The sequence below is a fragment of the Hyla sarda genome, chromosome 3 (genome assembly GCF_029499605.1).
Source record: "Hyla sarda isolate aHylSar1 chromosome 3, aHylSar1.hap1, whole genome shotgun sequence".
Taxonomy (NCBI): Eukaryota; Metazoa; Chordata; class Amphibia; order Anura; family Hylidae; genus Hyla; species Hyla sarda.
Genome location: NC_079191.1, coordinates 308,725,747 through 308,869,925, shown reverse-complemented (window position 1 = coordinate 308,869,925; position 144,179 = coordinate 308,725,747).

The window sequence follows — 144,179 nt, the reverse complement described above, 5'->3', positions numbered from 1 at the left end:
CGCGGTAGTCAATGCAAGGACGTAGGGAGCCATCTTTTTTGGACACAAAGAAAAATCCAGCTCCGGCAGGAGAGGAGGATTTACGGATAAAGCCCTTTTTTAAATTTTCCTGGACATACTCAGACATGGCAAGAGTCTCTGGGGCAGAGAGAGGATAAATTCTGCCCCGGGGTGGAGTAGTACCCGGGAGGAGGTCGATAGGGCAATCATAAGGCCTGTGAGGAGGTAGAGTCTCAGCTTGTTTTTTGCAGAAAACATCCGCGAAGTCCATATAGGCCTTAGGGAGACCGGTTACTGAGGGAACCACAGAGTCACGGCAAGGGTTACTGGGAACCGGTCTTAGAAAGTCCTTGGAACAAGAGGGCCCCCAACTCTTGATCTCCCCAGTGGACCAATCCAGGGTTGGGGAATGAAGTTGAAGCCAGGGAAGTCCAAGGAGAATTTCCGAGGTGCAATTGGGGAGGACCAAAAGTTCAATCCTCTCGTGATGAGATCCGATGCTCATTAGAAGGGGCTCCGTGCGGAAGCGTATGGTACAGTCCAATCTTTCATTGTTTACACAATTGATGTAAAGGGGTCTGGCGAGACTGGTCACTGGGATGTTGAACCTGTTGACGAGAGAGGCCAAAATAAAATTTCCTGCAGATACAGAGTCCAAGAAGGCCACGGTAGAGAAGGAGAAGGCAGAGGCAGACATCCGCACAGGCACAGTAAGACGTGGAGAAGCAGAGTAGACATCAAGGACTGTCTCATCTTTGTGCGGAGTCAGCGGACGTCTTTCCAGGCGGGGAGGACGGATAGGACAATCCCTCAGGAAGTGTTCGGTACTAGCACAGTACAGGCAGAGGTTCTCCATGCGGCGTCGTGTCCTCTCTTGAGGTGTCAGGCGAGACCGGTCGACCTGCATAGCCTCCACGGCGGGAGGCACAGGAACAGATTGCAGGGGACCAGAGGAGAGAGGAGCCGAGGAGAAGAAACGCCTCGTGCGAACAGAGTCCATATCTTGGCGGAGCTCCTGACGCCTTTCGGAAAAACGCATGTCAATGCGAGTGGCAAGGTGAATAAGTTCATGAAGATTAGCAGGAATTTCTCGTGCGGCCAGAACATCTTTAATGTTGCTGGATAGGCCTTTTTTAAAGGTCGCGCAGAGGGCCTCATTATTCCAGGACAATTCTGAAGCAAGAGTACGGAATTGTACGGCATACTCGCCAACGGAAGAATTACCCTGGACCAGGTTCAACAGGGCAGTCTCAGCAGAAGAGGCTCGGGCAGGTTCCTCAAAGACACTTCGGATTTCCGAGAAGAAGGAGTGTACAGAGGCAGTGACGGGGTCATTGCGGTCCCAGAGCGGTGTGGCCCATGACAGGGCTTTTCCGGACAGAAGGCTGACTACGAAAGCCACCTTAGACCTTTCAGTGGGAAACAGGTCCGACATCATCTCCAGATGCAGGGAACATTGGGAAAGAAAGCCACGGCAAAACTTAGAGTCCCCATCAAATTTATCCGGCAAGGATAGGCGTAGCCCAGGAGCGGCCACTCGCTGCGGAGGAGGTGCAGGAGCTGGCGGAGGAGATGACTGCTGAAGCTGTGGTAGTAACTGTTGTAGCATAACGGTCAGTTGAGACAGCTGTTGGCCTTGTTGCGCTATCTGTTGTGACTGCTGGGCGACCACCGTGGTGAGGTCAGCGACAACTGGCAGAGGAACTTCAGCGGGATCCATGGCCGGATCTACTGTCACGATGCCGGCTGGCGGGTAGTGGATCCTCTGTGCCAGAGAGGGATTGGCGTGGACCGTGCTAGTGGATCGGTTCTAAGTCACTACTGGTTTTCACCAGAGCCCGCCGCAAAGCGGGATGGTCTTGCTGCGGCGGTAGTGACCAGGTCGTATCCACTAGCAACGGCTCAACCTCTCTGGCTGCTGAAGATAGGCGCGGTACAAGGGAGTAGACAGAAGCAAGGTCGGACGTAGCAGAAGGTCGGGGCAGGCAGCAAGGATCGTAGTCAGGGGCAACGGCAGGAGGTCTGGAACACAGGCTAGGAACATACAAGGAACGCTTTCACTGGCACAATGGCAACAAGATCCGGCAGGGAAGTGCAGGGGAAGTGAGGTGATATAGGGAAGTGCACAGGTGAAGACACTAATTGGAATCACTGCGCCAATCAGCGGCGCAGTGGCCCTTTAAATCGCAAAGACCCGGCGCGCGCGCGCCCTAGGGAGCGGGGCCGCGCGCGCCGGGACAGGACCGAGGGAGAGCGAGTCAGGTACGGGAGCCGGGGTGCGCATCGCGAGCGGGCGCTACCCGCATCGCGAATCGCATCCCGGCTGGAAGCAGAATCGCAGCGCCCCGGGTCAGTGGATCTGACCGGAGCGCTGCAGCGGAGAGAGTGTAGCGAGCGCTCCGGGGAGGAGCGGGGACCCGGAGCGCTCGGCGTAACAGATACCTTTTTTATTAAAATTTCGTAGAGTACCATAAAAAAATCATAATAAAAAAGATACAGTAGTGATGGAAAAAATTGTATCTAACGAAATGTATCTTTTTTATTATGAAATGTTTATTCATTTTTAAACAGGGATCAATTTATGTGAGCGTGTAAAGCACTAAAAATGTAGCCGACAATAATAAAAATGTAGTGTGTGCATGTTTTTCACTTTTTTTAAAAACATTTTTTAGGTAGTACTACTACTCCCAGCATGGAACAAACTCTTCCATGATGGGAGTAGTAGTTACCTGTACTAATTGACAGATCGCAGGGGTCCCTTGCGATCCTCCTGTATAATGTATAGATGCTGCGGCCGCTCTTCTATGGTCCCCTGCACTCACGTATATATACACATATTCATATTTCCCGCAGAGCTGTGATTGGCCAGATGGTTCCAGCCAATCACAGCTCTCTGTGAGAAATAGGAATATGTGTATATATACGGCCGTGCAGGGGACCATAGGAGAGCGGCTGCCGCATCTATACATTGTACAGGAGCATCACAGCGGGTGTCAAGAGTGATACCCGCAGTGATCTTTCCTTTACTACAAGTACTACTACTCCCAACATGGAGTACACTCTGCTCCATGCTGGGAGCTGTAGTACCTGCATTAACCCCTTAACGACGCAGGACGTATATTTACGTCCTGCGCCGTCTCCCGCGATATGAAGCGGGATCGCGCCGCGATCCCGCATCATATCGCGTCGGTCCCGGCGCTCATCAATGGCCGGGACCCGCGGTTAATACCACACATCGCCGATCGCGGCGATGTGCGGTATTAACCCTTTAGAAGCGGCGGTCAAAGCTGACCGCCGCTTCTAAAGTGAAAGTGAAAGTGACCCGGCTGCTCAGTCGGGCTGTTCGTGACCGCCGCTGTGAAATCGCGGCGTCCCAAACAGCTGACCGGACACCGGGAGGGCCCTTACCTGCCTCCTCGGTGTCCGATCGGCGAATGACTGCTACGTGCCTGAGATCCAGGCAGGAGCAGTCAAGCGCCGATAACACTGATCACAGGCGTGTTAATACACGCCTGTGATCAGGATGAGAGATCAGTGTGTGCAATGTTATAGGTCCCTATGGGACCTATAACACTGCAAAAAAAATGTTAAAAAAAAAGTGTTAATAAAGGTCATTTAACCCCTTCCCTAATAAAAGTTTGAATCACCCCCCTTTTCCCATAAAAAAAATAAAACAGTGTAAAAAAATAAATAAACATATGTGGTATCACCGCATGCGTAAATGTCCGAACGATAAAAATATATCATTAATTAAACCGCACGGTCAATGCGTACGCGCAAAAAAATTCAAAAGTCCAAAAAAGAGTATTTTGGTCACTTTTTATACCATTAAAAAATGAATAAAAAGTGATCAAAAAGTCCGATCAAAACAAAAATCATACCGATAAAAACTTCAGATCACAGCGCAAAAAATGAGTCCTCATAATGCCCTGTACGTGGAAAAATAAAAAAGTTATAGGGGTCAGAAGATGACATTTTTAAACGTATAAATTTTCCTGCATGTAGTTATGATTAGTGCGACAAAATCAAACCTATATAAGTAGGGTATCATTTTAACTGTATGGACCTACAGAATAATGATAAGGTGTAATTTTTACCGAAATATGCACTGCGTAGAAACGAAAGCCCCCAAAAGTTACAAAATGGCGTTTTTTTTTCCATTTTGTCGCACAATGATTTTTTTTTCCGTTTCTCCGTGCATTTTTGGGTAAAATGACTAATGTCACTGCAAAGTAGAATTGGCGACGCAAAAAATAAGCCATAATATGGATTTTTTGGTGGAAAATTGAAAGGGTTATGATTTTTAAAAGGTAAGGAGGAAAAAACGAAAGTGCAAAAACGGAAAAACCCTGAGTCCTTAAGGGGTTATTAGACAGATCGCAGCGGGTGTCAGAAGTTACACTTGATGTGATATGTCTATTAATGCAGGTACTACAGCTCCCAGCATGGAGCAGAGTGTGCTCCATGTTGGGAGTATTAGTACCTGCAGTAAGGGACAGATCCCAGGGATGTCACTCCTCCTGATACCCGCTGCAATCGTTCTTATGTGAATGTCGGGATCAGCTGTTCTCAGGGCTACAGAGCCGGGAGAACAGCTGACGCTGAGCCATAGGTATACATCGTATATCTACTGCCCAGCAAGAACTTACAGTGAGCCTGCAATGTGTATACAGTATACACATTGCTGGCTCACTTAACCCCTTGCTGAGCTGGACAATGAAATGAAAATGAAAATACGGGGAACCCTATGCGTTTTTTATTTTTTATTATTAATTTAATTTAAAAAAAAAAACGCATAGGGTTCCCCGTATTTTCATTCTCAGCACAATACCAACCAAACAGCAACAGCCTGACGTTACCAGGGTGGGCGAGGACCATTGTTACTGGCCCTCCCCAGCCTAAATAATGCCAGCCTGTTACCGCTAGTGTTGAGCGGCATAGGCCATATCCGAATTCGCGAATATTCGCGAATATATGGACGAATATTCGTCATATTCTCGAATATTCGCATATTCGTAATAGTCTCGTTTTATTTTTCGCATATGCGAAAATCCGCATATGCGAAAATTAGCATATGCAAATTTTCGTATATGCGAACATTCGCACACCAGTCTCACACAGTAGTATTAGAGCCTTCTTACACCACATAAGCTGGAAGCAGAGAGGGATGATCACTGTGATGTGTACTGTGAAAAAAAAAAAAAACGAATATTCGTAATTACGAATATATAGCGCTATATTCGCGAATATTCGCGAATTCGCGAATATGCGATATTTGCGAATAAAATTCGAATTGCGAATATTCGCGAGCAACACTAGTTACCGCCTAGGTCCAGGAGCGCCATTTTTGACGCTCCGGGCCTGTTGGTACTGGCTCTTCCCAGCACCCCTGTGGCGGTGGGTACCGGGGTAATAATTGGGGGTTAGCGCTAGCTGTTTTTGGGGCTAGCACTAAGCCCTGGCCTAGTAATGGATTCCATCAATAAGACAGCTTCCACTACTAACCCTGAAAATTCAATAAAAAAAACCACAACACATGGGAAAAAATATTTTATTTAAAAAAACACTCCCCCACAGTCCTCGTTAACCATTTTATTAAAAGAAAAAAAAAATAATCTGCCGTAATCCATCGAATCCGCAGTAATCCTCTGCATACACGGATCTGAAACGAGAAGAAAAAAAAACACAAAAAAAATGGTTATGACATTTCAGGCGCTGTCCGCTGGGGAGAGCACCCATGATGCAATGTCTACCCAAACAGGGAGCCACCAATTGGTGCAAAACTACAACTCCCAGCATGCCCAGACAGCCTTTGGCTGTCTGGGCATGCTGGGAGTTGTAGTTTAGCAACAGCTGGAGTCTCCCTGTCTGGGTAGACACTGCCAGAAGGGTCTGTTCACATTATACAAAATGGACAATGTGAACAGAGCTTCAAATTAACTAGCCTTGTTCCCGTCTGTAGCTCCGCCCCCCTAATGGCGTCATCACTAGGGGGCAGAGCTACACGGACCTGCCCGGGACTCGAGGGAAGTAAGCTGGACTTCTTCTTCTGTATACACTGTATACAGCTATCTATAGATAGCTGCATATAGTGTATACCGCCCAAAGGGTTAACCTACACTGTCCAGCAGTGTAAGTTAACTCACCCTTACTGGGCTTGCGCATAGCGCACAGCTCAGCAAGGGGTTAAGTGAGCTAGCAATGTGTATACTGTATACACATTGCAGGCTCACTGTAAGTTCTTGCTGGGCAGTAGATATACGATGTATACCTACGGCTCAGCGTCAGCTGTTCTCCCGGCTCTGTAGCCCTGAGAACAGCTGATCCCGACATTCACATCAGGAGGATTGCAGCGGGTGTCAGGAGGAGTGACATCCGCTGGGATATGTCCCTTACTGCAGGTACTAATACTCCCAACATGGAGCACACTCTGCTCCATGCTGGGAGCTGTAGTACCTGCATTAATAGACATATCGCAGCGAGTGTAATTTCTGACACCCGCTGCGATCTGTCTATTAATGCAGGTACTACAGCTCCCTGCATGAGGCAGAGTGTACTCCATGTTGGGAGTAGTAGTACTTGTAGTAAAGGAAAGATCACTGCGGGTATCACTCCTGACACCCGCTGCAATGCTCTTGTATAATGTATGGATGCTGCGGCCGCTCTCCTATGGTCCCCTGCACGGCCGTATATATACACATATTCCTATTTCTCACAGAGAGCTGTGATTGGCTGGAACCATCTGGCCAATCACAGCTCTGCGGGAAATATGAATATGTGTATATATACGTGAGTGCAGGGGACCATAGAAGAGCGGCCGCAGCATCTATACATTATACAGGAGGATAGCAAGGGACCCTCTGCGATCTGTCAATTAGTACAGGTAACTACTACTCCCATCATGGAAGAGTGTGTTCCATGCTGGGAGTAGTAGTACTACCTAAAAAATTTTTTTTTTTAAAGTGAAAAACACGCACACACTACATTTTTATTATTGTCGGCTACATTTTTAGTGCTTTACCCGCTCACATAAATTGATCCCTGTTTAAAAATGAATAAATATTTCATAATAAAAAAGATACATTTCGTTAGATACAATTTTTTTCATCACTACTGTATCTTTTTTATTATGATTTTTTTTATGGTACCCTACGAAATTTTAATAAAAAAGGTATCTCCATAATTTTTTAGGATCGCTAAAGTCCAAAAAAAGAATAAAAAGATTTACCGAATGTACCCGAATACAGAATGTATCCGAAAAATCAAACTGTATCTATATCCTTTTTATTATTTTTTTTTTATCAGAATGAATTCTTTACGTTCGTTTACGGATAACGAATGCATTCGTTATTTACAGCATATGTTCGGGAAATAACGAATGCATTCGTTACTTTGCTATTCGTATTATCTTGGCTATTCGGGAATGTACAAAATATGTTTTTGTGCATTCGGATCGGTCCGAATGCCCGAAAACGGTAAAATTCGGTAAATTAGACATTCGTGCCGAACCGAATTGCACATGTCTAACGGAGATGAAGTGCGTGGACAACAAAAAAGGGAGACAACCTCGTGGACTTTGAATCCTTATGATTATATGAGAATTTAGCCCAGGGAAGAAGGTCCACCCAATCATCTTAGCGAGCTGAAACAAAATGATGAAGATAAGTCTCAAGAATTTGGGGCAAAAGAAAGATCAGGTAGGGGAATGAAATCAGCCATTTTGGAAAACCAACCTATAACGACCCAAATTACAGTGTTATTCCGAGATGGTGGCAGATGAGTGATAAAATCCATAGCGAAATGGGACCAGGGAGTCTCCGAAATGGGTAAAGGCTGAAAGAGTTCAGCAGGTCTCTGCCGAGGAGTTTTGTCACGGGCACCATTATCACAGGAAAGGACAAAATCAGAAACATCATGTTCAAGATGGGGCCACCAGTAGTGCCGAGAGATTAGAAGTAGAGTCTTACGTATTCCAGGATGACCTGCAGTCAAGGAAGAATTACCCCATTTCAGTACCTTGCATCTCAATCTTGCAGGCACAAAGGATTTTCCTGGAGGAACTTCCTGATTTACATCAGGAGTGGCAGAAATCAATCGTGGAGTCCAAACCAATCACCTCAGAGGACCTGGAGAGAGCATCTGCCCTGATTTTCTTGTCTGCTGGACGGAAGTGAATGAAGAAGTTGAACCTAGAAAAGAACAGTGACCACCTTGCCTGGCGAGGGTTCAAATGCTGAGCAGACTGAAGGTATAGAAGATTATTATGGTAGTAGATGCTGACCGGATGAGAGGATCCCTACAATAAATGTTGCCATTCCTCCAATTGTAGCTTGATAGCGAGGAGTTCCTCTCAGCAGGAGAGAAGGTCTTGGAGAAGAACCCACAAGTTACAGTCTTGCCCTTGGCGTTTTTCTGAGTAAGAACGGCATCGGCTCCAACAGATGAGGCATCAACCTCCAAAGCAAAGGTCCTGTCCGGATCAGGTCTTGTAAGCATGGGAGCAGAGGCAAACGCAGACTTTACTTTCAATAGTTTTTATTAAAATTTTCACAAGAAAGAACAAACCTTTAGAGAAAGAGTAGACACAGCTACTGCAGACAATCGGGATTAACAAGCAAGCAATGGAGAACAACATACAGGAAATTGCCATAATACCTTACAATAGAAAGAGTGTCTATCGGACCAATTCGTATGCAATGCATATAATATCAGAGCTAGTATAAAACCAAACCATGGGCGCCAACAGGCATCCCAAACAGGTACAACACAAGATTAGCTAAATCCAGACATTTAATAAAACCTTATGTCACTGAAGTTTTGGTAGTAAACAGGGCAAATTATCTCAAGTATCTCGACTCAAGTAGAAGTGAGATCAGTAATTAAGGGGTGAAGGTGTCTTCCCTAAAAGATAGGTAGGATATGTCCTACAATATATTGTCAAGGTGGAAGTCAACCAAACTATACAGCTTAAACTCTGAATGTGAATATCAATAATGCAGGTAAAGATAAGGGCAGCAGTCTGAGAGGGTAGTCTAAAGGGGAGCTCGGGCTTCCCGGACACCTAAGGAAAGCTAAGTAGGTTAGTGCTCTAGGCTGTGAACTTAAAAACATGAGTGTACAAAGTGTGGAGATTCCTCCCAAAGTCTCCATCTGGTGGAAAACTTCAACATGGAACCTGAGCCCCTCGCAATGATATTTTCAAATACATATGTGGTCTGGATTTTGTTAATGACTGAGTCAATAGAGGGTATGGTCGAGGATTTCCAGTGTCTAGTTAACATTATTTTAGCTATAATACAGATTATACAGAATAGATCTCTATTTGCCGGATGAAGTTGAGACAATTCGAGGAATAAGAGGATAGATTGAGGCGGCCAATATGCTATGGACCAAACAAAGAGCCAAGTAATGTCTTTACTGAGGTTCAATAGGAGATAATCAGTGGGCAATACCATAAAACGTGAGCCAGTTTGCCTCTCTCACCACATCCGCGCCAACATCTATCGAAGGACCCAGGGTACATGCGAGATAATCTGTCCGGAGTGAAGTACCATCGGAGTAATGACTTATACGCCGATTCTAAATGAGTTGCACATTGGAAAGCCTTGCGAACACATCTAAATGCTTTTGCCATGTCGTTAAATCCGCTGTGAAACTAAGTTCTCTCTCCCAGGCTTTAAGTGGGTACGATTTTTTACAAGTGTCTGAGTCAGTGAGTGCAACATAGACTGGTCTAAGCCCTCCTGCAGATGATGAGAGGTAGTGAAATGTAAATCTGTCTATACCTATCGAGGATGGTGACAGAGCTAGAAGGAAATGTCGAACTTGCAGATATATGTAAAAATCTTTGGAAGAGAATATTCAGCTTTAAGTTCTGAGAAGGGTCTAATACCGAGCACATCAAGAACATGTTTGGAGAGTGTAATACCACTATTTCTCCAACCCTCTAGGTCTAGATTTGGTATCTGCGTTTGCAAGATAGAAAGAGGCAGGTCAACTGGGAACAGAAGGCCTCTAGGAACATGAGTGGATAGATAAGACTTCCAGACATGATATGAAGCCCTGACCAGAGGGTTAGACAAATGTGGCTCAGGGAAGTTCCAGAGTGGCCAGAGCATGAGCTCTCTAAGTGTCATCGGTAACGTGGAAGAAGATTCCAGTTGTATCCAGGGAGAGTCAGCTGGTGGAGCCCACCAGTATTTCATGTAGGATATGAGAGTCGCTCGGTAATAACCTTTGATGTCAGGATTGTTGAGACCGCCGACCTCTGTCGTTTTTATTAAGATTGAATGGGAGAGTCTAGGGGGTTTATTAGACCAGACATAGTCAGAAAGAATCTTTTGGGCTGAGCGAAAGAAGGAATCGGGGAGGGAGATCGGGAGGGAAAGAGTCATTTCGGAAGTAAGAACATCTTGAAGGCAGCAATGCGACCCACCCAAGATATTTCTGTTTTGGAAAATTGTGCCAAGTCTTTTCTAGGTTGGTTAAGTAGAGGTTCATAATTAAGACTGAAAAGAGAGGAATGTGGGTAAGCTATGTGGATGCCTAGGTAAGTAATTTCTCTCTTCCTCCAGTCAAAAGCGTACTGCTGTTTGAGGGAATCTACTGTATCAGGGATTAGGTTTACGGGCAGCGCTTGGGTTTTGGATGTGTTTAAGGAGTAATATGACAAGTGGCCAAATTCAACTATCAGACGCAAGACTCTTTTTAGGGAAGACTCCGGGTCAGTCAGCATAAGTATCACATCATCCGCATATAGCGAGATGACATGGGATCTATCACCTATCACTACACCCCTAATCCCTACTTCCATCCTAATTGCTTGCGCAAGTGGCTCGATGGATAGGATATAAATCAAGGGGGAAAGGGGGCAGCCCTGCCTGGAGCCGTTGGTAATTGGGAACTCTGATGATAGTGCTCCATTCACTAAGACTCTAGCAGACGGACAGGAGTACAAAGCCATCATGGACGACAGAATACCCCCGGAGAAACCCATGTTGCGAAGGACCGAGAAGGCGTACAACCAGCATAGCCGGTCAAACGCCTTCTCGGCATCCAGGGCCAACACTAAAGCTGGGACACGCTTACTCTCTATATGATGTAAGACGCTCAAAAGGTGTCGTGTGTTGTCTGCTGTTTGTCGTTTGGCCACAAAACCAGACTGGTCTGAGCTATTCAAGTTAGGGAGGGCCTGGGCCAGTCTGAGAGCGATGATTTTAGAGTATATCTTCAAGTCTTGATTTGAAATAGGGCGGAAATTTTGTGGGGTGTCTGTAGATTTTCCTGGTTTAGGGATGGTTGTGATTAGAGCCTGTAAGTTTTCCTTAGGGAAAAGGCCAGTGACCATCGCTTCCTTGCAGAAGGTCGATAAAGGGATAATGTGGAGGAGAAAGTTTTGAAATAAATGCTCGTGAACCCATTGGGTCCTGGCACTTTATTAGCTGGGAGAGAGGATATGACTCGTTGGACCTCTTTTAAGGAAATAGGGGTACTAAGATCTAAAAAAAAATTCTCCGTAAGAGTGGGCAGTTTAAGACGTTCCAAATATTGGTTCACTAAGTCTAAGTGATTAGGGGGAGTAACTATTGTATTTTCTAGATTATACAGGGAAGCATAAAAAGCATAAAGCCATTGGCAATATCTAAGGGAGTGACTAGTTTAGCTCCTGAAGTTGGGTATATGAGGGTCGGAATGCGTGTTTTCAATTGATGGGCCTTCAATCTATGTGCTAACAGTTTATCTGCCTTGTTGTCCTGTGCGTAGTATCTCGCCTGGGTCTTCCTGTATGTTTTCTCATATGAGACCAGCATATGTTGGCGTAAGTCTGAGTGGAGCGTACGGAGAGTGGCAGCATGCTGCACGGTTGGGTTCTCCCTATGTAACTTCTCAGCATCCTGTAGGTGGGTAAGAAGAGTTTTTAGTTCGTGGTTTCTCAATTTTTTCAAGCTAGAACCATATTTAATACAAAGGCCTCTAGTGACAGCCTTATGACAGTTCCACAATGATATAGGACTAGAGACTGAATCAGCATTCAGAGTGAAATAATCAGAGATCTCAGACTTAAGTTTCTGGGAGTATTCCGGATGGGACATGAGAAAAGGGCTAATATGCCACATGTAAGCAGACGGGGAAGATACCCTGTCTTGAAGGGTGAGGGAAATTGAGTAGTGGTCAGACCACGTAATAGATTCAATTGATGTGTCTATAATAGATGGAAGCAAGCTGTTATCAACCACTCCAATCTGGAGTACGTGTGGTGTATCGGTGAGAAGAAAGTATAATCCCTCTCCACTCCATGACCCAATCTCCAAGAATCATAGACTTCATGTTCCCACGCCCAATCTGCCAGGGACATGCACTGTGACCTTAGTGGCGCAGTAGAGTCAAGCAATGGGTCCATCACTAAGTTGAAATCACCACCTATTAATAAAGGACCCCATTTACAATTTCTCGCTTTAGTAATTACCTTATTCAGAAAGCGATGTTGATTACGGTTTGGTGCGTATACTGATACTATAGTAAGGGGGAGCGAGGTTAGAGTGCAACGGATTATCAGAATTCGTCAGCATTCGTTGAGTTATTAATAGCTACCAATGTGCCTCTAGATTTGGATGAATAGTGAGCATGAAATATGTGAGAATATGAGGGGTGTCTGATCCTATGTTCATCTTTAGTCAGAAGATGGGTTTCTTGCCCGAACAATACATCACACTTAAGAGAGCGAGCTTCATTCCATAAATGTGACCTCTTGTGGGGAGAGTTTAAACCATTGGTGTTCATACTTGCAAATTTAACCACCATGACAGATATGATTCGAAGTTGATAAGACAGTTGGTAGTAAAGAAAACAGGAGGAGAGGGCGCACCCCCCAGCCAGCACGCGTCCCCTCTAAGTGTAACGGGAAAGACACCAGATGTGTGCAAGATAAGAAAAGTGAGTGACATGGAGAAAATTGGAAAATAATAAGGAGAAATTCAGGGAGTAAACAAAACAGAAATCCAAACAGGTACATAAACAAAAACCTGAAGCTCCCTCGAAAGGAGCTTGTAGAAGTATGTGGGGATTGAGTCCACACTGTGGCCGAGGGACCTAGAGCACAAACAGGAGATCAGGTCCATGACTGCTGAGAAAAGACTAGAGTACACCAGTCCGGTACTGCCAAAGCATTTTGTATCATTCAGGCAGTGGTCCAGTCTCTTGGAGGTTTAGGGAGCGAAGATCATGAGGCAGGATTGTGTGGAGTAGCTGCAGTTGGTATCTTCCATTCTGAGAGCAGGGCAGTCCCCTCCGTCACCGATTTGATTACATGCACTTTGTTATCTTTACGGATGAGCAATCTTAGCGGAAAACCCCATCGGTACGGAACATTAGCAGATCTTAGGGCTTGCCTGATTGGCTGTAGGGTTCTGCGAGCCTACAGAGTAGCAGCGGATAAATCTGCGTATATTGTGACATGGTGACATGGAGCAGGTAAACCTCCATTCTTGTGCGAGTATTCCATAACTTTTTCTTTTACTGTGAAAAAATGTATTCTTGCAAGGACATCCCTAGGAACAGAGTCACCAAGGTGCCTGGGACGAGGGACCCTGTGTGCCCTGTCCACCTCTAGTTCCTGTGCAGTGCAGGATGGAAGCACTATTTGTATTAGAGAATGAACATATTGCGGAATGTCTCTAGGGTGGACTGTTTCAGGAATACCACGAAGTTTGATGTTATTCCTCCTACTCCTATCTTCTAGATCTGCAATTTTAGCTCTCATGGCATCCACCTCTTCTTCTAGAGCAGTATGAGAGTCTATGAGGGTGTTATGAGAGTCTGAAAATTCTTCAAACTTATGCTCAATGTGGTTCACACGAGTGCCCAGTTGATCCATAGTAGCATTCACAGGGGCTATTAAAGCATTAACGTCTCCCAGAAAGTTCTGCCTTAGTGCCACTAACATAGCCTTGAGGGTGACATCAGTAAGCATTTTCCCCAACACAGAAATGTCCTCCAGGGACGTACTCACAGATGGAGGCGGTACAGCACCCTCTCCCAGGTGGAAGTGCTGGGATCAGCAGCAAGGGGGCTGAGTCTGGGCCTCTGCTTTGCCGGGCTGTTAGACGGGGAAGATGGCGGTGTGGCCGTGGCCTGGGTAGGAGACGCTGCCTGGGAGCCTTCCTTCAGCGCCCGGAGGTCCTCCGAACTACGAGCAGAGGGTGAGGCGCTAGCGAAGAGGGCAGCTGGGGATGGAGAACCAGAGACCTGTCCAAACAAAGCCGGATCAGAATTGGATCTCCGGGGGCGCAAGGCAGCAGATGGGTGCGCATCGCTCTGCAGGCAGGGAGAGGACGCCAGCAAGCTCCGCCTGGCGCCATCTTGGGTCCCGCGCTCTGCTCTTGTAAAGCTGAATCTTTGTAATGTCCCTTGTCTGGTGACCCGTTTTCTGCGGCCAGGCATATTCAGCATGAGGAGGGCAAACTGTGGTAGTAAGTTGGTGACAGTACCAGCTGTGAAATGTCTCTATTTCAGATCTCCTGCACGGAGCTCACTCACTGTGCGTCCAGTGTCCTCGGCAGCCAGGCCACACCCTCGCAAACGCAGACTTTGAATGGGAGAAGGCCACTTCGGCCTCAGGAAGCCAAGACTTGGGATTAGATTCTTTTTTGTGAGAGCCACAATTGGAGCAACCAAGGAAGAAAAATGTGGGATAAATTGACGATAATAGTTAGTGAATCCCAGAAAGCGTTGAATAGCACATAGGCCCGAAGGACGAGGCCAATCCAATACCGCAGACAATTTATCTGGATCCATCTGCAGGCCTTGATGGGAGACAATGTAGCCAAGAAACTGAAGACTAGATTTCTCGAATAGGCATTTCTCCAGTTTGGCGTAGAGATGATTGTTCCGTAGATGCTGAAGAACCAGACGAACATGAGTTTGATGCTCCTCTAAGTTGGTAGAAAAGATCAGAATGTCATCTAGGTAAACGACAACACAGGTGTAGAGAAGGTAACGGAAGATTTAATTGAAAAAAACTCTTGAAAAACGGCTGGAGCATTGCAGAGACCAAAAGGCATTACGAGATTCTCAAAATGTCCATCACGAGTATTGAATGCTGTTTTCCATTCATCTCCCTTGCGGATACAAAAGAGGTTATATGCTCCACTTAAGTCCAACTTTGAGAAGACCTTGGCCCCATGGAGACGGTCAAGAGATAAGAGGTATTGGGTAACTATTCTTGACCCTGATTTTGTTAAGTCCCCTGTAGTCAAAGCATGGACGGAGTGAGCCATCCTTCTTCCCTACAAAGAAGAAACCTGCTCCGGCAGGAGAAGAGGACTTACGGATAAATCCCTTTTGGAGATTCTCCTGGATATACTGGATATTGGTCTCAGGAACCGATAAAGTGTAAATCCTTCCACAGGGAAGAGTGGTACAAGGCAGAAGATCTATAGTGTAGTGGTAAGGACGATGTGGAGGCAGAGACTCAGCCTGCTTCTAGCAGAATACGTCAGAAAAATAGTGGTAAGGTGATGGCAGGCCAGGTAAAGGAGAAAGACGAGAAACAACTTTAGACTGAACTGGTTGGAGACAACGATTTTGACAGAATTGTCCCCAGTGAATAATTTCTCCAGTTCTCCAATCCAGATGCAGAGAATGACGTTGTAGCCAGGGAAGGCCAAGAAGAAGCTCAGAAGTACAGTGCGGCAGTACACAGAATTCAATCTTTACTTTATGCAACACTCCCACTTGCATGATGAGACATTCGGTACGGAAGTGCACAATACAGTCCAGTGTGGCAGATGACACAGACCATACCAGGATGCGGAGTCTAAGGTGCCACTGGTTTTAACCAGAGTCCACTGCAAAGCGGGATGGACTTGCTGTGGCAGGCGGCACCCAGGTTGCCACCCCTTGCACAGTTCACCCCCTGGCGGCTGAGGCACTAGGACAGCAAAGATCTGTCAGGGAAGTGTGGGAGATGGAGGAACTTATAACTGAGCCACAGTTGTTCACTTAATTATTGGGCCCTTTAAATCTCCGAGCTCAGAGAGGCAGAGGAGGAGGCAGGAGAAGCACTAGGTAAGTGACGGGCCAGCATCAGGAGGTGACGGGGCCATGCGCTCACGGCCAGCGTGTGTGGCCGAAGCACTGAACATAACACATATATGTTTTAAATGTATACACACATAGACCTTTATCACACCATATCTCACTATTACACTTATGGGGAAAATGTATGCATGCATATACAATTTCTTTTATGCTACAAAAAAATAGTGTGTGCAGACCTTTTCTATATCACATGAAAATCCTAACCACACACCTCTTTTCTGCCCCACAAAAATCATATGCTAACTTATCATTTTTTTTCCCCATAAAGTATATTAGGGATGTATGGTGTGGTATAGGTCTATGTATCAACCAAATTACACAAGTAAAGCACCATAAGGTAAATGCGTATAAGTGGAAATATACTGTGCAGTAAGCTAAAATATATACCCTAAAAAGCACTGAACACAAAGTATGCAAATAAATCATACTTTATTGAAAATACATGATTAAAAATACCAAATACACATGTAAAACAGCATCCCCCAACCTCCACAGAAACAAACACTACACACCCAGGGGAGAAAAAGTTAAAAATGAAGTAGAAGTGACATGAATTGACATGCATGCCAGTTCTAGCTACGATAGGGTAAAAAATGAAATACACACAAATACATGATAGTAAATTATGGCATTGGAGCAATAATAGACTAAGCCGACCAGGCGACCCAAAAATGGAAAGAAAAAGAACAGCCCTATCAAAGAAACCAAGTCAGTCACAGTATCTGTAATGAAAAGATTCTCACCCAGGGGTGCACATGAACGAGCATGGTCAGGGGGCGAGGGAGATTGAAACATGCTTTGGGGTTCACACGCACCCCTAGGTGAGAATCTTTTCATTACAGATACTGTGACTGACCTGATTTCTTTGATAGTGCTGTTCTTTTCTTTAAATTTTTTGGTTGCATGGTCGGCTTAGTCTATTATTGCCCCTATGCCACAACTTATTATCATGTATTTGCGCATTTCCCTCTATTAATTTTTTACCCTATCATAGCAAGAACAGGCATGCATGTCAATTCCTGTCACTTCTGCTTTTTTTTTTTACTTTTTCTTCCCTGGGTGTGTAGTGTTTGTTTCTTGGAGGTGGGAGGATACTGCTTTTACATGTGTATTTGGTATTTTTATTTATTTTTTATTTTTGTATGATTCATTTGCATATTTTCTGTGTTCAGTAGTGATTAGTGGCATATGCCATATCCAAATTCGCGATATTTCGCGAATATATCAACGAATATTTGTCCTATATTCGTGAAATTCACATATTCGATACATTCACGGTTATTTTCGCTTTGCCTACATGTGCCTACATTTGCCTGCGGAACTGCGTCATGTGACATTTGTATTAAAATGCGACAATATACTGTATGTTTGGGGTATACCACAGACATATACCACAGACATATGTGTGGGGTACAGGTGTGAACTTACTCTTAGCTTGCCAGACCACAAACTGGGTGCCCTCATATAGTAATATATGTACCCCCAGATAGTAATTATGTCCCATTAGCTTCCATATAGCAATGATGCCTTCTGTGTCCCCATATAGTGATAAGTGTGGGAATGATGTCCTTTAAGCTAATAGGCTGCAGGATGCCCAATGCAAGTGAGACCCTTGGCTCTAAGACACAAGTTTTTTTTATTGGTGGTGCTTTCTGTGTCTATATAAGGTCCAACAAATAAATATAAGCAGGTTAAAAAGATAGAACAAAGGAAACATATAAAACTCAAGATAAAAATCACTGTATTCTCTGAAAAGGCATAGCTGCAGGGAAATAAAGAATTGGTGGTTCGACTCCTCAGACTTCACACCTGCATTCCTTGAGGCACATGTTATAAATAATGTGTGTATTAAAAATTGAAGAATCTCCTGTGTGTAGAGATGAGTGAAGTATTGTGATCTTCAAGTTTGCCAGGTCATGGAATATCGCAATCAAATGTATTTGTCTGTTTTTGTTAATTTTGGTAAATATATAAAAGCAAATCTGAAATCTGACAAATTATTACTGCATCCTAATGGCTGGCACATTATTTCTGCATCCTAATGGCTGGCACATTATTTCTGCATCCTAATGGCTGGCACATTATTTCTGCATCCTAATGGCTGGCACATTATTTCTGCATCCTAATGGCTGGCACATTATTTCTGCATCCTAATGGCTGGCACATTATTTCTGCATCCTAATGGCTGGCACATTATTTCTGCATCCTAATGACTGGCACATTATTTCTGCATCCTAATGGCTGGCACATTATTCCTGCATCCTAATGGCTGGCACATTATTTCTGCATCCTAATGGTTGGCACATTATTTCTGCATCCTAATGGCTGGCACATTATTTCTGCATTCTAATGGCTGGCACATTATTTCTGCATCCTAATGGCTGGCACATTATTTCTGCATCCTAATGGCTGGCACATTATTTCTGCATCCTAATGGTTGGCACATTATTTCTGCATCCTAATGGCTGGCACATTATTTCTGCATCCTAATGGCTGGCACATTATTTCTGCATCCTAATGGCTGGCACATTATTTCTGCATCCTAATGGCTGGCACATTATTTCTGCATCCTAATGGCTGGCACATTATTTCTGCATACTCATGGCTGGAACATTATTCCTGCATCCTAATGGCTGGCACATTATTTCTGCATTCTAATGGCTGGCACATTATTTCTGTATCCTAATGGCTGGCACATTATTTCTGCATCCCAATGACTGGCACATTATTTCTGCATCCTAATGGCTGGCACATTATATCTGCATCCTAATGGTTGGCACATTATTTCTGCATCCTAATGGCTGGCACATTATTTCTGCATCCTAATGGCTGGCACATTATTTCTGCATCCTAATGGTTGGCACATTATTTCTGCATCCTAATGGTTGGCACATTATTTCTGCATCCTAATGGTTGGCACATTATTTCTGCATCCTAATGGTTGGCACATTATTTCTGCATCCTAATGGCTGGCACATTATTTCTGCATCCTAATGGCTGGCACATTATTTCTGCATCCTAATGGCTGGCACATTATTTCTGCATCCTAATGGCTGGCACATTATTTCTGCATCCTAATGACTGGCACATTATTTCTGCATCCTAATGGCTGGCACATTATTTCTGCATCCTAATGACTGGCACATTATATCTGCATCCTAATGGCTGGCACATTATTTCTGCATCCTAATGGCTGGCACATTATTTCTGCATCCTAATGGCTGGCACATTATTTCTGCATCCTAATGGCTGGCACATTATTTCTGCATTCTAATGGCTGGCACATTATTTCTGCATCCTAATGGCTGGCACATTATTTCTGCATCCTAATGGCTGGCACATTATTTCTGCATCCTAATGGCTGGCACATTATTCTGTATTCTAATTGCTGGCACATTATTTCTGCATCCTAATGGCTGGCACATTATTTCTGCATCCAAATGCTGGCACATTATTCCTGCATCCTAATGGCTGGCACATTATTTCTGCATTCTAATGGCTGGAACATTATTTCTGCATCCTCATGGCTGGCACATTATTTCTGCATCCAAATGCTGGCACATTATTCCTGCATCCTAATGGCTGGCACATTATTTCTGCATCCTAATGGCTGGCACATTATTTCTGCATCCTAATGGCTGGCACATTGTTTCTGCATCCTAATGGCTGGCACATTATTTCTGCATCCTAATGACTGGCACATAATATCTGCATCCTAATGGCTGGCACATTATTTCTGCATCCTAATGGCTGGCACATTATTTCTGCATCCTAATGGCTGGCACATTATTTCTGCATCCTAATGGCTGGCACATTGTTTCTGCATTCTAATGGCTGGCACATTATTTCTGCATCCTAATGACTGGCACATAATATCTGCATCCTAATGGCTGGCACATTATTTCTGCATCCTAATGACTGGCACATTATTTCTGCATTCTAATGGCTGGCACATTATTTCTGCATCCTAATGGCTGGCACATTATTTCTGCATCCTAATGACTGCCACATTATTTCTGTATCCTAATGGCTGGCACATTATTTCTGCATCCTAATGGCCTGCACTTTATTTCTGCATCCTAATGGCTGGCACATTATATCTGCATCCTGATGGATGACACATTATTTCTGCATCCTAATGACTGGCACATTATTTCTGCATCCTAATGGCTGGCACATTATTTCTGCATCCTAATGGCTGGCACATTATTTTTGCATCCTAATGGCTGGCACATTATTCCTGCATCCTAATGGCTGGCACATTATTTCTGCATCCTAATGACTGGCACATTATATCTGCATCCTAATGGCTGGCACATTATTTCTGCATCCTAATGGCTGGCACATTATTTCTGCATCCTAATGGCTGGCACATTATTTCTGCATCCTCATGGCAGGCACATTATTTCTGCATCCTAATGGCTGGCACATTATTTCTGCATCCTAATGGCTGGCACATTATTTCTGCATCCTCATGGCTGGCACATTATTCCTGCATCCTAATTGCTGGCACATTATTTCTGCATCCTAATGGCTGGCACATTATTTCTGCATTCTAATGGCTGGCACATTATTTCTGCATCCTAATGGCTGGCACATTATTTCTGCATCCTAATGGCTGGCACATTATTTCTGCATCCTAATGGCTGGCACATTATTCTGTATTCTAATTGCTGGCACATTATTTCTGCATCCTAATGGCTGGCACATTATTTCTGCATCCAAATGCTGGCACATTATTCCTGCATCCTAATGGCTGGCACATTATTTCTGCATTCTAATGGCTGGCACATTATTTCTGCATCCTAATGGCTGGCACATTATTTCTGCATCCTAAAGAAAGAGTAAAGAAAGAGTGGTACAGTTGCCAATAGCAACCAATTAGATCACTTCTTTCATTTTTCACAGGCCTCTGAAAATGAAAGAGATCTGATTGGTTGCTATTGGCAGCTCAGTAACGTTTCCTATGGACAGGTTTTGATAAATCTCCCCCTTAGGGCCCATTAACACTATGATATTTACACCTGCAGTTATTCTGGGCAGAGATTTTGAATGCAGTGGTGCTGCGCCTTTCTCATTGACATCAATGCAGTCAGCACTGAATTGTACCAAAAGAACAACATGTTTTAGAATCTGGAACCTCTGTAGCAAGAATGTGCAGGGTGCACAGTGAAACCCCCCCCCCACCTCAACACTGCTGCCCTAGGTAAATACAGCCTTGACCGGGAGATGCTCCACTGAGGGTTTGCTGAAGTGAGCATTGTGTGTATTCAACAGGACAGGAACAACTTGCCTTCTTCCAAAAAACAAGGGTAAATAACAATAGATACTGTAGATCCACTAAAATGACCAAATACAGCACTGATACATTCTGCATCCTAAAACACTGAATTCAATCATTTATATTCCTCCAAATTTGCTGAAGGCGCTTTATCTATTTCCGAAAGTAATGTATGAGCAAGCTAATATCCTTTATATGCCACCACCTGCATCACTAAAACATCCTTCAGGGTAAAGGTAGAAGATGTAGACATCGCCTTACTGTTATTTCTATGGTGTAGCCAAATTGTTGTATTCTAAGAAACTCTTGCTTTCTGCATAGAACAAAGGCATTTGAGTTTTTCACATCTTGCCAACAGCCTGCAGGAGGATGATATTTTTACATGTAGCCAATAGAGAATGTCTATTTATAATGGCTAAAAGTCATACTCCTGGGAGTTAGTGCTGAAATATTGGCTCGCCATATCTATCTATTTAATAAACAATACATGAAGTCATTCGTGTCACTAAGGAGCACATTTTCCCTAGACAATCTTTTTTTAGTTTTTGTATCAAACCAGATACAGTCATGTGGGTCTTTCCCAGATGAGATAATTACATTATAAAGTAATGGATTATAGGAAAGGCTTCCTGTCCCTCCCGTGTTCATATTGTACAACAAGCGGAACAGGAAGAAGTCTGCCTCTGCCAAACAATATACAGGATTTTTCTGAGGGCATGGGGGGAAAGCATAAACCATGTTACAGAGCACTGAGCAAAGCTTGTACAAGGCATTGTCTTTTTTCCAGGCAGAATCACGGTACATGTATTGCTGTGTAGTTCCACGAAATAAGTTAGGATTTGTTTCCAATTTACATAGTTTATAAGGTTGAAAAAAGACACAGGTTCATCAGGATCAACATATATCACTACATGTTGATCCATAGGAAAGAAAAAGAACCCTATAAGGGGGATGCGAATTGCCATTTGACCAGAGTCCATCAAGTTCAACGTATAACCCTAATGAGTCCCTACTGAGTTGATCCAGAGGAAGGCAAAAAACCCTCATACTAGGGGTGAAAATTCCTTCCTGACTCCAAATATGGCAGTCAGAATAAATCCCAGGATCAACGTTCTGTCCCTATAAATCTATTATCCATAACCTGCAATGTTATTAATCTCCAGAAATAAATCCTTTTACTGAATTCACCATGACCACCTCCTCCGGAAGAGAGTTCCAAAGTTTCACTGCTCTTACAGTAAAGAATCCCTGTCTGTGCTGGGATAGAGGATGCCCCCTTATTATAGATACAGTTCTGGGTACAAATAGATCATGGGAGAGATCTCTGTACGGTCCCCTAATATATTTATAAATAGTTATTAGGTCTCCCCTAAGCCTTCTTTTTTCTAAACTAAATAACTCTAATTCTGATAATCTTTCTGGGTACTGTAGTCCTCCCATTCCCCGTGTTACTCTGGTTGCCCATCCTTGAACCCTCTCCGGTGCCACTATATCTTTCTTGTACACTGGTGCCCAGTACAGTACACAGTATTCCATGTGTGGTCTGACTAGTGATTTGTACAGTGGTAGAATTATTTCCTTGTCATGGGCATCTATGCCCCTATTGATGGGCATCTATACCCCTATTGACACTGGTTGCTACAGTTAAATTTACTGTTATCTAAGACTCCTTACATTGTTTGTTAGGCTAATAAAATATACAGCCATTCAGTTTATGCTATTACCATGCAGTGTTGATCGAGAGGAAAGGCAACAAAGATATAGAAAATAAAAGCCAATTTTCCTAATGTTATCCCTGGATCAATGACTCTTCTCAAAATCTACTGACTATAACCGGTAATATTATTATACTCCAAAAATGCATCCAGGCCTATTTAAAACTTATTTGTTGAGGTCCCCGTGACCAATTCCTCTAGAAGAAAGTTCCACAGTCTCACTGCACTTACAGTAAAGAATACTTATATATGTTAGTGTAAAATTTTTTGTTGCCCTCTCCAGCTCTACTATTTCATTCGTGTACACTGGTGCACAAAACTTTACTATTCCATGTGTGGTCTGACAAGGGATTCGTTAAGGTTAGTTTGACAGGACTAAAATATATTGCTCTATTGCCCTTTTCTTTCAGATTGGTTTGCTACGGTCATTATATGAACAACTTACTACTGAGTTCCTGTAATAATGTCTATCTTACTTTGCCATTGTAGTGGGTTATCTGAGTCAAAAAAACACATGGAAAGAGAAAAAATACCTTGCTGGTGAAAATGGTAAGAATCCTAAGAATGGTACTGTAACCTCTGACCTGGTTTATTCCCCATGAGTGATGAGTTTTACAGAAATGCATGGAAAGTCACAGCTGTCCACAAGTCCTTTTTATAACTAGTAGTTGTAGCTGTCTTCAATGCAAATTTATTGTTATCAAAACAAAACAAAAAAAACAAGGGATGGAATTAAATTGGCACTTAACTTTTTTTTTTTTTTTTACAGGACATCTAATATCAATCTAATATTTTTTTTAGATATGTTATTCATAGTTTTCTTTTAAGGGATACCTTTCGGTTTATTTTTGTGAAGAGGTGAGCACTTTATAAACAAAAACAAACAGAAGTAGCAATAACCTCTGGCTGAACACGTATCTGCTAAACGATGGATGGCAGTGTCCACATTCATTAAATGTAAGATGGGGGGTGCTTCATTGCTATCAGCAACCAGGACGCACGGCTAACACTGATCTAGATGATGTCCGGCATTGACCATTTAGATGCCATGGGGAAAGACGCTGATCAAGACCATTGGGACAAAATCACATCGTCCTGTGACGGCGGAAGGTCCCTTACCTGGCTCCCCACCATCTGATCAGTGCTCCAAGGCTTCAGTCAGCCATGGCAGGCTGGAGCAATGGAGCGCCGACAACACTGATCAATGCTATTAACAATGAATTAACCCCTTCCTTAGTAAAAGTGTGAATCATCCCCTTTTCCTATTTTTAAAATAAATAGTGTAAATAATAATAAACATAAACATATGTGGTGAAATAAATAAATGTGGTAGATGCATATGTGGTGATGCTGCATGAGTAAATTTCACAACTATTCAGTCAATGGTGTACACAGAAAAAAATACTATAGTCCAGAATTCAGAATTTTTGGTGACTTCATATAGTAGAAACAAATGTATAAGCAATCAAAAAGTCCCATTACAACAAAAATGGTATCGATAATAACTAAAGATCATGGCGCAAAACATGAGCCTCATATAGCCACGTATACGAAAAAATTAAAAAAAGTTAGAGTGGTCAGAAGATGGCAATTTTAAGCATATTCATTTTCATACAAAAAGTTATAATTTTTTAAAAGCAGTAAAACAAAACCTAAACAAATTGGGTATAAGCGGAGCGCACTACATACAGCCGGAGCTGGAAATGGAAGTAAATGTACGTCCATTGCCGTTAAGACAGACACCATAGCACACTAGGTGGTTATAGCGCATGTGGGCACATTTCCAGTAGATAAATTGAGAGTCTGTTTTGTTGAATGTTATGACTATTGTACTCTAATTACACATTTATTGTGTTAGGGGAACCATGTTTTGGTGTATTTTAGTATTTACTATTTTTTTCCTAATCCTTGTTGGGGAGGAAAATAAACAAAGGAGGAAGCTTTTGACTTCATATCCCGTCCTCAGATATTGTTGCCACATCCCATCCTCATATCCCAACCTCCTATCCCGACCTCCTATCTTGACCTCCTATCCCGACCTCCTATCCCGACCTCCTATCCTGACCTCCTTTCCCGACCTCCTATCCCGACCTCCTATCCCGACCTCCTATCCCGACCTCCTATCCGTCCTCCTATCCCGTCCTCTCCTGTCCTATCCCATCCTCCTATCCCGTCCTCCTATCCCGTGCTCCTATCCCGTCCTCCTATCCCGACCCCTAATATGTGTACCAGGTATTGAAATATCTCCAGCCATACAGAAGTTATGTGAGAACATACATTTCCCATTGATTTGCATGGGACTTTAAACAAAAACCCCGACCCTCACAAATGGGGTTAGTTAAGGGTTAAATTAACTATCCTATATTTTAAGTGGACATATAAGTAACATGTGACCAAGTATTATCGAAATATCTCCAGCGGTTTGGAAGTTATGCAGTAACATATATTTCCCATAGACTTGTATGGGACTTTAAACAAAAACCCTGACCCTGGCAAATGGGGGTGAGTAAGGGTTAAATTACCTATCCTATGTTTGTTGTTGACATATAAGTAACATGTGTGCCAAGATTCATGTTAATATCTTTAGCCGTTTGGACGTGATGCTGGAACATACACACACACATTGAGTTTTATATATATAGATAATAAAAGGTTTTAATAGCAATGCTAATTATTAGAATGGGACTGAATAGGACTGAAAATGGCCTTGCATTGTACCATATAACTATCACCCTTTGTTTGAAATTAGTAGAAGTAAGACTGAGTAGAGAAGAGAGAGGGTTCAGAAAATTAGCACGAGGAGCTATGATGAGTTTGTTGCTAAAGCCTATGTGGGGTCACTTGGGATCAGATCTGGTTCCTGTAAGGATCAACTTTCTACAAACACCTGTGTGCCAGATTTTCTTTGGCCTGACCTGAGGGGCATCTTTTTTCTGTGGCCTTTGAGAAAGACCAGTCTGAGAGGGCAACAGTTTTCATGGACTTGATGAAACCTTACGGGACCTTTGGTTGACTGTGGACCAGTTCAACCACCAGGAGCCAAGCAGTGTTATTACTATCACCTCAGGAACTTTAATATATCAGAAACTAGCTCTGGACGCTCACTGGCTTTGCAAGAGTGAACTCTCCACCACCTGCACTTGTTCCTCATCTTTTGGAGTTATAAACTGTTCAAAAACTATGCCTCCATATATGTGCATGATCTAGTTACCCTGAATTGCCCTCCTCTCTAGTCTCGTTCTTTCAGGTTCCAGTGTAATAGCCTCACCTGCACCTGAGTAAGATCAAGGGTACACCATCATAACATTAGCAGGGCACTGTATTTGAGTATGCCCGGGTCTAAATAAGGGACTAGCATCACCCAATCTTTGATGCAGCCCCCCCCCCCCCCCCCATTACTACTGCTGCATGTACTGGGGGTATACCCCCCAGGGTCAGAAGTCTCCCTCGAGCTACCATGACCCACTTGATCTAGTATGCAGTACTGCCAGTCCAAGGTTGTCCTCATCAAAACATCTGCAACCCCTTCGGTGGTATGCTTTACAATCCTTTTAACACCTAGGAAATGCTCTCTTATTGCAACTGTCTATTGTTTACTCTAAAATGATGTGGTGCTTTAGAGAAACCCTAATTTAAAAAACATGTGGGCAGTCCTTTCTGGTTTATCCTAGCCACAATGGCCTAGATCGAGAATTATCTCCATATACCCTATATGAAAGATCTAACAATCAAGCTTAGTAGGGTTTGGAGAAGCCTCAATATAATCTCTCTGTAACACCACTTCTATTTTATGCTGCCCAGGGTTCATGCACCATGAAAGTGATAACAGGTTTCCTTTTACATCTGCGGTCTTTATTTTCCAGAGAGTCAGGTAGGTACATGTGCATCATTCTGATTTCACAGGCACAATCACTATGGAAGCCTGGCTGTGACTGACAACCAGAATCACAGCTGTTAAGCCCCTTAGATTAATGGAGTAACTATAGGGGTCATTATTTTTTCTTGGTTCGTATGCAAGGTGGGTGCACTAAACCTCTTTATCACAGATATGCAGCAGAGAAACTAAGACAACAAACTTCACAACATTAATATTCTGCCTGGCACAGCAACAGTGAAAACACCTGACTTCTTCTACCCTGTCTCTTGTTCTCAGTTTTCTGAGTTTCTGAGCAGATATGCACATTATAGTTGTGTCAGTGGGGCACAAAGGAGGCATTATTTAGTGGTGGGTATAATGGAGGAATGATTACTCCTGGTGGCACAGTTTAGCAGCATGATGGGGAGTTTGTGTCCTTGTGTAGTTCTAGTCCTCATTATGCATGGTGAAGTTGCACCATTTTGCTCGAGGGCCTATCAGCCTTTACCTATGCCGATGCTTATATAGAAGGGCTGTGTCTTGTGTCACATACTCTTTCAGCCTGATTTCTCAATTAGCTAAAGAAAATATAATCTTGTATATAGGCAAGCTTTGTCTTGAATCCCAAAAAAAAACAAGCAACTTTTCATCCATTTCTAGTTCCCAACCAAATCTTGTAAAGTATATCACATTCTTAGTCGTTCTAGGTTGTATTGAAGGAACTTTACCTTTACGACATGCTTATTCACATGCTTAGCAATGGTCTCATGGCATCAAAGGTTGGAGCTTTAAAGCAAAATAATGTAATTTTCTATTGGCAGAACCAAACCCCTCCTCTAATGGAAATTTTCAGGAATTCTTTTTATTTATTTATTTTTTAAGTGACTAAGTCTTAAACGAAATTTTCCTATAATAATATCTGTCTAGTAACCTAATATCCTCACTGGAGATTTTGACAGGAAAAACAGGAGTCAAGGGAAGATTAACATCCTAATCAATATTTTCATATCTTAGATAAGTTTTTAATTTATTTTTAGTATTTATTAACCAGAGAAAAAGCTGAAGTGTATGAAATTATGAACATAGTTATCAATATTTATTAACAAACATGTAAATGAAAGATTTGGTGCAAATCGGTAAAACATTAAACTGATCTAATTTTACATTAGCCTGATCTTCTAAAATAAGTATTGATTTTTCTTCCAAGAACTACCATGCCTTTCTATAGCTTGAGTTACAGACTTCAGTGAAATTTCAGCATCTTTCAAATAATGTCGGAAACCATGTGCATATAGAATGGATTTTTCATTATACCAAAATGTACCTGTAACCTGTATGTTAATAGGCTATTACAGTGCATATGCTAAATTAAATATACAGTGACCCCCCCCCCCCCCCCCGACCTATGATGGCCCCGACATACGATCATTTCAACATACGATGGCCTCTCAGAGGGGCAGCATCAACATATGATGCTTTTGTATGTCGGGGCCATCGCATAAACAAATGGCTATCCGGGAGCGCAGACTGCTTCAGCTGTCATGGGATAGCCGTTTACGGTGCCCCGTACGGTCCGCTGACGATCACTTACCTGTCCTCGGGGCTCTGGCGCGTCCTCTTCGGGATCCCCTGCATCGCCGGTGCTCTTAATCGTCGTCCCGTCATCCAATAGGAGCGGCGTGTGTAGCGACGTGATGGCGGCGACGGAGATCGAGGATGCCGGGGAAGCAGAGGCCTTGCCGGAATGCCGGGGACGCAGCGACAGCGATGGAAGGCGACATCCAGGGCAGCGGTGATGGTCCGAAGCGGCGGGGACACATGAGTATAACCTCCAATACCAGTGGTCTTCAACCTGCGGACCTCCAGATGTTGCAAAACTACAACTCCCAGCATGCCCGGACAGCCGTTGGCTGTCCGGGCATGCTGGGTGTTGTAGTTTTGCAACATCTGGAGGTCTGCAGGTTGTAGACCACTGTCCTATACTTTACATTGCACGGATCCCTCAACATACGATGGTTTCAACAAACGATGGTCCATTTGGAACGGATTACCATCGTATGTTGAGGGGCCACTGTATACCTATGCTGTTGTTTGGGCATACTAAGTTACAGGCCGAGATTTATCAAACTCTATGAGAGAAAAGTGGAGAGATTTTCTCACAACAACCAATCACAGCTCAGCTATCGAGCTGTGGTAAAGTGAAAGCTGAGCTGTGATTGGTTGTTGTGGGAAAATCTCTCCACTTTTTCCCTCACACAGTTTCTTAAATCTGGGCCAAAGTCTTGAAAGGCTTCATGGCTGTGCTATCTCCCCTTTAACAGCAGAATAATTTTTGCTTTATCCGACAAGGTAAAAATGTATTATTTTAATGTTAAAAAAAGGAAACATACAGATTTTAAAAACACACTACATTGGCCCTGATTTACTATTGTAAACCTAATATGTCAATGAGTGTTCAATGGCTTGAAATATAAACAGTGTGTAGATATCATGTTATATTACTAGATAGTCTTTTGCACATGATGTATTTAAACTCTGATCCATTATTAAGTTTTATCAAGCTATACAAACTAATAGAAGCATGCATAAAATGACCATTAAACATTTTAAAGTGTACCTCTCATCAAAAAAACTTTTGATATATTATAGATTAATGTATGCAGAATAACTTTACAATTGCATGTTATTAAAAAATAAGCTTCTTTCTATTTAACTTTCCACTTTGAAGAAATGACCACTAGGGGTCTCCCTACCAGTCCTGGCAGCAAGCATTTCAGACTCATGCTGGAGTCCTAAACACTACGAGCTGCCAGTCTGCTTTGTTCACAAAGGAGAACACTCAGAGCTGCCAGCCTGCTTTGTTCACAGCCTGTTTGGCTGTGAACAAAGCAGGCTGGCAGCTCTGAGTGTTTAGGACTCCAGCATGAGTCAGAAATGCTTGCTGACAGGACTGACCGGGAAAAATACAATAGAAAGAAGCATATTTTTCATTAACATGCTATTGGAAAGTTATTCAACATTCACTAATCTAAAATATATCAAAAGTTTATTTGATGAGAGGTACCCTTTAAGTAATTTAATCCCCTGAATAGCATTTCTTTATGTTTTATATAAGCACTTGTTCTGTACAAATACACAAGTGAAAACGTAAAAAGCTTAGGTGGAATGAGTACATATTTTAGAAAAAAAACACGTATAGAGAAAAATTGATCTGTATTGGAAAACCTTGCTAAGTTTCAGACATTGCTGGGAACATATACCAGAGGGAATTTCAGTAAACATCAGTTAATGTCATTCTCATCATATTTAATAGTGGCAAATAAGTATTATTGTAAAATCTCTGTCTACTGGAAAAGAGTGTAATATGTTTATACTGTATAATGTTTATACAGCCCATGATGATGGTGAATTACTGTAGGTATAACTATTGTAGAAGTACTAATAGTCTATACCAGACATGTAATACATACTACTATAAACATAGCAACATAAATTACACAATACTAATGGCTGATATAAATGTATTCCATTTTAGAATGAGAAATAAATATGGACCTTGCTAAAGCTTCTTTAAAACAACCAATTACATTTAATTTGACATAGTATTTTATGTTATATATATTTATATGTTAATTCTACACACTATGGGCTACAGATATTGGCCGACAGATAATGATGCAATAACACTTTTATAAAAATATGTTAACCTGTCAAGGGCTGAAGTGTCAAGGAGGCAGGGCCAGGCTGCCAAACTGCCATAGCATTTAGCACCCATTCCTTTGCTCCACACTTTTTTGCAAACCTACTGCTTGAAACCAAACGATCTATGGTTAGAGCAGGTCACTGTTATTCAGTATATACTGTGTGCACAATTATAAGACAAGATGTATTTTTGAGGATTAATTTTATTATTGAACTACAGTGCTCTCCAGCAATCCAAAATGTTAAAGGATAACTGTCAGCCTATTCACCCACACTAAATCCAATACACTGGGTTATAGTATGTGTGAACAGGATTTCACAGAGTGGTCACTTACTTATTTCCATCCACTGGTTGCTGAGTTATGTGCCTCTAAAATTCCGTTGATCCATCAATGAATTGCGTGCTGGAGGTGGGACCCCCACCGGTTGGCCCCCTCTGCCTCCCTCTTTTAGCTTCTAAGCTCGCCTCCACTATTTGCCTATTCACTATCTTCAACTCCACATTCTAGTGTCGTGGAGTCAAAGGTTACGTGAGTGCAGCGCTCTGTCTGCAGAGCACATGCGCTGGAAGATTTCCCCCAGCTCTCTCGTGCTGATGACTTGAGAGCTCTGCATAAGGAGAGCACTCTGCACAGTGTCATTGCACATGCGTTGATCCATCCCTACACTCGGAAGTCGGGAATAGCGAGGCTTCACTGAAAGGTGAAGGCGCTCGCGCTCGAGTCCATCTTTAACACAAAAAGGTTCAAGTAGCTCATCTTTAATAATAGTACCACACCTCCACTTCGCTGGCATTTGAGTACAAGTGGAGCTCTGTAAATGTTACTGATCAGGCCTTGGACCTATCCATCTGGATCGTAAAGAGACACTCTCACTCTCATCTTGGTCCAGGCTTGAGATGTTTCAAATTAGATGTCTTGTTCATTGGTAGTCAGGTTTCAGCCTACCTTATCTTGTCTCGGAGTACAGATAACCTTGTACTTCTGGCCACTCCAGGTAGGTTACATTTCTAGAATATGACAGAAGGATAATGGGTATCTTCACATTTGACTCTTCTCAAATCTATGGCATTTGATTTGTGTCTTTTTTTTCTTAACACATTTTTGTGACCCTAATGACTATTTGCAAAAAAAGTTTGATGGTCCTGCGAGTGCTGCATCCTTCTGAAAGACTTTTTGTTACTTTTCAGCATCAGTGAAATATCTTTTTTGGCCTATTTTACATGAGGAAAAGAAGCTGCTTATTAATTATGATCCCCTTGATATAGGATGTTCTTATCCTTAGACCACACCCTCCTCCATTACACAAATACACATGACCATATATTCCTTAACCCGTTAAGGACTAAGGGTGTACCAGTACACCCTTGATTCCTGGTACTTATGGACCAAGGGGGTACCTGTACCCCCTGGTCTCGTTACCGGAGTTTGAAGTGCAGTCACGAGCTGAGCACGCTTCATACCCAGTGGGTAATGGTTGCTATCAGCAGCCAGGACCCACGGTTAATGCTGGGCATTGCTGATCAGGCCAATGCCCGGCATTAACCTTTTAGGGTTAAGTGCAGGAGGTAACACTGCCGGTTAGCTCAACGGAGCTGATCAGAACATAGGTGGCGAAAGAGTGGGTCCCAATCAGATGAGTGGATGGCAGGAGGGCCCTTACCTGCCTCCTCCCTATACGATCAGTGCTATGATGCTCCAGGACACCTCAGCAGGCTAGAGCTGCAGAGCTCCGATAACACTGATTAATGCTGAGCCAAAGCTCAGTATTGAACATTGTATGCAATCAAAGTATAGGTATATACCCCTATGGAGATAAAATAAAATAAAAGTAAAAAGTGTCAAAAAAAAAGAGCATTAAAAAACTCTTAATAAAAGTGAATTAACCCCTTTTCCCATTTTTATAATGAAATAATGTAATAAAAAAAATTAACATAATCATATGGTTTACATGCATAAATGTCCGAACTATTAAAATATAAGGTTAGTTAAACCACACGGTCGATGGCTTATACATGAAAAAAAAAAAAAAAAAAGAACACCAAATCCAAAACTGCATATTTTTGGTCACTTCATATACCATAAAATGTAATTTATAAAAAGCAATCAAAAAGTCCCATCAAAACAAAAATGGTACCAATGAAAACTGCAGATCACTGTGCAAAAAATATAGCAATGTATCCAGAAAAATTGTTATAGTTATGGGGGTCAGAAATTTTGGTGCATGTAGTAATAATTTTTTAAAGAAGTAAAATAAAATAAAACCTACATAATGTTACGCCGAGCGCTCCGGGTCCCTGTTCCTCCCCGGAGCTCTCGCGGCATTCTCCTGCATGCAGCGCCCCGGTCAGACCCGCTGACTGGGAGCACTGCTCTAGTATCACCGGCGGGGATGCGATCCGTGTGGCGGGATCCCAATCCCCTCACCTGCCCCGTTCTCCTTCTGTCCTGTCCCGGCATGTGCGGCCTCGCTCTCTAGGGCGCGCGCGAGCGCGCCGGCTCTCTGAAATTTAAAGGGCCAGTGCACCATTAATTGGTGCCTGGCCCAATTAAGTGTAATCACTCCCTACACATAAAAACCCACTCCCCCTTCCTGTCCTTGCCGGATCTTGTTGCCCTAGTGCCCTGAGAAAGCATTTTGTGTGTATCCCTAGCCTGTGTATCCAGACCCTTTGCCGTTGCCCCCGACTACGAACTTTTGCCGCCTGCCTTGACCTCTTGCTATGTCCGACCTTGCCTTCGCCTTGTCCTTGTGTACCACGCCTATCTCCGCTGTCAGTGAGGTTGAGTCTCTATCAGGGGATACGACCTGGGAGTTACCGCCATAGCAAGTCCATCCCGCCTTGCGGCAGGCTCTGGTGAAAACCAGTAGCTTCTTAGAACCGGTCCCATGGTACGGCCCACGCCATCGCCTTACTGACACGGTGGATCCACTACCCTTATCCTACCCGCATACCGGTCGGGTTCTTGACACATAAATTGGGTATCCTTGTAACTGTATGGACCTATAGAATAAAGGTAAGGTATCATTTTAAACGAAAAGTCCACTGTGTAGAAACGGAAGCCCCAACATTTACAAAATGTTGTTTTTTCAATTTCACCCCACAAATAAGTTTTTTGTTTGTTTTTCTGTATATTGTGTAATGAAATGATTGATGTCATTACAAAATACAATTGGTGACTCATATGGGTCTCATATGGGTCTGTAGGTGCAAAATTGAAAGCGTTATGATTTTTAGAAGGGAAGGCGAAAAAAACAAAAGTGCAAAATCTAAAATTGTTCTGGTCCTTAAGGCCTAAATGGGTCCTCAAGGGGTTACAGGGTACTTCACTGAATAAAAATGTTTGTGGTCAGGACTTTGCACCGTGCATGGGCTTACCTGTTATCTCCTGCCAAGGCCACCTGCAAGAAACTAGATTTACCAAGACCTAACACAAAACTCTACTTATAACATAGAACAGCGGTTGAGGTGTGCCTGAAAACCGCGTCGAGGGTCCGCCTATAGAGGGCATTCCCTTATGTATGGTGATGAAGAAAAGGGTGAGGAGGGTGGGTTTCGCCAACCCAGCATACGCCCAGAGGGAGGGGCCGATGGATGTTAAATAGCCAAAGCCCCTCCCACAAATTCAGCCTGATAGGCTTCCCACTTGTGGTCAGGACTTTGCACCGTGCATGGGCTTACCTGTTATCTCCTGCCAAGGCTACCTGCAAGAAACTAGATTTACCAAGACCTAATACAAAACTCTACTTATAACATAGAACAGCGGTTGAGGTGTGCCTGAAAACCGCGTCGAGGGTCCGCCTATAGAGGGCAAAAATACACCACCAGTTAGGGTAATTAAGTATCATTTATTTATAATGCCAAAAATTGAAATGCCTCTGCCATTTCCCTTGAGGGATCTGGGACATAAGTGGTATATGCATCAGAACGCCACCTCCCCAACTTCTGGATGACATGTACAGGCACCTTGTGCCTGGATGCCGCCGATGCTGCTCCTATGCGGAATGAGTGACCTGAGAACTCTCTGGGGTTGTGTCCTAAATTGCCAAGCAGCGTGCGGACATGCGATGTGAAAAGAGAAGTGGTAAGAGCACCCCCACAGAAAGGCAACAGTGGCGACTCCGGAGGCTTATCATGGAGGAACTCAACCAGTTGTGCCAACACCGCCACCGGGCACCAGTTGTTGCCTGAAGGAAAATACTTAACCACCGCCCCCCACCTGCAAGTTTTTGTGACAGACAGTGAAACTTCGAACCAAGAACCCTGCCACCTTAAATGAGCCTTCTGTGGATGTGTCGCTCCCCGCCTGACACATGAAAATTCACCCGGCCGGAGGAAGCCATAGAAGGCTAGATAAATGGCAGATTTGATTATCAGACTGCGCTCGAAGCCAAACGGGTTATTGGCTAATGCGTCAGACATGGCTCGGAACAGCTCGCCGCTGATCGGTTTCCTGAGAGGTGGCGCTGTGGCGCTACGAGCCACCACCCCTCTGAGCGCAGCCTTGACAGCCTGAGATGATAGGATAGATAGCCTGTCTGGGTGGGATAAAGAAATGAAATGCTGAATGCCGGAAAGGTAAGATTTAATAGTGCTATGAGACAGGTGCAGAGAAGAGTGGCAGAAACCGATGAAAGATAGAATGATAGTGGTGTCGTAAGAAAAGGGGATGCTATGTTGCGACAGATATGACCTGAAGGTGTCGTGTGCTGCATGATAGGCCTTTCTGGTATTGGGGGCTAAGGCGTCCGACATTAACTCCCGAGCCACCTGTGTGTAATAATTCAGTCCAAGATTAATTGTGCCAGGCAAGGGGGTTGTGTTCCTACTGCGTCTGCTTGCGGAGCCACCTGTGAAAAGAGACGGAAATTAGCCCTGGACAGAGCATCTGCGGCCGTGTTGTCTACCCCCGGTATGTGTCTGGCTACAAAATTGAAGTTGTGTTGTAAGGACACCCAGACTAGCCTGCGCATGAATGACATGACAGTAGCATGCCTAGAACTGCCCTTGTTGACTATGGCCACTGTCGCCTGATTGTCACACTGAAACTCCACCGTCTGCCCTGACCACTTGTCGCCCCATGTCACTGCCGCTGCTACAATGGGGAAAACCTCAAAAAGTGTCGAAGTGCTGCTGAAGCCTGCCAGAGCCAATACCTGCTTGGACCATTGGCCCGCCATCCACCTGCCGCCCCACACTGCACCATAACCGGTGGAAGATGACGCATCAGTGCAGATCTTGGGGGACAACTCGGAGGCTGGCGGGACAAACATAGCCGTCCCATTCCATTGTGCCATGAACCTATCCCACATGTTCAGGTCAGCCAGGGCTTGGCAATCTAACCAAACCCTACTGTGTTGATGCGGGACACCATGCAGCAAAGACAATATTCTGGATACGAACGCTCTGCCCTGCGGAATTGCTCGCAAAGCAAATGCCAGCATTCCCAGCAAGCTCTGCAACTCGCCCTTGGTCGTGACCTGGGAGACCGTGTACTTGTGGATAGTGTCTCTGATACGGTTGAGTTTGTCAGTGGGCAAGCTGACTTGCATTGCGACTGAATCTAGGATTACTCCCAGAAAGGTGAGACACTTAGTTGGACCGACCGTTTTCTTGGGAGACACTGGCACCCCAATATCAGTGAACAGTTTCAGCAATCTGACCAACCGGTCCGGCTCTTCCCTCGGGCGACTGAGCAGAAGAAAGTCATCCAAGTAATGGATGACCTGGCTGCATCCAGAGACATTAACCAGCAGCCAGTGCAATGCCTGGGCCAGTTGGTCAAACAGCCACGGGCTGCTCTTGCATCCGAAAGTCAACTTGGAAGCAAAATAATATGCCCCCTGCCATTTGAGCCCAAACCATTGCCCCTGGTCCCTGTGCAATGGCAGCAACTTGAAGGCATCAGTGATATCCGCCTTCGCCATCCAAGTCCCTGGGCCAAGCGCCAAGATGACCTGAATAGCCTGGTCTATGGAAGAATAATGCATGCTAAACTCCTCGGATGGAATGAGAGAGTTGATACTGGGGACAAGTGACCCATGAGGAGCCGACAAGTCAAATATCAGTCTCTTTTTCCCATTGAACTTGCCTGTTACCACCCCTACTGGACTGACCCTCCAAGACCTGAATGGAGAAACTAACAAGGGGCCAATCATATAACCTTTCATTAGCTCAGTATTTATTAATTCAGTGACAACAGCGGGATCGTTTACGGCAGACAGCAGATTGTCGCATTCAAATGTGGCCTGCGGCAGTGTGACCATGCCGGCGTGGAAGCCTCTATCAAAACTATTGATCAACCATTGGACCCAATCTGGGTCCGGGTGATCCGCGAGCAGAGCGGCCAGGACTGGGGTACGTACCCCGCCTAGTCATGCTGGCCCTTTCTGCCTACATGCAGAGCCCGGATGTGCCCTGAAGCAGTAGAAGCAGATGTGTAATAACCTGCAATTGCTGAAGTTGCACGAAGACATGTTATAGTTGTTACAAATTTGTGAGCCTCCGAGATAGTGTACTGGACGGCCCAACTTATCCACGGAAGGTGCGGACCTGCTGAAACTGTCCGTGGAAGTGGACGGTCTGGTGGCGCCCTGCTCGCCCTGTTGAGCCAGCCCTACACACCACGCCGTAGTATGCGTGATTGATTGACAGGCGGCACATGCGGGGAATTTGAGATTTGCGAAGTGGCTGCAGAACATCTGTGAATCTTCGATGCTCCAGTCCGTGAGGTACCCATCTTGGCTGAAGGCCGCCGCTGCCATGGCTGAGAAACTTCTATGATAATCGTAGAAATGGGTACCACCGTATTTGTATGCGTATTCAGTAACCCTCAGCAAATACAGGTCGAGCTCCTCTCTGCGCTCCGGCCTGGCTGAGCATATCACCTCCCTGTATTTGCTGAAGGCAATCACAAACTCGTGGATATTTAGCTTCCGTTTCAGCCTGGTGTCCTTACTCTTAAGGACAACAGATAAGTCAGCGCACGCTACCGTTCTAGTGTCCTCAACGTCGAAGGCAGATAGCAACAGTGCCGCCAAATTGATGTCCTTCCCCTCCAGTATGTCCTTTCTCAGGGCCGCTGGGACAAAATGGACTGGTGACACCCTTGGTGGCCCAGAGCGCCTACCTGGGTTGCCTACCGGAACAGGGGCAGACATCTGTGTAGGCGTTGGTGCCTGCAATGCTGCTGGAGCTGGGGGCCCCTGAATGCCCCTTCTCTCCAGAGCATCCAGCCTGCCCAACATGGAAGTCATCATTGCATGCAGTTCAGAGAGGGTGGACTGGCCCGAGGTCCCCTCCTGACTGTCGTCAGCCCCCTGATCCGCCATGAGGAGTTTGTACAACTCTGCTTTTCGGGCGGTTGCTGGAAATGGAATTGCCCTCTTGCGCAACTCCTCCATCAACTTGGGGATCGTCCAAGCCCTGAAAGCTGAAGAGGAGGGCGTCCCTCGCACGGAGCTTCTAGCTGGTGTATCAGGGATGGACATCGGGTCCTCTATGTCTGACACGTGAGACATGACCTGTCCGGGCCGTAACGGGTGTCGGGGAAAAAAAAACGGTAATCGTGAGTCACCAGATATGAGAAACGTTTACCCCCCTTGCTGAGTACTGACTGACCTTACCACCACTGTAACACAACAGTAAGACGCCTGAAACGAACAGCAAATCGACTGTAACCCTGCAAACAACCGAATACATACTTAATGTTACCTTACAGCTGCAGACTGCCCGTGCAATGTGGCCAAAACCAAGAGTGCTGACCGTAGTGCCAGTGCGACCCAGAGTACCACCTGAATAGTTTGAAACGAGGCCTGACCGTGTGTCTGACCAAGAACGTGTGCATGACGCGTATAGTCATGAATAATTAAACCGTGAACACCTCCTGACTGCGAGTCAAGATTACAGTGTGCACCGTTTCTAACTAACTAGCGATGGCTCTGAAGACGTGTCAGCAACCACTGCAGGCGGTCACCCTTGAAGAAGAGTCAAGATCGCAGTGACCACTACCCGTGTAAACGAAATGCTCTGTATGCGTGACAGTAGCAATGACGCCTTGAACCCTATCTGACATGTCGAGTCAGATATACAGTGATTCAGGGCCTATGTGTAACAGCAGTAGTGCGTAACATTAACTAATGTAACAGGAGTATTAAGCATTTGACTGAAATGACCTGAACTAGCGTCTGCTAGCGAAAGTGATGACCACCGTGAAACGTGAATAAATAACATGAACAACCGCCGTACGGTTGGTACTGACCGTAGCCAAGTTTGCAATGACCAGGAACGTAACGACCACCTAACTGGATACAGCCCACCTAATCTGCAAGAGAAACTAACAGTGTACTAACCATATGGTTTACGCGCCACCTACCACCTCTGACCCATACATGCTGACACCCCCTAGCCCCCCCCCTATGCCTGAAACTACCCCAACCCCACTAATTACTTGACTACCCCAAGCCTCTGACCCGGTACCCCGATATGCATGACCACCCCCCCCCCCAAACCGAAGCCACAGTAATATGGATTATCGTATTATTAACTTTACAAGCTGCCCCTTGTCTGCGACAGTGCATGTGTCAGGAACTGTGGCCTGACACCGGTGCACCATGAGCCAGCCCCTTATTACTGCATGGTACCAATACACTCTGTAAGCCTAACACATTTCCTCACACACACATTTTTTTTTTTTTTTTCAGCGCCACCTGCTGGCCATCCGTGGAGCTATACCGCCGGCTCACTGGCATGCTGTGACTCCGCCCGTTCAGAGCCCCGTGTTACACGTGAGACGCCGGCACAGGGAGACCCACGTGGGTCGCGTCTCCCCGCGCCTGCCATGCCGCCAGCTGCCGCTGGATCCAGAGGCCGTGCTCACTGCGGCCAGCCCGGGCACACGCTGCACCGACGGACCGCCGCCTACATAACACGCTGGGTGCCGGAGCCTGCCCGCCAAACGAGGGGAGCAATAGCAACAGACCAGGGCCCCAGTAAAAGAAACCTGCCGGTCACCCGGCACTTACCTGCACCACCACACACCTGACCCAGCGTACGCAACGAAAGAACCCCCGCAATTTCGATAACCCAGCATACGCACAGAGGGAGGGGCCGATGGATGTTAAATAGCCAAAGCCCCTCCCACAAATTCAGCCTTATAGGCTTCCCACTTCCCTTATCTCCCATCTTGGTGGGTCCTTTATTGAGTGTGCGAGGGTGAGGGCTCCGAGGGTGAGGGCTTGAGTGCGATGTGGAGAAGTAACAGAGTCTACATTAGGAGGTAAAAGCTCAGGGCCTGTACAGGAGACCAGTTATTGGACACCCTGAGTTTAGACACTTATACCTAACCTTTGCACAGCAATGTATATCTGAGCAGATTCTGCCAAAAGAATTAACATGTTCTGAGAAATTCAGCAGTGTGGACAGTGGAGCAAAATTCAATTAAAAACATGGAAAGGCTGCTGCATCTGAATTTCTGAGCTTAATTTCTGATCTCAGAAATTCTGTAGTGTGAATGATAACAGTTGCCCAATATAAGTGCTTGAATAGTTATTCTTCTAAGAAAGCCAACTCCTCTTTGAAAACGTTGAAAACATTTGAAAAAGTGCTCTCTGATGACACGTGTCTCGGGAACCGCCCAGTTTAGAAGAGGTTTGCTATGGGGATTTGCTTCTAAACTGGGCGGTTCCCGAGACACGTATCATCAGACAGCACTTAGACAGAAAAGAACAACCTTAACTTCAGAAGCTTTAATTGAAGTAATTTACAAATCTGTTTAACTTTCTGGGGCCAGTTGATATATAAAAAAGTTTTTTTCCTGGAATACCCCTTTAAGTGGTGTACCCCTTTAAGGGAAAACATTTTTTCTTTTATCAACTGGTGCCAGAAGGTTAAACAGATTTGTAAATGACTTCTATTAAAAAATCTTTACCCTTCCAGTACATTTAGCAGCTGTATGCTACAAAGGAAATTCTTCTCTTTTTGAATTTCTTTTTTGTCTTGTCCACAGTGCTCTCTGCTGACACCTGATGCCTGTGTCAGGAAGTAGGAGAAGGATCAGAGCAGGAGAATATCCGCATTGCAAACCTATGCTGCTCTGGACAGTTCCTGACATGGACAGAGGTGTCAGCAGAGAGCACTGTGGACAAGACAAAAAGAAATTTAAAAAGAAAATAATTTTCTCTGTAGCATACAGCTGCTAAAAAGTACTGGAAGGGTAAAGATTTTTTTATAGAAGTAATTTACAAATCTGTTTAAAGGGGTACTCCGGCAATAAGACATCTTAGCCCCTATCCAAAAGATAGGGGATAAGATGTCTGATTCCGGGGGTCCCCCCCGCTGGGGACCCCCGCAATCTAGCATGCAGTACCCACCTGTTAGCACTGTAGGAAGTGCAGGAGACTTCGGCCACCACGTCCCTACCATAGACTTGCATTGAGGGGGCGGGGCATGATGTCACAAGGGGATGGAGTTGTAATGTCACTATACTCCGTCCCTGTGGTCGGGGGGCACAAGACTTGGAGCCTCTAGTGCTTCCTGCAGTGCTAACAGGTGGGTGCTGCATGCTAGATTGCAGGGATCCCCAGCGGCGGGACACCCGCGATCAGAACTCTTATCCCCTATCCTTTGGATAGGGGATAAGATGTCTTAGTGACGGAGTACCCCTCTAACTTTCTGGCACCAGTTGATTTTAAAAAAAAAAGTTTTCCACCGGAGTACCCCTTTAACCATTTAGGGACCCAGGGTGTACAGGTACACCCTCGCTCCCTGGCACTTAAGGACCCAAGGCGTACCTGTACATCCGTGGGAATTTTAGTCCCCGCCGTGCATCGGACAGGGACCGGACCGGGATGACTGCTGATATCTATCAGCAGGCACCCCGTGCAAACCCCTAAGGGGGTCCTGAGACCCCCCCCCCCCCATATCGGTGATTGCCGAAAATCGCCGGTAAATTCAGACCGGCGATTTGCGGCGACTCTGGGTCAATTGCGTCCCTGGTGACCCAATAAAAAAGGGTGAATGGGGCTGTCTGATACAGCCCCACTCACCCTTACCCAGCAGGAGTGAGGACGCACGAGCCCAGCAGGAGTGAGGTGCCACCTCACCATCACGTGATTGATCGGTCGGAACAACCGACCAATCACTGCCCTGCTGGGCGGTGATTGGGGTGGCAATCCAGGCGGCTATTGGGGCCGGTGGGGGTCTCCTACCTCTCCCTGGTCTGCCAGGATACAGCAGGAGGTGAGGCCTGTTCAACTCCTGCTGTTGCTTAGCAACAACTCTCAGAATGCACAACCATGCTGGGAGTTCTAGTTATGCAATAGCTGGAGGCCCACTGGTTGCGAAAAACTGAGTTAAGTAACAAACTCTGTGTTGCATAACTACAACTCCCAGTATGTTCCGTCAGTGCATGCTGGGAGTTGTAGTTTTGCAACAGCTGGAGGTTTGCCACCCCATATGAATGTACAGGGTACATTCACACGGGCAGGGGTTTACAGTGAGTTTTCTGCATCAAGTTTGAGATGCTGCAAATTTTCTGCCGCAGCTCAAACTCCCAGCTCAAACTCACTGTAAACCCGCCCGTGTGAATGTTCCTTAGAAACTCTACACTACACTACACAAAATAAAAAGTAAACACTACATGTACATATACCCTTACACAGTCCCCCCCCCCTCCCAAGAAAAAAAAAAAACATCTTGTACGGGACTGTTTCCAAAAACAGAGCCTCCAGCTGTTGAAAAACAACAACTCCCAGTATTGCCGGACAGCCACTGACTGTCAAGGCATGCTGGGAGTTTTGTCACAGCTGGAGGCACCCTGTTTGGGAAACAATGCTGTAGGGTATTTTGGTGGAGGATGCAAATCCCCAAAATAGGCTTCAAATGCGCATGGCGCTCTCTCACTTCGGAGCCCTGTCCTATTTCAAGGCAACAGTTTAATGCCACATATGGGGTATTTTCGTACTCGGGAGAAATTGCATTACAAATTTTGGGGGGCTTTTTCTCCTTTTACCCATTATGAAAAGGTAAAGTTGGGGTCTACACCAGCATGTTAGTGTAAATTTTTTTTATTGTTTACACTAACATGCTGGTGTTGCCCCATACTTTTAATTTTCACAAGCGGTAAAAGGAAAAAAAGGCCCCCAAAATTTGCAACACAGACTACCCCATATGTGGGTGTAAAGTGATCTGCAGGCTCACAACAAGGCTCAGAAGTGAGAGCATGGCATGTACATTTGAGGTCTAAATTGGTGATTTACACAGGGGTGGCTAATTTTACAGCGGTTCTGACATAAACACATAACAATAAATACCCACATGTGACACCATTTTGGAAACTACACCCCTCATGGAACGTAACAAGGGGTATAGGGAGCCTTAACACCCCACAGGTGTTTGACGAATTTTCGGTAAATTTGGATGTGAAAATGAAAAATAAAATAATGTTTTACTGAAATGCTGGTGTTACCCTACATTTTTCATTTTCACAAGGGAGAATAGGAAAAAAGTCCCCCAAAATGTGTAGCCCCATTTCTTCTGAGTAAGATCATACCCCATATGTGGATGTAAAGTGCTCTGCGGGCAAACTACAAAGCTCAGAAGAGAAGGAGCGCCATTGAGCTTTTGGAGAGGTAATGTGTCCGAAATTGAGGGCCATGTGTGTTTACAAAGCCTTTATAGTGCCAGAACAGTGGACCCCTACCCACATGTGACCCCATTTTGAAAACTAAACCCCTCACAGAATTTAATAAGGGGTGCAGTGAGCATTTACACCCCACAGGTGTTTGACAGATCTTTGGAACACTGTTCTTCTGAGCATTGTCCCACTTTACATCCACATATGGAGTATTTCCATACTCAGAAGAAATGGGGTAACAAATTTTGGGAGGCTTTTTCTCCTATTACCCCTTGTGAAAATAAAAAATTGGGGGTAACACCAGCATTTTTGTGAAAAAAATCTAATTTTTCATTTTCATGTCCAACTTTAGCGGAAATTTGTCAAACACCAGTGGGGTGTTAAGGCTCAATGTACCCCTTGTTATGTTCCTTGAGTGGTGAAGTTTCCAAAATAGTATGCCATGTGTTTTTTTTTATTTTTATTTTTTGCTGTTCTGGTATCATAGGGGCTTCCTAAATGTGACATGCCCCCCCAAAACCATTTCCACTAAATGTAGGTCCTTCTCTTCTGAGCATTGTAGTGCACCCACAGAGCACTTGATATCCACACATAAGGTATTTCCAGAGATGTGGTTACCAATTTTGGGGGGGCATTTTCTCCTATTATCATTGTAAAAATTTAAAATTTTGTGGAAAAACCAGCATTTTTGTGGAAAAAATTAATTTACACATCCGACTTTAACGAAAAGTCGTCAAACACCTATGGGGTGTTAAGGCTCACTGTACCCCTTGTTACGTTCCTTGAGGGGTGTAGTTTCCAAAATAGTGTGTCCTGTTGTTTTTTTTTTTTTTTTTTTTTGCTGTTCTGGCACATAGGGGCTTCCTAAATGTGACATGCCCCTCAAAAACCATTTCAGAAAAACTCCATCTCCAAAATCCCATTGTCGCTCCTTCCCTCCTGAGCCCTCTACTGCACCCACCAAACACTTGACATACACATATGAGGTATTTCCTTTCTCAAGAGAAATTGGGCTACAAATTTTGGGGGGCTTTTTCTCCTTTTACCCCTTGTAAAATTTCAAAAACTGGGTCTACAAGAACATGCGAGCGTAAAAAATGAAGATTTTGAATTTTCTCCTTCACTTTGCTGCTATTCCTGTGAAACACCTAAAGGGTTAAAGGGGTACTCTGCCCCTAGACATCTTATCCCCTATCCAAAGGATAGGGGATAAGATGTCAGATCGCCGCGGTCCCGCTGCTGGGGACCCCGGGATCCCCGCTGCGGCACCCTGCTATCATTACAGCACAGAGCGAGTTCGCTCTGTGCGTAATGACGGACGATACAGGGGACGGAGCAGCGTGACATCATGGCTCCGCCCCTCGTGACATCACGGCCCGTCCCCTTAATGCAAGTCTATGGCAAGTCATCACGCCCCGCCCCCTCCCATAGACTTGTATTGAAAGGGGGGGGCCGTGGAGATCGCAGGGGGTCCCAACACCTGGACCCCCCGCAATCTATAACTTATTCCCTATCTTTTGGATAGGGGATAAGTTATTTAACACCAGACAACACCTTTAAATGGAACACCAACTAAGCTCTGAACTTGCTGTTTTACATACATCCATTAGAGAAAAAACTGAAGATAAGCAAATACCTTTCACATTAGTTTTCGAGCCAAGCCTATTTTCATATTTCAGTGTTTTTTTGTTTTTGTTTTTTTTTAAAGAAAAATATAAATCATTTTTGACATTAGAATGAAATGTAAAAAAAATATGGAGAATTCCATAGCCTCAGAACAAGGAACATATTGTAACATAGTAACATATTTGAAATACAGTTTTGCTTGATAATAGAAGACCAGTACAACTTGTCATCAGTTGTGGCATCAGTTGCTTTGAGATCTAGGCTGAGTTCACCTATGCCAGAAGTCGGACATATGTGAACCTAGCCTTAGTGAGTCAACCCTTTTTTGTTGTGCACCCATTGTTCTTCCTTATTGTCCTATACTGCACCACCTCTTTTTCTTGGCTACAAACTCAAAGTTTATTAATAATCAAAAAAATACCACCACAATAATAATAAGATATTTTTATAAAATATACAAAACCTACAAATACATGTATGTGGTGCGCCAGCATACTTGTATGTGATGATGTATTGGGTTAGAATAATAAGGTTAGTAGTCCCTGATGTGTTACATGGCTTGAGTTGTGTAATCCAGATTCTCTCTGGGAATCCTTTCCAAAGAGACCTTTCCAAACCAGCGTTGAGGTGAACAACTGTAAACTTTACTAACCTCCTGAAGCAGCAGAATACAATGCAGATACTTGGAATGTTTCTTGAGTTAGCACAGTCTTAGTAGTACAACACAGTAGTTTCAAAAGAAGCAGGGTTTGGTCATTTGTCACAGTCCTTAGTGTTTTGGCATGTGTCTCTGTATATGTCTATTGTAGGTGTAGACTAACTCTCTGATCTAGTTTTGTGTCCTAATTTCTTGAGCTAATTGGACAAGGATTTTCACTTTTTATGGACAATGCTGTGATACGACCCTTAGGAAGGCACATCCAGGAGAAATTCCCTGACTGAATGTTGTGGTACTGGACCAGGACTGAAGCAAAAATAATCAAAGCACTTGTACAACTTACCTTGCTTTTTACAACTTTTGTGTCTAGGCCAACAGGCTTGGATTTCACTTACAGACAGGGCTAGTGGGATTGTGTTTTTTTTTTTAGAAGGTATGTCTAACGTTTGGCTACCTAGTCTCACCATTGTAGTATCCTTATTTGGTGTGACAGGAGCTGAAGAGCAGCATGTGCTTTTCTGACTTTGGTTAGGAATAGACTCAAATAATTGGAAAAAACTAGAACCACCTCTTCCTGCATCTAACGACTAGGAGTTGTACATGTGACTAGATTCTGCTCTCTTTAAAAAAATACAAGTGCAATTTTGGTAAGTCTTTTTAGATAAAACCAAGAATGAGTTCAAAACAGAAAAATTTGCAAATTTTTCCATGCTTGTTCCACTCCTGGTTTTGGCTAAAAATACTGGCCAAAATACTGCAAGCAAATACAGCTTTAGGCTAGGTTTACACAGTTTTTTTTTTTTACAAAAACGCCAATAAAAACGCCCATTCTGCCGTATGGCGTTTTTTTTTTGTGAAAAAACGCTGCGGCCAGATGTTAGCTGCAAGTCAATAGTAAACTGCAAAATGCCAAATCCACTTGGCGTTTTTCAGTTTGGCTTTTAATCCTTTTGGCGTTTTTGGGCTCCTTGGCAGTTTTTAAAACACGACCTCTTGTCGAGACTTTGGCTTTTTTCGGGAAAATCTTGGCGTTTTTCTCCCATAGAAGTCTATGGGAGTGAAAAAACGCCAAGAAAAACACCATGTGGGTTTTAAATTTGGCGTTTTTTCTGGCGGATTTTATTCTCTTTTGGACTTTAGCGATCCAAAAAAGTGTTGGAGATACATTTTTAATTAAAATTTAGTAGGGTACCATTAAAAATAATAATAAAAAAGATATAGTAGTGATGGAAAGAATTGTATTTAACGAAATGTATCTTTTTTATAACAAAACTATAATTAATTTTTAAACAGGGATCAATTTATGTGGGCGGGTAGGGCACTAAACATGTAGCCGACAATAATTAAAATGTAGTGTGTGTGTGTGTGTTTCACTTTTTATTATTTTTACATTTTTTAGGTAGTACTACTACTCCCAGCATGGAACACACTGTTCCATGATAGGAGTAGTAGTTACCTGTATTAATTGACAGATCGCCGGGGTCCATTGCGATCCTGTATAATTTATAGATGCGGCGGCCGCTCTTCTATGGTCCCCTGCACTGCCGTATATATACACATATTCATAATTTCCTGCAGAGAGCTGTGATTGGCTAGATGGTTCCAGCCAACACGACTCTGTGGGAAATAGGAATATGTGTATATATACGGCAGTGCAGGGGACCATAGAAGAGCAGCCGCCCATATCTATACATTATACAGGAGGATTACAGCAGGTGTCAGGAGTGACACTCGCTGCGATCTGTCTTTTAATGCAGGTACTACAGCTCCCAGCAGAGTGTGCTCCATGTTGGGAGAATTAGTACCTGCACTAAGGGACAGATCACAGCTGGTGTCACTTCTCCTGACACCCGTTGCGATCCTCCTGAAGTGACTGTCGGGATCAGCTGTTCTCACCGCTACAGAGCCGGGAGAACAGCTGATCCTGAGCAGTAGATATACAAGCAGCAACAGCCAAAGGCTGTCTGGGCATGCTGTGAGTTGTAGTTTTGCACCAATTGGAGGCTCACTGTTTAGTTAGACATTGCATTATGGGCGCTCTCCCCTGCAGGGAGCGCAAAAAATGTCCTAACCCATTTTTTTGTGTTTTTTTCTTTCTTCTCGTTTCAGATCCGTGTATGCAGAGGATTACGACAGATTCAATGGATTACCACGGATGAACAGGATTTTTTATATTTTAATAAAATGGTTAACGAGGGCTGTTGGGGAGTGTTTTTTTAAAATAAAATAATTTTTCCAATGTGTTGTGTTTTCTTTTTTAGTGAATACTTTAGTCTATTAGACAGCCTCCATAACTAAGCAGTTATGGAGGCTGTCTAATAGACAGAATACATTACTAAGCCGGGGCTTAGCGTTAGCCCCAAGAACAGCTAGCGCTAACCCCCAATTATTACCCTTGTACCCACCGCCACAGGGGTGCCAGGAAGAGCAGGTACCAACAGGCCCGGAGCATCAAAAGTGCCGCTCCTGGGCCTAGGCGGTAACAGGCTTGCGTTATTTAGGCTGGGGAGGGCCAGAAACAATGGTCGCCCACCCTGGTAATGTCAGGCTGTTGCTGCTTGGTTGGTGTCTGGCTGATACTGAAAATAGGGGGAACCGTATGCATTTTTTTTTTTTATTTATGAAAAAAAAACGCATAGGGTTCCCTGTATATTCAGTATCAGCAACAAAGCAGCAACAGCCTGACGTTACCAGGGTGGGCGAGGACTATTGTTACTGGCCCTCCCCAGCCTAAATAACGCCAGCCTGTTACCGCCTAGGCCCAGGAGCACCATTTTTGACGCTCTGGGCCTGTTTGTACCGGCTCTTCCTGGCACCCCTGTGGCGGTGGGTACCAGGGTAATAATTGGGGGTTAGCGCCAGCTGTTTTTGGGGCTAACGCTAAGCCCCGGCTTAGTAATGAATTCCGTCTATTAGACAGCCTCCACAACTAAGCCTGAATATTCAATTAAAAAAAGACACAACACATTGGAAAAATTATTTTATTTAAAAAACACTCCCCCACAGCCCTCGTTAACCATTTTATTAAAATAAAAATAAAAAGTTCATCCATCGTAATCCATCGAATCTGTCATAATCCTCTGCATACACGAATCTGAAACGAGAAGAAAAAAAACACAAAAAAATGGGTTAGGACATTTTTTGCGCTCTCTGCAGGGGAGAGCGCCCATAATGCAATGTCTACCTAAACAGTGAGCCTCCAATTGGTGCAAAACTACAACTCCCAGCATGCCCAGACAGCCTTTGGCTGTCTGGGCATGCTGGGAGTTGTAGTTTAGCAACAGCTGGAGTCTCCCTCACTGGGTATCTATAGATAGCTGTATATTCTGTTTACCGCCCAAAGGGGCTATAGGAGCAGGGAGTCCTGTCAGTCTGGTGACGGGTTCCCCGGCTCCTGTATAGTATACACGGGTACACTATGCCCCCTGTATACTATACGGCCGGGGGAGGTGAGTAGTGATGCTGTACATCCTTCCTCATCTCCTTACACTCTGTGGACCGGGCGCTCAGCATCCGACCCACAGAGTGGTACCCAGAAGGCAGTGAAAAAACTGCAACAGGGGCAAATTTGGCTGTTTCCACACACCAGGGAAAATGCCAGAAAAAATGCCAGAAAAAATGCCAAAACTCAGGAAAAACCTGTGGCAGTTTTTCTGGCGTTTTTGCTGGCGTTTTTTTAGGTGTACAAAAAAAACCAAGAGGAAACCTAGCCTAAAGGGGTACTCCGGTGGAAAACTTTTTTTTTTAAATCAACTGGTGCCCGAAAGTTAAACAGATTAGCAAATTACTTCTATTAAAAAAAATCTTAATCCTTCCAGCACTTATTTGCTGCTGAGTACTACAGAGGAAATTCTTTTCTTTTTGGAACACAGTGCTCTCTGCTGAACATCTCTGTCCATTTTTGGAACTGACCAGAACAGCATATGTTTGCTATGGGGATTTTCTCCTACTCTGGATAGTTGTTAAAATGAACAGAGATGTCAGCAGAGAGCACTGTGCTCATGATGTCAGCAGAGAACTCTGTGTTCCAAAAAGAAAAGAATTTCCTCTGTAGTATTCAGCAGCTAATAAGTACTGGAATGATTAAGATTTTTAAATAGAAGTAATTTACAAATCTGTTTAACTTTCTGTCACCAGTTGATTTAAAAAAATAAAAAAAAAAGGGTTCCACTGGAGTACCCCTTTAAAGACCATCATTAATGTTCAAATGGACAGCACATTATTTTTTCACATGGGGACAAAGATCCTCAGTATGCTTGAGGTAAGGATATAAAGTACAAGGTTACTAGCTGTTATAGCTGTCAAGATGTTGCCCTTTAAAGTGTAGGGCAGCCATGTCAATAAATCCTATTTCACTCTCTGGAATAGAAAGGACTAAAATGCTCTGAGAAGCTCTCCCACAAACAAACCAGCACTAAACCATGTCACTGACATCAAAGCTCATGTTATTGATATGTTAATATTGCTTACACATGAATCATATCTTCAAAAGTCATTAGTGGTCTGGAGTTGAGAAAATAGTATTAACATTGAAGGGGTTTTCTGGCAGTTTTAAACAATTTTGTACAAGCTGAAACCAAAAAAAAAAAAGAAAAACTTTATGCACAACCAAATTTGCTGCTTCTCCAGCATTACGAAACAGAAGTGCTGCACCAATATCATGTGTATACTGTTGGAGCCAATGAGTGGTCTTAGCAGTCACAAGCTATACATCTAGTAAGAGACTGCTTAGGCTGCAGTGTCACATAAGCAATATACATGATGTAAACTATTTGTCCTGGCCATATCTCTATCTTATTTGTCTTCTTTCTCTGGACTCTCACCTGCTGCTTCAGCTATTGCTGCAGTTTCCCCTCTGCCTTCTAGGGGTGAGACACCACTTAGACAAGAGCACTTCTCCCTTCCTGTGGTGCTTGAGCACAAAGTTTTCTACAGCTAAGGCCCCAGTCTGCTGTGTTTCAGTGTTTCTGTCCTGATTTAATTTTTGCCTGATTCCTCTATTTCTGTCTGCTGACCAAGCCCTCACCATTTTGTTACACCTGAGCTGTCCAGGTTTACTAGAGTGAGAATCCCTTTTAGAGAGAAACCCTTTGGCTTGAAGAAGGACTCCCAATCTCGTCTAAAATGATGAGACTGCTCTTTAGATCCACCATGATCAGACCAACATGGCTAGCTATGCTTAGTTAGTGCATAGTGTGGGTCCAGCGAGAATATGGCAGGGGCCAATTTTTAAATTCTCTTGCCAGCTGCCGTATTGCCAAAATGTGGTGTGAATGCACCCTTACTCTGGTTCGGTGACAGTTACTAGTGGGTTACGACAGGGCTTAGTACTGGATCCACTTCTTTATCTCAATATGCTTATTAATGACCTTGTAGAGGGATTACAGAGTAAAATTTGCAGATGACACTAAACTGGGTAAGGTGATCACCACAGAGAAGGATAACATAATATTACAGAGGGATCTGGGGAACCTGGGGGCTTGGGCACAGACATTGCAAATGAAGTTTATTGTGGATAAATGTAAGATTATTCACTTGGGTCATAAAAACAAAATGTACAATTATGGCCTAAATAATAAAAAAAATTAGGAAAAACTACTACCGAAAAGGACTTGGGGCTACTGGTGGACAGTAAGCTCAGCTTTAGTAATCAGTGCCAGACAGCTCATGCCAAGGCTAACAACGTCATGGGATGTATCAAGAGAGGCACAGAGGCTCGTGAAAAGGACATAGTTTTAGGTTTATTGGGGGCCTTGTGTTTCTGGAAAATCATATTACAGGTTATGGATACTTGAGTTATGTGGATGGAATATTGAAGTTTTTTTTAATTTTACTTCCTGTGGATTAACACAGTAGGGTTTTATGTTGATCTTGATGGATTCTTGTCTTTTTTCAACCTTACATCTTTATTTATAAATTTAAAATATAAGTTTTTATAACATTTTTATTTTGAACAGAGCCAAATAAAGAGAAGCCATTATGCATACTTCTACATACATTTGCTTGCACTGAATACATATTAATAGATTAGTAGACATGTTAGTAGGCTTGCTAGTTTTGTGCAAAAATAAATAGAAATATAGTGTGGCATATACTCAGAAGACACTAGTTTTCTTTTCATTTATACTCCATTTTTGAATAATATAATTAGTTTGTATGGTTACACAGAAAGCAGGAATTCTTACATGCAGCTGTTTATGAAAATACAACAGCAGAATGCTTTATCTGATATATATCTTTACATAAAACATGGCAGCAGGTGGTCAATATCTTTGGTCTTCATTTCTATGGGAAGCAAGTGAGGTCACACTACTCTGCTACAATAGACTGAGGGCAAAGAATCAACCAGTAGTAAATCACAGTGCAAAGGACTTATTTGATGGTAGAGACCAAGGTGCTGAGTTTTACTAGGTTTTGCTTGTCATCACAATCCATGATTTGCAGACCAAGGGTTAGGACTCTTTTCCCTTTATTCTCACAACTGCCAGGAGATTGTGTTACACTAGACAGAGTGAGGTCTGGCAGGTCATGACACTGGTCACTGTCACCAACTCCCTGCTTCCTCAGAGAAAATATACCTTCTTTCCTATAGAGGAGGCATTGCAATTACCAGCAAGTGCACACGTGTTCGGATGATGTTGGGGACAGCAGTTTCACCCAATGCAAATGTCTGAAAAATACATTTTACAACCCCTGTAACACTTGTCACAGTTTTTTCAAAGGAGAATGGAACCCTGTCAAACAAAGCACTGCTGTTCAATGGAGGTCCCTATTCCCGGGGCTTGCTATGGGAAAAATGGCAGCTGCCAAGTTAAGGACCTTAAAGCTCTAAAAATTTGGCAACATAACACAAAGTATGAAATGTAACAACAAAGCCATGTAGAGCACACATTGGAACTGAATGAATACCTCCCTGTGTGAACTGTTAATATAAGGACCATGGCATTACCTCCTGGTTAGATGTATTACTGTCCATAGGTAGTACACTGGCAATGAAATAATACAAATCTTTCTTCCAGTACTGAAATGCACATAAGCATTTGTTTGTGATAATTACTATTAATATTTCATTAATAAAAACTAATAAGAACTAATAAAATGTTATACTGTGTAACAGAGCTTATATTTGCTTTGTTGTTATTACAGATAGACATTAAATTATGATCAGGAAATGTATATCTAATGTTAGTAAATGTAAGAAAAATATGAATAGTTACAACTTACCACCTCTTTAAGAAGTCTACTCCCTTATCCAGACCAGAATTTCTGTGACAGATTTTCAGTTTTACTTTTATGCATTCTTTGGGCAGACCATTTTTGTGCAAGTTGTCTTCACTGTACAGTTTTTTAAGAAAAAGTAGGAATAGTGGGGGTGACCCACTTTCTAAACAATGTTTACCCTATCCAAATCCATCCAGCCTTTAAAAGATATCAAATGTATTTATGCTAATTTGCAGAAACTAGCAATGGGAAAGTTACATTTGCTGCATTACAAATGATAACGTTGCGTTCTCGCTCCAATGCAGCCCACCCCCTTTATCAACATTCATATATCCTGCTGTCTTTATGATGAACCGGTACTTGCACAGTGATCCCGAGTTTCTCAGCAAAATGTATTAAACTAACAGGTCGTTAGTGTACTTGATGATAATGAAGTGCAAGCCCGCTAGCCACGTCATGGCCCCTGTAAGTAGTGGGTCCCTAACATACCTAGCATAAATTGGTGCTACACTGAGCGGCGACCACCACCGTCACAACACCAGTACCCACAGAGGGAACGACCCACTGACTGTCATGATTGGGGGCGGCAGGTAGTTAATGAGCCCTAAAGCTGTCACTAAGACCACTCTCCCAGCCATCTTGCCTAGACACCCTAGCGGTGAATGACAAATGGGCACCAGTCCATTCCTGCACTAAAGTGCATGGGTATTAGAGTCAAACACAACAAAGAAAACCGTAAATGTCAAGGAACAAGTCAGGAACATAACAGGAAAACTACAAAGCTACAAACAGATAAACCAGGCAGGATATAGCATACTAACAAACTGTTTAAAAAAACAAGATTAAGATTAACGGCAGATATGATAATATGAACAAGACTAGATATGAGGATAAGTATACAGCAGACAAAGGAGATGCAGGAGATGAACAGGTAACATTCTCAGAACACTAAATGGGTCAGGAAATGAAGATCACTGTTTACACTCGACTCAGAACAAGGAACACACTAGACAACCCCACTCCAATCATGAAGGGACATCAATACTAAAGCCAAATAGGTTCCAAGCTAGCGGGCACACTCCACAGTGTGAACAGGATACTAGCCTAGGAGGAAACAAAAATCCTTAATACAAGAAAATACGGGTACAGACACAAGACTAACTCACTCCTAGATAGACTATTTGGCACAAGGTTCAGAATAGGATTCTATCCTTGGAGATACAGGATCAAACAAGGTCAAAATAGTACTGACAAAATGCACAGTGTAAATACTGACTCAAGACGCAAAAGACAAACCATATGCTGAACGAACAATACAAGAATACTAAAACCTGACAAAGGTACTAAAAGCTGGCAAGCTAAAATCTTTATATTAAACAGGACAGATAACCATAGTTAAAACTCAGGACATGTGTTAAGATAGACATAGTGAACATAATGCAAAACATGGTCAGAGTAACAGGTGTAATTACTGTACCAGCTCAGAGCAGCACCTGAAGAGGCCTTATATATCCTTCCAGTGCTGAAGGGTTAACTCTTCCCAAACCAGGGAGAATAAACACAGAAACTGTTCAGCTACAAACCTAATTTCTGAACAAGACCCAAAGCAAAAAAGATGCAAAACACAGACATACGGACACTACAATGACAGAACAGCCCCAAAGCCCGAGCAGACCCTGGACCACACCATGGCAGCAATGGCCGCTGCAAAGCACAGCACCAGTAGCAGCTATTTTATGCTAGGGATATTAGGGACCCGCTACTTACAGGTGACTGTGACGTGGCTAGCGGGCTTGATTTCAGTTTAGCTTAATAATTTTTGCTGAAAAGCCAAAAAGCCTAAGATCATTGTGCAAGATGTAGATGTGCAAACATATCTGTTTTTTTCTCTATAGTATTCACATTTATAGCATTGCTGTCACTTAATAGTACTTTAAACATTAAAAATGGTATTAATAAACTTTATTTTAAAAAATATATATTTTTTCCTTAATGGCTGAAATAATATGGGGGAGATTTATCAAAACCTGTGCAGAGGAAAAGTTGTCCAGTTGCCCATAGCAACCAATCAGATCGCTTCTTTCATTTTTCAGAGGCCTTTTCAAAAATGCAAGAAGCAATCTGTTTTACAGGTTTCTTGTGGGTTTGCACCCTATACTGTGGACACAGCATGCTCCAGTGCAGGGCATGTGACAAGGAAGAGGGAGGGTGGAGAGAAAGTAACAGGTTTATCATGCTCCTAAAGAAACACACCCAGTCAAACAAGGAATACCCACAGACACTAGCAAAACTGCTGGGACAGTGAGCACCCCTAAAGACAATGAGCACCTCTAACTATGACAGTAACGCTTTAACAAGAGATCTACATGAGATATTAGGGACACTAATGCTGCCCATTTACAGTGCCTATGATTACAAGATATGTTGTACTTAAATGGGCACTGAGCACTGTCAGATTCCAAAACTTTTTATATGTTTTACATCTTGGGAAAACATTAATCTTTCTAATATACTTAATAAAAAAAATCCTTTTTATAGAAATCATGGCTTATAAAATCATGACTTTGTTCAAACTGAAGCACAGACATGGGCAGCGTCCAGTAAGTGAGGGTGGGCTAGCACTCCTCTGTGCTCTCTCCTGTCTGATAGCACTCCTCTGTGCTCTCTCCTGTCTGATAGCACTCCTCTGTGCTCTCTCCTGTCTGATAGCTCTCCTCTGTGCTCTCTCCTGTCTGATAGCACTCCTCTGTGCTCTCTCCTGTCTGATAGCTCTCCTCTGTGCTCTCTCCTGTCTAATAGTACTCCTCTGTGCTCTCTCCAGTCTGATAGTACTCCTCTGTGCTCTCTCCTGTCTGATAGTACTCCTTTGTGCTCTCTCCTGTCTGATTGTACTCCTCTGTGCACTCTCCTGTCTGCACTCTCCTGTCTGATAGCACACCTCTGTGCTCTCTCCTGTCTGATAGTACTCCTCTGTGCTCTCTCCTGTCTGATAGTACTCCTTTGTGCTCTCTCTCCTGTCTGATTGTTCTCCTCTGTGCACTCTCCTGTATGCACTCTCCGGTCTGATAGCACTCCTCTGTGCTCTCTCCTGTCTGATAGCACTCCTCTGTGCTCTCTCCTGTCTGATAGGACTCCTCTGTGCTCTCTCCTGTCTGATAGTACTCATATGTGCTCTCTCCTGTCTGATAGGACTCCTCTGTGCTCTCTCTGTTGTATGATAGTACGCCTCTGTGCTCTCTCCTGTCTGATAGTACTCATCTGTGCTCTCTCCTGTCTGATAGTACTCCTTTGTGCTCTCTCCTGTCTGATTGTTCTCCTCTGTGCACTCTCCTGTCTACACTCTCCTGTCTGATAGCACTCCTCTGTGTTCTCTCCTGTCTGATAGCACTCCTGTCACGATCCCGGCTGGTAGGAGGTGGATTCTCTGTGCCAGAGAGGGATTGGCTAGTGGACCGTGCTAGTGGACCGGTTCTAAGTCACTACTGGTTTTCACCAGAGCCCGCCGCAAAGCGGGATGGTCTTGCTGCGGCGGTAGTGACCAGGTCGTATCCACTAGCAACGGCTCAACCTCTCTGACTGCTGAAGATAGGCGCGGTACAAGGGAGTAGACAAAGGCAAGGTCGGACGTAGCAGAAGGTCGGGGCAGGCAGCAAGGATCGTAGTCAGGGGCAACGGCAGGAGGTCTGGAACACAGGCTAGGAACAAACAAGGGAACGCTTTCACTAGGCACAAGGGCAACAAGATCCGGCGAGGGAGTGAAGGGGAAGTGAGGTATAAGTAGGGAGTGCACAGGTGGAAACTAATCAAGGTAATTGGGAAGATTGGACCAGGCACCATCATTGGTGCACTGGCCCTTTAAATCGCAGAGACCCGGTGCGCGCGCGCCCTAGGGAGCAGGGCCGCGCGCGCCGGGACAGGACCGACAGAGAGCGAGTCAGGTACGGGGACCGGGGTGCGCATCGCGAGCGGGCGCCACCCGCATCGCGAATCGCATCCCGGCTGGAGGCGGTACCGCAGCGCACCCGATCAGTGGATCTGACCGGGGCGCTGCAGCAACGAGGATGAGGCGAGCGCTCCGGGGAGGAACGGGGACCCGGAGCGCTCGGCGTAACAGTACCCCCCCCTTGGGTCTCCCCCTCTTCTTGGGGCCAAAGAACCTGAGGACCAAAAACTCAATTTTTCCGTGATGAAGTCCGAGGCACATTAGGAGGGGTTCCGTGCGGTAACGCACGGCACAGTCCAATCTTTCATTGATAACACAATTGATGTAGAGGGGTCTGGCGAGACTGGTCACAGGGACGTTGAACCTGTTGATAAGAGAGGCCAAAAAAAAATTTCCTGCAGATCCGGAATCCAAGAAGACCATAGTAGAGAAGGAGAAGGTAGAGGCAGATATCCGCACAGGCACAGTAAGGCGTGGAGAAGCAGAGTTGACATCAAGAACTGTGTCACCTTTGTGCGGAGTCAGCGTACGTCTTTCCAGGCGGGGAGGACGGATAGGACAATCCTTCAGGAAGTGTTCGGTACCGGCATAGTACAGGCAAAGATTCTCCATGCGGCGTCGTGTCCTCTCTTGAGGTGTCAAGCGAGACCGGTCAACTTGCATAGCCTCCACGGCGGGAGGCACAGGAACGGTTTGCAGAGGACCAGAGGAGAGAGGAGCCGGGGAGAAAAAACGCCTCGTGCGAACAAAGTCCATATCCAGGCGGAGCTCCAGACGCCATCCGGAAAAACGCATGTCAATGCGAGTGGCAAGATGAATGAGTTCATGTAGGTTAGCAGGAGTTTCTCGTGCGGCCAGAACATCTTTAATGTTGCTGGATAGGCCTTTTTTAAAGGTCGCGCAGAGAGCCTCACTATTCCAGGACAACTCGGAAGCAAGAGCACGGAACTGAATGGCGTACTCGCCAACGGAAGAAACACCCTGGGCCAGGTTCAGCAGGGCAGTCTCGGCAGAAGAAGCTCGGGCAGGCTCCTCGAAGACACCACGGACCTCAGCGAAGAAGGACTGGACTGTGGCTGTGGCAGGATCATTGCGGTCCCAGAGTGGTGTGGCCCCAGACAAGGCCTTTCCAGAAAGGAGACCACGGCAGAGTCTAGAGTCCTCATCAAATTTGTCCGGCAGGGACAAGCAGGGGTTAGGAGCGGCCGGTTGCTGCGGAGGAGTTGCAGGAGCCGGCGGAGGAGATGGTTGTTGCAGCTGCTGTGTCTGTGACTGAAGTTGCTGTATCTGCGGCAGCAGCTGCTGTATCTGTGACTGAAGTTGCAGTGTCACGGTGGTCAAGTATACCAGCTGGTGATTTCGTTGGGCAATCTGTCGGGCTTGCTGGGCGACCAGTCGGGCTTGCTGGGCGACCAGTGTGGGGAGGTCGGCGACAACTGGCAGAGGAACTTCAGCGGAATCCATGGCCGGATCTACTGTCACGATCCCGGCTGGTAGGAGGTGGATTCTCTGTGCCAGAGAGGGATTGGCGAGGACCGTGCTAGTGGACCGGTTCTAAGTCACTACTGGTTTTCACCAGAGCCCGCCGCAAAGCGGGATGGTCTTGCTGCGGCGGTAGTGACCAGGTCGTATCCACTAGCAACGTCTCAACCTCTCTGACTGCTGAAGATAGGCGCGGTACAAGGGAGTAGACAAAGGCAAGGTCGGACGTAGCAGAAGGTCGGGGCAGGCAGCAAGGATCGTAGTCAGGGGCAACGGCAGGAGGTCTGGAACACAGGCTAGGAACAAACAAGGGAACGTTTTCACTAGGCACAAGGGCAACAAGATCCGGCGAGGGAGTGAAGGGGAAGTGAGGTATAAGTAGGGAGTGCACAGGTGGAAACTAATCAAGGTAATTGGGAAGATTGGACCAGGCACCATCATTGGTGCACTGGCCCTTTAAATCGCAGAGACCCGGCGCGCGCGCGCCCTAGGGAGCGGGGCCGCGCGCGCCGGGACAGGACCGACGGAGAGCGAGTCAGGTACGGGGACCGGGGTGCGCATCGCGAGCGGGCGCCACCCGCATCGCGAATCGCATCCCGGCTGGAGGCGGTACCGCAGCGCACCCGATCAGTGGATCTGACCGGGGCGCTGCAGCAACGAGGATGAGGCGAGCGCTCCGGGGAGGAACGGGGACCCGGAGCGCTCGGCGTAACAACTCCTCTGTGCTCTCTCCTGTATGATAGTACTTCTCTGTGCTCTCTCCTGTCTGATAGAACTCCTCTGTGCTCTCTCCTGTCTGATAGTACTCCTCTGTGCTCTCTCCTCTGATAGTACTCCTCTATGTTCTCTCCTGTCTTATCAGACCGGAGAGAGCACAGAGGAGTGCTACCCCACCCTCACTTACTGGACTTTATCCTTGCCTGTACTTCAGCTTGGAAAAAGCCATGATTTTATAAGCCATGATTTCTATAAAAAGGAAATAAAATTTATTGAAAAGGTTAAAGGGGTACTACGGCCCTAAGACATCTTATCCCCTATACAAATGATTGGGCATAAGATATCTGATCGTGGGTGTCCCGCCGCTGGGGACCCACGCAATCTTTCATGCAGCACCCCACTTCCATCAGCCTCATGCCCCCTCCCATAGGCTTGCATTGAGGGGACAGAGCGTGATGTCACACCGGGGCGGAGCCGTGATGTCACGATACTTCAGCCCCGTGATCGTTATTCATCAGACCCGGAGCGATGTTTGCTCTGGAGGCTGATGATAGCGGGGTGCTGCATGAAAGATTGCGGGGATCCCCAGCTGCAGGACCCCCACGATCAGGCATCTTATCCCCTATTCTTTGGATAGGGCATAAGATGTTTTAGGGCTGGAGTACCCCTTTAATGTTTTGTCAAGATGTACAGCATATAAAAAGTTTTTTCTTACAATGCCCATTTAACATTGAATTTTTTTTTTAGCATTGAAAAAAATATAAAGAACTAGATTGCCAATTGTTTGCAAAGCTGTAAATGCTCAAATTGAGAATTCAATGATGAACTTTAATAATTTAACGGTTATTTTAAATGAGAAAAAAGAAACTGTCATTTGTTACATGATATATAATACTTCACATATTGTATGTTTGAATTGTTTATTTCCTGCGTTATGACTTTTCTGACTTTATGACTTTTTAAACTGTATAGCATCAATATCAATTTGTATAGCTTATAAAGTAGAAAACAAAACCTGTAAATGGAATAAAAACCAAAGCATGTTATAGTTATTATTAATCCCTTCACACACTGTGTTGGCATGCCATTAGTGGTACAAAGAAAATAAAAGGTCTGTTAAAAAAAAGTACATAAAAGTTTAATTGTGTTGATTGCCATCAAATTTGTATTTATTGAATTTAATATTTATTTAATTTAAGTTTTTATTGAATTTAAATGGGAGCCATGAAAGAAAAATTACATTTTAAAAATAACATAATGCTAAAATGTTCTCTGATTCCTTAATCGGGCAGGTAACTAAACTTTCAACTTTAACCATTCTTAAACAACATTGAAATTGTTAATTTATTTTTCATTCCACCTACAGAATAAATTTAGGAGAGATAAAGTACCGATGAATGAAAAAAAAAAGAGAGCATGAACAGGTATGGAAACCATGACAGTGGATGACAGTAGCCATATAATGACCAGGCCAAAAGGAAGTTTAATCCATCTAAACAGCTGAATAAAGTCAATTTTAGACACACGTTTTTTTTGTTATGAAGGACATCCTGGCATTTATTCTCTTTATTGTAAAACTTTGCTCCTCTCTGCAGAGCAGATGACTGTAGAACAATACTAATTATTCTAATTGAATCAGCCAGCACTTTGTTGAAAGAAACATTCACATGGAATAATCAGCACATATTTAATTTGAAATAGCAACGCCCCGAGGGCGCAAAAGGAACCAGAGTTGGAAATGTTTCCAATATTGTTATCACATCTAAGTAACTCTTATTAGTGGTGTGATTTTGTGGAGTTAAAAAGAAAAACCCCATCTGGTTATCTACATGCTTTTTAATAGAATAATGTTATGTGGCCAAAAGACAAACATTAAAACATATATTTTGGCAGAATATTGTAATAGACAATGTGTGCATTGTAAAGGTTTCCAGATCACCTTTTAGAAACCAGTATACTCTTATAAAAGATCACTTTGACTTGTGGCATGTTCTCGTGACATGTCAGAAGATTTGATCGTAGGGGTCCGGGTGTTGAGACCAATATCAATCATTAAAACAAAGGGGCAGCAGCACTCATTTGAATGTCTGATCATTGAAATTTACAGAACAGATTACTCTAAATCCAATCAATGTTTGGCAAAACCCCCAATTTCCTTCAAAACAGTAACCATTCTTCTAGGTAAGCTGGCACATAGTTTTAAGAAGGCAGCAAGGAGGTTGTTTTAAACATCTTGAAAAACGAACCACATATCTATTGTGTATATATGTTGGTTGAAATCCTTGACCCTTCACGTAATCCCAGAGCGACTCGATGTTGAGATTAGGACACTCTGGAGGTCATATTATCACTTCTTCTATTCCTTAATAGTCACACTGAAGATAGTTCTTAATCACACTGGCTTTATGTTTGGGGTCGTCCTAATGCAGAATAAAAACGTGCACCGATCAGACACTTCCCCATTTGGAGGTATCTTACTTTTCAACATTTTTTATAACACCTGCCTAAAACTGATGCACAGTACACTATGTGAGATACAGAAGAGAACAGATACTGGTATGACACACAGTGCTTGTAGTTCTGAATGTTAGGCTTAAAAGATGACAGCAAGGGAAGCTATATCTTGGCCAGGATTTATTTGAATGTGCTTTGTTAAATGTGCACTGTCTATTTTGAATTGTTGCCTCAGTAGAATAAAATTGTCTGCAGCTATTTTAAAACCTTTCCTGCCTTGACATTTCTAAATGTGCCAACCATCTCGCCCCAGAAGATGGAGACCACTATGAGCTATTAACCCCTAGACAGCTTTACAGTGCTGTAAGGTCTAAACAAATCTTTATCTTAATCTTAATTTTGCAGCCTTTTGTTTTATTTGTGATGCCTTCATTTTTTATTAAACCCTCCCTGACATTTGCCTGTAATAACGTACATCGGAGATTTCTCCGATATCCTTCATTCAAATGTCTAAATGCCCCCATCAATAGCATTCGCAGCATTTAAACATAAAATGCCCTGAAAGGGGTACTCTGCTGAAAACATCTTATACCCTATCCCGCGATCTCTGGTGCGGCTCCCCTGTCATTCAGTGCACGGAGCGAACTCCACTCCATGCCCATTGACTGGCGATGCCAGCCACCACAACCCCCCTATTCACGTCTATGGGAGGAGGCGTGATGGCTATGTACTAGCCGTCATGCCCCCTCTCATAGACATGAATGGAGGGGGTGTGGCATGATGTTCTGAATGCAGAAGCTGCTGTTCTGGATGCTGCTGCTGGCCCGGAGATTGCGGGGGTCCCGTGCGGCGGGACTCCCACAATCTAACATCTTATCCCCTATCCTTTGGACAGGAGATAAGATGTTTTCAGTGGAGTACCCCTTTAATCTCTGGTTTATAGTGGTCCCATCGGCACCTCCACAATGTAATCATGGGGTGCTGATGGGCTGCTGGAGAAGCCTGGGGTCTGAACTTAGTCTTGGCGTCTTCCCTGGATGGGCGATTGTCAAAGCCCCAAAAAAACAAAAAAAAACAATATGTTACTCACTACCTAATCCTGATCATGTATATGTCATTTTTATGAATCTATCACCAATATGTTACAAAAAAAAATTGCATATTAAGTCTTTTTCATCTTTCCAGAGGGAGGGAGCCTGTCCTCTGTTGCCTGCACTGTGATGACTCCTCCCCCTCCCTCACTCTGCTGACTCACTGCTCTTGGAGCGAGCCTGAGAGCCCTGCTCTGTTACCCCTTTCCTTCCCATTGTATGCTGTACACACACACACACACACACAAATGATTATTGGAGATTACCTGTACTTTACCCCCAAAGACAATATGGTGAGGGTATAACTTACATCTTCCTAAATTAGTGCAAAGGTTTAGTGCTAAAAGTACAGTGGTTTCCTATGTCATTCATGTGTATCATTCTTTGCCAGTCCTGTAATGCTGGGACTTGTAGTTTTGGAATAGTTAGAGGTACAGTGTTTGGATAACTTTTTTTTGCAGCAGTGTTGACTTTGTTGTGTGCTTTTGCCAAACTACAACTCCCAGCATACCCAGAAAACCTTTGACTGTCCAGGCATGCTTGGAGTAGCATGTTTTGCAACAGCCAGAGGCATATGTTTGATAAAACTGTGTTACAGAAGTGCTGCTGCAGGATGTGTTCCTCCTGCAGCCTTGTCCATCAGCCATCTCATGTCCATGACCCTTGGACACCCTCATGCTTCTGTGGGACTCATCAGTGTCCCAGGAGATATGGGGACCCCTATTGGTGGGATTTTTAAAGGCAGTTTTCTTTAATAAAATGTGAACATTTTTCAAAGAAGTATTTTAGAAAAACTATTGTTTTGCCAAGATGTGCAACAAATAATTTTAATTTTTTATATCTGACAGTGACCGCTTAAAGCCTGCCTTAGTGCACATAGTATAGATCAATGTAATGCAATAGCATTATATTGATTTATGTAAGCCATCTACTGATCTATAATAGGCCCCTTGGGGGATGGAGCAAAAAAATGTTTAAAACAAAAAGTAAAATTAAAAAGTGATCAAAATGCCAGAACTACACATAAGTGGTACCGTTACAAATTACAACTCATATTGCTAAAAATAAAAAATCTAAATCTTATAGGGGTCATACCACAGCAATAAACATTTGTTTATTTGTTTTTAACTATAAAATGAAACATAAATTATCCAAGTTTGGTTTCAATGGAATCATACTGACTGATACAATAAAGGTAGCATGTTAGTTTTAGTGTATTATGAAATCCGAAAAATATTACCCCACAATTTAATTTTTTTATTTTGCCCGTACATATAATTTTTTCTGGCTTTGTTATACATACATTAAAATATATACATACATACATACAATATATACATACAATAAAATAAGGTGTGCCAATGAAAAGTAGAACTTGTTCCTCATAAAATAAGCCCTAATACAACTTTAAATATATAAAAAAGGTATGGGTCTTAGAAGGTTAGGAGGAAGAAAATGTAAGCCACAAATTAAAATGCGAGGGATCGTGAAGGGGTTAAAATTAATGGGATGATCTAAAACATGTAAATGGGACAAATAAAAATGTAAGAACTGTATATTTGATTAAGTAAATTCTTTTTAGATGTTCCTGCTATAATGGCATCCATCTGATATAGATGTTAGGACATGGTAGGTCAATGCAATGGCATTGTGTGCAGTGGCAGCCAACCATTACACGTGACATAAACATAGGTACAAATATCACCTGAATAACATTTTACTGCCATAACAAAAACAAGGACTGGAGCCAGGCATTGAAATTTAGGGCAGATTTAAATTTTTTTTTTTTAACTCTGCATTGTGCCATGTTTTATGCATCATCCACATCTAGAAATGCCTTGAGCATGCACACCAACCAGCTGTAACAGTAAAAGCAGAAAAGCAGAAAAATTAAAGTTATTTTGAAAAGGGTAAAGTTGTGCTGGCTAGACACCTTGGTCAAAGCACTTCCAAAATTGCTGGTCTTGAGGTGTACTCTCAGTATAGAGTGGTTAGTATCTATTAAAAGTGTTCCAAAGAAGGACAACCGTAAACCCCAGACACTATCCAAAGTTCACTGATGCACCATGGAAGTGAGAGTTACGGTTAATGCTATGATAAAAAGTTGTCAGAACACACTGTGCACCTCAGATTACTCACTAAGGGTGCGTTCAGACGCTAGTAGCTAGCAGTGAGTTTCCCGCTGCGAGTCCGCGGACAGTCCACAAATCTGACACTGTCTGTGGACCCATTCAAATCAATGGTAGCGTAACTCGCAGCAGGTTTCTCGCAGCATGAAACCCGCTGCTAGTAATAGCGTGTGAACGCACCCTTAGTCAGAGTGAGCATGCTTACCCTTGTCCACTACCAAAAGTGTCTCCAATAAGCATGTAAGCATCAGAACTGGACAGTGGAAGAAAGTAGCCTAGTCTAAAGATTGACATATTTTTTACATCATGAGGACAGCTGGGTGTGTCATTTACCTGGGGAAGGATGCATAATGGAAAGAAACTAAGCTGGAATAGGTGTTGCTCTGGGCAATGTTCTACTGAGGGTCCAGGCATTCGAATGGATGTTACCTTAACTTACACTACTTACATAAACATTGTTGCAGACTTAATGCACCCCTTTATTGAAATGGCATTCTCTTTCACTTAATAATGCCACTGAGTAAATGTATTCACAAATGGTTTTAGCGACACTATAAAGGGTGCAAGGCTTTGACTTGGCAGAAGTATTTGCAGATACCAGAGAACACCTTCAGAGGTCTTGTAAAGTCAATGGGGGGGAATTTATCATTGGCTTTTAACTTCTTTTCTGTGTATATTTTTCGAATACTTGTTCACATGTGGCATTATGCGCAAAACGCTTATGAATTTTAAACATCCCTGTAGCTCAAGTGATTTTTGCTAAGCTGGCTTAGTTGAGATGTTTTTGACTGGTTGTGCATGCACTGATAAGAAGTTTATGAAGTGCCAATTTCGCAAATATACAACACAAAACACATAAAAATACGCAAACCTACTCCACTCCAAGCAGAGCTCTAGAAAAAGGCTTTCTTACATGTTTTTATTCTCACAGCCTTTTTAAGTGAAATCTACCACACATTGTGCAAACATTTAATACATTTTCCACTTATGAAATTAAACACAAAAAAAAATAAAATAAAATGCAGAGAAAAGCAACTACACACATGGACCAATGATAAATTCCCCTCAACGTCTTTACAAGGTATATGCTTTCAAAATGTAGTGCCAGCACATTCTAAGGTACTGTATAGAGATTGGGATTATTCATATTGTCTTGGGGCTTGAGGCTCACAATCTAGATTTCAAATCTAAATTGATTACTAATAAATCTTTTAGTTTGTTTGAATTATATACATAGGAAGACTGACAAGGATCAATTTAATTTTCAGTGGGTTTGTAAATGCTTATATTTTTATGATCAACTAGCTGAGTACCCGGCGTTGCCCGGTTTTTCCTTCCTAATCTTTGTTGGGGAGGAAAATCAACAAAGGAGGAAGCTTTTGACTTCATATCCCATCCTCATATATTGTGGTCATATCCCAATGCCATATCCAGCCCCATATCCTGTCCCCATATCTCAACCTCATTTCCCATCCTCATATCCTGTCCTCATAACTTTACCTCATATCCCTAACTCGACCTCATATCCCGTCCTCATAGCCCCACCTCCTATCTTAACCTCATATCCCGACCTCCTATCTCGACCTCATATCCCGACCTCATATCCTGTCCTCATATGCCGTCCTTCTATCCCGTCCTCCTATCTCGACCTCATATCCCAACCTCATATCCCATCCTCATATTCCGACCTCATATCCCGTCCTCATAGCCCATCCTTATGTCCCATCCTCCCTATCCTGTCATTTCCATACAATTCCCATAGATTTGCATGGGACTTTAAACAAAAACCCTGACCCTCAAAAATGGGTAGTTAAGGGTTAAATTAACTATCCTATATTTTAAGTGGACATATTAGTAACATGTGACCAAGTATTATCGAAATATCTCCAGCCGTTTGGAAGTTATGCAGTAACATATATTTCCCATTGACTTGTATGGGACTTTAAACATAGACCCCGTCCCTGGCAAATGGGGGTGAGTAAGGGTTAAATCACCTATCCTATGTTTGTTGTTGACATATAAGTAACATTTGTGCCAAGTTCCATGTTAATATCTTTAGCCATTTGGACGTGATGCTGGAACATACACACACACACACACGTTGAGTTTTATATATATAGACTAGCTGAGTACCCGGCGTTGCCCGGTTTTTCGTTCCTAATCCTTGTTGGGGAGGAAAATAAACAAAGATGGAAGCTTTTGACTTCATATCACGTCCTCATATATTGTTGTCATATCCCAACCCCATATCCCGTCCTCCTATCTGGACCTCCTATCCCGACCTCCTATCCCGTCATCATATCTCGACCTTATATCCCGACCTCCTATCCCGTCCTCTATCCCGTACTCTATCCCGTCCTCCTATCCCGTCCTCCTATCCCGACCTCCTATCCCGACCTCCTATCCCGACCTCCTATCCCGTCCTCCTATCTCGACTTCCTATCTCGACTTCCTATTTCGACCTCCTATCCCGATCTCCTATCCCATCCTCCTATCCCGACCTCCTATCCCGTCCTCTATCCCGTCCTCATATCCCGACCTCCTATCCTGTCCTCCTATCCCGTCCTCATATCTCGAACTCCTATCCCGACCTCCTATCCCGTCCACCTATCCAGTCCATCTATCCTGACCTCCTATCTCGACCTCCTTTCCCGTCCTCCTATCCCGACCTCCTATCCTGTCCTCCTATTTTGACCTCCGATCCCGTCCTCCTATTTCGACCTCCTATCCCGACCTCCTATGCCGACCTCCCATCCCGTCCTCATATCCCGACCTGTAATATGTGTACCAGGTATTGAAATATCTCCAGCCGTACGGAAGTTATGTGGGAACATACATTTCCCATTGATTTGCATGGGACTTTAAACAAAAACCCAGACCCTCACAAATGGGGGTAGTTAGGGGTTAAATTAACTATCCTATATTTTAAGTGGACATATAAGTAACATGTGATCAAGTATTATTGAAATATCTCCAGCCGTTTGGAAGTTATGCAGTAACATATATTTCCCATTGACTTGTATGGGACTTTAAACATAAACCCCGCCCCTGGCAAATGGGGGTGAGTAAGGGTTAAATTACCTATCCTATGTTTGTTGCTGACATATAAGTAACATGTGTGCCAAGTGTCATGTTAATATCTTTAGCTGTTTGGACGTGATGCTGGAACATACACACATACATACATACATACATACACACAAACACGTTGAGTTTTATATATATATATATATAGATAACATTCTAATATGTTTTATTTTTGTGAAAAGGCTGAGTACCCCATAGTCCTCACTATCTGCCTTTAATGACAAATTAAAGGTCATTGGTTTGAAGGAAAAAAGAAAACTAATTTCCTGTATAAATGATCCCCCCAAATAATGTGAAGTGATCCATGATGGAATTCTTTCCTGAGTACATTTTTTACAGTAAAAGCTTCAAGTCACTGTCTACTTATGCTTGAGAAAGAGACTTTCCCAAGATCCCAAGGCCAAACTGTGTAGAAGACAAACAGAGTCGCAAGAGAAGCCACAGTGACAACCGACCCAAGCAATAGATTAAACACATGTTAAAAATACGCATTGTGTTAACTACGCTAGCAGAATCTGGAATAGCCTGCTCAGAAACAGTGTGGTATGTAGCCTACAAAACAACTGCGGATCCACGACTGCAGATTTTTCAAGGCAATTCAGATGAATTTTTGATCCGCAACTATAGATTTTACAACTGCAGATCTGCATTTGTGTAGCTGCAACTTCAAATCTGCAGATTCAGTTTGTGTGAATTCACCCTTAGGGTGCGTTCCCACACGGCATAAACGCAGCGTATTTCACGCTGTGCAAAATTTACGGCAGCAGAGGGAAATACCATGCTCACTATACACACAGGGCTTTCCGGCGACAGCCCTATGTGTGTAGTGAGTTTTGGAGGTGGAGCCGCGCGTCACAGTCACGCTGGCACACGGCCCCACCTCTAAAACTTACTACACACATAGGGCTGCCGCCGGAAAGCCCTGTGTGTATAGTGAGCAAGGAATACGCAGCGTATTTCCCGCTGCTGCCAAAAATTTTGCGCAGCGTGAAATATGCTGCGTATACGCCGTGTGGAAACGCACCCTTAGGCTCCATTCACGTGTGCATATTTTTGCTGCAGATCTGCTGCAGATTGCTGCTGCAGAATTTGCTGCACATTGACTTCAAAGGGTACTAAAATTAGCTGCAGCAGATGTGCAGCAGAAAATACGCATGTGTGAATGAGCCTTTAGGGTATGTTCACATGGGCGGATTATCTGAGGAATTTCCACAGCAGATTTTGCTACCATTGACTTTAATGGGCCTGAAGGAAAATCTGCAAATCTTGGATTTTTGGCTGACCTATTAAAGCAAAATCCGTTGTGGATTCTCCACAGCAGATACGCTGCAGAAATTCCGCAGGTAATCCACCTTGTGTACCTTAAGAACTTGTTCACACGAGCGGATTTTGCTGCTGATTTTCAGCTGCTTATTTTCTACAGATTTTTTTCTGCTGCTTATTTTTGCTGGTAAGCTGGTAAGCAAAAATAGGAGAAAGTCTGCTCACCTCTCCATACTGTTGGGTCTGCCACAATTCCTGATTAGTCCTGGTTTTGCCAGGGCGTTGCTGCCGCAGACAAGAAACTGGTAGAAGAGTTGCTCACTATGGAGCGATGGTCGCCCAGAACTTCCAGACACAATATTAGTAAAACACGAACTTTCTTTTATCCTTGTTAACCCCTTAAGGACGCAGCCCATTTGGGCCTTAAGGACGCAGACAATTTTATTTTTACATTTTCTTTTTTTCCTTCTCGCCTTAAAAAATTATTTTATATTTTATATTTTCATCCACAGACTAGTATGAAGGCTTGTTTTTTGCATGACCATTTATCTGTTGTAATGCCATCACTCACTTTACCATAAAATGTATGGCGCAACCACAAAAATACTATTTGTGTGGTGAAATTTAAAAGAAAACCACAATTTTGCTAATTTTGGAAGGTTTCATTTTCACGCCGTACAATTTATGGTAAAAATAACATGTGTTCTTTATTCTTTGGGTCAATACGATTAAAATGATACCCATGATTATATACTTTTCTATTACTGTTGTGCTTAAAAAAAAACTTGCAAACTTTTTAACCAAATTAGTACTTTTAAAATCCCCCTATTCTGAAGACCTATAACCTTTTCATTTTTCCTTATAAGCGGCGGTATGAGGGCTCATTTTTTTGCGCCGTGATCTTTACTTTTTATTGATACCATATTTGCTTATATAAAACTTTTAATCAATTTTTATAAAAATTTTTGGAATAAAATGTTATAAAAAGCAGCTAATTTGGACTTTTTTTTTTTACATTCACGCCTCTCACCATATGGTATCATCTTCATAATCCAGTACGCTTCTCTAGTATGTAATTTATGTGTTCTATCACCACCTCTTGGGGATTTGGTGACGTATTCTATTGGTGTTACTTTCATTTGTGCAATGCTGTCATTATGCACTTCCTTAAAGGACAACTGCAGCTCTAGCAAATTAGGGCCCAAATGTAATAATAACACAAGTTATATAAGTTTCTAAATGGGATCCATTACCTGGCTGGTCCCGTTTCTTTGCTATGCCGCCTCCTGGTCCCCTAACGCGCATAGCATCGACCTATTATTCTCTATGGAGCCGCCATCTTGGTCGACGCTACGTCACAAATGCCCATAATGCGCCGGAGGATTGCTTCACTCCCCCTGCGAAGCTTTCCGAAGCTAGAGCGGGGAGGAGCGAGGGCAGAGGCTGAGATAGCATGTCTGCAGGACATAAGCCACGCCCCTTGGGTTCGGAAATCTCACTTCACACACCCCGCTCTTACATTACACAAGAAGCAGGGGGAGAGCGAGGACGTATACAGCTCTGTACACAGCTCCATACACAGCTCCATCCCCCGCACACAGCTCGGTACACAGCTCCATCCCCCGTACATAGCTCCATCTCCTCCCCCTGCTCTGTCACCACAGGACCTCATCTACCACGGGGAGGCTGCAAGTTTGCACGGGGAAAACACAGAGCGGGGGAGGGGAGAGAGGATGTATGTGCAGAGCTCCTTCACCTCCATAATGATGTGTGAGGAGGACAGACTGCACTGCATGGGGCTGAGGATTTCTGTGTGTGAGGAGGACAGACTGCAGGGGAATAAATATCATACTGGGGATGTGTGTGTGTGTGTGTGTGCGTGCGTGTCCTGAATGACAGATGCTGGGAGTTGTAGTCCCTGTTATGTGTGTGTATGCCAGTGTTTCCCAACCAGGGAATGCTGGGAGTAGTAGTTTTGCAACATCTGGAGGCACCCTAGTTGGGAAACACTGGTGTATGGACTACAACCCCCAGGAGACTACTGAGATACAATATAGGTTTGGTGAACTACAATTCCCAGGCGGCTACTGAGATACAATAGAGGTGTTGGTGAACTACAACTCCCAGGAGACTACTAAGATACAATAGAGGTGTTGGTGAACTACAACTCCTAGGAGACTACTGAGATACAATAGAGGTGTTGGTGAACTACAACCCCCAGGAGACTACTGAGATACTATATAGGTGTTGGTGAACTACAACCCCCAGGAGACTACTGAGATACAATATAGGTGTTGGTGAACTACAACTCCCAGGAGACTACTAAGATACAATATAGGTGTTGGTGAACTACAACTCCCACGAGACTACTAAGATACACTATAGGTGTTGGTGAACTACAACTCCCAGGAGACTACAGAGATACAATAGAGGTGTTGGTGAACTACAACTCCCAGGAGCCTACTGAGATACAATATAGGTGGGGAGGGGGAGGGTCCTGAATGACACATGCTGGGAGTTGTAGTCCCTGTTATGTGTGTGTATGCCAGTGTTTCCCAACCAAGGAATGCTGGGAGTAGTAGTTTTGCAACATCTGGAGGCACCCTAGTTGGGAAACACTGGTGTATGGACTACAACCCCCAGGAGACTACTGAGATACAATATAGGTTTGGTGAACTACAATTCCCAGGCGGCTACTGAGATACAATAGAGGTGTTGGTGAACTACAACTCCCAGGAGACTACTAAGATACAATAGAGGTGTTGGTGAACTACAACTCCTAGGAGACTACTGAGATACAATAGAGGTGTTGGTGAACTACAACCCCCAGGAGACTACTGAGATACTATATAGGTGTTGGTGAACTACAATTCCCAGGAGACTACTGAGATACAATAGAGGTGTTGGTGAACTACAACTCCCAGGAGACTACTAAGATACAATAGAGGTGTTGGTGAACTAAAACTCCCAGGAGACTACTAAGATACAATAGAGGTGTTGGTGAACTACAACCCCCAGGAGATTACTGAGATACAATAGAGGTGTTGGTGAACTACAACTCCCAGGAGACTACTGAGATACAATATAGGTGTTGGTGAACTACAACTCCCAGGAGACTACAGAGATACAATAGAGGTGTTGGTGAACTACAACTCCCAGGAGCCTACTAAGATACAATATAGGTGGGGGGGGGGGAAATACTCCTGAATGACACATGCTGGGAGTTGTAGTCCCAGTTATGTGTGTGTATGCCAGTGTTTCCCAACCAAGGAATGCTGGGAGTAGTAGTTTTGCAACATCTGGAGGCACCCTGGTTGGGAAACAATGGTGTATGGACTACAACCCCCAGGAGACTACTGAGATACAATATAGGTGTTGGTGAACTACAACTCCCAGGAGACTACTGAGATACAATAGAGGTGTTGGTGAACTACAACTCCCAGGAGACTACTAAGATACAATAGAGGTGTTGGTGAACTACAACTCCCAGGAGACTACTAAGATACAATAGAGGTGTTGGTGAACTACAACCCCCAGGAGACTACTGAGATACAATAGAGGTGTTGGTGAACTACAACTCCCAGGAGACTACTGAGATACAATATAGGTGTTGGTGAACTACAACTCCCAGGAAACTACTAAGATACAATATAGGTGGGGGGGGGGGGGGGGAGAGACTCCTGAATGACACATGCTGGGAGTTGTAGTCCCTGTTATGTGTGTGTATGCCAGTGTTTCCCAACCAGGGAATGCTGGGAGTAGTAGTTTTGCAACACCTGGAGGCACCCTGGTTGGGAAACACTGGTGTATGGACTACAACCACCTGGAGACTACTAAGATACAATATAGGTGTTGGTGAACTACAACTCCCAGGAGACTACAGAGATATAATAGAGGTGGGGGGGGGGGAGAGACTCCTGAATGACACATGCTGGGAGTTGTAGTCCCTGTTATGTGTGTGTATGCCAGTGTTTCCCAACCAGGGAATGCTGGGAGTAGTAGTTTTGCAACACCTGGAGGCACACTGGTTGGGAAACACTGGTGTATGGACTACAACCACCTGGAGACTACTAAGATACAATATAGGTTTTGGTGAACTACAACTCCCAGGAGACTACTAAGATACAATAGAGATTTTCATGAACTACAACTCCCAGGAGACTACAGAGATATAATAGAGGTGTTGGTGAACTACAACTCCCAGGAGACTACTAAGATACAATATAGGTGGGGGGGGAGAGACTCCTGAATGACACATGCTGGGAGTTGTAGTCCCTGTTATGTGTGTGTATGCCAGTGTTTCCCAACCAGGGAATGCTGGGAGTAGTAGTTTTGCAACACCTGGAGGCACCCTGGTTGGGAAACACTGGTGTATGGACTACAACCACCTGGAGACTACTAAGATACAATATAGGTTTTGGTGAACTACAACTCCCAGGAGACTACTAAGATACAATATAGGTGTTGGTGAACTACAACTCCGAGGAGACTACTGAGATACAATAGAGGTGTTGGTGAACTACAACTCCCAGGAGACTACTGAGATACAATAGAGGTGTTGGTGAACTACAACTCCCAGGAGACTACTGAGATACAATAGATGTGTTGGTGAACTACAACTCCCAGGAGACTACTAAGATACAATAGAGGTGTTGGTGAACTAAAACCCCCAGGAGACTACTGAGATACAATAGAGGTGTCGGTGAACTACAACTCCCAGGAGACTACTGAGATACAATATAGGTGTTGGTGAACTACAACTCCCAGGAGACTACTGAGATACAATATAGGTGTTGGGGAACTACAACCCCCAGGAGTTACCAGTAAATTTAACAATAACACTACCCAAGAGTTTTTAATTACCCCATACATTACACCAGGAGCAGCCAGGAGTAGGCCTCAGCAGTACCCAAGAGGCTTTAATAACCCCTTACCTTGCCCGATCAATTGCGAGATCGAGCAATAACAGGTGTGTTATGGCCTCAGATGTCCTGGGCCGCACTAGCGCTCCATTGAACGGATTAGCGTGTCTCTATCTTTCAAGGACAGGTGCGTGTTGCATGCTGAAACCAGTTCGTGATAGGGATCTGGGAGTGCAATTTTTTAATCTTAAAACGAGGAATTACCAGTAAGTGAGGGTCATAAGCTGGTGTTGATTAAGTCCCTGCCCTTTGTACACACTGCCCGTCTCTATAAGCGAATGGATTAGTTAGTGAGTTGGTTAGTAAGGTCCTCGGATCAGCCCAGGCGGGGTAGGAGAAGGCCCTGGCAGAGCGCCGAGAATTTAACCATCATTGTTGAAATTTGCATTAAGCATGTATTTAACTACTGCTAAGCTTCAAAAAATTATAGGCCCAAGGCCTGAGGCACCAGGGAGGCAAGTAGTTTGTGAAAGACACAGAATTAGTCTGGAGCAGTCATTCGCAGTACCCAAGAGGGTTTCATAACCCCTTACATTTAAAGATCAATGTTGACATTTGCATTAAGCATGTATTTAGCTACTGCTAAACTTCAAAAAATTATAGGCCCAAGGCCAGAAGCATCAGTTTTCCCCATATTAGGAGCATAGTTGTCCCCAGATTAGGCAGCATAGATGTCACCCAGATTAGGCAGCATACATGTCCCCCAGATTAGGAGCATAGTTGTCCCCAGATAAGGAGCATAGTTGTCCCCCAGATTTGGCAGCATAGATGTCCCCCAGATTAGGATCATACTTGTCCCCCAAAGTAGGCAGCATAGATGTCCCCCGGATTAGGCAGCATAGATGTCCCCCAGATTAGGAGCATACTTGTCCCCCAGATTAGGCAGCATAGATGTCACCCAGATTAGGCAGCATAGATGTCCCCCAGATTAGGCAGCATAGATGTCACCCAGATTAGGCAGCATAGATGTCCCCCAGAATAGGAGCATACTTGTCCCCCAGATTAGGCAGCATAGATGTCCACCAGATTAGGAGCTTAGTTGTCCCCCAGATTAGGAGCATAGTTGTCCCCCAGATTAGGAGCATAGTTGTCCCCCAGATAAGGAGCATAGTTGTCCCCCAGATTAGGCAGCATAGATGTCAACCAGATTAGGCAGCATAGATGTCCCCCAGAATAGGAGCATACTTGTCCCCCAGATTAGGCATCATAGATGTCCACCAGATTAGGAGTTTAGTTGTCCCCCAGATTAGGAGCATAGTTGTCCCCCAGATAAGGAGCATAGATGTCCATCAGATTAGGAACATAGTTGTCCCCCAGATTAGGCAGCATAGATGTCCCCCAGATTAGGAGCATAGTTGTCCCCCAGATTAGGCAGCATAGATGTCCCCCAGATTAGGCAGCATAGATGACCCCCAGATTAGGAGCATACTTGTCCCCCAGATTAGACAGCATTGATGTCACCCAGATTAGGCAGCATAGATGTTCCCCAGATTAGGCAGCATAGATGTCCCCCAGATTAGGAGCATAGTTGTCCCCCAGATTAGGCAGCATAGTTGTCCCCCAATCAGCGCGGGCCGGTCAGAGCCAATCAAAGGGCCGTATGTGGCAAGCGGGCCGTACAATGCCCAGGTCTGCTCCAGAGGGTTTCATAACCAACCACAATAGAGAAAATTCTGTTGTAGGAGCATGGTCAATTTACTCAGACCCATCTGTCATTGGTGGCTGGAAATCCTGGTTGATTCATCCCTGATTCATTTTGACAAACGTCAGTCTCTCCACATTTTTAGTGGACAGACAAGTTCGCCTTGGGGTGACTATGGCCCCGGCCTCACTAAACACCTGCTCTGATGGCACACTACTGGAAGGGCAGGACAGCTTTTCCTGGGCAAACTCTGCTAGTTGCGGCCATAAATCGACTTTGGCTGCCCAGAAGTCCAGCGGATCTTCAACGGTTGTTGGCAGGGTCATGTCGAGGTAAACCACCACCTGCTGGTTCAGGTCCTGCTCCATGTCCACCTGCTGCTGATGAGTAGCTTCACTATGCGGCTGAAGGAAGCTACTCATCAGCGACTGTAGACTCAGGCTGCTGCTGATTGAGCCGGTACTGCTCCTGCCACCCCTCCCCTCCCCAGCAGCCGTGGCAGTGGAAGGTGAGCGCAGAGGGCCCCCCAAGTCAGACCTGCGAGTGGATGGACCATGTGGCCGATACGCATCTGCCAACCGACTACGTAGAAGCTCCCTGAAGTAGGTCAGTTTGTCCTCCGTCTCAGTGGGTGTAAAAAAGGCCCCCATTCTGGGCCGGTAGCGAGGGTCTAATAAGGTGGAGATCCAGAATTTTGACAATTCGGGGGTCACTACGCAAGCAACTTCAGCATGCATCGTGTCATTTGTGACAGTGACTCGCTGGGACTACCTGCCTCCATCTCCACTGCATACTGCCACAGTGTGTCTGGGTCCTCTGTCTCGCCTCCCTCGTAATAACCCTCCAGCTCCTCTGGCTGCTCCTGCTCCTCCTCTCCTGTCCAATGACCAGAAACACTGGCCATCTCATCCACCGTAAACTGTGCTCCGCTCTACCCCTCATCCTCCTCCTCCAGTTCATCCCCCACAGGACTCATGTAGCCTTCTGATGTAGGCGCAACGTCTCCATTGCCGTGACCAGCCATGTTTTCAATCATTTTTTGGAGTAAATGTAAGAGTGGAATTACGTCGTTCATGGCGTAATTCGAGCGACTAACAAAAAATGTAGCTTCCTCAAAGGGCCCCAGCAAATGGCAGGTGTCACTTATGAGCTGCCACTCGTTCACATTGAAGTTATACAGGGCAGTACTCCTATCTGCTTGTATCATCAAAAAATCTGTGATGGCTTTTCTTTGTTCGTATAGTCTGTCCAACATATGCAGGGTGGAATTCCAACATGTGGCAATGTCACAAATGAGACTATGTTGTGGGATACCGTTCTGACGCTGCAGCTCAAGCAAAGTGTGCTTGGCAGTGTACGAGTGGCTGAAGTGCATGCACAGTTTCCTTGCCATTGTCAGGACGTCTTGCAAATGGGGTGAAGACTTGATGAACTTCTTGACAACCAGATTCAACACGTGTGCCATGCAGGGTGAATGGTTCACACTTCCTTGTCGCAGCGCGGCCACAATGTTCTTCCCATTGTCGGTCACCATGGTTCCCATTTCCAGATTTTGTGGAGTAAGCCATACTCGGATTTCTTCCCTAATGAACTTCAGCAGTTCCTCCCCTGTGTGACTCCGTTCGCCAAGGCAAACCATGTGAAGGACGGCTTGACACCGCTGTGCCCTACACACGTGGTACGATGAAGGGCCACCGAGATTTGGACGTGCAGTGGAGGCTGAGGACACGGGGGAGAAGGAGGAGGAGGCGCACACTGCAAAAGGACCAACTGCCTGGGAGCGAGAGTGTGGAGGAGGAAGCGGTGTGACCTGTCCAAGTTGCTGTTGTGGCTGTGCAGGAACAACATTTACCCAGTGGGCCGTAAAAGACATGTATTGTCCCTGCCCGTAGTTACAGCTCCAAACGTCAGCGCTGCCGTGCACTTTTGAACACACCAACAGGCTGAAGGACTGGCTCACCTTCTCTTGTACAAACTTATGCAGGGCTGGTACTGCCTTCTAGTGTTGCTCGCGAATATTCACAATACGAATTTTATTCGCGAATATCGAATATTCGCGAATTCGCGAATATTCGCGAATATAGCGCTATATATTCGTAATTACGAATATTGTTTTTTATTTTTTTTATTTTTTTTTTTTCACAGTACACATCACAGTGATCACCCCTCTCTGCTTCCAGCTTGTGTGGTGTAAAGAAGGCTCTAATACTACTGTATGATACTGGTGTGCGAATTTTCGCATATGCGAAAATATGCATATGCTAATTTTCGCATATGCAAATTTCTGTCTATGCTAATTTCCGTATATGCTAATTTTCACATATGAAAGTTTTCGCATATGCGCATTTTCGCATATGCGAAAATAAAACGAGAATATTACGAATATGCGAATATTCGCGAATATATGACGAATATTCGTCCATATATTCGCGAATATTCGTGAATTCGAATATGGCCTATGCCGCTCAACACTACTGCCTTCTTCGCAAAGAAATGACGGCTTGGGACTCTCCACCTCGGCTCGGCACAAGCCATCAATTCCCTGAAAGCTGCAGAGTCCACCAGTTGGAAAGGGAGGGACTGCAACACCAGCAACTTGGACAGGAGCACATTCAACTTCTGCACCGTTGAATGAGTGGGCGCATACTGTTGTCTCTTGGACATGGCTTCGCCGATCGATTGTTGGCGGAATGTTTGACTACGAGCGGAAGAAGCAGGAGCGCAAGAAGGAGGGTATGACACAATGCTCCCTTCGGCTGAGGTGGTGGAGCCTTGGCTGGATGACGGAGGGAGCGGATGGCCACTGGGTGTTGCGGCAGGCTGGACCACTACATCGGAGCCACGGTTATCCCAGGCCGCTTTATGGTAGCGAATCATGTGTTGACGCAGGGCCGTGGTGCCGAGATTGGGACCCTGGCCAGGCTTCACTTTCTGCCGACAGATTTTGCATGTGACTACACTAAGGTCCTACGGATTCTTTATGAAGAACAGCCACACTGCAGAGTAGCTGATTTTCCCACCCGCAGTCCACACTATTTCACTGCTATTGGCGCCATGTCTAGGAACCCCTGTTCCACTACCTCCCTGAATGGTAGCTTGCCGCGAAGCAGGTGGTCTCCTCCTGGCACGTTTGGCTCCTGAATTTCCACTACTGCCACCACCACGCTGATTGCCAACCGTGCTACCGCCTTGCTGCCTCATGGACAAAGAGCAAATCTCTTCTCTTGATGATGATGAAGCCCCGGCTTCTGCACCCGGCTCCCAATTGTGATCGGCTTCATCATCATCAAAAGATGTGTGCACGTCACTGATGTCCTCCTCGTGTTCCACAACAGGCGGTGTTTGAACAATTGAAACACCGCCTCCCACGTCACTCTCCGCATCACTACTTGCCCACCTTGCGGAGCAAGCGACGCATGTCTCCTCACATTCTTGGCTGCCCATTAGCTGCTGACTGTCCTCTATTGGATCGTCCTCAGTAAATAGGGGAGTTGAACCGAAAGCATGAGATACTTCTTTGGGAGCGGGAACAGCATAGGACAAAGGCAATGGGATTACGGGGACTGCTCCCGGGCCATGCCAACTGAGGGTTGTTTCTGAGGAACCCACCGACTCTTGACTGGGGTTGTGAGATGTCACTTGTGATGATGGGGATGAGTGTGCAAACCAACTGACGAGGAGAGATGGGTCGACAACACGACCGCTGGGTGTTAACGGGAGCTCAGGCCTATTGCTGCGACTCCTGCTGCCACTCGCCCCAAGTCTGCTGTCAACTCTGCCTGACGTATGTAGGCCTCTGCTCCTTCTCTGTGCACGTCCTGGCACTTCCCTGCCTGACATACTTAGTGCGTTTATGAGGGTATAGAACAGCAGAAGGCGATTACTTACAGCTGTCCTTTCAAAGTATATAGGCCCTAGACAGAATAACAGTTACTAAATAGTACACTCCTTTGTTGTATGTATGCCCTTTGCAATGATGAGAGCACTGGTATGCGTATTTCTACGCAGAAAAAAACTCTTGTGGAATAGCACTGAATTGAGCACTGAGACAGAAATGCAGGTACTAAATAGTACACTACTTGGTTGCATGTATGCCCTTTGCAATGATGAGCGCACTGTTAAGCGTATTTGTACGCAGGAAAACCTTTTTTTTTTCTTTAATACACCAGCAGCTGTATAACATGTGGAATAACACTGAATTTAGCACAGAGACAGAAAAAAAAGGTAGTATATTTTACGCTATGTGCTTGTATGTAGGCCCTTTGCAATGATAAGGCCACTGAAAAAGCGTATTTGTACGCTTTTTCTTTTCTTTAATACACCGGCAGGTGTATAACACTTAATTTAGCACAGAGACAGAATAAAAGGTAGTATATGGTACGCTATTTGCTTGTATGTAGGCCCTTTGCAATGATAAGGCCACTGAAAAAGCGTGTTTGTACGCAGGAAAACCTTTTTTTTCTCTTTATTACACCGGCAGGTGTATAACGTGTGGTATAACACTGAATTTAGCACAGAGGCAGAAAAAAAAGGTAGTATATGGTACGCTATTTGCTTGTATTTAGGCCCTTTGCAATGATAAGGCCACTGTTAAGCGTATTTGTACTCAGGAAAAAAAAATGGTCTTTAATACACCGGCAGGTGCATAACGTGTGGTATAACACTGAATTTAGCACAGATGCAGAAAAAAGGTAGTATATGGTACACTATTTGCTTGTATGCATGCCCTTTGCAATGATAAGGCCACTGTTAAGCGTATTTGTACGCAGGAAAATGTTTTTTTTTTCTTTCATACACCGGCAGGGGTATAACGTGTGGTATAACACTGAATTTAGCACAGAGACAGAGTAACAGGTGAAAAATGGTAAAAAAAAAAGGCACTAAAGTCCACACTATTATGACTATTTCTGAACAGCAGCAGGACCCAACACTGCAGCACCACAAAAAAAATTAAAATCCAGGGATTAAACCCTAAATTGCACTCAACTTGCACACAAATTGCACTAACTTGCAGCAGAAGATTTGTGGAGAAAAAAAAACTCAATAGAGCTGAAAAATGAGGAGATAAGATGCTTCAGAAAGTTCAGGCAGCTTGGAGATCTGTATGAGGCAGCTGACAGCTATCTGCCCCTCTCTGCTGCAATGCTCAATAACGTGAATAGGAGGTTTAGCAATCAATGATCCTTCTCAGTGTTACAGCAAAGCACTCTGCACTCCTGCCTTTCCCTAATGCTGATGTGACTAGCAGTTTCAGTGTAACGCTGTGGTATGAGCTATTCACACACACACAGTCCCGTGCTCTCCATCTGAGTGCATAGATGAAATGAAGTGAGGCAAGATGGCCGCCGATTATATAGGGGCTGTGACATCACAGGGGTCAGTGAACACTGATAGGCTGCATCTCACATGGGGTTCTGGGTCAGCCCGCCGACCTTCATTCCCGCCGCTGTTTCCCGCCCTCCCATAATCCCCTGCCCCATGTACTCACATGTGGATCCGCCATCTTAGGTCTCCAATAGCCTGGAATGCTGTAAAATGGAGTTTAATGAAGCGATTCGTGCGATAGAATCGCGGCAATATTTGTATTCGTTGCGAATCAAATTTTTCATGAAATTCGTAACGAATTCGGGTTCGTCAACTTCGATTCACTCATTTCTATCCACGCCTCTCGGATCAAACTCGTCCAACATCACCCAAAGGAGGTAATAACGGGGGCAGACAGCCCTGACCTTGAAAGCCTACCGAAAGATGTACCCGCTGACGCCCTGGCCTTGTTCTGGCAGATGGTCGAAGAAACTAATTCTCATGATGTTTGCATTAATGATTTTATTGACTTTGATTCACCCCACAGCGACTCTGCATAATGAATTAGAGAGACACCCAAACAATAAGTTTCTGAAACACCATATAATGTTAGCACAAAACCTCACTGCGAAGGATTGTTGGATATGCACCCATGCTGCTGTGTCTGCCCAAAGCATGCCCTACTTTGCTATCCCTGTGCCCTCATATGAATTATTTCAGGGAGACTGTTTTGACATGCTTGCTGACAATGAGACACGATATGCAAAGAACTGGAACACCTCAGTGGGAATTCCTATAGTAGGATGGGTGGGGCAGCCATGGTGGCAGGAAAACTTAAGCAGCCCAGGCCTAGGACCACAACAAATGTTGGCTTTCAAGGGGGGTTCCTGGGTAACTCGAGTAGTCACACATATACTAGACCTAGGAGCGATCCCCACAGAAGGAATAAAAGTTAGTTTTAACAGGACATCCGCAAGTTCTGATCTTTTTAAACCCAGCCAGATAGAAAGGTACTTACATGACCCAAGGTAGCCAAATAACACCCTCTTTCCTCAGGCTACTCAAGACAAAGACTGCTATAATATAACAGGACACCAACCATGCAATGACACGTTAGAATACCATCTTACTGATCCAACATGTAATAACCCAGATGTGGGCTACTGCGTTAGATTAGGACAGATACCTTCCTGGTGTTACTTAACAAATGCCACAAGACTCATTGACATAGTTAATAAACTTATCAATCAACATTCCTCTTTCTGGGAGCTCCCACGAGACATCTGTTGGGTATGTGGTAGACAAGCCTACAAGTGGTTGTCGGTAGGGGTCAAAGGCACATGCACCCTAGCTAGACCCCCTCGACCTTTGTCATATCCAACTACAACAATGACATGAGAACAGCTCCTAAACACATGTTATACCGATAGCAGCAGATAACAAAGAAAGGGAAAACCGTAGGCCACATGTTGTACAAATGGGAATAACCAACAAGCTTTTTAGCACCATTTTTATATACCCAATGGTGATGCAAATGTGGGATAAGTTAGTCGAAGCCACTGACTACCTCGATGACCAAATATATGACATTTTAGAAATTACTAATACCTCTGTGTCCGTGCAAAACCAACTGATGATAGTGACTAACCAACACGCAATAGTCCTGGACTATCTCACAGCAGCCCAAGGAGGGATGTGTCAAATCATAGGTCCTACTTGTTGCCATTACATAGACACTTCAGGAACAATTCATATGCACCACCAGCTTGAGAACATACCAAAATAGAGGGACAAATATGCCAAAGGCAATGAAATCAACAAGGATAAGTGGTGGGGGGATACCTTTTCAATATTGAATCCTGCTACCTGGCTCAAGGGCATAGGTGGCGTTCTGCAACTCATAATACACATTACTGTTATTGCCCTCATAGTATATGTATCAATAAAACTTATTTTCTTATGTATGAAACGCTGCAAGCCAAGACCTGCTGCAGATACTAAAATCCTCCTCTCCACCTTGTCAGACACCCAAGTCCCTCTACTTCACCGTCACTCAGCAGAGGGCTATACTGCCTACATAAAGACTTTTCAAAAGAAAATGGAAAACAAGAAAAACCAAGTTGTCTAAGTGACAACTGGTTTTAAGAGGGGATTGAAGGATGCAAGGATCCTGATAAACTTGTATTATTTATATACAGATCTTTTATTCCTTGTATGACATATCATAGTTCTGCTTTCCAGTAACCGCAAGGCATAAGTTACACCAATCCATATAAGGGTACAGACCTTAAGTCACGTAAATCCTGTTATTCTGCTTCACTTGACTGCTGACGTGTAACTATTGTACAATTTTGTTGTTTCCTCATGATATATAAATAAGAATTGGTAAAAGTAAAACAGAGCGTTCTTAGACGGTATCCTGTGTGCATGTATTCTTTCCACACCCGACAAGACGCTCTCCTGGTGCCAGTACAAGCCTTAAGCCAAATTGGACCTGTTACCAGGGGTACTGAGTAGACAGAGAACCTTTCAGTCATTATTGTTGTTTAGATACTGTTGTAGTTGGGACATGACCTGTTGTTCTATGGAGCCCCGCCACACCACCAGTATGTCATCTATGTAGCGACCATACCAGGTGATGTGGCGGAGGAAGGGGTTGTTAGGGGTGTGGATGGATCTTTCCTCCCACCAAGACATGTATAGGTTGGCCAATGAGGGTGAGACTTTGGCCCCCCTTGGACAATAGCATATCTGGAGGAGTAAAGATCCATCAAAGAAAAATAAATTGGATTTCAAAAGAAAACCAGTAACATCTAACATAAATTGCTGTAAAATTGATGAATAATTACTGTATCTTTTGAGATGATGTTCCAGGGCAAAAATGACTCATGGGGTATAAAACTGTAAAGTGAAGTGACATCGCAGGAAATCTGGGCCATATCAGGGTTCCATTCCAAATTCTGGAAGGCTGTCAGTAAATCCTTTGTGTCCCTGATATAGCCTGGGGTCCTGGTTACCAAGGGCTGGAAAAAAATGTCCAGCCCCATGGACAGGTGCTTACACGCCGACCCTATGCCCGAAACTATCGGGTGTAGGGGAGGAGAAAAAACCCCTTTGTGAGTCTTGGGCAAACAGTGGAAAATTGGGCACACTGGTTTTGCGACATATAAATAGTCACGTAATTTTTCATCAAAAATACCCAAGAACATACCCAAATCTTAGACAATTTTTCTTGGACTCGAGGAGTAGGATTAGAGTCCAAAACGTATGTACTGGTATCACTAACCTGAGGGTTTCAACCAGAGGTCAGATATAATATTATTGTATTAATATAAATTATTGTTTAAAATAAGCATATCATTATTTGAAGCCTTTGTGTGTGTTCTATAATTCTATTTCTATAGGTTACAAAAATGTTTCCATTTTTTATACAATATGTAATAAGCGTGTGAAGCAAGGGTTAGTTCTAGGATCAATACAGGAAATCATGTGATGTATACAATAGGGAGGGGCTATGTATTAATTTCTATATTTATTCGGTATCATGTATGTTCTCAGAAAGACCTTGAAAAAGGCTACACAGCCGAAACGTGTCGGTACTTGCTTTTACCATTTTGCTATCCCTGATGTCGCACAGAAAGTCGCAGTCTAAATATATGCAACTTTTTCACGACTTTTGCCTTAGAGGATTTTTAGAACATGATGCATTCTTGTCTATTTTAGATGGAAAAATGCATTGGTGCTGAATTTATCAAAAGCAACTTTTCTACTAATGATAAAATAAGCAGCAGAAAATAAGCAACTGAAAATAAGCAGCAGAAAATAAAAAGTAGATAAAAGAAACAAAAGCGGACGGCAACTCACTGTTCCACGGTGTGTTTATTAACAAGGCTGGGTGCATACAGATGGTACGTTCCAATAGAGCGACGTTTCGCGGTATACGCTTCTTCCGGCTGAGTGAGCCGGAAGAAGCGTATACCGCGAAACTTCGCTCTATTGGAACGCACCAGCGTATGCACCCAGCCTTGTTAATAAACACACCGTGGAACAGTGAGTTGCCGTCCGCTTTTGTTTCTTTTATCTGCATTGGGACAGCTTACTACTATCTTTAGGACTGAGCACCGCTCACGGATACAAGGCTCCGGGCAGTAACGCACTCACAGGGGGAGTTGCAGAACTACGTTGGATGAAGAGAGGTAGTGCCAACACTTATATCTTCTCTGTGACTTTAGAAAATAAAAAGTAGATCACCTGCAGAATATCCGCACATAAATCCGCTCGTCTAAACGAGCCCTAAGGGTGTGTTCACATGTGCGTATTTTTGCTGCAGATCTGCTGCAGATTTGCAGCTGCAGATTTTGGTGCCGAGTTTGTTGACTTCGATGGGCAGTAAAATATTCTGAAGCAAATCTGCAGCAGATTTGCAGCAGGAAATACACTCATGTGAATGCACCCTAACCCTAAGGCTGCAAATGTATACAGTTTTATACACATTGCAGATAAATAGGCTGAACTAAATGGCTGTGTATCTTTTTTAGCCTTAAAAATGATGTATGCTATTCTTTCATTGGTGTTTTTCACGATTTTTAAAAGTGTTATGATCAGATGTTACTTTAAAGCATTACCACCAAAACATGGAATACATAAAAAGTTAAACATCTAAAGTCCAGTGGTAAAATGCAATAAATATCCTACTAAAGAATGAAAACCACAAGATAAATTATAGATAAATAATCCAAAAACTAGTAAAATGCATAGGGCAAAAACAGAAAAAGTAGGAACTGGGGAAGGGGGAAGACAAATAAGTATACAGGGGCATAAAACAGAGGCGCCCACATATATGTGTAATAATAGAGGTGTATAATTGCTTATAATCGAATTTTGCCCTACGAATGTATCTAACTCTGTTTTGAAGTTCTCAACTGCTCCTGCTGTGACCAGTTTCTGAGGCAGACTGTTCCATAAATTCACAGTTCTTATGGTAAAGAAGGATTGTCATCCCTGGAGACTAAACCTTTTTTCTCCAGATGGAAGGAGTGCCCCCTTGCCTATTGAGGAGGGGGGTTTTCCTGGATCAGTTTTCCCCATGGGCCATACATGGGCCATTTACATACTTAAATGATTTGATCATATCCCCCTTAAATGTCTCTTTTTCAAGACCAAATCTTGCAAGATTATTCAAGGTAAATGCTCCATACTTATGTTCTCTACCTTTCTTGAACTGTTCTATGAGGCGGTAGTTGTCTGTGCACACAATATGTAAACAAGGTCCCAAATTTCAGTGTATAAATACAGATAGCTCCAGGCGTTGTTTAGAGGACTGATACACCCACTATTTCATAAGGAAATGTACATAGTCAAAATTTCTTATCAGTTAATAATGTACATGAAGTAAATGTTAAGTTAATAATGTACATCCAGAAAGAGTGACCCTAGATCAGAAGACATATAGATCCCAGTTGTTGTCAATTAGCAATATTAATCAGTATCTGTTTTCCAGACTGTGACCACATGAAAGACTCGGGCAATAAGGCACAAGTGAAGTCTGTGAACCTTCCCACTGGTTATATATTAGCTGTGATTCCTTCATTAGATCCATGTCAATATACTTGTCTAGGCTAAATAAACAGGTGCCTGGCTTGCTGTTACGCCGAGCGCTCCGGGTTCCCGCTCCTCCCCGGAGCGCTCGCTTCACCTCCTCCGCTGCAGCGCCCCGGTCACGTCCTCTGACCCGGGGCGCTGCGATCCTGCTGCTAGCCGGGATGCGATTCGCGATGCGGGTAGCGCCCGCTCGCGATGCGCACCCCGGCTCTCCTACCTGACTCGCTCCCCGTCTGTTCTGTCCCGGCGCGCGCGGCCCCGCTCCCTAGGGCGCGCGCGCGCCGGGTCTCTGCGATTTAAAGGGCCACTGCGCCGCTGATTGGCGCAGTGGTTCCAATTAGAGTTATCACCTGTGCACTCCCTATATTACCTCACTTCCCTTGCACTCCCTTGCCGGATCTTGTTGCCTTAGTGCCAGTGAAAGCGTTCCTTGTGTGTCCCTTGCCAGTGTTTCCAGACCTTCTGCCGTTGCCCCTGACTACGATCCTTGCTGCCTGCCCCGACCTTCTGCTACGTCCGACCTTGCTTCTGCCTACTCCCTTGTACCGCGCCTATCTTCAGCAGCCAGAGAGGTGAGCCGTTGCTAGTGGATACGACCTGGTCACTACCGCCGCAGCAAGACCATCCCGCTTTGCGGCGGGCTCTGGTGAAAACCAGTAGTGGCTTAGAACCGGTCCACTAGCACGGTCCACGCCAATCCCTCTCTGGCACAGAGGGTCCACTACCTGCCAGCCGGCATCGTGACAGTAGATCCGGCCATGGATCCCGCTGAAGTTCCTCTGCCAGTTGTCGCTGACCTCACCACGGTGGTCGCCCAGCAGTCACAACAGATTGCGCAACAAGGCCAACAGCTGTCTCAACTGACCGTTATGCTACAACAGTTGCTACCACAGCTTCAGCAGTCATCTCCTCCGCCAGCTCCTGCACCTCCTCCGCAGCGAGTGGCCGCTCCTGGGATACGCTTATCCTTGCCGGATAAGTTTGATGGGGACTCTAAGTTTTGCCGTGGCTTCCTTTCCCAATGTTCCCTGCATCTGGAGATGATGTCGGACCTGTTTCCCACTGAAAGGTCTAAGGTGGCTTTCGTAGTCAGTCTTCTGTCCGGAAAAGCCCTGTCATGGGCCACACCGCTCTGGGACCGCAATGACCCCGTCACTGCCTCAGTACACTCCTTCTTCTCGGAAATCCGAAGTGTCTTTGAGGAACCTGCCCGAGCCTCTTCTGCTGAGACTGCCCTGTTGAACCTGGTCCAGGGTAATTCTTCCGTTGGCGAGTATGCCGTACAATTCCGTACACTTGCTTCAGAATTGTCCTGGAATAATGAGGCCCTCTGCGCGACCTTCAAAAAAGGCCTATCCAGCAACATTAAAGATGTTCTGGCCGCACGAGAAATTCCTGCTAATCTACATGAACTTATTCACCTAGCCACTCGCATTGACATGCGTTTTTCTGAAAGGCGTCAGGAACTCCGCCAAGATATGGACTCTGTTCGCACGAGGCGTTTCGTCTCCTCGGCTCCTCTCTCCTCTGGTCCCCTGCAATCTGTTCCTGTGCCTCCCGCCGTGGAGGCTATGCAGGTCGACCGATCTCGCCTGACACCTCAAGAGAGGACACGACGCCGTATGGAGAACCTCTGCCTGTACTGTGCTAGTACCGAACACTTCCTGAGGGATTGTCCTATCCGTCCTCCCCGCCTGGAAAGACGTACGCTGACTCCGCACAAAGGTGAGACAGTCCTTGATGTCTACTCTGCTTCCCCACGTCTTACTGTGCCTGTGCGGATGTCTGCTTCTGCCTTCTCCTTCTCTACAGTGGCCTTCTTGGACTCTGGTTCTGCAGGAAATTTTATTTTGGCCTCTCTCGTCAACAGGTTCAACATCCCAGTGACCAGTCTCGCCAGACCCCTCTACATCAATTGTGTAAATAATGAAAGATTGGACTGTACCATACGTTTCCGCACGGAGCCCCTTCTTATGAGCATCGGATCTCATCATGAGAGGATTGAACTTTTGGTCCTCCCCAATTGCACCTCGGAGATTCTCCTTGGACTTCCCTGGCTTCAACTTCATTCCCCAACCCTGGATTGGTCCACTGGGGAGATCAAGAGTTGGGGGTCCTCTTGTTCCAAGAACTGTCTAAAACCGGTTCCCAGTAACCCTTGCCGTAACTCTGTGGTTCCTCCTGTAACCGGTCTCCCCAAGGCCTATATGGACTTCGCGGATGTTTTCTGCAAAAAACAAGCTGAGACTCTACCTCCTCACAGGCCTTATGATTGCCCTATCGACCTCCTCCCGGGTACTACTCCACCCCGGGGCAGAATTTATCCTCTCTCTGCTCCAGAGACTCTTGCCATGTCCGAATACGTCCAGGAGAATCTAAAAAGGGGCTTTATCCGTAAATCCTCCTCTCCTGCCGGAGCCGGATTTTTCTTTGTCTCCAAAAAAGATGGCTCCCTACGTCCTTGCATTGACTACCGCGGTCTTAATAAAATCACGGTTAAGAACCGCTACCCCTTACCCCTCATCTCTGAACTCTTTGATCGCCTCCAAGGTGCCCACATCTTCACTAAATTGGACTTAAGAGGCGCCTATAACCTCATCCGCATCAGAGAGGGGGACGAGTGGAAAACGGCATTTAACACCAGAGATGGACACTTTGAGTATCTGGTCATGCCCTTTGGACTGTGCAATGCCCCTGCCGTCTTCCAAGACTTTGTCAATGAAATTTTTCGTGATCTATTATACTCCTGTGTTGTGGTATATCTGGACGATATCCTAATTTTTTCTGCCAATCTAGAGGAACACCGCCGGCATGTCCGTATGGTTCTTCAGAGACTTCGTGACAACCAACTCTATGCCAAAATTGAGAAATGTCTGTTTGAATGCCAATCTCTTCCTTTTCTAGGATATTTGGTCTCTGGCCAGGGACTACAGATGGATCCAGACAAACTCTCTGCCGTCTTAAATTGGCCACGCCCCTCCGGACTCCGTGCTATCCAACGCTTTTTGGGGTTCGCCAATTATTACAGGCAATTTATTCCACATTTTTCTACCATTGTGGCTCCTATCGTGGCTTTAACCAAGAAAAATGCTGATCCCAAGTCCTGGCCTCCTCAAGCAGAAGACTCCTTTAAACAACTCAAGTCCGCCTTTTCTTCGGCTCCCGTGCTCTCCAGACCTGACCCTTCCAAACCCTTCCTATTGGAGGTTGATGCCTCCTCAGTAGGAGCTGGAGCTGTTCTTCTACAAAAAAATCCTTCCGGGCATGCTGTCACTTGTGGTTTTTTCTCTAGGACCTTCTCTCCAGCGGAGAGGAACTACTCCATCGGGGATCGAGAGCTTCTAGCCATTAAATTAGCACTTGAGGAATGGAGGCATCTGCTGGAGGGATCAAGATTTCCTGTTATTATCTACACCGACCACAAGAACCTCTCCTACCTCCAGTCGGCCCAACGGCTGAATCCTCGCCAGGCCCGGTGGTCTCTGTTCTTTGCCCGATTTAATTTTGAGATTCACTTTCGTCCTGCCGATAAGAACATTAGAGCCGATGCTCTCTCTCGTTCCTCGGATGCCTCAGAAGTTGATCTCCCTCCGCAACACATCATTCCACCTGACTGCCTGATCTCCACTTCTCCTGCCTCCATCAGACAGACTCCTCCAGGAAAGACCTTTGTTTCTCCACGCCAACGCCTCGGAATCCTCAAATGGGGTCACTCCTCCCATCTCGCAGGTCATGCGGGCATCAAGAAATCTGTGCAACTCATCTCCCGCTTCTATTGGTGGCCGACTCTGGAGACGGATGTTGGGGACTTTGTGCGAGCCTGCACTATCTGTGCCCGGGATAAGACTCCTCGCCAGAAGCCCGCTGGTTTTCTTCATCCTCTGCCTGTCCCCGAACAGCCTTGGTCTCTGATTGGTATGGATTTTATTACTGATTTACCCCCTTCCCGTGGCAACACCGTTATTTGGGTGGTCGTTGATCGATTCTCCAAAATGGCACATTTCATTCCTCTTCCTGGTCTTCCTTCTGCGCCTCAGTTGGCTAAACAATTTTTTGTACACATTTTTCGCCTTCACGGGTTGCCTACGCAGATTGTCTCGGATAGAGGGGTCCAATTCGTGTCTAAATTCTGGAGAGCTCTCTGTAAACAACTCAAGATTAAATTAAATTTTTCCTCTGCATATCATCCCCAGTCCAATGGACAAGTAGAAAGAATTAACCAGATCCTGGGTGATTATTTGCGACATTTTGTTTCCTCCCGCCAGGATGACTGGGCAGATCTCCTTCCATGGGCCGAATTCTCGTATAACTTCAGGGTCTCTGAATCTTCCTCCAAATCCCCATTTTTCGTGGTGTACGGCCGTCACCCTCTTCCCCCCCTCCCTACCCCCTTGCCCTCTGGTCTGCCCGCTGTGGATGAAATTTCTCGTGACCTTTCCATTATATGGAGAGAGACCCAAAATTCTCTCTTACAGGCTTCTTCACGCATGAAGAGGTTCGCGGATAAGAAAAGAAGAGCTCCCCCCGTTTTTTCCCCTGGAGACAAGGTATGGCTCTCCGCTAAATATGTCCGCTTCCGTGTCCCTAGCTACAAGTTGGGACCACGCTATCTTGGTCCTTTCAAAATTCTGTGTCAAATTAATCCTGTCTCTTATAAACTTCTTCTTCCTCCTTCTCTTCGTATCCCTAATGCCTTTCACGTCTCTCTTCTCAAACCACTCATCCTCAACCGTTTTTCTCCCAAATCTGTTCCTCCCACTCCTGTTTCCGGCTCCTCGGACGTCTTCTCGGTCAAGGAGATTTTGGCTACCAAAAAGGTCAGAGGAAAAAATTTTTTTTTGGTAGACTGGGAGGGTTGTGGTCCTGAAGAGAGATCCTGGGAACCTGAGGACAACATCCTTGACAAAAGTCTGCTCCTCAGGTTCTCAGGCTCCAAGAAGAGGGGGAGACCCAAGGGGGGGGGTACTGTTACGCCGAGCGCTCCGGGTTCCCGCTCCTCCCCGGAGCGCTCGCTTCACCTCCTCCGCTGCAGCGCCCCGGTCACGTCCTCTGACCCGGGGCGCTGCGATCCTGCTGCTAGCCGGGATGCGATTCGCGATGCGGGTAGCGCCCGCTCGCGATGCGCACCCCGGCTCTCCTACCTGACTCGCTCCCCGTCTGTTCTGTCCCGGCGCGCGCGGCCCCGCTCCCTAGGGCGCGCGCGCGCCGGGTCTCTGCGATTTAAAGGGCCACTGCGCCGCTGATTGGCGCAGTGGTTCCAATTAGAGTTATCACCTGTGCACTCCCTATATTACCTCACTTCCCTTGCACTCCCTTGCCGGATCTTGTTGCCTTAGTGCCAGTGAAAGCGTTCCTTGTGTGTCCCTTGCCAGTGTTTCCAGACCTTCTGCCGTTGCCCCTGACTACGATCCTTGCTGCCTGCCCCGACCTTCTGCTACGTCCGACCTTGCTTCTGCCTACTCCCTTGTACCGCGCCTATCTTCAGCAGCCAGAGAGGTGAGCCGTTGCTAGTGGATACGACCTGGTCACTACCGCCGCAGCAAGACCATCCCGCTTTGCGGCGGGCTCTGGTGAAAACCAGTAGTGGCTTAGAACCGGTCCACTAGCACGGTCCACGCCAATCCCTCTCTGGCACAGAGGGTCCACTACCTGCCAGCCGGCATCGTGACACTTGCTATGCAGATACAGAGATGAAGATGTCACAAGAACAATTGTCCGTGTTCCTTCCACCCTAAGTAGTTTTTTTATTGACCCATGAAATGATGATCCCATAGATCCACAAGACAACTGCAATGTGCACTTAGCTATTTTTGCCAAGTAAAGTTGGGATTGTCTGCTTTTTATAGTCATTTTATTTTAAAGGTTTCCCCTACAAAACAGCTAATCACAGGTTGGCACAGTCAGGCTGTGTACAAACAAGCAGCGTGTTTTCAGTTCCCTTTAAAGAGTACATGTCATCAAACCATATTTTCTATATTCACTAACTACTCCTAACACCCCTTCTGCCCTCAAAAAAAATTCCGACTTTAAAAAGCTCTGTATCATACCTTTCCCCTTTCTTACATTGTGTGAGCTCCCAGGAGGAGAAAGTGGGCGTTCCCCAGCAGGCGTGACATCACTGAAGCCTACGAGAGCTGTGCCCCACCATGCACCGCGTCCACTTCCTGAATTTGGACTTCTGCAAGTCCCGGTGGAGGCCAAATTAACTGGGACCAGAAAAGAGCCACCTAGTGGCCCTTTCACATTAAAAACATATAAAGGTTAAGAATTTTAACAGCAAGTAAATGGCAACGTGTCTTTTAATTACATAAGGAATAATATATTAAAAGTTTAGTATGACAGGTACTCTTTAAGTGCCACCTATGAGAAAAATGAGCATTTCACTATGCCAATAGGATTAAAGGGGCACTCCGCTGGTACCAAAAAGTTAGACAGATATGTAATTACTTCTATTTCAAAATCTTGATCCTTCCAGTACTTATCAGTTGCTGTATGCTCCAGAGAAATCTGTGTAATTCTTTTCTGTCTGGCCACAGTGCTCTCTGCTGACACCTCTGTCTGTTTCAGGAACTGTCCAGAGATGGAGCAAATCCCCATAGGAAACCTCTCCTGCTCCGGGAGTTACTGATGAGGTGTCAGTAGAGAGCACTGTGGTCAGACAGAAAAGAACTACACAACTTCCTCTGTAGTATACAGCAGCTCATAAGTACTGGAAGGATTAATATTTCTTTAACATAAGTAATTTACAAATCTGTTTAACTTTCTGGCACCCGTTGATTAGAATTTTTTTTTTTTTACCGGAGTACCCCTTTAAGTGGGCTGTTTATGTAATGTACTGATGTGGTGCATGCTGGGTCCTCCACAGAGAAATTCTCTGCTCCAACTAATTCATGGAACTGCCAATTCAAGGTATTCGTCTCTAATAATACAGAAAGTACAGTGTAAACTAATCTGACTTTAAATATTCTGTGCAAACTATATATTTATTGACAGCATTTTGAGATCCCCAGCCCCAAATGTATTGCCATAAGTAGTCAACCACACTTCAATACACTGTATATAAAAAACATATACTACATTTTTGCTACTGCCGTTAAATGTTGAGTGTGCACCATGAGCAGACATACCCTAAGGATACTTCGGTACACTCAAATATATTCAAATATATAAATACTTTCCATGTTTAAATTATACTAAAAAACATAATATGCAGAAAGGCTGTAACTTCATACACCCACGCAAAACAAGAAATGTGATGCCAACTTTGTCATGTATGTTTTTTTTAAAATGAGGCAGACTAAATGGACCGAATATAATATCTGCTGATATTATATATATTCACACCGTATTTTCCAGTGTATAAGACGACCCCGAACTTTTACAGTTAAAATGTAGAGTTTGGGATATACTCGCCGTATAAGACTACCCCTCTAGATACTACCCACATAAGGTTGGCAGTATAATTCCCCCACACTAGGTTTGCAGTATAGTTCCTCCCACATTAGGTTGGCAGCATAGTCCCCCCACATTAGGTTGTCAGCATAGTACCCCCACATTAGGTTGGCAGTATAGTTCCCCCACATTAGGTCGGCAGTATAGTTCCCCCCACATTAGGTTGTCAGCATAGTTCCCCCTCCCTAGGTTGTGAGCATAGTTCCCCCACATTAAGTTGTCCGCATAGTTCCCCCACATTAGGTTGTATGCATAGTTCCCCCCACATTAGGTCGGCAGTATATTTCCCCCACATTAGGTTGGCAGTATCGTTCCCCCATATTATGTTGGCCGTATAGTTCCCCCACATTAGGTTGGCAGTATAGTTCCCCCTACATTAGGTTGGCAGTATAGTTCCCCCCACATTAGGTTGGCAGTATAGTTCCCCCACTTTAGGATGGCAGTATAGTTCCCCCCACATTAGGTTGGCAGTATAGTTCTCCCCACATTAGGTTGGCAGTATAGTTCCCTCCACATTAGGTTGTCACCATAGTTACCCCACATTAGGTTGACAGTATAGTTCCCCCCACATTATGTTGTCAGCATAGTTCCCCCACACTGGTTGTCAGCATAGTTCCCCCCACATTAGGTTGTCCGCATAGTTCCCCCACATTAGGTTGTCGGCATAGTTCCCCCCACATTAGGTTGGCAGTATAGTTCCCCCCACACTTGGTAGGCAGTATGTTCCGGCACATTAGGTTGGCAGTATAGTTCCCCCCTCATTTGGTAGGCAGTATGTTCCTCCACATTAGGTTGGCAGTATAGTTCCCCCACATTAGTTTGGCAATATAGTTCCCCCCACATTAGGTTGTCAGCATAGTTGCCCAACACTAGGTTGTCAGCATAGCTCCCCCACATTAGGTTGTCCGCATAGTTCCCCCCCACATTAGGTTGTCCACATAGTTCCCCCACATGTGGTTGGCAGTATATTTCCCCCACATTAGGTTGACAGTATAGTTCCCCCACATTAGGTTGGCAGTATAGTTCCCCCACATTAGGTTGGCAGTATAGTTCCCCCCCCCACATTAGGTTTGCAGCATAGTTCCCCCCACATTAGGTAGGCAGTATAGCTCCCACACATTAGGTTGGCAGTATAGTTCCCTCCACATTAGGTTGGCAGTATAGTTCCCTCCGCATTAGGTTGGCAGTATAGTTCCCTCCACATTAGGTTGGCAGTATAGTCCCCCCCACATTTGGTAGCCAATATGTTCCCTCACATTAGGTTGGCAGTATAGTTTCCCCACTTTAGGTTGGCAGTATAGTTCCCCCCACATTAGGCTGACAGTATAGTTCCTCCCACATTTGGTAGGCAGTATGTTCCTCCACATTAGATTGGCAGTATAGTTCCCCCCACATTTAGTAGGCAGTATGTTCCCCCACATTAGGTTGGCAGTATAGTTCCCCCACATTAGTTTGGCAGTATAGTTCCCCCACATTAGGTTAGCAGTATAGTTCCCCCCACATTAGGTTGGCATTATAGTTCCCCCCACATTAGGTTGGCAGTATAATTCCCCTCACATTTGGTAGTCAGTGGCCCCCACAGACATACAGCCTTCAGGCATATATAGTGTATGTCTGGAGACTGTATGTCTGTGTACTGCCCCACTTCAGTGCTCCGATAACCGCTCTTCCGGTCTGGGGTCATGCTCTACTGCCATGGCCAATAGGCCATGGAAGTAGGTCCAGGGACCGGAGGACCGGAAGTTGGAGCACCGAAGATGACGTGCCGCTGGTCATTTACCATGCGTGTGTCCTCACTGCTCCACTCCGCTCTGCTTTTTCTATGGTCGCACGCATGGTACTTCAGTGACGTCCCTGCAAGCGCTACCTCTCGGCGGCCCCTGCATTTTTAAAGTTAACGCAGGACCGCAAAAAGGTAACGGGACATCCTTGTGTCCTAAAAAGACGGGGGAAATTAATGTCGGGGGGCAACGGGGCGGGTTCTGCAGTTGGCAGTCACGGCCGACTGCAGCACCCACCCTATAAGACGACAACCGGAGTATAAGACGACCCCCGACTTTTGGAAACATTTTCAAGGGTTAAAAAGTCGTCTTATACACCAGCAAATACGGTGTATATATATATATATATATATATATATATATAAATATATATATATATATATATATATATGAACCAGGCAGCATATTATACAATCAATGTCACATGCTGTTGTCAATGTGAGCTGTGGAAAGGTTTGCTGTGTCTGTCAGCGTAGTGTCTAGAGCATGGAGGTGCTACCAGGAGACAGGCTAGTACATCAGAAGACATGGAGGAGGCCATAGGAGGGAATCAACCCAGCAGCAGGACCGCTACCTCCGCCTTTGTGCAAGGAGGAGCACTGCCAGAGCCGTGCAAAATGACCTCCAGTCGGCCGCAAATGTGCATGTGTCCACTCAAACGGTCATAAAACAGACTCTATGAGGGTGGTATGGGGGCCCGACGTCCACAGGTGGGGGTTGTGCTTACAGCCCAATACCGTGCAGGAAGTTTGGCATTTGCCAGAGAACACCAAGATTGGCAAACACTGATGCCCTGTGCTCTTCACAGATGAAAGCAGGTTCACACTAGCACATATGACAGACGTGACAGAGTCTGAAGATGCCGTGAAGAACGTTCTGCTGCCTGCAACATCCTCCAGCATGACCGGTTTAGTGGTGGATCAGAAATTGGGCGGGGTGACATTTCTTTGGGGTCTTTAGGTACCTAGATGAAATCCTCAGACCCCTTGTGAGACCATATGCTGGTGCAGTTGACCCTGGGTTCCTCCTAATGCAAGACAATGCTAGACCTCATGTGGCTGGAGTGTGTCAGCAGATCCTGCAAGAGGAAGGCATTGATGCTATGAACTGGCCTGCCCGTTCCCGCACCTGAATCCGATTGAGCACATCTGGGACATCATGTCTCACTCCATCCATCAACGCCACATTGCATCACAGACTGTCCAGGAGTTGGCGGATCCTTCAGTCCAGCTCTGGAAAGACAACACTCAGAAGACCATCCGCCACCTCATCAGGAGCATGCCCAGACATTGCAGGGAGGTTATACGGGCACTTAGAGGCCACACACACTATTGGGCCTCATTTCACTTGTTTTAAGGATATTACATCAAAGTTGGGTCAGCCTGTAGTGTGGTTTTCCACTTTGATTTTGAGTGTGATTCCATATCCAGACCTCCATGGGTTGATACATTTGATTTCCATTGATAATTTTTGTGTAATTTTGTTGTCAGCACATTCAACTATGTAAAGACAAACTCATTCAGATCTAGGATGTGTTATCTTAGTGTTCCCTTTATTTTTTTGAGCAGTGTACAATACTATAAGAATTAAGTGGAATAATGCTTATAACAAATGTATAAGGCTCAGGACACAAGTGTGAGACAGGGCTGGGGTTCTCTTTACTGGATCACCAGATGACAATTCCAGGTTAGATGTGCCACAAAGAATCAGTCCAAACAGAAACAGAAATGCAGTTTTTGACAACTTACCTTAGTATTATAGGTAGCATGAAGGCTTAGATGGAAGACACAAGCCCTGATTTACTATTGTAAACCCGCCATGACTTGTCGGGCTGCACGCCAAAATTTGGCGCATTGCGCAATAAATTGTGTCTGCCGCCAAATGTGCATAAAAACCCCCAAAAATGTAAAAACCACACCAACTTTCCATTTTACTCAGAAAACCCAAAAAAGGTGGTGTCCCCCCGACATAAAACAAAAACATAAAAATAACATATTTACTAAGCTACTCAAAAAGGAGAAACAAAGATGTCGGCACTGGTGGAACAATAATGAAAGTGCTGGGAAATTCAACAGTTGAGACAGCAACAGGACTGCACTCCTGCCAATCTGATCCTGCAGGTGCTCCAGCCGTTTAGAGAAATGGCAATCTCAATGTGAAAAGATTAAAGAAAACACGGGGGCACTCACGTCTCGTGGATCAGTTGCTGGCTTCTTTATTCGTACAAGGTGCGGTAAAACACATGTTCTGGTGGGGCGCCAGGAAAAATCGTGTGGTCACGATAGCTATTTTGTGCCGAACCCGGTACTTCCTCAGGTCACGCCTACCTGTGTGTAAATACTTCCTGCACACCTACGTCAACAGGTAAGGGGGTTCCACACTAACAGCCACAATTTACATTGGAATAAATAACAACAACATTTGCCATTAGAACAAATTAACTAACTTATACTGCACATACAAAGCATAATTTAAAGAAAGAAAAATCAACCCAAAATACACTCAAAATTGACAGGAAATCAATCTTGATATTTTTCAGATGAATACGCTCATACAGTCCGAGGTTTCCCTCTGCATTGGTCTGAATGATCCATCTCGCTTTGTGCTGTAAAAGTAACACAAGAGTCGATAATCCAGAGACTGGAATAAATGAAAAAATGTCAGGAGTCCCTTAAACCGGTTCTCTCTAGAGGTTTAAATCCACCTTTAGAATCGATCTTTTCAAAGCCAGTCGTAAATTAAGTTTAACATTTTTTTTTTCCAAACAGCAAAAATAAATCATATGAGAGAACAGATGTCAAAATCCAAGCTAGCATTGGCCCCTTTGGATTTAATGCTTTGTAGGAAGGGTCAGAGGTAGATAAAGAATGATTGAATGATCTTCTTGATTTGCTTTTGGAAAAAGAGCCTTCTATGTATACAGATACCATTTCTGTTCCAGACTTTACAGGTGGGAAAAAGTCTAGCTTCTGCCCACCCATATTTAGTGGAAGCAGTATAGACTTGTTCCAAAAACAAGGGTTGGAATACATTAAAGCACTATGTTACTCCAAAATTCCCCCTAACTTTTCTCCTAAAAAAAAAAGAAGCTCCGGAGAAGTTGAGAAACTGTGAGGATATTATCATCAAAAAGTCAGATAAAGGGGGTAACATAGAGCTTAAGGATAGAGTATTATCTCTCTGAAGCAGCGAGGCAGCTCGGAAATAAAAATTGCTATGAAAAACTTGCAAGTAACCCACTTTCTAAATTAACATCTAAATTACAGTCTTTCCTGAGATCATGGATAGAAAGAAAGGTACTGTTGCAAAAAACTGCTAAAAAATTGTTTCTCCCTAATCCAAAAATTGCAAATTGGTACATTTTACCAAAAACCCACAAAACATTGGTGTCCCCACCTGGAAGACCAATTGTCTCCGGGGTGGGTTCACTGACAGAGCCCCTGTCGAAGTACATTGATTGACTGCTGTACCCTCTCTTGGGGGAGATACCAGGCTTAGTCAAAGACACCAATGAGTTCCTTCTTTCTTTGGAGGGACTAAGCTGGCCACCGAATGGCATGTTGGTGTCATTAGACATTGAAAGCTTATACACAAGTATCCCCCAGGAGAGAAGTGTAGCAGCCATTAGAGAGTTATTACAGGGGTCAGGTAATACAGAAGCGTACATCGATTTTGTGTGTGACTCCATCCATTTTATACTTACCTGCAGCACCTTCAAGTTTGGGGACACATGGTATAGACAAACAAGCAGACTTGCCATGGGTACGCCCATGGCATGAACCCTGGCTCACTTATATGTATCCATGTTCGAAAAGACCTTTTTTTTTACTGCCATGAACCCCTACCTGAAGTATGTTGCAAGTTACTATTGGTTTGTAGACAATATATTCATGGTATGGACAGGCTCAGAGCCTGCGTTCTAGAAGTTTGTGTTAACATTAAATAAAACAAACAAAATGAACTTGTGCTTTACATCCAAGGTAGGGAGAGACAAACTAGAATTTCATGACGTGCTCGTGGTGATATAAAACAATGGTATAGTTACTAAGGGCTATCGTAAACCTACAGCCTGTAACTCCCCCCTTCATTATGGGAGCTATCACCCCGAGCACATCAAGAAGGCAGTGCCCTACGGGCAATTCCTAAGATTAAGGCGGATTAACAGCAGGGAGGAAGATTTCCTCATGCAGGCAGATAATCTGTTAAACCGTCTATTGGCAAGAGGATATCTTCATCTGAAAATATCAAGAGTAATTTCCTGTCTATTTTGAGTTGATTTTTCTTTCTTTAAATTATGCTTTGTATGTGCACTATAAGTTAGTTAATTTGTTCTAATGGCAAATGTTGTTATTTATTCCAATGTAAATTGTGGCTGTTAGTGGGGAACGCCCTTACCTGTTGACGTAGGTATGCAAGAAGTATTTACCTGACCCCTTACACACAGGTAGGCATGACCTGAGGAAGTGCCGGGATCGGCACGAAATAGCTATCGTGACCACACGATTTTTCCTGGTGCCCCGCAAGAACATGTGTTTCACCGCACCTTGAACGAATAAAGAAGCCAGCAACTGATCAAGGAGACGTGAGTGCCCCCGTGTCTTCTTGAATCTTTTCATATTTACTAAGGTTTCCACATAAAATGTGGTAGATTTGCAACATTGTAAATAACCAATTATACAAATGTTTACAAGATCATCATTTTGATGCAGATTGGCTGCTGCAGATTGTGGTGCAGATAATGCAAAGTAAAAAAAAAAGTTAATGCTTTTTTTTTTCCCCCCCGTCACTATTTAGAAGCCATGACTCTTATTATTCCATCCACAGACCAATATGAGGGCTTGTTTTTTGCAAGTGGGATCGCTGATGTCCGCCATTAGCATTGGGTACCCGACTATTCACAGCAGCTGGGACCCATGGTCTATGAAGCAAGCTCAACCCCTGTGCTGGCTTTAAAGTCCCAATTAGACTCAGGACATACATGTACAACCTGATGTGCCAAGTACAAGGCAGCCAAGGTGTGTGGGTAAGTCCTGTTTACTCTGGGGTTAAAATCTGTGTTTTGGATCTTGCTGCACATATCGACTTCCCCACTGTTGTCAACTGGGGAAAATGCACAGTAAACCAGCTCAGTCTGTGAAAAAAAGGGGATAAAACATTCTTCAGATATATAAATGAAAAAAGGAAATGAAATCAAGGAATAACGAAATTTTTAAAAAAAGGAAGGAAGGTATGTAGAAGGGGTTAGCCGACTGCCTTAATGAATACTTCTGTTCAGTTTTTACAGAAGAAAAAGAAGGCATGTGTCTTTACAGAGGAAGAGATTCTACATTTGCTGTCTAAAGTGAAGACAAATAAGTCACAGGGGTCTGATGGGATACACCCAAAATTATTAAAAGAGCTTATTGGTAAGCTAGCAAAACTGTTGACAGATTTATTTAACCAATCACTGGTAACCGGAGTTGTCCTGGAAGATTGGAAATTAGCAAATGTTGTGCCCATTCACAAGAAAGGAAGTAGGGAGTAATCAAGTAACTATAGTCCAGTAAGTCTGACATCAATAGTGGGGAAATTAATGGAAAACCTACTAAAGGATAGGATTGGGGAACATCTAAAATCCCATGGATTGCAAGATGAAAAATAAGATGGGTTTACTTCTGGGAGATCAAGTCAAACAAATTTTATTGATTTTTTTGACTGGGTGACTAAAATAATAGATGGCGGAGGTACAGTAGACATGGCATATCTAGATTTTAGTAAGGCTTTTGACACTGTCCCACATAGAAGAGTTATCAATAAACTTCAGTCATTGAGCTTGGACTCCCATATTGTTGAATGGATTAGGCAGTTGCTGAATGACAGACAACAGAGGGTTGTAGTCAATGGAGCATATTCAGAGCAAGGTCTTGTTACCAGTGGGGTACCTCAGGGATCTGTACTGGGACCAGTATTGTTTAATATCTTCATTAGTGATATTGCAAAAGATCTCGATGGTAAGGTGTGTCTTTCTGCTGGTAACACAAAAATATGTAACAGGGTTGATGTTCCTGGAGGGATCCTCCAAATGGAAAAGGATTTAGGAAATCTAGAAGAATGGTTAGAACTCTGGCAACTGAAATTTTATGTGGATAAGTGCAATGCACCTGGGGTGTAAAAACCTGGGGTGATAATGCACCTGGGGTGTAAAAACCCTGCGGCAAAATATAGAATATTTGACAAAGTCCTGACCTCAGTATCTGAGGAAAGGGATTTAGGAGTAATTATTTCAGAAGACTTAAAGGTAGGAAGACAATGTAATAGAGCAGCAGGAAACATTAGCAGAATGCTTGGATGTATAGGGAGAGGTATAAGCAGTAGAAAGAGAGAAGTGCTCATGCCGTTGTACAGAACACTGGTAAGGCCTCACTTGGAGTATTGTGCGCAGTACTGGAGGCCGAATCTCCAGAATATAGATACTCTAGAGAGAGTTCAGAGAAGAGCTACTAAACTAGTACATGGAATGCAGGATAAAACTTACAAGGAAAGGTTAAAGGACCTTAACATGTATAGCTTGGAAGAAAGAAGAGACATGTGGGGGAACTATACTTCCAACCTAATGCGGGGGAACTATACTGCCAACCTAATGTAGGGGAACTATACTGCCAACCTAATGTGGGGGAACTATGCTGACAGTCTAATGTTGGGGAACTATGCTGACAACCTAGTGTGGGGGAATTATGCTGACAACCTAATGTGGGGGGGAACTATACTGCCAACCTAATGTGGGGGCAACTATACTGCCAACCTAGTGTAAGGGGAACTATACTGCCAACCTAGTATGGGGGAACTATACTGCCAACCTAATGTGGGTAGTACCTAGAGGGATAGTCTTATATGGCGAGTATATCCCAAATTCTATATTTTAACTGTAAAAGTTGGGGGTCGTCTTATACGCCCAGTCGTCTAATATGCCGGAAAATACGATAGGTTTAGGAAAAACAAAGGACAGAGCTTCCCAATGGACAGTACGTTTGTATAGCAGTACACTGAAGACAGGAGTACAAGGGGTCAGTGTGTGCTCACCTTTTCCAGTTGCGTAAGATACACAACTACCTTCAGAGCTTGAAAAGAAGATACGGTGCACCCGCCCAGGAATCAGAGTATGGGTTACCCATGTCGATCAGTAGAATTGTCGAGGTACAGTAACCAAAAAAAAATCCAGGACTTAGGCGCAATCCGTGCATAAATGACAACGATTCAAATGTAGGATCTAATTTTAGATAAATAAATAAAAAGTTACATCCTACATTTGGATCGTTCGTTTCATTTATGCACGGATTACGTCCACATGTCTCAGATTCTTTTTTGGTCGCTGTACCTGATTCGACATCTGTATATCATTAAATGGCACTATCATTAAAAAAAATGTTTCTCTTGCACTCCTTATGGTAAATAAAAAATCTTTCCAATGTACTTTGTTTTAAAAAAAAATGAAGTTTTCAATGTTTTATTTGTGTTTAAAAAAGCTGCCACTAGGTGTCTCCCTACTTGTCCAGAGCACATTTCCCCCTATGTCTTGCACAGACTTTAGACCCCTGCTGGCCTGGCAGAATTCCAAAATCAGGAAATGCAGTGTGGAGTTTTGAGGGTGTGTGTGCAGCCTTATCCAATCATAGCTAATCTCACACTGAACTGCTCTGGGCTGTGTGTAGCAGAGTGAGGGAGGAAGTTCTGTATGGCTTCAGATGATGTCACAGCTTGCTGGGTAACGCCCCTTCCCAGTCTGTGAATCTGATTGAGACTGAGCAGAAAATACAGAGCAATATCAAGGTAGAAAACGAAAAAATTATAAAAAATAAAGTCAGGGAGTGGTTTATCATGATGGGGGCAGTGAAATGGGAGGATTATAAAATGTATCAAGATCATGAGAGGTACTCTATCAATGCTATCTGTACAGAAGAGAGAAGACATACTTTCACCGTCACTATGAGATCAGTTATACGACCAATATAAATTTATGGATGGGTGGAAAGAGGAAGGAGTGATGAAGGAGGTTAGGAAGTACAGATAGAAAGGTAGAAGCACAGACAAAGACACTGCTGCCTTATTGTCTCACCCTAATGCTGGATTCACAGCTTAGACTGCTCAGGCTTTATCATGTCCATCATACATCTACTTCTGAGGTGGGGAAGCAGGATCTCCTGTTATTTGTTTGCCATGTCTATGGAAAAAGCCAGTCATTTCATCTTTACCCAAATCTGGTGAAAAGCATCATATATAAATTATATAATTATCAAAAATAGTAAGTCTCCTTAGAATACATGTCCATTTGGGACCTTTGGTGCCAAAGATTTTATTGATAGTGTCAAATTGACTGTCACAGATGCACAAGGGGTCAGATACTTATCCGAAACAAGATCTACAAATGATATAGGCCATTATTTTTGATGCACTTTTTCATTTCATCCTATTTGGAGTGGTAATTTGTTATAAATCTTACCTGCTATAATTCTTCCCTTTTAACTTTCATTAGAATTGTATATACAGTGACCCTCCCCTCCGACCTACGATGACCCCGACATACGATAATTGCAACATGCGATGGCTTCTCAGAGGCCATCACATGTTGAAGGCAGCATCAACATACGATGCTTTTGTATGTCGGGGTCATCGCATAAACGGCTATCCGGCAGCGCTGATTGCTTCTGCTGCCGTCGGACAGCCGTTTACTGTGCCCCGTGTGCTCCGGTGATGGTCTCCTACCTGTCCTAGGGGCTCAGGAGCGTCCTCTTCGGGATCCCCTCCATCACTGGTGCTCTCCATCGTCATCATCACGTCGCCGCGCACGCCGTCCCGTCATACAATAGGCGCGGCGTGCGTAGTGATGTGATGACGGCGACGTGAGAGCGACGTTCCCGGCCAGCAGAGACGTTCCGGAGCGGCGGGGAGATCACAGGGACGTGGTGACAGCGATGGCGGGCAACATTCAGGGCAGCGGTGACGAGCGGTGACGGTCCGGAGCGGCGGGGACAGGTGAGTACAACTTCCTATACTTTACATTGCACGGATCCCTCAGCATATGATGGTTTCAACAAACGATGGTTCATTTGGAACGGATTACCATCTTATGTTGAGGGACCACTGTAATATGAACTATTTCATGTGGCGTGTGGTTGGCCTCTAAACCATCTTGAATACCTAAAACAAAATACTAAAACATCTAATAATTTGTTTGTCAGGAAAAATGTCTCATCCATGAATATTTTCCAGTAAATATAGCTTTGATGATGATATCTCCTACATCCCTCCTGAGTTATAGAGAATAGACATCTACCCTGTGACACTAAAGCTTATCTTTCCATAGATAATTCAGAGGCCACACATTAGTAGTTACAGTGAACAGTGAATAAATTCACACACATAAGGATTATTTCACAAGTGTAAAGTCTGCAAAAGTGAAAAGTAACAATGGATAATAAAACTGGTGGCGGCACATACCATGTCTTATTGGATGCTGTCCAAGATAAAGTTTTGTTATGACTAAATGAACAGAACATGCACATTAATATCAAGGCTTTTGTTTGTCTCTCTGCCCTAGTCCCATTTGAGCTTTATCTTGGAACTACAGGGGTTGACCTGGCTGACACACGCCTGGCAATGCTATATATAAATACAATATCATCTTATTTAACTTTCTTTATTGTAAGGAATTGAGATACAAAGGCTACAAAATAAAATGTTTAAGAAGATTTAAAGGAGTACTCCCTAAGGATAGGGAATATGTGGCAGATCGAGGGGGTCTGACTGCTGGGGCCCCTGCAATCTCCCATACGGGGCCCCCGGCTCTTTGCTAAAATACTGCGTGTCGACCACCGCATGACGCGGCGGCCGACACGCCCCATCAATACATCTCTATGGCCGAACCAGAGACTGCCGAATGCAGTGCTCCGGCTCTCCCATAGAGATGTATTGAGGGTTCACAAAGCATGGTGGGTATCACATGTTCTATGAACTTCCAAAGGTCCTTTTCAACTACCATAGAGACTAGAGCCTCGTCACGTGACCCGCAGGTCCTGCGACGCAAGCGCAAGGTAAGTACACTTTTTATATACATTTATTTACATTTACCTGAGTAATATATTATTATTTAAGGGGTGACTAGGGGAAGACTAGACCTGAGGACCCCACGGTTCCTAGGAACTCTGACTTTGGGGACCCCTACCAAGATACTGTATGTAATACGGTACCGGGACACCAAATATGTATACAAACGCTTTAGTTCATGTTCACAGGTCCAAAATGTCCACATGGAAAATCTCAGTGCGGACATTCCAGAGACTGTGGGCACCGGCTCAATATGCCGTCTCATAGACAGCTATGCATTCCATGTGGAGTCCGCAGAAAGAATGAATTTCTGTGGACACATAAATCGGAATTTCCATGCCAGATAAAATTCCACTGTGGGCACAGCTTAGCAGAATCCCATTGAATTCAACATGACTCTGCTGCTCCGGAATCTCCGGCGGAATTCCGCATGGAAATTCAGGATGTGTAAACATGGCCTCAGACATCCTGTTACATGATGCACCTCTTGGACTGATTATAGACTGACTGGTCATGGGCTCGGTCCTATACAGCAGTATACACCTAGGTGTTTAAAGGGGTTATCCAGGAATAGAAAAACACAGGTAATTTACTTCCAAAACTGCTCCCTGTCTTTCTCCAGGTTGGGTGTGGTTCTGCAGCTCAGTTCCCTTGAAGTCAATGGAGCCCAGTTGTAATACCACACCCAACCTGGAGACAGACAGAGGTTTTGGAAAGAAATTACAGTGATCCCTCAACTTACAATGGCCTCAACATACAATATTTTCAACATACAATGGTCTTTTTTGGACCATTGTAACTTGAAACCAGACTCAACATACAATGCTACAGTCAATGGCGGGAAAAACTGACAATTAGAATGGGTATTTTACTGGTAAAACCCCTGTATTACTGAAATGTTTGCACTGACTGACTGTCTGGTAGCACCCCCTACAGTACAGAGAGGTATTACATGTTCTGTACTACTCTTTATCTGTGCCATGGTTAGCTGCTCCTTTGGATACCAGGTGGGGTTGGCTCCATTTTACTTTTTCGTAGGACATTGCGTGTTCTGTACTCTGAAAAAGCTCCTGTCCTCTACATAGACAGTGATTACAGCTCCCAGCAGATCTTTCTTACTTTTATATATAAGGACTTTCTTTATCTATATTAGTTATCTACTTGTTTTTCTTTAATCCTAACTTTTTCCTATTTTTGGATGACATTTTGGGGGCTTCAGAACCAATTACCAGGTTTCCATCGATTGTCTCAACATACAATGGTCATCCTGGAACCAATTAATCATGTAACTTGTGGGGCCACTGTACCTGTGTTTTTCTATTCCTGGGTAACCCCTTTAACCCAATACAAATCCATCAATACATTACATTTATATCTACATGTACAATGGTGCTATGATTTTAATCCTGCAATATCCACTTCAGTCTTCAGTTTTTAAATAGCACAGATGAAAGTTATGTTTTAGTGGATAAGGGGTCATAAGTGTAATAGTGCCCTAAGTTTCGGTGCATGAAATAGGCACCTTCTTTTTTGTTGGTGCTGCATATTTTCTCCCGGCATCTCATCAGCTGTTCATGTGTTTGATGATTTAATAAAGACAGTCACTCCGCAGCACGCAGAAATTGCTAAATTCAATCAAAATACGTTGTGGATATTAAGTGACATAGTTTTTGCTGGCAATTACATCCGCACCGTATTTTAAATTTTAAATACGCAGCTTCAAATAGGTTGTGTGACTCTACCCTTAAAGGGAATAACAATTCTTTCTGGCCCTAAGTTTTGATCATGTAGGATCATCATTCATACAAGGATTCTATACATTTGCATGAATGGAGATGTCATTTATTTATTAATGAATGTATTTATTTCTTTAAGAAATCATGCCTTTTTTTTCTCAGATGGTAGAAGCATCTTTTTTTAGAGCTTGAAAAAGACTTCGGAAACATGTTGGTCTTTTGTTGTTACTAGGAGTTCATGCAAACTTTTTCTTAATATAAAGGAAAAAATAAAGTTACCAAAAGCCTCTAGACTAATACCATAAATGGTACATGATGATTATATAATAGTATAAAATAGAATAGAACTGTGCTTCACTTTAATAATGAAAAAAGAGAAATGTATTGTAAAATAATTATGAAAGATAAATAACATCAGTAAAAAATGTGGGGAGGTGATATAAAATAATACAAAGTGCAGATAAGATGAAGACCAGCTCACCCCGCCTCGGACAGCAGAGAACGGATCCAGGTGCTGGACAGCACCAGCTAATCAAGAGAACAAAGAGAGATGGATCCAGCTCGGTGCAGATAAAAAGATTTTAATCCATAAGACAAGGAGGATACAAGTAACGCGTTTCAAGCGCTGAATGCGCTCTTAGTCATGACTAAGAGCGCATTCAGCGCTTGAAACGCGTTACTTGTATCCTCCTTGTCTTATGGATTAAAATCTTTTTATCTGCACCGAGCTGGATCCATCTCACTTTGTTCTCTCAAAATAATACAAAGTAATAATAATCTCAATCAGCCGCTATAAAGTTAGATCTTCCGCTAATCGGATATTTAATAAACCGGCATAGTTCAATTTTAATAAACCGGTTTATTAAAATTGAACTATGCCGGTTTATTAAATATCGGATTAGTGGAGGATTTAACTTTATAGCGGCTGATTGAGATTATTATTACTTTGTATTATTTTATATCACCTCCCCACAAGGGCCCTGTGTAAGGAGGTTTTTTATTAATGTTATTTATCTTGCATAATTATTTTACAATACATTTCTCTTTTTTCATTATTAAAATGAAGCACAGTTCTATTCTATTTTATACTATTATATAATCCTCATGTACCATTTATGGTATTAGTCTAGAGGCTTTTGGTACCTTTATTTTTTCTTTAATATTTATTTATAATTTGTACTTTTATTGGTGTAAGTACATCCCATGAGCTGCACATTACTTTATTCTTTTTCTTAATATAGTTGGAGCCTTTTTACATTTACATTTTTAGCGTGCTGGATATTTTTCCATTGGAGACTCATTTAGTTGGTCAATGCTTCTCCCTGCCTTAAAATTACAGGATACCTATGCATCTGAAGGTACCATCACCAGGCAATCTACCATAGAAGAGGCGAGCCATGTTTTCCTTTTTTCCACAAGACTTATGTACATTTACATGAATAGTGATTTTATGTTTTTATTTATTAATAGTTTTTTTTCTTTTATAAATTTTTTCTTTTAAATCTTCTAGTCTTTTTTCCCCAGATGGCCCTTTTTAAGATGAAGTCACACATAACATTTGTTTTCTAGGCACAGAAGCCATAAGTGGATTCAACAGGAAGGAGAAATAAAAATGATTCATTCATTATTTAAATTTCTAATTTCTTTTGAATCTTTAACCTTAAATACTAAATGAAAGACTTTCACAAAATCAACCATAAAGAGCTGCAGGATATAAAAAAAAAATAATAATAAATAAGTACTATGGGGGGAGATTTATCAAAACCTGTGCAGATGAAAACTTGCCCAGTTGCCCATAACAACCAATCAGCTCGCTTCTTTCATTTTTAGGAAGGCCTGTGAAAAATGAAAATCTCCCCCATGTGTGTGAACAGATTATTACAGAATTTTTTTTTATTGGACCAGTCATAATTTTCCTCTTGGATGTTGCTTCCGAAAACTAAATACATTGAATCTTTTAGTTAAAGGGTAGCTCTCCCACCATCCTATTTTTTAATTTTTTTGCTAGCCCATTGCCCCCCCCCCCCCGCTACGGCACTAGCCCGTTCACTCCTCCCCCCCAAACCTCCCCCCCCGCCCCGCATACCCCATTCCCTCATTACACTTGCAGTTACTGCAGAGTCCGGCAGCGGGCATGCAGGGAAAGCGGTGGCAACGAGGCGGCGGTGATGTGCGGAAGGAGTGGGCTCCCAGCCAGTGGCCGGGGAGCCAATGCACTCGCTCCCGCCTGTTTGATTGACAGGCAGGGAGCGAGTACAGCCTAACTGAAAAAGGACTGATTGCCGCTCCAAAATCAGTCCTTTTTCAGTGGCCGGTTTTTAAATGTAAATTAAACCTTTTTAATGGAAAAAATATATATAAAAGTATATTAGAGATATGTTGTAGTACATAAGTACTACAACATATCAAAAAATAAAGTTGGTGACAGTGCCCATTTAAGCTTTTCCATGTCACTGATCATTTTTGTTATTCTTCATTGTGCCCTTTTTAACTCCAGTACACCCTTTATAGTATAGGTTTACCTGATTGGTCATTGGCTTCTAGCTGCCATATTGTATTGCTTAAGACATTTCAGGCTATATGCAACTATACTATAACAGCTTTATCAAATGTATGGTAATAGTGCTAGTCAAAGTGATCCCTCAAGAAATGTCAAAGTAGTCCCTCAAGAAGTGTCAGCATCAGTGTACCCCAAAAAATTCCAGTAAATATTTCCACTGATTATCAAGAGTGCTAGTAACAGTGCCCCCTAAGTACCATCCAAAGTACTCCTTTGAATGCATCCACAGAATGTAAAGGCTATCTTGGAATTCCAGGCATAATTTTTCCTTACAACTGCAGAGTTTTCTGCCAAGACATTTTTGTTCTCTCACTTCTGTAGTCTTCATAGGAACACAAACACATGCAGATGCCAGACCCTTGAAAACACAGACCCGATCTCTAAACTTATTCAGATCCCAGACCCCCAAAACTAGTACATGCTTTAGACCAGACACCCAAAACTAATAAAGACCCCACACCAGACCCTTCAAATGATTACAGATTACAGACCCCCAAAACTAGACCCCACACCAGGACAAAACTACCTTATTTGTTGGATTATAAGGGCTTGTTTTTTGCGCCACCAATTTTAATTTACCATCAATCATAAAATCTATGGCAAAACCAGAAAAAATATATTTGTGGGGCAAAGTTGAAAAAAACTAAAACACACCATTGTGTAACTTTTGGGAGCTTTCTATTTTATGCAGTGCACTTTGTGATAACAATTATTTTTTATCTTAATTCTGTAGATCTATACAGTTACAAGGATACCTAATTTATATAGGTTTTAGTTTATTGTACTACTTAAAAAAATTATAACTACATGCACCAAAGTTAGTGTGTTTAAAATTGTCATCTTTTGACCCCTATAACTTTTTTTATTTTTCTGCATACGGGGCTATATGAGGGCGTATTTTTTAGCGTCATGATCTGAATTTTTTTATTAATACCATTTTTGTTTTAATGGAACTTTTTGATCGCTTTTTATTTTTATTTTTTTAGGGTATACAAAGTGCCCAAAAATATGCAATTTTGGACTTATTTAATGTTATATTTTCATAGTTCGAACATTTAGGCACACAGCGATACCACATGTTTATGTTTATAATTTTTCTTTTAAATGGGAAAGGGGGAGCGATTCAAACTTTTATTAAGGGAGGGGTTAATTCACATTTATTAACTTATTTTGTACTTTTTTTTTTTTGCTCCATCTCATAGTTCCCATAGGGGACTATAACATGCAATCTTCTGATTGCATACACTGTTCAATGCTATGCCATAGCATATCATTGATCAGTGCTATTAGTGCTCTGCTTCTCCAGCCTGCAGAGCCTGGCTGGAGCATCAGACCAACGATCAGACGGCAAGGAGGCAGGAAATGCCCTCCCACTGTCCTCTAAGCTGACCAGGACACCGCGGTTTTACTGCGGTGGTTCCGATCAGCTCTGCTGAACTACCGGGACTGTTTTTTTTTTTATTTTCGATGCTCAACTTTGGTTGCAGTGTTTCAGGGGTTAATTCAAGACATTACCTTGATGAGTAATGTCCAGTATTAGCCACGGCCATCAGGACCACCCCGCTATTACGCGGGAGCGGGACAAGGGTGTACAGGTACGCCCTTCGTTCTTAAGGTGTTAAATGGGCACTGTCAAATTTAAGGGGAAAATCATGTCCCCTGCAGAAACCAGGGTTCCAAATTTGGCAGGTGGGGCAATAGGGGAGGGTTTTTTAAAGAGAAAACCTGGAAGGGGAGGGCAATTGCATCTTTTCCTGACAAGTACTTTTTCTGGAAGTGAGCGTGTTAAGGAACTAATAACTACTGTTGCCATCAAAGAGAAAGCCTATATTGGAAAGATTTGCCCCTTTTTTGCGCTTTGGACATACTTCTCATTTTGTTAAAAATACTGACCAAAAGTGTGCCCTTAGCATTAGAGACTGAAGGGTATTGAGGTTATAGCTATTGCTTCCAGATAACTTGAGATTTTTTAACTTTATGCCTAACTATTTAGAAACAGAACAGAAACAGTAATGTACAGAGCTCATAGAAACATAAATGGTACTCATTAGCATATGAATGGATGTGAAGCTGATAATATATGCAAATGGAAAATCCATTATCATAAAAAAATGTAACATCTGAAAATGTTGTTTGTTCTCTTTGTACAGAGTCATCCCTTTATTGGAAGATTATTTTCCTTTTCAACTGTTTTGGAATCGGCAACATTAACATGTACATGACTAAATGTGAATTCATATGTTTTATGCTAGTACCAGAGCTAAGTCTCTGATGCCTCCAAGCATAACATACTCTATGGTAAAAATATGATCAGAACAGTGTTAAAGAGGTACTCCCATGAAAAAACATTTTTTTAATCAACTGGTGCCAGAAAGTTAAACATATTTGTAAATTACTTCTATTAAAAATCTTCATCCTTCCAGTACTTATTAGCGGTTAAACACTACAGAGGAAATGTTTTTCTTTTTGGATTTCTCTTATGTCACGACCATAGTGCTCTCGGCTGACCTCTGCTGTCCAATTTAGGAACTGTCAAGAGCAGCATATGTTTGCTATGGGGATTTTCACCTGCTCTGGACAGTTCCTAAAATGGACAGCAGAGGTCAGCAGAGAGCACCGTGGTTGTGACATAAGAGAAATCCAAAAAGAAAAACATTTCCTCTGTAGTATACAGCCCCTAAAAAGTACTGGAAGGATTAAGATTTTTTAGTGGAAGTAATCTACAAATCTGTTTAACTTTCTGGCACGGGTTGATCTAAAAAAAAAAAAAAAAAGTTTTCCACGTAAGCTCTGTTCACACTATAATTTCTGTTCACACTATAATTTTATGTATATTTGTAATATACATTGGTTAAAAAATTTGTATATTTTGTCCCTGCAGCTATTGCCTGTGTGTGGAAAAGCAGGGCTATGTGCAATGAGGCTCTATGACACTCTCCTGGCTCACACAGCAGGCTTATTGACAAGCCAGGAGTCTGCACAGAGCCCTGCTTGTCCTGCCCTCACTTCCTTTATTTTGTCTTCTCACAAAGACACACAGGCAATAGCTTCAGGGATAGCATTTTTTTTTCCATTCAAAACGATACACTTTTATTAACCAATGTATATTACAAATATACATATGATGGCACTTTCTACATTATATAAAAAGTTTTTGCTAACGACAGGTACACTTTAAGAGTTTTTTTTTATGTGTATACGGATGGTTATCTGTATAATAAAGAAACATATTTATTAGTAATTTGACCTAAGTGTTTATTACATTTTGGTAAAAGAGGATGGTTATTGGTCGCTGCAATGGGGTCTGAGGTATAACATAATAGGGGGGGGGGCTCTGTTATAGATTTTGCATTAGATATAGATTTAACAGCCGTCACGCCCCCTCCCATAGACTTGCATTGAGGGGGCGGTGTGTGACGTCATACGAGGGCGGAGTCGGGACACCACGATAATCCGTCCCTGTAGTTGGGAGGCAAAAGACTGAGAACCTCCAGCGCTTCCGGCAGTACTTACAGATGGGTGCTGCATGCTAGATTGCGGGGGTCCCCAGCGGCGGGACCCCCGCGATGAGACTTCTTACTCCCTATCCTTTGGATTGTTATTGCTCCAAGCTGTTTCATTGGATTCTTATGATAATTTCACAGGTAATATGATGGCGACGACCATAGGGCCGCAGTCTTGAAAAGATCACATTGATTTTTTTAAATTTAAGATTTATATTAGATTCCCAAGTTTAATGCCCCGGTGTTTACTTTGAACTAATACTGTATGACCGCAACACCCAAACTAACAAGGAGTCATATGGTGCCACAAAGACAGAGCCTAAAGGTGGCAGCAGCGTGAGGAGACCATAATCTGGCAGAATGACACAGCCTGGAATTGGAGGCAGCAAGAGGAGACCATAGGGCCTCACAATCCCTAATATTAAAAAGATGAATTTTAAAATTTAAATTGAAGATTTATGGTAGCTAGTTCGACCATAAAAATTTGTAGGTAATGTCCCAGGCCCAGCACAATCAGTAAACCATATAGTGATTGAATGACACAGCCTGCAGCTCGTGGAAGCATGTGGAGACTGTTACGTTATGCGCTCCAGATGCACACGCTGGCCGTGAGCGCATGGTCCCCTCACCTGCTGCTGCCAACGGGGCTTGGACTCGCATCGCGGGACGCGCCCGCATGCAAGCCCAAGTCCGTCACTCTCTGGATGTTTCTCCTGCCTCCACCTCTGCCTCTCTACTCCGGCGCACGTGTCCCCATCCCCTAGGGCGCGCGCACGCCGGAGCATTAAGATTTAAAGGGCCAGTACGCTCATTAATGTAATTCACTTGTGGCTCATTTATAACTTCCTCCACCCTCCTCACTCCCCTGCCAGGTCTTTGTTGCCTTGTGCCTTAGAGAAAGTGTTCCTCAGTATTGCCTTGCCGTGTATCTGATCCCTTGCTTTGTGACTTTGACCTTGCTCCTCTGCCGCCTGCCTACTGAACTCTTGCTACATCTTGACTACGCTACTGTGCTGCCTGCCCTGACCTTCTGCTATCCAGACTAAGAGCTGCCTTATCCCACCTGTGTCTCGCATCTCCTCAGCCACCTGTGTGGTCGAGCCGTGCCAGGGGTAGCGACCTGGGTGCCGCCTGCCGCAGCAAGTCCATCCCGCTTTGCGGCGGGCTCCACATCCACCGGTGTTCCTGTCTTCTGAAACGTGAGTGTTACAGAGACCATAGGGCCTCACAATCCCTAAGATTAAAAGATACATTTTTGAAATTTAAATTGAAGATTTATGGTAGCTAGTGCTACCTGTCACGATGCCGGCTGGCAGGTAGTGGATCCTCTGTGCCAGAGAGGGATTGGCGTGGACCGTGCTAGAGGATCGGTTCTAAGTCACTACTGGTTTTCACCAGAGCCCGCCGCAAAGCGGGATGGTCTTGCTGCGGCGGTAGTGACCAGGTCGTATCCCCTAGCAACGGCTCAACCTCTCTGGCTGCTGAAGATAGGCGCGGTACAAGGGAGTAGACAGAAGCAAGGTCGGACGTAGCAGAAGGTCGGGGCAGGCAGCAAGGATCGTAGTCAGGGGCAACGGCAGAAGGTCTGGAATCACAGGCAAGGAACACACAAGGAACGCTTTCACTGGCACTAGGGCAACAAGATCCGGCGAGGGAGTGAAGGGGAAGTGAGGTGATATAGGGAAGTGCACAGGTGTAAACACTAATTGGAACCACTGCACCAATCAGCGGTGCAGTGGCCCTTTAAATCGCAAAGACCCGGCGCGCGCGCGCCCTAGGGAGCGGGGCCGCGCGCGCCGGGACAGAACTGACGGGGAGCGAGTAAGGTACGGGAGCCGGGGTGCGCATCGCGAGCGGGCGCTACCCGCATCGCGAATCGCATCCCGGCCGGAGGTAGTAACGCAGCGCCCCGGGTCCGTGGAACCGACCGGGGCGCTGCAGTGAGGGAAGTGTAGCGAGCGCTCCGGGGAGGAGCGGGGACCCGGAGCGCTCGGCGTAACAGTACCCCCCCCCTTGGGTCTCCCCCTCTTCTTGGGGCCTGAGAACCTGAGGATCAGACTTTTGTCCAGGATATTGTCCTCAGGTTCCCAGGACCTCTCTTCTGGACCACAACCCTCCCAATCCACTAAAAAAAAAGTTCTTCCCCTGACCTTTTTAGAGGCCAAAATCTCTTTGACAGAGAAGATGTCCGAGGAGCCGGAAACAGGAGTGGGAGGAACAGATTTAGGAGAAAAACGGTTGAGGATGAGAGGTTTAAGAAGAGAGACGTGAAAGGCATTAGGGATACGAAGAGAAGGAGGAAGAAGAAGTTTGTAAGAGACAGGATTAATTTGACACAAAACTTTAAAAGGACCAAGATAGCGTGGTCCCAACTTATAGCTCGGGACACGGAAACGGACATATTTAGCGGAGAGCCATACCTTGTCTCCAGGGGAAAAAATGGGAGGAGCTCTTCTTTTCTTATCTGCGAATCTCTTCATGCGAGAAGAAGCCTGTAAGAGAGAATTTTGGGTCTCTTTCCATATGGTGGAAAGATCACGAGAAATTTCATCCACAGCGGGCAGACCAGAGGGCAAGGGGGTAGGGAGGGGGGGAAGAGGGTGACGGCCGTACACCACGAAAAACGGAGATTTGGAGGAAGATTCAGAGATTCTGAAATTATACGAGAATTCGGCCCAAGGTAGAAGATCTGCCCAGTCATCCTGGCGGGAGGAAACAAAATGTCGTAAATAGTCACCCAAGATCTGGTTAATTCTCTCTACTTGTCCATTGGATTGAGGATGGTATGCAGAAGAAAAATTTAATTTAATCTTGAGTTGTTTACAGAGAGCCCTCCAGAATTTAGACACAAATTGGACGCCTCTATCCGAGACGATCTGTGTAGGCAACCCGTGAAGACGAAAAATGTGTACAAAAAATTGTTTAGCCAACTGAGGCGCTGAAGGAAGACCAGGAAGAGGGATGAAATGTGCCATTTTGGAGAATCGATCAACGACCACCCAAATAACAGTGTTGCCATGGGATGGGGGTAAGTCAGTAATAAAATCCATACCAATCAGAGACCAAGGTTGTTCGGGGACAGGTAGAGGATGAAGAAAACCAGCGGGCTTCTGGCGAGGAGTCTTATCCCGGGCACAGATAGTGCAGGCTCGTACAAAGTCCACCACATCAGTCTCTAGAGTCGGCCACCAATAGAAGCGAGAGATGAGTTGCACAGATTTCTTGATGCCCGCATGACCTGCGAGATGGGAGGAGTGACCCCATTTGAGGATCCCAAGGCGTTGGCGTGGAGAAACAAAGGTCTTTCCTGGAGGAGTTTGCCTGATGGAGGCTGGAGAAGTGGAAATCAGGCAGTCAGGAGGAATGATGTGTTGAGGAGAGAGTTCAATTTCAGAGGCATCTGAGGAACGAGAGAGAGCATCGGCCCTAATGTTTTTATCAGCAGGCCGAAAGTGAATTTCAAAATTAAATCGGGCAAAGAACAGAGACCACCTGGCCTGACGAGGATTCAGCCGTTGGGCAGACTGGAGGTAGGAGAGGTTCTTGTGATCGGTGTAAATAATAACTGGAAATCTTGATCCCTCCAGCAGATGCCTCCATTCCTCAAGTGCTAATTTAATGGCTAGAAGCTCTCGATCCCCGATGGAGTAGTTCCTCTCCGCCGGAGAGAAGGTCCTGGAAAAAAAACCACAAGTAACAGCATGCCCGGAAGAGTTTTTTTGTAGAAGGACAGCTCCAGCTCCCACTGAGGAGGCATCAACCTCCAATAGGAAGGGTTTAGATGGGTCAGGTCTGGAGAGCACGGGAGCCGAAGAAAAGGCAGACTTGAGTCGTTTAAAGGCGTCTTCCGCTTGAGGAGGCCAAGACTTGGGATCGGCATTTTTTTTTGTTAAAGCCACAATAGGAGCCACAATGGTAGAAAAATGTGGAATAAATTGCCTGTAATAATTGGCGAACCCCAAAAAACGTTGGATGGCACGGAGTCCGGAGGGGCGTGGCCAATCTAAGACGGCAGAGAGTTTATCTGGGTCCATTTGTAGTCCCTGGCCAGAGACCAAGTATCCTAGAAAAGGAAGAGATTGGCATTCAAACAGACATTTCTCTATTTTGGCATAGAGTTGATTATCACGAAGTCTCTGAAGAACCATACGGACATGCTGGCGGTGTTCTTCAAGATTGGCAGAAAAAATCAGGATATCGTCCAGATATACAACAACACAGGAGTATAGTAGATCACGAAAAATTTCATTAACAAAGTCTTGGAAGACGGCAGGGGCGTTGCATAGACCAAAGGGCATGACCAGATACTCAAAGTGTCCATCTCTGGTGTTAAATGCCGTTTTCCATTCATCCCCCTCTCTGATGCGGATGAGATTATAAGCACCTCTTAAGTCCAGTTTGGTAAAAATATGGGCACCTTGGAGACGATCAAAGAGTTCAGAGATGAGGGGTAGGGGGTAGCGGTTCTTAACCGTGATTTTATTAAGACCGCGGTAGTCAATGCAAGGACGTAGAGAGCCATCTTTTTTGGACACAAAGAAAAATCCGGCTCCGGCAGGAGAGGAGGATTTACGGATAAAGCCCTTTTTTAAATTTTCTTGGACGTATTCAGACATGGCAAGAGTCTCTGGGACGGACAGAGGATAGATTCTGCCCCGGGGTGGAGTAGTGCCCGGGAGGAGGTCAATGGGACAATCATAAGGCCTGTGAGGAGGTAGAGTCTCAGCTTGTTTTTTGCAAAAAACGTCCGCAAAGTCCATATAGGCCTTAGGGAGACCGGTTACATGAGGAAGCACAGGGACACGGCAAGGTTTACTGGGAACCGGTTTTAAGCAGTCCTTGGAACAAGAGGGCCCCCAACTCTTGATCTCCCCAGTGGACCAATCCAGGATTGGGGAATGGAGTTGAAGCCAGGGAAGTCCAAGAAGGATTTCAGAAGTGCAATTGGGGAGGACCAACAGTTCAATCCTCTCGTGATGAGATCCGATGCACATTAGAAGGGGCTCCGTGCGGAAACGTATAGTACAGTCCAATCTTTCATTGTTTACACAATTGATGTAGAGGGGTCTGGCGAGACTGGTCACCGGGATGTTGAACCTGTTGACGAGAGAGGCTAAGATGAAATTTCCTGCAGATCCAGAGTCCAAGAAGGCCACAGCAGAGAAGGAGAAGGCAGAGGCAGACATCCGCACAGGCACAGTAAGACGTGGAGAAGCAGAGTAGACATCAAGGACTGTCTCACCTTTGTGCGGAGTCAGCGGACGTCTTTCCAGGCGGGGAGGACGGATAGGACAATCCTTCAGGAAGTGTTCGGTACTAGCACAGTACAGGCAGAGATTCTCCATGCGGCGTCGTGTCCTCTCTTGGGGTGTCAGGCGAGACCGGTCGACCTGCATAGCCTCCACGGCGGGAGGCACAGGAACAGATTGCAGGGGACCAGAGGAGAGAGGAGCCGGGGAGAAGAAACGCCTCGTGCGAACAGAGTCCATATCCTGGCGGAGCTCCTGACGCCGTTCGGAAAAACGCATGTCAATGCGAGTGGCAAGATGGATGAGTTCATGTAGGTTAGCAGGGATTTCTCGTGCGGCCAGAACATCTTTAATGTTGCTGGATAGGCCTTTTTTAAAGGTCGCGCAGAGTGCCTCATTATTCCAGGATAATTCTGAAGCAAGGGTACGGAACTGTACGGCATACTCGCCAACGGAAGAATTACCCTGGACCAGGTTCAACAGGGCAGTCTCAGCAGAAGAGGCTCGGGCAGGTTCCTCAAAGACACTTCGAATTTCCGAGAAGAAGGAGTGTACAGAGGCAGTGACGGGGTCATTGCGGTCCCAGAGCGGTGTGGCCCAAGCCAGGGCTTTTCCAGACAGCAGGCTGACTACGAAAGCCACCTTAGACCTTTCAGTGGGGAACTGGTCCGACATCATCTCCAAGTGTAATGAACATTGGGAAAGAAAGCCACGGCAAAACTTAGAGTCCCCATCAAATTTATCCGGCAAGGATAGTCGTATTCCAGAAGCGGCCACTCGCTGCGGAGGAGGTACAGGAGCTGGCGGAGGAGATGATTGCTGGAGCTGTGGTAGTAACTGTTGTAGCATAACAGTCAGTTGAGACAGCTGTTGGCCTTGTTGCGCAATCTGTTGTGACTGCTGGGCGACCACCGTGGTGAGGTCAGCGACAACTGGCAGAGGAACTTCAGCGGGATCCATGGCCGGATCTACTGTCACGATGCCGGCTGGCAGGTAGTGGATCCTCTGTGCCAGAGAGGGATTGGCGTGGACCGTGCTAGAGGATCGGTTCTAAGTCACTACTGGTTTTCACCAGAGCCCGCCGCAAAGCGGGATGGTCTTGCTGCGGCGGTAGTGACCAGGTCGTATCCCCTAGCAACGGCTCAACCTCTCTGGCTGCTGAAGATAGGCGCGGTACAAGGGAGTAGACAGAAGCAAGGTCGGACGTAGCAGAAGGTCGGGGCAGGCAGCAAGGATCGTAGTCAGGGGCAACGGCAGAAGGTCTGGAATCACAGGCAAGGAACACACAAGGAACGCTTTCACTGGCACTAGGGCAACAAGATCCGGCGAGGGAGTGAAGGGGAAGTGAGGTGATATAGGGAAGTGCACAGGTGTAAACACTAATTGGAACCACTGCACCAATCAGCGGTGCAGTGGCCCTTTAAATCGCAAAGACCCGGCGCGCGCGCGCCCTAGGGAGCGGGGCCGCGCGCGCCGGGACAGAACTGACGGGGAGCGAGTAAGGTACGGGAGCCGGGGTGCGCATCGCGAGCGGGCGCTACCCGCATCGCGAATCGCATCCCGGCCGGAGGTAGTAACGCAGCGCCCCGGGTCCGTGGAACCGACCGGGGCGCTGCAGTGAGGGAAGTGTAGCGAGCGCTCCGGGGAGGAGCGGGGACCCGGAGCGCTCGGCGTAACACTACCATAACAATTTGTAGGTAATGTCCCAGGCCCAGCAGAATCAGTAAACCCTATAGTGGCGGAATGACACAGCCTGAAGCTTGCTGCAGCCCGCTTGTTCAAATGTATGAGGAAACACACAGCTCTCTGCCCCTCTCTGTAATACACTGCTGTAGAAAGTGACTGGGAGGTTAATGGCTGCAGTAAAAATTATTTTCTGTGAAAAATGCACTGCTCTCTGTTCCCCAGAACACTGACGGGACTATGAGGTGAAACGCTGCTGTAAAAAGCTTGTCTGTGTAACACACAGTGATGTCCTATCTCTCTGCAGTGAAAGGATGAACTTGATGATACAAAATATGGCTGCCAATTATATAGGGCTATGACATCACAGGGGTGACTGGCTGCTGATGGCTGCATCCTGCATGTGATTCAGGGTCATCCCGCCTACCCACCTTCCCGCCTTCCCAGAGTTCCTTGTCCCATGTCCTCACATGTGGATCCGCAATTTTAGATGCCCTGGAGACTCGACCGCACTAAATGGAGTTTAACGAAGCGATTTGCGCGATAGAATCACAGCAATATTCGCATTTGAATTTTTCATGAAATTCATAAAGAATTCAGATTCGTCAGATTCGATTCGCTCATCTCTACTTCAGACATTTACTCTATTATAGACAGCAGCAACCTTTAAGGCTGGGTTTATATCAGCATTCAGAGCTCCGTTCGCTGATTCCGTTATAATGTTGAGACTTTAGCATAGAAAAACATCCTGCATGGAAGTTTTTTTTCCTCTGCTAAAATCATGTAAAATAACGGTCATTTAACGGAACATCGATGGACCCCATTCAAAGGAAATGGGACCTGTCAGTTTCTATGGATGCCCGCTGTCACAACCTCCATCCCAGCCACATTATCAGCTGCCTAATGAAGCTCCACAAAGCTGATGTGAACATAGCCTCAGTATGGACATATTAAATAACTTCTCTAGTATACATTGCTAATAGTCCTTTGACTTATGAACTTTTTTCATAGATTTTTATCTTACCTTTGCTATATTTTGTTACAATTTTTGTGTACTGTTAGGGATTTTCCTCTAGTCTCTGCTACATTGTCCATATATTGTGACAGAATACTTTGTTATGGCAAGTTATGTGCATAAAGCAATAAATTGTATGAAACAACTTGGATCTTTCTTATATCTCTATTGTAAAATGACCTTGGGACATTATCCTGTGGAAACCTAATATTTTTGGGTGACGGTTGACCATAAGGGCATGCACATTGGTACTTTTATTTGCTTGTTTTTTAGTAACTTGGGAGAGATTTATCTAAACCTGTGCAGAGGAAAAGCTGACCAGTTGCCCATAGCAACCAATCAGATTGCTTCTTTCCTTTTTTCAGAGGCCTTTTTAAAAATTAAAGAAGCAATCTGATTGGTTGCTATGGGCTATTGGTCAACTATTCCTTTGCACAGGTTTTGATAAATCTCCCCCATAGAGTGTATTTCTGGTTGTTAGAGGAATAATTTGGACATATGTAATGCATTGTGTACCATCTGTAGGGATGACTTACCAATCAAGAGACTTTAGAGAGAGGACAGGCGCTAAATGGTTCAGAGAAGCAGGACAGCAGAACCTTCAGGTAAGTATCTTTTATTGTAGTTCCAGCATGAAATGCATTTCGCTGCACATGCACAGCTTCATCAGGCTTGCCTGATGAAGATGCGCATGCGCAGCAAAATGTGTTGCATTCTGGAACTACAATAAAAGATACTTACCTGAAGGTCCTGCTGTCCTGCTTCTCTGAACCATTAAGCGCCGATAGATCCTGTCCTCTCTCCGAAGTCTCTTGTTTGTTATACACGCTTTGGACGGCCTGGCTGCAGATGGAAATTGTATACTTGTGCTCCACATTGTTGTGTATAATACGTATAAACTATGGTGAGCGACTGCCTTCCCCTTTTCCCCTCCTGGTCGGACTGCTTGGAAAGCCTGCACATGAAAGCGCTTTCTCCCGCCTCTCTCTTTTCAGATAACAACCAATCAGATAGTTTATTTCATTGTTCAGAGTCCTTATCAAAAATTAAAGAAGTAATCTGATTGGTTGCTATGGGCAACTCAGCACCTTTTCCCCTAGACAGGTTTTGATAAATCTCTCCCATGATCTTTTTGTCATGAACTTGCCCTTTAAGCCTTGTACTGGGCATAACAAATTGTACTAGTTTTGCCCAGTGTTTCATTTATGTGTTAAATGTGTAAGCAGTGTTTTCCACTTCCTCCACTTGTCTATCACACCGTTTGAAAGCGTGCCAATCTCATGGATAGGAATACAGAAAATAATATTTTTCTATTTGCTTGTAATTAACACAGTGTTGCATTTCATTCTATTCCTCTTAAATTCAATGCTCCTTTCCAAAACATGGTGTTGACACAAAGGCTTGTTAAAATAATGACCAACTTAAAGAATAAGGCTTTCCACTGAATTCCTTCCAAAAGTGAGAGTGAGCATGTGTATGTTTCCTGTGTAAAATCACAGACCTGTTTATCTTGGTCTCCAGCCTGTTTGGGTTAAAACCAAGATAAATTGCAAATGAGCACAAACTACTTGTAAATTCCTACTGTTGCGGTTTATAGAAGAATTTACAGATGCTTTGGTTCTTTTATTTGTCTATAGAAATATATTAAAGAATCTATCACATGCATATTAGACATAGTACAATCAGGGAAATAACACAAGGTTGTCAAAGTCTTTTAGTCTCATATTGGATATCTCTGACAGATATCCACTCTTCTATGTGAAAGCACAAAGTTTTATTCCAATAGTTTTAACAGCATAAATTTAATAAAAATAAATATGAATATAAAAAATATTCAGCACTCAGCAGTCACAGAAGCCCCATAGAAAATAAATGGAGTCATGGCCAAGCATGCAGGGTGTTTTTCATTCATTTAATGGAAAACAAATGATCCCCTTAATTCTTTCACTAATTTCCCAATCCATATCTGTGTGTGGAAACTGGCTGTTGGTCTCAACCATATTGCTTTTTGAAGAGGACCAAAAATGATATTTCATTATTATTAAATAGCTAAAAGTACCCTGATCACACACAATTTTACAGTTTCTTGATATGCCCTTTGGTTCCCAAGATATGTGGGTAAAATTAAGTTCACACCCATCAGACTGATTTTGTGAATTGACCGACAAAATATAAAAATATTTTGTTGGACAATTCACAAAATCAGTCTGATAGGTGTAAACTTAATTTTAAGGTCAGGGAATATGTTTTGGATTAGGCATACAGGCCCCTTAATGTACCACACCCATTTGACTGATTCCCTTAATTGTCAGACAAACAATAAACCCCCATATCTCGGGAAAAGGAGGGCATATCAAGAAACTCTAAAAAGCTTTTGATCAGAGCACATGTAATTTTTTAAGGGATTGGCCAAAGGTTCTCTTAAAGTTGCTTTCCTTATCAAGGTACACAGCCTGCATATTGACACCCTCTAGAACCCTTCTACCCCTGCCTCCTTCACATAGTTTAACCCCTTAAGGACCAAGCCCATTTTGGCCTTAAGGACCAGAGCGTTTTTTGCACGTCTGACCACTGTCACTTTAAACATTAATAACTCTGGGATGCTTTTAGTTATCATTCTGATTCCGAGATAGTTTTTTCGTGACATATTCTACTTTAACATAGTAGTAATTTTTTGTGGTAACTTGCATCCTTTCTTGGTGAAAAATCCCCAAATTTGATGAAAAATTTGAAAATTTAGCATTTTTCTAACTTTGAAGCTTTCTGCTTGTAAGGAAAATGTATATTACAAATAGATTTTTTTTTATTCACATATACAATATGTCTACTTTATGTTTGCATCATAAAATTTATGAGTTTTTACTTTTGGAAGACACCAGAGGGCTTCAAAGTTCAGCAGCAATTTTCCACAAAATTTCACTTGTGATTAAGTGGATGACCGTGTTAGCCAATCGATGACGGCAGATGGATTGCTGGTCGAGACATGACAACTAGCTAATACCGGGAGCTCAGGCCTCTCACTTTTGACTGGACTTTTACAGTATGTAGGCCCTGGACAGATTAACAGGTACAAAATTGTACACTACTTAAATGTAGGTATGTGGTATGCACTTATTAGGGCAGAAAAATGCGCTACAGTATGCTTTAAAAAAACAAACATATTTTTGCACAACACCAGCAGTACACAGTCACTGTGTACTAAACCCCAAATTGCACTCTCTCAAAGACTATTAGGAAAGGACTGATGGGTATTATACCATCTACAGATTGGTATAACCATCAGACCATTTGTTGTGGAAAAAAAGACACAGAATTGCTCTGAAAAATTATTCCTCCATCCTCTTAAGGTTCATCAAGATGAGCCAGCTTGTTGAAATGTATGAGGCAATACACAGCTCTCTGCCCCTCTCTGTAATACAATGCTGTAGAAAGTGTCTGGGAGGTTAATAACTGCAGTAAAAAATCTTTTTTGTGCAAAAACGCATGACACTGATGTGACTAGGAGGTGAATTTCTCATGAAATTCGTAATGAATTCAGATTTGTCAGCTTCGATTTGCTCATCTTTAGTCAGGAAAAACTCCCGGTGCCTGTGAACATCCAGGTGAGCCCCTCCTATGGAACACTTAGCAAACCATGACCAAGTTGGATTGTTAAGGGGCATTAGGCTCATGCTGCACCACATGGAAAGTTGGGAATCCTGTGAGTCTTTCTGTTACTGAATGCTGAGAAGGTATTTTACTGCATTCACTGGTTGTTCCCCTTCTTGGTGCTTCATGGATTGGGATTTGATGAGCGCTTCTGTAAACAATTATTGCTCTGTATTCTGCCCCAAATGCTAAAGTTTTTGCAAACAGTACTCTATCTAAGCCCTTTTCCATAGCAAATGGTACTCACCAGGGCTGTATGCTTTTATGCCTAATATTCATGCTCTGTATGGAGCCACTGGCTCTAGCTTTGAGATCTAACCCGAATGTTGAGGGCATACAGATTGACCATACAAAACATCTTATTTTGCTAGATGCGGATGATGTAATCTTAACTCTTACAAATCCAGTGCAGTCCCTGGCAGAATCCCTATCCCTGTTTAATGAATTTAGTGGGGTCTCCGACTTCTACAGATCCTTTCGATCTATTTAGACCCCCCAATTCGGAGCTCTTTGGTGTTCCCAACTGGATTGGAGGGATGACTTCAATACGAAATTACGGTTAAAAATACTGTGCTGTTTTTTTCAAGCTTTTTGAGAACAACTATTTACCATTCCTAAAGCACTTAACACATGATCTTGATAGGATAATGAGATACAAAATATCTTGGGTGGGTAGGATAGCATCCTTTAAAATGCTAAACTGAAGTTAGTCTGCCACGTTTCATGCTCTAAATTGTCTCAATTTTGATTCAAAGTAAAGACCATGGTAAGAGATTTCCTATACCCGGCACAACGTTTGAAGCCATCTTTGGCTCTGTGGGAATTCAGGACCTCTCCCCAAATTCTAATTCTTGCCAACTTAGTCATCTCCAGATAAGGGAAATCTAGTTCAGTTCTGTCCATATCTGAGCTGATTTGAACACTCCAACAATTCCACAAATTTGAACAAGCAGTTGCCCATACTATGGGTAACTTACATGCAGTTTCTGAGACATGGCACCCATTGACCAATTCCAAATATGCATCCCTTATGGTATAATATGACTAACAGTGAATATTTTCTTTCTTGTACATCCTTCAGTTTTTGACTGCTCTGTATATCTTGTGTAGGCCTCCTGTTCTGTGTACTGTTTCACCTGCTTTCTTAGACCTCTTTAACATAAGCCTGACCTCAGTCATCTTTTCTAGTGTTGAGCGGCATAGGCCATATTCGAATTTGCGAATATTCGCGAATATATGGACGAATATTCGTCATATATTCGCGAATATTCGCATATTCGTTATATTCTTGTTTTATTTTCGCATATGTGAATATTCGCGTATGCGAAAATTAACATATGTGAATAGTAGCATATACAAAATTCGCATATACAAAATTCGCATATGCGTAAATTCGCATATGCGAAAATCTGCATCTGCTAATTTTCGCATATGCGAATTTTCGCACGCCAGTCTCACACAGTAGTATTACAGCCTTCTTTACACCACACAAGCTGGAAGCAGAGAGGGGGGATCACTGTGATGTGTACTGGGAAGAAGAAAAAAAAAAACGAATATTCGTAATTACGAATATATAGCGCTATATTCGAATATGCGATATTCGCGAATAATATTCGAATTGCGAATATTCGCGAGCAACACTAATCTTTTCCCTGTTGCTTGTTAAAAAGCACTAGAGTGAAACTGATGCTAGAATTAATCCCATTCATTTGAATGGGATAGTTCACATTCATCCGGTGTCTCAATTTGGATGCCGGATGGTTGGGCACTCCAGACTGCACTGGACTGGGGAATTCATTTTATTGCGTTCCCCTGTCTGGCGTTCATAAACAATGGATGCTGGATGCTACACAACTGATGCATGTTGTCATCAGTTGTGGCATCAGTTGTGTCAAGATTTCGGCTCCTAGTTCACCTATGCCGGACATATGTGAATCCAGAACCCAGCCTTACACATATTTGGATGCCTATGCTATTGCTTGATTCTATGTGTCAGAGGATGTTTGATAAATCTGACACATATATAAACTGTTGAGTCTATGTTAAGACCAAGTATTAGTTGACTTGCTTTACTAGAAAATGTTACCCCACAATTTGTCACATTTTGATGCATGCAAGCCACACCTTCTTTTCCCAGTGTTCCACGGCCCTTTTCTGCTAAGCCTTTCTGATATTGTCAAGCAAGGCCCAAATTGTGTTAAATGTTTCTAAAACATAAAATAAATGTGATGCAAATGTAAGCCAGTTTTTGCATGCAAATTATGGCCGAATTCTGGATCTGCAGCATTATCTTCTAGAGAGAAGTAATAGCAAGCATAGAACTATCCTTTTGGAGTAATAATGTTAATGCCCATTTGGATGTAAATACAGTATAACCATAGCTAACTTTCACTATAGAGGAAATTCTATCATGTGTTATTTAAAGTTATTCTGTCTATAATGTTCAACAGAGCCTATTTCATGTGTAGACAATTTATGCTGCCGTATAAAGGTATCTATGTCCAATAAAGTAAACTGAAACTTACTCTTTTATTTTATTTTATTTTATTTTTTCAGTAAATAAATAAATCCAAAGTTCCATTGGAGGACAGGAAATCCTGTTATAGATTTAAGGTTCCTCTTTGTAGAACACTGGTTCAATCATGAAGTTAAAAGGATTTCCCCTTGTAGCTCCTTGGAGACCTATTCATGTGTTCAAAGCTACTGCAAAGGTTAATGTGGAAAAAAATGCATATATTAATGGACCTAATAATGTGTTTAGGCTACTTGTTTTTAGGTGCTAGTAGCACATGGAAAATGGAGGTAGCACACCCACTAGGAACTGTGACTCAGTTTTACTTGACTATAACTGGTAACACCCATGGAGCTGGAGGAGACTGCCTGAAACCTCTTCTTAAGACCTCCAGACAATAGAAGCATGGAATGCAAAATCTTAAAGGATCTGATTATTGATTAACTATGGGCCAAAGGTAAAAAAAAAAAACAAAATCTGCAAAAATATGTATATCAACATTAGTTTGCTTATCCGTAACTGATAATAACCAAGTTGGCCACATAGTCTACAGGATGTAAAAGAAGACATTACTAAAACTTCTTAAGATTAAAGCAATTGGGCCTTTTACATAAAAATTTGAGTCTATTCTGGACAATTTACATACAAATGGAACTATTGTACAGACTCCCAAAATAAACCAAATATCACTTCTCATGCTTGAATTTCACAATTTATCCTTCTTTTCTGTGTGAAAGACTTTGGTTCTTCTATCCCTTTATTTTACTTAAATGTTAACGCTTAAAGAAAATATCTAGGATAACTGTTTCACTAGAGCCTATTTAACACATTTTTGAACCCGCAGGAAAAATCTCATGGGTGTGTAATACCACCTAAAGTACATTTTTTGGCACTGCCTAATAGTGATAAATGCTGTGAAATATTTTGTAAATTTGGTAAAGAGATGACTTCCATTGAGGTGGGGAGGAAGAGAAATGTGAAGAACTTGTTCCCATTTCCTCATATAGTGGTCGAAGTAAAATAGTCCTGCATGCTGCAACTCGGCACCGCCTCTTTAACACTTGAGCTCTGATTATGGAGCCGACAGATTACCTAGAATTGCAGATCATGCAAGGATAGAGGGCTGGACTGTATACCTAGTATATGAAGAAATTCTAAATGGATCCAGCAATTCCAATAAAACATCGATTTTATTTGTTATCCAACAGCATAAAAATCTTTCGCAGATAGCACTCACAGCACACCACCTAACCAGTGATACACAGCAACATGGACGCGTTTCGAGCGCATGTGCGCATGCGCTCGAAACGCGTCCATGTTGCTGTGTATCACTGGTTAGGTGGTGTGCTGTGAGTGCTATCTGCGAAAGATTTTTATGCTGTTGAATAACGAATAAAATCAAATTTCTTCATATACTACGTATCAAGCTGGGCCAGGCTGAGGATCTGTGCAAAACCAGTGGGAGGTGAGCTGAAGATCTTCCTTTTCATTTCATTGTATCACTGGACGGTATGCCCAGTCCTTTTTACCACAATCTTGATGTGATTAACACCTTACATCTTTTTCTTCTCGTGTATTGTTTTGGTCTTTTACAGGCGTATTAGGGCATGTTCATATGGAAAATTAAAGATGCGGAAGATTCTGCCTCAGAATGCATGCAGAATCCACATCTGTAATCCACATAGAGTTTGATGCAGATTTACATGAATTATGACATAGATTTTACAGCTTTGAATGACTTCAATGAGAGAATATATGCAGTTTTTGAAAAATATGAAGATTTTTCAGTGTAGGTGTAAATTTCCTATTGAAATCAAAATCAATGAAAAACCACACTGATTTGGATGTGTTAAACAGGGCAGATTCCATATCCAAATCAAAGTAGACTTTTAGCTTTGTGAACATGCCCTTAGTGCAACATCAAAGCAGTTGAAGTTTCTATTAAAGGGGTACACCGGTGGGAAAAAAAAATTCTAATCAACTGGCTCCAGAAAGTTAAACAGATTTTTTATTTTATTTTTTCTATTTAAAAATCTTAATCCTTCCAGTAATTATCAGCTGCTGTATACTATAGAAGGAGTTGTGAAGTTATTTTCTGTCTGACCAGAGCAGGAACAAATCCCCATAGCAAACCTCTCCTGCTCTGGACAGTTCCTGACAGAGACAGAGGTGTCAGCAGAGAGCACTGTGGTCAAGTTGGAGAGAACTATACAACTTCCTCTGTAGTATACAGCAGCTGATAAGTACTGGAAGGGTTAGGAATGTTAAATAGAAGTAATTTGCAAATCTGAATAGTAAGAAATATTGAGGCTCAAGGTCTGTAGATAATGCACACACTTGTTTATTATTAAATAATAAATGTAAAACTGAAAATCCGGGATTACAGGGCCCTTGTGTATCCACAGAGTCAGAGTGATTAAATTAAATTGTTATAAAAGATAATCCATAAAATATATAATATAATAAAAGACCACTGTAAATATATTAATAAATAATAAATAAATAATATATAATATATAATGGATCAACAGCTTCTCCTAGATGACACTCTATATTTCAATTAATGTATCGTGAAGCTGTCATTAAACATCCATTAAAGTGCTGTGGCAGTCAAAGTAAATCACAGTTCCTCACAATTGTTACAATTCCCTTGCAATGCAACAGTTCAAAGGATTGCAGAGTTAACAGTTTATCTAAATGTAGCGATCAAGGTAATAGCTGGATACTGTTGTTTATCAGTCCAATACCGCTGGTTATAATTATTTTTATTTTATTTTAGTTTATTTATATAGCGCCTACAGATTCCACAGCGCTTATATATAGTCAATGCCGGCAATTTGTCCTAACTATGTCCATAGTTTAAAAATGGAAATCTCTCACCAGTCTGGATTGCGGGATGCCGATATTACATTCATCACTTTGTGATTGCTGGTAGCGTTTGTTCAGCAGCCGACTGTGCCCGCTCTCTGGCCGGAGAGCGCACTGTTGGAGTCTCGGCCAAGTCTGCGGGGCTTCAGGATAGTGGGTAGAGTTCTCGGGGGCTGCAGCGCTTGCACAGGCAGGTAATTCTAAGTGGCGTCCTCGTGGTGGCAGCGCGCGCTCCTGGTCTCGGACTGCGCGTTCAGAGGATGATTGACAAGTCTTAGCAGATATGGTGAGTAGTGAATTCTATTGACTGCAGATTGTAGTTAGCATATGAGTGGTCTCACAAGTCTCTTAAGGGGGTCGCTGGATGCATTTCAGCACCCACTAGGTGTTTTCTTCAGCAGCTTAAATCTAGCTTCACGATACATTAATTGAAATATAGAGTGTCATCTAGGAGAAGCTGTTGATCCATTATATATTATGTATTATTCAATTATTGTTTATTATTTATTATTATATTTACAGTGGTCTTTTATTATATTATATGTTTTATGGATTATCTTTTATAACAATTTAATTTAATCACTCTGACTCTGTGGATACACAAGGGCCCTGTGATCCCGGATTTTCAGTTTGACATTTATTATTTATTATTTAATAATAAACAAGTGTGTGCATTATCTACAGACCTTGAGCTTCAATATTTCTTACTATTCAGTAGCCTTTTTGCAGACACCTTAGGTACAGGTGCCAGATTGAGTAGCCCAGGTCATTTGGCGAACCTTCCCACAGGAGCCTCTCCATCCTTGTAATATTTGTAATTTACAAATCTGTTTAACTTTTTGGCACCATCTGATTTAAAAAAAAATAATAAATACATTTCCACCAGAGTACCCCTTTAATTCTCTTGTATTGCGTGTATTATTGATGTGTGGCTGTTCTTAGATTTTTTTTTAATAAAGTCACCTGAAATGAAACAGATAAAGCTCAAGGATTCCTAAAATTCACCAAACTGCAGGTTGGTGAAAACATTTATTGTCAGTTGTGGTAGAAGTACAGGAATGTTCTAGCAAAAGAAACACATGGCATCTTTGACCTTACAGTGTGACAAATGGGGGAGCCCAAAAAATCCAGAGGAGACTGCTAATGACATAATTCTTTAAGTCTCTTTTAATCAGTTTAATTGTTGTTCCAATATATAGCTTATATTAAAGGTTAGATAAAAAGGACACAACCTAAGCCAAATAAAATGGGTTAATTGGTAAACCCAATAAAATGCAACACTGCAGCCTGCTGGGGCATTAAACTTTAGTAAGATTAAGACAAAAACTGACCGGGGAGAAAGTGACAAATGATTTCTAATTAACTTTGAAAAATAAGCATTTACTTGAATCCCACCTACTGTGTGCTAAAACTTGCCCTTGTCCTGCCACATTTTACTGACATCCTAACACCTCTGCATTATAAATATGAGATTTTGCTAATAAAAAATATTGATTTCACATAAATATATTGTAGGCTTCAAATGATAGTAAGGATATGCTAAAACATTATATCATACACTGTACTCCATGTATATTATGTGTTTAAGTGCATTCCTGGGCTGGTTGACAAGTCACAATGCCTGTATCCCACCTATGGCTGGACTGGACCACCTATAAGATTATATATAATATAATATAAGATCCTATGGTAGGTTAGGGTCTGACACAATAATAGGCCTTAAAGGGTACTCCGGTGGAAAAAATTTTTTTTTAATCAACTGGTGCCAGAAAGTTAAACAGATTTGTAAATAACTTCCATTTCAAAATATTAATCTGTCCAGTACTTATCAGCTGCTGAATACTACAGATAAAGTTCTGACCAGGGCCGTTTGAAGGAATTTGGGGGCCCCAAGCAAAATAGACATGGAGGCCCCCCTCCCCACCCTCGCCACCTTACGCACGCAAAGCCTACAAAGCCTCTGAAATGCAAAACACTCTGTGCCTCTCATATATAGTAATAATGCCCGCACATATAATAATTATAACCCATCCTGTTCCCCCACATAATAATGTCCTCTGTCCTGTGCCCCTCGCATATAATTCCCCTGTGCTGTGCCCCTCACATATAATGCCCCCATCATGTTCCCCTCACATATAATGCCCTCGGTCCTGCCCCCTCAGGGGGCATTATACATGAGGGGCATAGGACATGGGGCATTATATGTGAGGGGCACAGGACAGGGGTTATTATAAGTCAGGGGCACATGTCAGGGGGGCATTATATGGGCACATGACTGGGGGGGCCCTGTCATGTGCCCCTCATATATAATACCCCCTGTCCTGTGCCCCAGCATATAATGCCCCATGTCCTGTGCCCCTCACATATAATGTCCCCTGTCTTGTGACCCTCACATATAATTTGCCCTTTTCTGTGCATGCCCCCCCCCCCCCTTTTAATAATTCCTCTGTACCATAGTGCCCGAGCAGCTCTCTCTAGCTGTCACCTTTCTCACACACTGCTCCGTTCTTGCAATGTGAGCTGCGGGGCCATGATCTCTGGGTGCCGGCGTGATGGTGTAACGTCATCGTGCCGGCCTGCTGTGGATGGTGTCTCGGCGGCTCACACTGCATGAATGGAGAAGCGTGTGAGAAAGGTGAGGGAATGGTGGAATGGGACAGCTGACAGCTCCCGCTCCACCATGCTGTAGAACAGGTGGGGCAACAATCTCGGGGGGGGGCAATTCGCCACTGGCCGGAGGCCGAGCGGCTTTAGTGTCTGCCTCCCGTCCCACTCCAGGACCTCGCACTGCTGGCCCGGCCGGCCGACAGGGCAAGCTGCTGAACCGGGATAGGGGCAGTAGGATGGCCCGGCAGAACATGCACCGGCTCTGCTCTGCAATTGCTTGGTTTGCTCTGTTTGTAGCCTGCAGGATTTTTCTCTTTCTCTTTTGTCAATGGAGTAATGTTACATTTATTGCTTACTTTTTAGCAGTACTTGTTTCTGCCTGGCAGAAGATTATTACCGGCACATTCTGCATGGTGCGACCTCCTTGGGGCTGCTCTGTGTCGCTGCCGATGCAGTCCTCCGCTATCTTGCTACCGGAAGTGTGCGTCATATGATGACTTCTGCTTCAGCGGCAGGATTTGTGCTTTACTAGCGCATTGTTTTTAACTTTCTCTACTCCGTTCCCCTCCTCCATATATAATTATTTATATCTTGTATGGGGCAGTGTGACCTCACTTCCAAGGGGGTGTGGCAGCTCTGTTCTCTGTCTGACCTCTTGCTGCCTGCTAGCACCTGAGTCCTGTATTGCATCATTTTTAACTTGTATTTTCTGCATTTCTCTAGGTATCCTATTGCATTATTGCGCTGCAATAATTTTTATAATATCTTTTTTTTTATTGTATTTATTTATAGAGATGTCTACTCCTCTGTCTGGTGATCCGCATTCTGGAGGGCATTAATCATCCTCCAAGAGACGCCATCTTACTTGTGCAGACTGCGGAACACCGTTACCGGATTCCTATGAATATATTAAGTGTCCTGGCTGTCGTTCAGCTCCTAATCTAGCTGAACCAATGGTTCAGGACATGTTTATATGGATAAACAATTTCTCAATCAAAAATACCAATGAGGCCCAATAAGATAAAACTTAACTTTTACAACTACATAATACAAAAGTACATAGTGTGGTATTTACAGTAAATGAAGATACAAGCATCTCAAATACAAAAAAGTACAAAAATGATATAAATAAATTTAGATCCCCAATAGAATAGCGAAAGGGGTGGGGACAGGGGTACAGTTGACCATCCCTATTCTCCACCCATTCAGGCTATCCCTACCTAGCCAATATTCACCCTTACCTAATTTAGTGTGTGGAAGGGTATACAGAGTATGATATCAATTTATTATATGGTTTTGAATGTAATTATATGGTTCACATGGAACTGTACACTATATCTCCGACTCCTTCTTTGGAAGAAGGAGTCAGATATATTGTGGTACGGTTCCATGTGAACCATATAACTCCTTAAGGACCAGAGGTTTTTTCGTTTTTGCACTTTCGTATTTTCCATCTCACTTTCAAAAAATCTGAATGCTTTCAATTTTGCAACTACAGACTCATATGAGGGTTTGCTTTTTGTGCCAGCAACTGCACTTTGTAATGACATCAATCATTTCACCCAAAAATTTATGGCGAAACCAGAAAAAAAATTATTTGTGGGACAACATTGAAAAAACCCCCCACTATTTTGTAAATTTTGCGGGCTTCTGATTCTACACAGTGCACTTTTCAGTAAAAATGACACCATATCTTTATTCTGTAGGTCCATATGGTTACAATGATACCCAATTTATATAGGTTTTTTATTTTATTTTACTACTTTAAAAAAAATTATAACTACATGCACCAAAATTAGTTTGTTTAACATTGTCATCTTCTGACCCCTATAACTTTTTTTTTTTCATATACGGGGCAGTATGAGGACTCATTTTTTTGTCCGTGATCTGAAGTTTTGATGGGACTTTTTATAAAAAAATTTTTAGGGTATATAAATTCACCAAAAATACGCAATTTTGGACTATGGAATTTTTTTTTACGCGTACACCATTGACTGTGCAGTTTTGGTTACATTATATTTTTATAGTATGGACATTTACACATGCGGCAATACTACGTACGTTTTATTTTTGTTATTTTTTTATGGGAAAAGGGTGGTGATTTTAACTTTTATTTAGGAAGGGGTTAAATCACATTTATTAACTTTTTTTAAATCTTTTTTACACTTTTTTTAACCCCTATAGGGGAGGGACTATTACATGCAATCCTTTGATTGAATACAATGAACAATGCTATGCCATAGCATAGCATTGATCAGTGTTATCTGCGCTTGATTGCTCAAGCCTGGATCTCAGGCTTGGGGCAATCAAACGATGATCGGACAGCGTGGAACATGGTAAGGCACCTCTCACTGTCCTCTCAGCTGTTCCGGATGCAACGATTTCCCCGCGGCTGTCCTGATCAGCTCCGCTGAGCTAACCGGCAGTATTTTCTCCCGGTTTAGACACTGCAATCAACTTTGATCGCAGCGTCCAAAGGGTTAATACCAGACATCAACCCGAATGGCTATGTCCGGTATTAGCTGGAAGTCCTGGCTGCTCATAGCAACCAGGACCCTACAGGTATGAAGCGCACTCATCTCCTGAGCGCGCTTCACATAACAGGAGCCAGCCACGAGTGTAAATATACTCTCATGGTCGTTAAGGGGATAATTACATCGGAGACCATATAATAAATTGATATCATATTCCCTATACCCTTTAACACACAAAATTAGGTAAAGGTGAATATTGGGTAGGTAGGGATAGCCTGAGTGGGTGGAGAATAGGGATAGTCACCTGTACCCCTGTCCCCACCCCTTTCACTATTCTATTAGTGATCTAAATGTATTTATATCATTTTTGTACTTTTTTGTATTTGAGATGCTTACATCTTCATTTACTGTAAATACCACACTATGTACTTTTGTATTATTTTAATGTAGTAGTAAAAGTTACGTTTTATCTTATTGGGCCTCATTGGTATTTTTGACTGAGAAATTGTTTGTCTTTAATAGGTGATATACCTAGGGACAGTTATCATTAAGGTCTTGGGGCAGACCATATCTTATTCCCTGTGGTGCTTATGTTTATGTTTAAATGGATTAAAGAATTCATGGAGAATGAAATTAAAAGTTCACTTTCCGCTAAGAAAGCGAGAATTTCAGCCTCTAGTCCCGTCTCTAAGGTTGAGGATTCTGTGATGTCTGTTGAAGACCGGTCTGATGTTTCCATGGAAGAAGTAGTTGCTTAGTTCCTTTTTCCTGCTAAAAAAAACCCACAAAAATTACTTCGATCCATCTGATCAAGCAATCACGATGTTGATTAAGGGGAAGCCTCTACAACCACCTCTAGGGGGCCATGGGCTTTCAAAGTGGATGACTCTAAGGAAACGTATGGTTTCTGAATTTCTCGGAAACTGTGAGGGCTGGTTCTGCCCATAGGGTTAAAGGGGTACTCCGGTGAAAAACTTTTTTTTTTAAATCCACTGGTGCCAGAAAGTTAAACAGATTTGTAAATGATGGATGAATGGATTCACTAGACAATATTATAAAAGATTTATTATAAATATAACCAATCCACAAACCGCAGGGCCTTACGGATGTGTAATGGAATTACAGTTAAATAATTATTTGCTCAATAATAACTTCTGCCCATATGTAATCACACAAATATTGGATTTAAACAGTACAAATGGTAAGCGATAATCTGCTAATAACAAGGAATAATGATCTCATCTGTAAAAATAAAATATATCCTAAAAATATCCTGTGAAGAGTATCCTAAAAGAAAAGAAGAAAAAAAGAAGAACACCACTGAGGAAGAGGTATTTTAATATTTATAATATTTTATTCCTTTTGACACCCCGAAACGCATTTGGTTGTTGAGATCTGAAGTTTTTTGGATTATTGCCCTGTTCATACTCTGCGTTTTATCTGCGATTTGTATGAAATAATTGTTTGGACATTGTTTGGATATTTTTTGATGGAACACCCATTGCTATAGCTGTGACAGAAACAAGGGACTTTTTATCTCCATCTAGCGGCATGGACTAGAAGTCCCAGCATAACTTTCTAATTCCGTGTACAAATCTGCATCATTTGCATCATATACACCATTGAAACCACCCTTGGAGTCCCTATCTACTTGCCTGTATATGGCTTACACCGGCTCTAGAGGTCAGCTGACTGAAATCAGCTGACCCGTGACATCACACGCCACCGGGGATTACGGAGGAACGCGCTGTGAGCAGCGGCTGCATCGAGGCACGTTACCTCTGCAGCCTCCAGTGTACGGACTGAACCTTCAGACACCGGGACCCCGAATCATAAGGGTGGTGAGTGGCACACAGTGCCGAGAATTTCTTCCTTTTTAGGATTATAAGCGGAAACGACTATATGCCTTATTGTACCAGAAAATATACAGTATAATATTATTGCTGCACAGGAGAAGCATTATATGCTTCTTACAGGATTGAAAAACTGTTATAAATTTACCCTTGGATGCCTGTGGAACTGTTACAAGCCATTTGTGGAACTGATACAAAATATCCAGAGATTTGCCACATTATTGTTTTTTATTATAGGACGGATTTTATATCATTTGTGGAAATTTCTTCTTTTTTGCAGGCTATCTTTTCTTTTAGGATACTCTTCACAGGATATTTTTAGGATATATTTTATTTTTACAGATGAGATCATTATTCCTTGTTATTAGCAGATTATCACTTACCATTTGTACTGTTTAAATCCAATATTTGTGTGATTACATATGGGCAGAAGTTATTATTGAGCAAATAATTATTTTACTGTAATTCCATTACACATCCGTAGGGCCCTGCGGTTTGTGGATTGGTTATATTTATAATAAATCTTTTATAATATTGTCTAGTGAACCCATTCTTCCACCACATACCTGTTTGAACAGGTGGTAGACTGAGGACTGAGTACTCTCTTTTTTATATATTTATACTATTTTTGCTTTTTTTTTTTTGGGTGAAAAAGCATCTCAGTTAACCTCGCCCCCTATTTGTTGTGAGCTGCACACAATCCACATTATTTTTTAGATTTGTAAACGACTTCTATTAAAAAATCTCAATCCTTCCTGTACTTATTAGCTGCTGGAAACTACAGCGGAAATTCTTTTCTTTTTGAAACACAGAGCTGTCTGCTGACATCATGAGCACAATGCTCTTTGCTGACATCTCTGTCCATTTTAGGAACTGTCCAGAACTGCATATGTTTGCTATGGGGATTTCCTTTTACTCTGGACAGTTCCTAAAATGGACAGAGATGTAAGCAGAGAGCACTGTGCTCATGATGTCAGCAGACAGCTCTGTGTTTCAAACGGAAAAAAATTTCCACTGTAGTATTCAGCAGCTAATAAATACAGGAGGGATTAAGATTTTTTAATAGAGGGGCGTGGCTTGGCAGCCGACTGAGATGGCCGTGTAGTTCTGTAGCTCCCAAGCTAAGCGACCTGTTATAGCGACAAGTGGCACTTTATCATTACTGCCTATCCTCCAAACGGACCTTAAAAGCTGTCGGAACATCTACAGCAGCTATGGCCATGAAGAGGAAGCCAAGAATGTCCTGAGGGCCGAAAAAATTGACGGACTTCTATTATACCCCATGGACGAGAGCGGCACAAGATGGCGCCGCACGATGGCAGCACAGCTCCTCTCTGCCTTCCCCTACCAGCGGAGCACAGCACTCGCCTCGGGACAGGGAATCCTCCGCAGGGAGACCACGCAGCAACTCGCTCCGGGCTCTTGATGAGGGAGACACCGGGAGATCTCTTACACCTACCTCCAGAGATGAGGAGAGCGTTGCCATGGAACTTCAGGTGCGTGTCCCGAGTCCTGTCTCTCCCACAGAGTCTCTCACGGGTAGCCCGGCAAAACAAAGACCCAGACTGTCCTCTGAGATACAGAAGGGGGATACTCCCACTGATATTGTGTCCCCTCAGAATCTTCCGGACCCATTCCTGAACTTTCCTGTATCGGAGGGCCCAGTAACTGAGAACTCCCTGAAAACTATTCTGCAAGCATTGCATGCCTCTATACACAGTAGTATCCTCCTTTCTCTACAGCCCCTGCATTCATCTATCGCTGAAATAGAATCCAGAGTGGAGCACACTGAAACCAAGATGGCGGAGCTCACAGGCTCTCACAAGTCACTCATTGACGTGCACTATGACCTTGAGGATGAGGTTCATAATCTACGTGCCAAAATAGCAGACCTCGAAGATTGTTCCCGCAGGAGCAATATCAAATTCAGAGGGGTCCCTGAAAACGTCTCTGCAAAGGAATTAATCCCATATATCCAAGACTTGCTGAAAGCGGTACTCCCAGATTGCTCCCCGAGGGACCTGCTCATTGATAGAGCACATAGGGTCCCCAAACACCTTCCTGACTCTACACCTCGGGATGTATTGGCACGTCTACACTTTTACCATGTAAAGGACATGTTTATGATGCACACCAGAAAGAAGGAAGCATTGCCTGCTAAATTTTTTGGAGTCTCCATTTATGCAGACTTATCTGCAGCCACACCGCAGCTGCGACGTAGCCTAATTCCTATAACTCAAGCCCTGAGAGATGAAACTATCCCTTATAAATGGGGGTACCCCACCCGCCTTCTTATCCAATACCACGAAGGTACCCATGTTGTTCACACAGTTGAGGAAGGGGTTAAACTACTGCAGCAATGGAACATACAGATTAAGTCGGTGGCAGTTGGCGACAGATCTGCCACGCAACGCTTACAACAGGAATGGCAAAGGGTTCCTGCAGGAAGAAGACACCGCTGAAAGTGATCCACATTAAAGCTCGGTTTACTAACTTGCTGCTTCTGCTCGAGTCGTCTCCACAATGGCATACAAGTAACTGTTCCCCCAACATCTACGGATGTTTCCACGACAACATCCACTTTCTTTTTTCTTTCTTGCTCCACATCTGTGGAGTTTGCAACATCAACATCAACAGGTGCAGTTTGCAACATCATTAGAAGCTGGAGTGCCTTACCTACAATGGACTTGCCGTTTTCTGTTTCACATGTTCACAGGACTGATATGCGCGATGGTTATAAAGGTTTTGTCTATTAATGCTAATGGCCTTAACAGCCCACACAAAAGGATGTCCCTTTGGTCAGAGGCGAAAAGGGCGAGATGCGACATCCTATGTACGCAAGAGACGCATATAGTCCAGACTGACGCATTTCGGGTGCGCAGCTCGTCCTTTCCTGTGCTCTACCAGTCCCATTATGAAGCTAAATCCCGCGGGGTGCTACTTGCGGTTAATAGCTCAGTGTCCTTCCAAGAAATCTATGCACATGTCGATGTCAATGGTAGATTTATTGTATTGGTGTGTTCTTGCAACAATGTGACTTACACAATTGTATCTGTGTACGCGCCAAACAAGAGACAAATGCGTTTCATGCAAAAAGTTCTTAGAGTGGTTAATAAGCATAAACAGGGTCACGTTATCATTTGCGGAGATTTTAATGCAGTGGTAGATCCCAGTGTAGATTCATCCTCTAATAGCAGACATACGCCAGTGTGTCTCTTGGATCTCCTTCATAGGGAGGAACTTTTTGATGCATGGAGGATAATGCATACCTCTGAGCGAGATTACACATTTTATTCTCCTGTACACAACACTTATTCTCGTATAGACTTATTTGTAGTGAGTCGCTCCTTATTGAGCTCTTTGCGTACCTCCAAGATTTTGAGCGCCACTTGGTCGGATCATTCACGTATTCTACTTGAACTTCAGGAAAGCGACTCGGCTTCCCCGACTTACCTGTGGCGCAGTAATACTTTTTTGATGTATCATACTCAATATGGGGGGGAGATAAAGAGAGACCTGGCCTCCTATTTTGACATTAATGCAACCTCTGAGGTGTCCCATACCACCGTGTGGAACGCCCACAAAGCATACATAAGGGGAACTTTCATTAAACTAGGACACGCCTATAAGAAGCAGCAGGCTGCCCTTCTTGAGGGCCTCCTCCACACACAGCGCCAACTGGAACTGAAGAATAGGGAATCTCCATCGCCCCAATTGGCCATTGAACTAATGTCCATACGCACAAAAATTAGAGAAAACCTGATGTTTAAATATGCTAAAGCTTTGGTGAAATCTAAATCTAGATTTTATGCAACAGATAACAGGGCGGGAAAATTGCTTGCAGATAGATTAAATGACAAACACATTAAGGCCCGCATCCCCTATCTTTTGGGTGATGCCTCTAACGAGAAAATGTACCACCCACAGGCCATCACCCCCCAACCAACCCAGCAGAATATTACAGCCTTTTTAAACGAATTACACCTCCCTGCCTTGTCCCATGAGCAACTCACTGCCCTAAACGCACCTATTACCCAAAGTGAGGTCCAGAAAATTGTAACTTCCTTGCCCATCCTTACCCCCCACTTGCAAGCCTTTTTATCAGACACATTTAGTACAGGTTCCTTCCCCAGAGAAAACCAATCAGCACTGATCATCACGTTACCGAAACCGGTCAAACCAGCTGATGCTCCCCATAATTTCAGACCTATATCTCTACTCAATGTGGACCTCAAGGTCTATGTGAAGTTGTTAGCCCTTCGTCTAGCCCCTCTTCTTCCTCATTTGGTAGATGTTGACCAAGTGGGATTTATTCAGAAAAGACAAACTTATGAGAACACTAGACGGGTACTGAACTTAGCGTATGTAGTAGAGAAGCGGAGGATGCCATCCTTGTTCCTGCCCCTCGATGCCGAGAAGGCATTTGACTGCATCAACTGGATGTTTGCCTTCTCGGTGTTGAAACAGGTTGGGATATGGGGCACTTTTCTGGATGCGATTGGGGCGCTATATACCTTCCCCAACGCTAAAGTGTTTACCAATGGGACTTTGTCAGATGAATTCGGAATCACAAATGGGACAAGGCAGGGGTGTCCTTTATCCCCATTCATTTTTGTATTATGTATGGAGCACCTTGCTCAAGCCTTAAGACAGGACCCCTCTATTACAGGTATACAAGTAGGAGGCAGGGGACATTTAATTTCTCTATATGCTGAAGATGTCCTCATCACGCTATCGTCACCAGACAAGTCCTTACCCAAGACAATGGACTTAATCAGTAGATTTAGTGATCTATCTTATTATAAACTAAACTTATCCAAATCTCAGGTTTTGCCCTTTAATCTCCCTACGCCTTTACGGGAGCAATTGTCCCGTACATACAAACTGGATTGGCAAGAGAAAGCGATCACATACCTAGGGGTCAAACTTACTAGCGCCTTTAATATGTTGCATAATTATAATTATGTCCCTTTCCCACAGCAATTACGGACTGACCTGGATAGATTGGGGCGATGTGAGACCTCCTGGTTTAAAATGCTATTGTTACTAAAATTATTGTACCTATATCGTACACTACTTATGAGTCTCCCCTCTAGTTTTTTTGTGAAAGCCCATTCTTTACTCACACAGTATATGTGGGGTTCAAAGAGACCAAGAGTTTCCAGGACTCTTCTTATGAGGGACAAAATGAAAGGTAGGTTGGAATTTCCTGACCTTCGCAGATACCATATAGCCACATTACTTGCCCAATTGAAGGCATTTTGGGCAGATTGCCCCACTATGCCTTGGGTTCACATTGAGTGCTCCCTGTGTGACATAGCCAACCCTAGAGTATTATTGTTCCTTCCCCTCTGGCGCATGCAGTTACCAAGTAACTTATCCCCATTCACAGTGGCGGCCCTCTCATACTGGTCAAATTTCCATCTCCACAAATCCCACACTCATCATATGTTCCCTAAGAATACGCCCATTCAATTGCTATCCCAGGGTATTCCTAACATTCAATTCCAGACGTGGGCAGACAAAGGACTTACTGACAGTTGTTTGCGGGAGACCGCTTACACACTTTCACACACATAAGCGCCCAATATGATGTTCCCTCCAAAGATTACTATAAGTATCTACAGGTCAGACACTTTCTTGGTGCCACGGGTGCAGTTGATTGGTTTTTCTCAGAAGATTTACCTAGACTTTTTAGCTTAAATATTAAAGGCCTTAAAGCGATCTATCAACTTCTGGACTTAGCCCCTCTTCCATATAATACATCTCCCTTTACTAGATGGTGAAAAGAACTAGCAGTCACTATCTCTGATCAGGAATGGGCACAATCCTCTAGGTGGCTTCATTCCTCTCTTCGCAGCATATCACATGTTGAGGCGGCAATTAAAATGAGGCTTTGTTGGTATTACCCACCAACTAGACTGCATGCTATGTTTCTAGCTACCTCCACATTGTGTCGGAGGAAGTGTAACTGTAGGGGCTCTATCTCACATATCTTACATAGTTACATAGTTACATAGTTAGTACGGTCAAAAAAAGATATACGTCCATCAAGTTCAACCAGGGAATTGAAGGGTAGGGGTGTGGTGGGATATTGGGGGAAGGGATAGGTTTTTATGTTTCTGCATAAGCATTAATGTTATATTGTTCCAGGAATGTATCTAACCTTGTTTTAAATTTATTAATCGTTCCTGCTGTGACTAGTTCCTGAGGTAGACTGTTCCATAAATTCACAGTTCTTATGTTAAAGAAGGCGTGTCGCCCCTTGAGACTAAACCTTTTCTTCTCCAAATGGAGTGAGTGCTCCCTTGTCCTTTGAGGGGGCTTAACCTGGAACAGTTTTTCTCCATATGTTTTGTATGGACCTTTAATATATTTATATACGTTTATCATATCCCCCTTAAACGTCTCTTCTCAAGACTAAACAATTGTAACTCCTTTAATCGCTCCTCATAGCTAAGATGTTCCATGCCCCATATTAGTTTAGTCGCACATCTCTGCACCCTTTCCAGCAACACATTGTCCCTTTTATGGACTGGTGACCAAAACTAAACAGCATATTCCAGGTGAGGCCATACCAATGCTTTATAAAGGGGGAGTATTATGTTCCTGTCCCTCGAGTTCATGCCTCTTTTTATACATGACAATATCCTGCTGGCCTTGGAAGCAGCAGCCTGACATTGCATGCTATTCTGTATTCTACGATCTACAAGTACACCCAGGTCCTTCTC